The sequence below is a fragment of the Stegostoma tigrinum genome, chromosome 13 (genome assembly GCF_030684315.1).
Source record: "Stegostoma tigrinum isolate sSteTig4 chromosome 13, sSteTig4.hap1, whole genome shotgun sequence".
NCBI classification, from domain to species: Eukaryota; Metazoa; Chordata; class Chondrichthyes; order Orectolobiformes; family Stegostomatidae; genus Stegostoma; species Stegostoma tigrinum.
This window is the reverse complement of record NC_081366.1, coordinates 15,982,718-16,126,896: the sequence shown is the minus strand read 5'-3', so window position 1 is coordinate 16,126,896 and position 144,179 is coordinate 15,982,718. Positions and strand designations below refer to the sequence as shown.

At 42.5% G+C, this 144,179-nt stretch overlaps 2 protein-coding genes across 2 annotated transcripts; one reads left to right on the top strand and one right to left on the bottom strand.

Moving 5' to 3' along the window:
- The first annotated feature begins 68,703 nt into the window (after positions 1-68,703).
- On the top strand, positions 68,704-120,181 carry LOC125458075 (coiled-coil domain-containing protein 69-like). The gene is made up of 9 exons (XM_048542945.2): positions 68,704-68,893; positions 95,269-95,335; positions 103,062-103,273; positions 106,030-106,129; positions 110,045-110,118; positions 111,538-111,639; positions 114,529-114,648; positions 114,762-114,859; positions 118,027-120,181. The coding sequence occupies exons 1-9, from the start codon at positions 68,846-68,848 to the stop codon at positions 118,208-118,210; spliced, it is 1,005 nt and encodes a 334-aa protein (XP_048398902.1). The 5' UTR covers positions 68,704-68,845; the 3' UTR covers positions 118,211-120,181.
- Positions 118,702-143,896, bottom strand: LOC125458485 (platelet-derived growth factor receptor-like protein). Its single transcript, XM_048543774.2, has 6 exons — positions 143,051-143,896; positions 133,750-134,053; positions 130,979-131,130; positions 127,165-127,458; positions 126,288-126,427; positions 118,702-122,781 (listed from the first exon to the last, which is right to left on the bottom strand). Exons 1-6 carry the CDS (start codon positions 143,106-143,108, stop codon positions 122,572-122,574), a joined length of 1,158 nt encoding a protein of 385 aa, XP_048399731.1. The 5' UTR covers positions 143,109-143,896; the 3' UTR covers positions 118,702-122,571.
- Positions 143,897-144,179: the final 283 nt, after the last annotated feature.

Here is a 144,179-nt window from a genome sequence, read left to right as displayed (position 1 = left end):
TCAACACAATCCAGGACACTGCAGCCCACTTGATAGGCACCACATTCAAAAGCATTCACTCCCTCCACTGCTGACTCTCAGAAGCTGCACTGTCTGAAAAATGTACTACAGAAATTTACCAAGCTTCCATCGACAGCATTTTCCAAACTCATGGCCACTAACCTCTGTAAGGACAATGGCATCTGAATACCAGATCCTGCCATATTTTAAAAAATCCACCTCACCACAATCTAAGACCTTCACTTGCAGTCCATCTTTCTCCTTTTCCATAACAAACTTAATAAGTGGCATTAGTCTTTTAGTCTTAGCTAATGATCTAAAATAATCCTAAATCTTCTACAGCTGGAAAACTTTTACCACCATTAAAAGCCATTTTTACAGTTGATACCACCCAATAAACTTCACCTTTACATTCCCATTTTATGTCCAGTACCTCCTTACACCCATCTCTTTAAAAGAGACATAGTTCATTCAGTAAATCAAAGAAATCAATCCTGCAAGAACCCCACTTGTTGTGATAGTACTCCAGACAATTTGATTCGAAGTTCTAATGAAAGCTGATTGAATAGATCATATGTCTAACTTTTGCAGTTAATTATTGAAACTTTTTCACATTAAGCTGCAGATGTTCTTTAATGATAGAACATAACTTCATTCCACAAAAGAAAGAAAACAGACAAACCAAGCTGTGCTATATATATTTATTGTACTATCAAATACACTCACACAGTCAGAAATATCTCAACACAGACATAAAAACAAGATTTAAGCCTGTTTCACAATGCTACCTGTTGTAGAAAAAGTGCATCCTTATCTCAGATTTTTAGGTTTCTACTTAACTGACTGCTTCAGATTCTTTACAGGAGACTTTCAGGACAAATTGATGATTTCTTTCTGAGTCTGCTGTTATGTTTTCATCTTAAAACTATGCCTTCTTATTATTGACTATTCAACTAAGGGTATAGCTGCTTTCTATTTACCCTGTTCATGCCCCTCATAATATTATACACCTCTACCAAGTGCCCCTCAACCTTCTCTGCTCTGAATAAAATAACCTGAATTTATCTAGCCTGTCTTCATTGTTAAACTGCTCCATCCAGGAAACATCCTGATGAATCTCTTCTCCACCTTTCCTTTGCAATCCAAATCCTCCTATCCTATAATGACCAAAATGAAGATCCCTTTCCAAATCTGCTGTCATGAACTTCTGTTAAGTCTGAGGGCTTAAACTTTCTCAGTTCCAATAGCTTGCAGATTTCTCTTCTAGCTTTCCAGAACTGAACAGAACAAAATTTAAAAAGATAAGAACTAAAACTTCCTTCTGCACTCAACCACGGTTTTTCTGAAATGAACTGAGAAACATGATTCTGAACTCATTCACTTATTCCTCTGACCCCAACTCTGAGTCCTCTGCTCTGAAATCATAATACTAATGGATTAATGTCTTTGACACTACTGTCATCAACCCGAAAGTCTAAACATCTTTTTCCATTAACTCCTCAATATAATACACATTCATCATTGCTTCATCCAAAACTTGTCTGGCGAAAGCCTACCCCATACCAAATCACACTGCCCATCACTCCCAACTTCATTGCTACACATCAACATCATTTCTCCTACTATGGCAAATTTAAAATGTTCGTGCGTGTGATTAAATCTCTTCATGATCTCTCACCTTCATCTTTGTAATATCAACAAACACTAAGCACATCTTTTGTTCCTCTGACTGGAACCATTTATGGATCCCTGCTCTTCACTCCTCCAATGGAGTCTAATGCTTCAGCTGACTAAGCCCCACTCTTTTGAATTCCCTAACACCTTTCATTTTTATGTGGCATTCACTTTAATAGAAGCTTAAAATTTACATTTTTAAAAATTCATTCACAGGATAAGGGGCATCACTGGCGAGGTAGCATTTATTGCCCACCCCTACTTGCCAAGAGGGCAGTTCAGAATCAACCACATTGCAGTGGGTCTGGAGTCACATGTAGGCCAGACCAAGCAATTTCCTTCTCTGAAGGACTTTAGTGAACCAGAAGGAGTTTTTTTTAATGACAATTCCAGAGATTTGTTGAATTCGAATCCCAGCATTTGCTTTGGTGAGATTAAAACTTAGTGAGTGTAAAACTTAGGTCCCCAGATCATTATCTGGACCTTTGGATTAACTAAGCCATCTTGACCAATGTTTTCCCCCTTGCACCTCTGTGATAAATTTTGGATTTTTGTTTCTACATGAGAAGCATTGGAAAGCTGCTCTGTTATTGCTAAACCTCTTGCTGCAATAATTTTCAAAGTTCAGATAAAACTGCTCTAAAGAGTAAAAAATGACTAAAGTTTCAAAACTGTTAGACATAGAATTGAATCATTGAATTCAATACCAGTAAATTTATATAAATACCAATACTAACATGCATGAATTTAATCATGTTCCAAAAAGCATTTCATTCAAGCAATAGCAGGTTATATCAACTGGTTAAAGTATGCAAAAACAACTTCACTGCCATTGGCTGTGATCTCAGAGAAATGGCTACATCTATTCTGTGCTGGCTATAAAATCAACATGTACAACCCAAGGCTTTGGCTTTTCACTTGTGGATCCAAGCTGAGCAGAAGATGGTTCTTGCCCTGAGTGTCATTGTGCTGGTTGTTCATTTGTCTGATCAAATAAGAACAGTAAGTATGCAAAGAAACAAATTGTTCATGTTCAGTCTGAAACAAGCTTTCTAAAGAATGTACTCAGAAATTTTTTGTGTGACAAAAAGAACAGTCAAGAATGTGGAAAGGCCATCCTGCTCATTGAAGCTCATTTCTCTGTGTCTGGATGCATTTTATTGTGCCAAAATTTTGCATTATAAATGGATCTAACATTTTTCCTTTCTGTTATTCTATTTGTGAGGTAGTGCTAATGGATGTTACAGAGATAAAGATGGGAGGCCATGAAGAAATTTAAACATGAAAATGAACATTTTAAATTTGCCACAGAAGGAGATTTGAAGTTGATATATGGTGATACACGTTCCAAACCCACGATCACTTCCATCCAGAAGGACAAGGGAGGCAGATACAGGGAACACCACTACCTTCAATTTCTCCTCCAAGCCACTCACCACCCTGATGTGAAAAAATATCATCATTCCTTCATTTTTGATGGGTCAAAATCCTGGAATTCCTGCCCTAATGGCATGTGGATCAACCCACAGCAGGTGGACTGCAGAAATTCAAGAAGGCAGCTCACCACCATCTTCTCGAGGACGTCTAGGGACAGGCAATAAATTCTAGCCTAGCCAGTGATGCCCATATCCCATAAATAAACAAAAAAGAGTTAGTGAAGAAGACAGATTACATGGAGCATTCAGCACTCTTACATGTTGACTTTGAATGCCTTGCTGGGTGCAAGAAATTTCAAATTGGGATTGGTTGAGAAGGGACTGGCAGAATTTTAATTGGAGCCCACCACCAAATTGCTTCGGCATCTTGGGTGGTTAGAGTACATCTTGATAGATGTTGGCATTTCTATGTCAAGAGCAGGACCTGACTACTGTATTAGGCAGGAATTGATTTTGCAGGCACTATGCAGTTCCCTGAGTAGTGGAAGTGAAAAAGCCTTTTAAAGGTAAGTCTTGAATTATTTCTGTGAATCCTAGAGCAGGGGTTGAGGAACTACAACCTATAAGCTAAATCCAGTTCATTGCTTGATTTAATCCAGCCCTCAGCAAACAGCTAGCACAAAGATGCATTTATCTTCAAAGTATAAACAGCAGGCAGGGATGAGGGTTACAGTTGATTATGATCTGGTTAGAAGGGTGGCTAGAGGTGTCATTGTGGAGAAAGAGGGCGGTTTCAGGGGTCAGAAAGAAAGTTGGATGGGGGGGAGGTGTCAGAGTGAATGATTGGTTTTCATTTCCAAATTACCCAGGTATTAGACTAAGTTTATCGCCAACGTTTCCTGGGTAACTATTCAGCTAAATACATCAGAACTGTCCAGAGTTTCTGAATCTGAGTTAAGAGTCAGAAATATTTGCAGTGAGTCCCAAGGAGTGGGGGAGTTGTACAACAGAAGTTGAAACTTCAGACAATTCTGTCATGCCAGGATTTCCAGAGGATCTCAAAGTGCATCTCCAGTCGTATGTCTCATCTCTGATGATCCAGAGAGAGGGCAATTTAGCCAATTGGTACAGATAAGGTGTGTAACTTGTCGTTATCCAAATAGGTATCTGTGCCATAAGATTCCTTCCAATTACAGTCAATTGACAGCAATCTAGATACGGGGTTTTATATTTAATACAGAGTCTGCTGTGTGCTCAGGGCACCAGTATGATGCTCCATGCCCTTTAAATTCATGAAATCCCCATAGTGTGAAAGTAGGCCATTCGGCCTATTGAGTCCACACCAACCCTCTAAAGAGTGTTCCATCAAGCACCCCATACCTGTAACACTGTATTTCCCATGGGCATCCTTGGACACTATGGGCAGTTTAACAGGATCAATCCTCCTAAATTGCACAACTTTGGACTGCACAAGGAAACCAGAGCACCCAGAGGAAGCCCACGTTGACACAGGGAGAACTTGTGAACTCCATGCAGACAGTTGCCGAGGGTGGAATTGAGCCCGGGTTCCTGGCGCTGTGAAGCAGCAGCGCTAAAACACTGATCCACCATGTTGTCCCTGCCTTTTGCCAAATTGTCAGGGAAAGATCAAATTCCTTTTATTAACAAGCTATCTGTTGATTCCGTCTCTGTATGTGCTTTCAACCTAATGCCTTCCAAAGTCAAATAGTCTGCTGACATTGTGTAAGATCAAGTATGAAAAATGACTACTTGGGGAGATGCCAGTAGGTGGTCTATCTGCGCTTGCTTTTGAAGCACAGAATCATGTTGGAGTCTGAAGAATGATGGTAAATATGTTTAATATAGGATTTTGTCCCATCTATGAAAAAATAGTCAACTGCAGACTTGCGTGGTGTATGGACTTATATCCCAAATTTTTCATTTCAGTCACACACTCTCAGCTGGAAAAACTGCAACGACACTGAACAGAATATTATATTAAAGAATGTTTCGGTCGAACCAGATCCTATTAAAGTACCAGGAAAAGTCTCGTTTGCTGGCTCCATCTATGTGAATAAATCTATTTCACATCCAAAGGTAAGCTATCGTTCACTGTTAAAAAATTGTCAGAACACACAGGACTAGCCATGCCCTCTCCCTCTATCATTACCACCAACAGGAAAGTCCACTGGACATTGTGCCCATCAGGAAGCACACTGGTCACCCAGCGGATCTTTCAACACATCACTCCTTGAGTCAGTGTTATCTGAAAGGCAAAGGCTGTCAGTGATAACATCTTTGTCCATGAGCAGAGAATAAGGTGTGGCACACTTCACCTAGGGGGTTAATTATTGGGTGCTGATCATGAGGTGGGGTGGGTCATTTGGGTCAGAGGCAGGGGCCACCCCAAGTCTTTCACACACCTTCAGATTGGGACGGATGGAGCCTCCCCCACCCATCCCTCCCTCATAACCTGGTAGGGAAGACACTGTACTATACTTGTTAAGTAGGCTGCTACTGTTCTCACCTGTCAGGAATAGAATTAACTGCAATGATGGAATGAAAATGTCCATGGCTGATCAATAATTGGTCCCTTAAGGCCCTTAATTGATGGTAGGCTTGAAGTGTCAACCATGGGCCTTCCTGCCCAGAACCTAATTTTTGAGATTTCAGAAAGGCAATCTCTCAACATGCTACCCTGTCTTATTATCTGCCCTTTTTTCTACCCTTGGAACAGTAAGATTCCACCTAATGAAACATCTGAACCCATTTCATATATATCTGTCACCAAATGTTTCTGTTCCAATTTGGTGGTCAGATAAAGGAATAAAGAAGTTGCTTTCATAAGGTGCCTTTCAAAACATCAGGTCACCCCAATGTACTCTACGATCTAGTACATTTTACAATTAGCAAGTCGGATTATACAAATGGAATAAGCTAATCATGGCTAGCCAGGGAACTAAGAATAACATCAAATTATATGATAAAATGCAAATGCAACAAAGATTCGTCATAAATCAGAGAATTAGGAAAGTTTTTAAAGATTTCTTAAAGGTCGTTAAAAGGACAGCATGGTGGCTCAGTGGTTAGCACTGCAGCCTCACAGCACCAGGACCAAGGTTCAATTCCAGTCTCGGGTGACTGTGTAGAGTTTGTACATTCTCCCCGTGTCTGCGTGGGTTTCCTCAGTTGCTCTGGTTTCCTCCCACAATCCAAAGATGTGCAGCTTAGGTGGATTGGCCGTGCAAAATTGCTCATAGTGTCCAGGAATGTCTAGGTTGGGTGGATTAGCCATGGGAAATGCAGGGTGACTGGGATAATGTACAGGGGTGAGTCTGAGTGGGATGATCTTCAGAGAGTCAATGTGGATTAGTTGGGTTGAATGGCCTGTTTCCACACTGTCGGAATTCTATAAAAATATCAAAAAAGGGAGAAAATGAGCTCTCGGGGGGAAATCTTGCAAGTAACATAAAACAGGCCAATAAGAGCTTCTTTAAATATATAAAAAGGAAGAAGGAGGCCACATTAAGCACAGGCTCCTTAGAGATCAGAGCTGGGGAAATAATAATAGTGAGCCTGAAAATGGCATAGGAGTCAAATAAATACTTTGTAACAGTCTTCATTGTAGAGGATGATAATAATATTCCAGAAATGATAAATAATCAAAAGGCTTAATGGAGGGAGGAAATAAACACAATAATCACCACTTGAGAAAAAATGCTTGCAAAATATGGCACTGAGGGCTGATAAATTCTCAGCAACTGACAAATAACATCCTCAAATTTTAAAAGAAGTAGCAGCAAAGATAATGGATGCTCTGGTAGTAATTTACATTGCATTGAATTTTTACTGCCACTGTGTAGATCTCCAAGGTCCATGCATCTGAAACAGAAGTCAGTGGGTTTACATGTGACGAGCATGCACAGTCTCTTCAACTGGCTAAGTGGGCCACATTGTTTAGTAATTTTCCAGGAATGCTTAGATTCTGGAAAAACCTCTGAAAATTGTAACATTGTCAATGTAACACCCTTATATAAAAAGGGAGAGAGGCAAAAAATGTAACTACAGCCTAGTTAGCTTAATATCTATTGTTGATAAAATGCTAAACTGTTTAAAAAATAATGCAATCGCAAGAGCATTTAGGAATACATAATGTAATTAAGCGGAGTCAAGCTTCACAAAGAAGAAATCGTGCTTAGTAAATTAATTACTGTTCAGGAAAGAAGATAACAAGCAGGATAGATAATGGGGAATGAGAAGATATATGATAGTTGGATTTCAGAAAGATGTTTGATAAGATACTGCATATAAGGCTAACTAATAATATAACAGCCTAAGGTATTGGGGATACTACATTCACATAGAGGATTGGCTAACTAATAGAAGACAGAGAATTTTGGGTGGTAACCTATAACTTGTGCGGTGACACAGGGATCAGTGCTGAAGCCAGAATTATTTATAATACACTTCAATGTCTTAGTTGACAGAAGTAAATGCACAATTTTTGTGGCTGACACAAAAATAGGTTGGAAGGCAAGTAACAAGGAGGAAACAAGAGTCCACAGAGAGATATAGATGGGTTAAGTGAGTTGACAAAAACTTGGCAGATGGAATATAATGTTAGAAAATGTGAGGCTATACACTTTAGCAAGAAGGATAGAAGAGCCAAATATTATTTAAATGGGGGAAGACTGCAGCATGGTGTGATTTGGGTGTCTTAGTGCATGAATCACTTAAAAAAGTTACCTCATAACAGGAATGTCACATGGAATGTTGACCTTGCTAAAACTATACAAGGCACTAATCAGACCATAGCTGGAATAGCATAAACAGCTTTGCTCTACTTATGTAAGGAAAAATATGCTTGAATTGGAGGCATTCCAGAGAGGATTCAATAGACCAGTCTTCCAGGTATGGAGGGACTATCTTATGAGGAGAAGTTGAGTAGGTTGCACCTATACTCATTGGAATTTAGAGAAATGAGAGGTGATCTTTTTGAAATATACAAGGTTCTTAGGACGACTTGGCAGGATAAACGCAGAGAGATTAGTTCCCTTTGTGAGGCAGTGTCAGGCCAGGGGTTATAATTTCAGTGGAAAGTGTTGTCAATTTAAGATGGATATGAGTTGGAATTTCTTCTTTCAAAGTTTGATTATTTTTGTGGAATTTTTTTATCACTGAGGATTGTTGAGGCTGAGTTGGATTGTTTCTTTTAATCAGCGAGGGAATAAAGAGTTAATGGGGCAAGACAAAAAAGTGGAGTTGAGAATGATGAAATCTGCCAAAATCTCAGAGAACAGTGGAGCAGATTGAATGGACCAAATAGTTTACTTCTGTTCCTATGTCTTATGGTTTATAGGAGCCATGGCTATATTGCAAGAAATATTTCTGAGGATATTTGAAAATAGAGGACAGCAATTTTAATACTCTTCAGTTAAGTGAATGCATTATCAACTGAGTTTATTGCTGCTTCATATTGTGAAGACAGTAGACAACAAATAACAATAAACCAAGAATATTGAATAGCCAACCAGTGGGGAGCCATTTAAGCTGATTGCTTCTGACTTTTTATAGTGTCCCAGTTGTCAATTATTCCTCTTCCTTCAGATTTCAACAGCCAGCCTGTACAAATGAGCTGTATTTTTAGAAGCTCATAAAATCAAGCCTTGATAATAATGAAGAAAACGTCTTCAATTCTGTTCCACGCATGGTACAAATTGAACTATGCCATATCTCTGGGCAGTTCTGGTATTCAAAGTCACCTTTCAAAGAACTGAATCTTGTTTGTCTGTCCTTTCCTTCTTACTGTTAGCTTTAGTACTTAAAATTTATTACATTTATTCAAGAAATAGTTGCCATTTTGCTTTTTGTCTCACCACATGTCGACATTATGTTTTATTTCAATGTCTATTATGCGAAGACTCTCCAAACATGGTTTTCTATTTGTTGTACAGTCGCACATTTTATTGATACTGTATATTATTTGTAAATAATTTTCTCTACTTTGTTTCTTTCTGATCTCTGCTGTTCACTGCCTGAAGGAATAGCCTGGCAACAACACCCTAACCTTCCCCAGTACAATTTCTTGGCTAATAAAGTTACGACATAATTTGCACCACACATGACCACACAAAACAGTCATAAAACAGAAACAAACACAGAAATTGCTGGAAAATCTCAGCAGGTTTGGCAGCATCTGTGGAGAGAACTCAGAGTTAAAGCTTCGGGTTCAGTAACCCTTCCTCAGAACTAATGGTAGCTAGGAAAATGTCAGTTTAAATGGAGAAGATAGGGTGGGGAAAGGGGTAAGAAGTAAATGATAGGTGGGGATAGAACCCAAAGAGAGAGAAGAACAGTTGGACAGACAAAGGAGTGGATAAGGATTAGCCTAGCAGACTGAATAGCTACTAATGAGGACTGTTAGTCACTAACAATGTGTTGCATGTAATAGCAGGCCATGCGATAACAAGGCCTGGTGTGTGGCGGTAGGAGCTAGGATATGGGAGAGTTTAGGCCCTAAAATTATTGCACTCAATATTGAGTCCAGAGAGCTGGAGGGTCCCCACTTTGAAATGAGATATTGTTCTTCCAGCTTGTACTGAGCTTCACTGGAACACTGCGGCAAGCCTGAGACAGAGATGTTGGCCGGGGTACAGGGTGGTGTGTTAAAGTGGCAGGCAACTGGAAGCTCAGAGTCGTTCTTGTGAGCAGAATGTAGATGTTCTGCAAAGTGATCACCCAGTCTACACTGTGTTTCCCCAATGTAGAGGCAATCACATTGTGATTAGCCAACACATTAGACTAGATTCTGGGAAGTTCAGGTAAAGCACTGCTTCACTTAGAAGGTAGGTTTGGACCCTTGGATACTTAGGAGGGAGAAGGTAAATGGGCAGGTGTTACACCTCCAGTGGTTACTGGGATGTGGGGCAGTGGAAGACTATTGGTAGTGAAGGAAGAGTGGACTAGGGTATCCCAGAGGGAACAGACCATGCTGAAGGTGGACAAGGAAGGGAAGGGGTAAATGTGCCTGCTTGTGGCATTTCACTGGAGGTGGCAGAAATGGTGGCTAAATATTCTCTGGATGTTGATGCAGTTAGGATGGTAGGTAAGGACAAGGGGAACCCTATCACTGTTGCTGGAGGGAAGAGAGGAAGTGAGGACAGAGGTGTGGGAGATGGGTCAGATTTAGTTGAAGGCCCTGTCAACATTGGTGCTGGGGAATCTTTGGTTGAGGAAGAAGGTGGATATTTCGGAGGCTCCCTTGTCGAAGTTGGCATCATCGGAACATATGCAATGGAGACGGAGGAACTGGGAGAATGGCATAGAGTTTCTGCAGGAAACAGGGTGCGAGGATGTATAGTCAAGGTAATTGTGGGAGTCAGTGTGTTTATCATGGATATTGAGGCTAGTCTGTCCCCGGAAATGGAAACAGCGATATTGAGGAAGCGAAAGGAGGAGTCAGAGATGGACCGAGTGAAGATCAAAATGGATTGGAAAGTGGAAGCGAAATCAATAAACTGTTTCAATTTCAGATGAGAGAGAGAAGCAAGGCTGACGATCTCATCAATATATGGGAGAAAAGGTTGTGGATGGGGGCTGGAATAGGACTGGGCCAAGGAATTTTCTAAGTACCCCACAAAAGACAGGCAGAACTAGGGCCCATGCAGTTACCCATGGCAAGCCCTCTGACCTGAAGAAAATGACACGAGTTAAAAGAGAAGTTGTTGAGGGTGAGGAACAGCTCAGCCAAGCAAAGGAGGGTAGTGGTGGGTGGGGAAAGTTCAGGTGTTTGTACCTAAAAGAAGTAGAGAGCCCTAGACCATCATGGTGGCAGATGGCTGTGTAAAGGGATCGTACATCACAGGAGACAGCTGGAGCCCACAAACTGGAAATTCCAAAACTGGCGGAAAGCATCAGAAAGATCACAAATTTAAATGGACAGGGACTGGACCAGGGAGAAAAGACCAAGTCAATGTAGGAAGAAATTAGTTCTGTGGGGTAAGAGCAGGCAGAAATAATGGGTCTCCCCAGGCAGTCCTGTTTGTAGATTTTTGGGAGGAGGTAGAAGAGAGCTGTGTGGGATTGGAATACTATCAACTTGAAGGCAGTGGGAGGGAGATCGCAAAATAAAATGAGGCTAGTGACCATCATTGACACAATGACCTAATGTTCATGGTGGGGCCATGGTCTGGGGGTCGTAGGAGGAGATATCTGAGAGCTGGCACTCAGGTTCTGCAATGTAGAGGTCAATCTACCAGCTAACAACAGAACTAACCCTTATCGGCAGGCTGAATAACAAAGTCAGGGTTGAATCTGAGTGCACAGAGCGCAGACTTTTCGGGGAGAGAGAGGTTTGAATAGGTAAGGCGGGGAGGGCAGAGAAATTGATTCAATGTTGATTTTGATTTTATTGTCACCTGTACTAAAATACATTGAAAAATGTTGTTTACTAGTAGCATAGGCAGATCACAGAAAGCAAAGGATGTACCAATCAAAAAGACTTGGAAGCATACAGGTTGAATTGCAGGTTACATTATTTGAGGCTAGAGTCCATTCGGCAGTCTGATAATGGCAGAAAGAAGCTGTTCTTGAACCTGCTTGTGTGTGTGTTCGGGCTTCTATATCTTCTGCCTGGTGGAAGAGGCTGTAGGAGGTCATTACCAGGGTGTGATGGGTCTTTGATGATATTGGCAGCCTATCCACAGTAGCAGGCCATGTAAGTAGAGCCCATGGATGGAAGGTTGGCTTCCATGATTGTCTGGGCCATGCAAACCAGCTTCTGTAGTTTCATACAGCACTGGGCAGAGCAGTTGCCATACCAGGCCGTTATGCACCCGGACACTACGCTTTCAATGGTGCATCTGTAGAAGTTGGTGAGGGAACTTATGGAGATGCCAAGTTTCCTGAGCCACTTGAGGAAGAAGAGGCTTTGTTGTACCTTCTTGTCTGTCACATTTACGTGGGCAGTCCAGGACAGGTCATTGGTTATCGGCACTCGGAGGAACTCTATGCTCTTCACTCTCTCAGCCTCAGTTCCGTTGATGTAGATGGGATGTGTTTTCCTCCTTTCTTTCTGAAGTGGATGATCTGTTGATTAGTTTTGCCAACTTTGTTTTCATCGCACCACACCACCAAGCCTTCTATCTCTCTTCTACATTTTGACTCATCGTTGTCAGATATCTGTACCACTATGGTGGTGTTGTCAGCAAACTTGTAGATGGTGCTCGTTGAGAATTTGGCCACATAGTCGTAGGTGTACAGGGAGTACTCTAGGGGGCTGAGGATGTGTCCTTGGTCAGGGTTGAGGGGGCTCCAGTGTTGAGTGTTATTGTGGAGGAGGTGCAATTACCTCTCCTCACTGATTGCTGCCTATTGGTCAGAAAGCTGAAGACCTAGTTGCAGAGAGTGGAGCCAAGACTAATCAGTCAGGAGAGGATAATGGTGTGGAAGGTGAGCTGTAGTCAATGAGCAGGAGGACAGATGTAGGTGTCTTTGCTGTCCAGATGTTTCAGGGATGAGTGCAGGGTTAGGGATTTGGCATCCTCTACGGACTTATTACGTTGGTAGGCAAACTGTAGGGTATCGAGGCAGGCTGGGATATTGGAGTCTGTGGGCCACGATTAGCCTTTTGAAGCACTTTTCATGATTGTGGAGGTCAGAGCCATTGGGCGGTAGTCACTAAGGCACATTGCATGTGTTTTCGTAGGTACGAGGATGATGGTGGTCTTCTTGAAGCAGGTGGTGACTATGACTTGTAGGAGGGAGAGGTTGATGATATTGGTGAATAGCTCCACAAGTTGTCCTGCACAGAATCGGGTGTTGGCATCTGGGCCAGTCGCTTTCCTTGGGTTGACACCCAGGAAGATTCATCTGACTTCTAAAGCGGTGACAGAGGGAATAGGTGTGTCTGGGGCTGTCAGGGCATATCGTATTCTGCTCAAACCGAGCATAGAAAGCATTGAAGCAAGCAATGTCACGTTGACAGTTCTCAATGAACAGATTGAGTGCAGATAGAAGGCCAGAGAGAGGGATCCAGGTGGAGGTAAAGTGTTGGAGGTGGACAAAGGAGGGAGAGGACTCTTGTCCAAAGAAATGGGCACAGAGGCAAAGACGGCAGAAGCAAAGTTATTTTTATACAGTCATTGTACTTGAAAACAGAAATATCTGTAATGTACTCTGAAGTGTTTCAGTTTCGCAATGTAAATAAATGTAGGCTGGAATCAAACCCATACTCTGGCACTGTGAGGCAGCAGTATTATTCGCTAAGCCGCAGCGCTGCCCATAAAGGAAGCTGAGTGCCTTATGTTCTGTCTTCCGATTCCACTTTTATGTAATCCCATCCTTCTCTGCCCACCTTTTCCTCACCTCTGGTGTTATTTTTATTTCTTTTTGGTCACCTTTGGTGTTATTGGCCCAATCAGCTTTCCAGGTAAATTGATAAATAATAAGAAACCGGGTGATTTGATGTTGGAGGGCAAAGGTAGATGGTAGGATGGGTGATTTGGTGGTGAAAAGAAAATTCTGAGTATTAAAGAAAGAGAAAGAAAAGAGTCGGTTTCTTCCTGAGTGCCTGCCTTTCTTCTGTGGCTACATTAGAGAAGGACTGTGCACCAACACCCTTGAGACAGCTGGAGAGAGGTGGGTGCCTCAGGGACAAAGTGAATTGTTTCCCCTTCAATTCTATTTTAACACAGTCCATTTCTCTCTTCTAAACTTCTGTTTATTTTTGTTACTGTCGCACTGCCCCTGCTCGGCAGTGCTTGTAATCTGATGTTTGTTTTAATTTGTTAAGCAGGCAATTTGGTGGTGGTTGAAAGAAAAATAGCTGGTTTCATGCAACGCCATTTTGATTTTTTTCCCTGCCCCTCACTACCTCAGATCCCTCTTTTGGCACAAAACAGGGAAAAATTGCTGGAGAAACTGACAGCATCTCTGGAAATAAACGTGAATTAACATTTTGAGCCCAGTGGCCCTTCTTCAGAATTTTAGTATTTGGCTTTTGGTTATTATTATAGTACATCTGGTGGCAGTTTTGGAAGCTAATCTTATTATGTGAAAAATGTAGGTGGATCTTTCCCTGTGAGGTTGGATTGTGGACAGGGAAAGGATCAAGAAGGAGAAGACCGTATCATATACAATGCATATTTACATAAAAGGTGATATGGTGATGGGATACTTACCTTTATGGAGTTATTTCAGCAGAAACTGATGTTTGTGCCCAAAAAAAAGCAATAAAAACCTTGCAAATCTCTAAAAGCCTTTTGCTGCCGAATTCAACATACGGGTGTCTGTCTGTTAAACAAGGGAGCTTTTAATTATCTCAATTGACTCCACCCACAGGCTGTGTGACATCATCAGATTGCAACATTAACATTAACACCTTCAAATTAAGGGATCAGAATGTAAGAATGGCAGAAAATGGTGTGATTAACTGCCAGACTTCAAAGAACATGCAGTTCCACTGGGGGTTGTTGGGGGACAGGAGAAGGGAGAGAGAACATGGTGACAGAGAATGTAACAAGTAACAATTTGACGGTGTTGGACTTAATATGAAGTTCAGAATGTTGTAAGGCGTCTAGCCTGAAGGTGAGATGCTGTTCCTCCCGTTTGTGCTGTGATTCACTGGAGCACTGCAGCATGACGAGGGCAGATGTGTGAGCATCTGAGCAGGACGCTGTGTTAAAATGACCAGCTACGGGAAGGTCAGGATCCTGCTTGTGGACAGACCGGAGGTGCTCTGCAAAGAGATCACCCAGTCTGTCTTTGGTTTCCCCAATGAAGAGTTGGTCACACTATGTCCAGTACATGCAACAAACAAGATTGGAGGAGATACAGGTAAAATGTCACTTGACTTGGATGGTGGTTAAGAAGGAGGTGAAGGGCAGGTTTTGCACGTTCTGCGGTTACATGGGAAGGTGCTGTGGGAAGTGAGGTGGTGTTGGCGATCCAGAAATGGACTAGGGTGTAGTAGGGGGAACAATTCATGCAAAATGCAGACAAGGGGAGGAAGGGAGAGATATGTTTGGTGATGATGTTCAGAGCATTCCTCTGATGCCTTCTGCTAAATTGACAATTTTCAGTTACCTGGTCCTAACTGCCTCCTGAACGCCATGGATGCCCAATCCCTCTATACAGTAGACAATAGACAATAGGTGCTGGAGTAGGCCATTCGGCCCTTCGAGCCAGCACCACCATTCATTATGATCATGGCTGATCATCCACAATCAGTATCCTGTTCCTGCCTTATCCCCATAACCCTTGATTCCACTATCTTTAAGAGCGCTATCCATCTCTTTCTTGAAAGTATCCAGAGAGTTGGCCTCCACTGCCTTCTGGGGCAGAGCATTCCATATACCCACCACTCTCTGGGGGATAATAAAATGTGAGGCTGGATGAACACAGCAGGCCCAGCAGCATCTCAGGAGCACAAAAGCTGACATTTCGGGCCTAGGCCCTTCATCAGAGAGGGGGATGGGGTGAGGGTTCTGGAATAAATAGGGAGAGAGGGGGAGGCGGAACGAAGATGGAGAGAAAAGAAGATAGGTGGAGAGGAGAGTATAGGTGGGGAGGTAGGGAGGGGATAGGTCAGTCCAGGGAAGACGGACAGGTCAAGGAGGTGGGATGAGGTTAGTAGGTAGGAGATGGAGGTGTGGCTTGGGGTGGGAGGAAGGGATGGGTGAGAGGAAGAACAGGTTAGGGAGGCAGAGACAGGCTGGACTGGTTTTGGGATGCAGTGGGTGGAGGGGAAGAGCTGGGCTGGTTGTGTGGTGCAGTGGGCGGAGGGGACAAACTGGGCTGGTTTTGGGGTGCGGTGGGGGAAGTGGAGGTTTTGAAGCTGGTGAAGTCCACATTGACACCATTGGGCTGCAGGGTTCCCAAGCGGAATATGAGTTGCTGTTCCTGCAACCTTCGGGTGGCATCATTGTGGCACTGCAGGAGGCCCATGATGGACATGTCATCTAAAGAATGGGAGGGGGAATGGAAATGGTTCGCGACTGGGAGGTGCAGTTGTTTATTTCGAACCGAGCGGAGGCGTTCTGCAAAGCAGTCCCCAAGCCTCTGCTTGGTTTCCCCAATGTAGAGGAAGCCACACCGGGTACAATGGATACAGCATACCACTTTGGCAGATGTGCAGGTGAACCTCTGCTTAATATGGAAAATCATCTTGGGGCCTGGGATAGGGGTGAGGGAGGAGGTGTGGGGGCAAGTGTAACATTTCCTGTGGTTGCAGGGGAAGTTGCTGGGTGTGGTGGGGTTGGAGGGCAGTGTGGAGTGAACAAGGGAGTCACGGAGAGAGTGGTCTCTCTGGAAAGCAGACAAGGGTGGGGATGGAAAAACGTCTTGGGTGGTGGGGTCGGATTGTTGATGGCGGAAGTGTCGAAGGATGATGCGTTGTATCCGGAGGTTGGTGGGGTGGTGTGTGAGAATGAGGCGGATCCTCTTGGGGCGGTTGTGGCGGGGGCAGGGTGTGAGGGTTGTGTTGCAGGAAATGCGGGAGACGCGGTCAAGGGCATTGTCGACCACTGTGGGGGGAAAGTTGCGGTCCTCGAAGAATTTGGACATCTGGGATGTGCGGGAGTGGAATGCCTCATCCTGGGAGCAGATGCGGCGGAGGCGGAGGAATGGGGAATAGGGGATGGAATTTTTGCAGGAGGGTGGGTGGGAGGAGGTGTATTCTAGGTAGCTGTGGGAGTCGGTGGGCTTGAAATGGACATCAGTTACAAGCTGGTTGCCTGAGATAGAAACTGAGGGGTCCAGGAAGGTGAGGGATGTCCTGGAGATGGCCCAGGTGAACTGAAGTTTGGGGTGGAAGGTGTTGGTGAAGTGGATGACTGTTCGAGCTCCTCTGGGGAGCAAGAGGCGGTGCCGATACAGTCATCAATGTAATGGGGGAAGAGGTGGGGTTTGCGGCCTGTGTAGGTGCGGAAGAGGGACTGTTCTACGTAACCTACAAAGAGGCAGGCATAGCTGGGGCCCATGCGGGTGCCCATGGCACGCCCTTTGTCTGTAGGAAGTGGGAGGAATCGAAAGGGAAGTTGTTGAGGGTGAGGACGAGTTCGGCTAGGCGGATGAGGGTGTCAGTGGAGGGGGACTGGTCGGGCCTGCGGGACAGGAAGAAGCAGAGGACCTTGAGGCCATCTGCATGTGGAATACTGTTGTATAGGGACTAGACGTCCATGGTGAAAATGAGATGTTGGGGGCCAGGGTCCATGGTGAAAATGAGGTGTCCGCCTTTGTGCACCTGAGATGCTGCTGGGCCTGCTGTGTTCATCCCGTCTCACATTTTATTATCTTGGATTCTCCAGCATCTGCAGTTCCCATTATCACTTTCTGGGTGAAGTAGTTTTTCCTCAACTCTGTTATAAATGGCCTCTGCCTTATTTTTACACTGTGTCCTCTGGTCCTGGACTCAGCCATCAGCGGAAACATGCTTCCTGCCTCCAGAGTGTCCAATCCCTTAATAATCTTGTACGCCTCTATCAGATCCCCTCCCCTTCTTCTAAACTCAAGTGTATACAAGCCCAGTCACTCCAATCTTTCAACATATGATAGTCCCGTCATTCTGGGAATTGACCTCGTGAACATACGCTGCACTCTCTCAATAGCAAGAATGTCCGTCCTCAAATTTGGAGACAAAAACTGCACACAATACTCCAGGTGCGGTCTTATCAGGGCCCTGTACAGCTGCAGAAGGACCTCTTTGGTCCTCTACTCAATTCCTCTTGTTATGAAGGCCAGCATGCTATTAGCTTTCTTCACTGCCTGCTGTGCCTGCATGCTTGCATTCATTGGCTGATGTACAAGAACACCTAGATCTCGTTGTGCTTCCCCTTTACCTAACTTGACTCCATTGAGATAGTAATCTGTCTTCCTGTTCTTGCCTCCAAAGTGTATAACCGCACATTTATCCACATTAAACTGCATCTGCCATGCATCTGTATACTCACATAGCCTGTCCAAGTCACCCTGTATTCTCATAACATCCTCCTCACATTTCACACTGCCACCCAACTTGGTGTCCTCAGCAAATTTGCTAATAGTACTTTTAATGCCTTTGTCTATATCATTAATATATATCGTAAACAGCTGCGGTCCCAGCACTGAACCTTGTGGTACCCCATTGGTCACTGCCTGCCATTCCAAAAGGGACCCATTTATCACTATTCTTTGCTTCCTGTCAGCCAGCCAATTTTCAATCCAACTCAGTATTTTGCCCCCAATACCATGTGCCCTAATTTTGTTCACCAATCTCCTATGTGGGACTTTATCAAAGGGTTTCTGAAAGTCCAGGTACACTACATCCACTGGTTCTCCCTTATCCATCTTCATATATACATCCTCAAAAAATTCCAGAAGATTAGTCAAGCACGATTTCCCCTTCATAAATCCATGCTGACTCTGACCTATTTTGTTACTGCCATCCAAATGAGTCGTAATTTCATCTTTTATAATTGACTCCAGCCTCTGATCCCTGCCAGGATGGTCTGAGACCTCCCAGATTCTACCTCAACCAGAGGTGTGAACAATTCCCATCCACCACCACTCTCCTCTGACTGGCTGAAGTTGTTCTCTCACTGAGCAATTTCTCCTTTAATTCATCACATCTGTCAAGTCAAAAGAGTACCTACATGGGGCCCTGGTATGCCTGTCTCTTGATGGAATGCATGGAATGGTCCTTGTCCCAATCCTACACTGGCATCCTCCCACAACTCTTTTTCTCAGTACATCAATGGCTGCTTTGGTGCTGCTTCATGCTCCCAACAGCACCTTGAAATAAGGGTTCATTTTCCCTCCAATTTCCACCTCTCTCTAACGTTCACATTATCCATTTCCGACACTCCCTTTCCTTAACCTCTCTGTCTCCATTTCAGGGAATACACTGTCCACTGCCATCCACTATAAATCTACTGACTTCCATTGCTATCTTCACGACAGCCTGTCACACTCCAGTCCTGCAAGGATACCATCTCATTCTCCCAGTCCCTTCACCTATGGCATAGCTGTTAAGACTGGGTGACCACTTTGCTCCTTCCCAAACAGCGCTGCTGACATGGCTTGCTTTTTCCATAACCGGGGTTTCCCACCTACTGTGCTTGAGAGGGAAATCAACCGCACCCTTACTCTTCCCATTGCTCACAACAGTGTGATCAGGACCCCCTTGTCCCCACTTTTCATCCCGCCAGCCTCAGCATTCAAAGGACCATTCTTCACCATTTCAGACAACTCCAGCAGAACACCATCACCAAACACATCTTTCCCTCACTCCCCTTGTCTGCATTTTACAGGGATCGTTCCCTCTGGGACGCCCTAGTCCATTCATCGACCACAACACAATTCCCCTTCCCATATAACCTTAGAAGGTGCAACATGGCCCCTTCATCTCCTCCCTGCTCACCATCCAAGGGCCGAAACACTCTTTCCAGGTGAAGCAGCATTTCACTTGTGCATCCTTGTGTATTATATTTGCCAATGTGACTCTACATTGGAGAAACCAAATGCAGTCTGGGTGACCGCTGTGTGGAACATCTCCGGTCTGTGTGCAAGCAGGACCCTGACATTCCCACAGCTGGTCAATTTAACACTGCATGCTGCTCAGAAACCTACTTGTCTGTTGTCAGCATGCTGAAGTGTTCCAGCAAATTACAGCACAAACTGGAGCAACAACATCCCATCTTCAGACTAGGCACTTTACAACTTTCTGGACTTACTATTGAGTTCAACACCTTCGAATTGTGAACCAACCTTCCCTTTCTGTTAGCGCTACTTGTTGTATTCTGTCACCACTTCCTCTCTCCCCTCTACCCAGCCCAGTGGGACTGTCTATTCTTTCAAGTCTGTCAGCTAGATACACTATTGTTCTGTTATTCTCACATTCTGATCACTTACTCTGAACTATCAACATCCTTTCTCTCCCAACCCCACCAAAACTATAGCATAAATTCTGTCCCCTTCACATTTCAAATCAGCTCTGATGAAGAGTCATCTAGACTCAAAACATTAGCTTGGTTTCTGTCTGTGGATGCTGTCTGACATGCTATGATCTCCAGCATTTGTTTGTTTCATTGCAGATTCCAGCATCTGTAGTATTTTGCTCCTTAATTCCTTCAGAATGATTAATTTTTACAATATGCCTTGCAAATTGATTAGTTTTTTTCTCATTGCAAAATTAATTAGAAACCACTTTTCAAGAGTACTACATTAGCTGTAAAACACTTTGAGATATCCTGAGATAACAAGGTGCAGAACTAGATGAATGCAGCAGGCCAAGCATCATCAGAGGAGCAGGAAAGCTGACGTTTCAGGTCGAAACCTTTCTTCAGAAATGGGGGAGGAGAAATGAAAAAATTAGGGAGAGAGGGGAAGGTGGATAGAAGGTGGATAAGGGTGAAGATAGGTGGAGAGGAGACAGACAGGTCAAAGAGGTGAGGTTAGAGCCAGTAAAGGTGAATGTAGGTGGGGAGTTAGGGAGGGGATAGGTCAGTCCAGGGAGGATGGACCGGTCAAGGAGGCAGGATGAGGTTAGTGGGTAGGAGGTGGGGGTGGGCTTGAGGTGGGTGGAATGGTTAGGGAGGCAGGGACAAGCTGGGCTGGTTTTGGGATGGGGACAGGGGAGGGGAGATTTTGAAGCTTGTGAAGTCCACATTGATACCCTTGGGCTGCAGGCTTCCCAAGCGAACAATGAGAAGCTGTTCCTGCAGCTTTTGGATGGCATCATTATGGTAATCAGGAGGCCCAGGATAGACATGTTGTCCAAGGAGTGGGAGGAGGAGTTGAAATGGTTTTCGACTGGGAGGTGCAGTTGTTTGTTGCGAACCGAGCATGAGAATTCTGCAAAGCTGTCCCAAAGCCTCCGCTTGGTTTCCCTGATGTAGAGGAAACCACAACAGGAGCAGCGGATACTTTATACCACGTTAGCAGATGTGCAGGTGAACATCTGTTTGATGTGGAATGTCTTCTTGGGGCCTGGGATGGGGGTGAGGAGGGGTGTGCAGGGGCAGGTGTAGCACTTCCTGCGGTTGCAGGGAAAAGTGCCGGGGTGAGGTGGGGCTGGAGGGGTCTGTGAAGTGGACAAGGGAGTCAAGTGGTCCCTCCGGAAGGCAAATAAGGGTGGGGAGGGAAAAATGTCTTTGGTGGTGGATCAGTTTGCGGATGGCGGAAGTGTCGGAGGATTATGCGTTGGATTCGGAAGTTGGTGGGGTGGTACGTGAGGACGAGGGGAATTCTGTTTTGGTTGTTATTGCGGGGAGGGGGTGTGAGGGATGAATTGCATGAAATGCGAGAGATACGGTCAAGTTTGTGATAGATATGGGATTATAAATAGTAGCCTTTGTTTTCTTATCGTTTAGTGAAATAACAATTTGTGCTTCGTCTTTTGATTGAACTAGGCTGACATAACAATATACAAGAAGTTTTTATTTTGGTGGAAACTTCCCTGTATCGACGCTAACTGCATTTATGATTTATGCCTGCCACTCCACCTTGGACCATCATGTTCCCTCAACAATGTAAGTCACATCTCGGTTTCTGATCAGCGACTTGTGGAAAAGCAATAATTTAAAACACTCATATAACAACTCATTCAGGTCAGAGTATAATTGAGGCTGGTTAGAAATGTCCACTGTATGATAATCTTAGCTATTTATTTAGAACCAATAATTCACTTAAAATCCATTCACTTATGTGGGGTTAAAAAAGGGTTGTAATTGGCTAAAGTTGTAAATGCAGCTCTATGACCTGGGGTTAAAACAAGTACAAAAATATCAACTACTGATGAGGTTTTAACTGACCCTTTAATGATAGCTATATTTTGCTGTAACCACTCTCCAAAAACTTCAGTTGAAATGTTGTTCAGTATATGACACGTTAAAATTGGAGAGAATCATTTCTCTTCCATGGCATACTTGACCTATTTTAAGCACCAGCTTTTTCTTAACACACTTGGGAATCTCAATTCTCTTGAATGAATGGGGTGCTTTTCGCACAGTAACCCATTTTCACATACGCTTAGGCCCATTATCACTTTATATGGGCTGCATTCAGTACAGCTCACCCATTCTCTCCTACTCTCAATTTTTCTGATGAAGGGTCTAGGTCCGAAACATCAGCTTTTCTCCTCCTAAGATGCTGCTTGGCCTGCTGTGTTCACCCAGCTCTACACCTTATTATTGCTTAATCAGCTTTTCTTTTGCCCTAGTCCGCGATCCATACTTTCCCTATTTGCTTATTACTTTCCTATCTCACTCTCTCTCTGGGATCTATTTCCACCGATCTGCACACCTCTCCCTTCCATCCTCCAAACCCCCCAACTTTGACTTCAGCATTAAAAAACACTTTTTCCTAGCTGCTACCAGTTCTGATGAAGAGTCAGTGGATTTGAAACACAGACTCTGCTGTGCTCCTACAGGCAATGCCAAATCTGTTGAGTTTCTTAACCAATTTCTGTTTGTGTTTCAATTCTGTTTCAATTCTCCAACATCTGCAGTTCTTTGTTTTATTTTGCTCTCTCAGTGCAATGTTGGGTGGATCAGGTGCTGATCCAAAAAATAGAAAGAAGTTAAAGGTTAGCTAGTGCTACTCCAACTTCATTGGATCTTATAACACTTCACAGCATTTAGGTACTTTTGAAATGTTGTCACCACAAAAATAAGTAAGCATTGTCTGGTTGTAAAGAGCTAAATAAAACCATGATGATAGCTGTTCGCTCGTTTGGGTTGGAGACATGAAGGGAAGCGGGTCAAGGCTGAACGCATGGAATGACATTACCTCATGTTGGTGCAAACCCAGACTGACACTAGCTCACTGACCTGGATACCCATGTATGTATCCTGTGCACTTGTGCAATAGGCTTGGGTGTGAAGATGCTATGGCTTCAAAAGGTGTATTTTGTCCTGGTTTTTTTAAAGAAAAGTTGAGACAGAAGGACTGACCATTGTTTTTAAAGTTGGAACAATAGAAGCAGCATGAAGGGGTTGAGTAGGTTCCCACAGAAGCGGGGTTTCAGATTAGCTTCCAGTAGTAGCTGGGTTTTGAAGGTATTTATCGAAGCAGCTACATCCCTCTCTCTGTTACAACTAAAAGCTGGGGTTCTCTTTCTGCTGCCAGAATTGCATGAGAGACAGTCTTTTTTACTGAATTTGCCTTTGCCAAGGGTGTATTTATGGAATAGTACTATATTAGAACAGTTGCTGTTTAGTAATTAAATAATATTATTATGTTAAAATTTCTAATAGAGATAAATTATTCCAATTATTCTTTCTTTTGTTTGTATTTTAACTATAGTGTCAGAATTTTTTTAATTCATTTGTGGGATGTGGGTGAGGTAGCTGGCCAGCATTTCTTCCACATCCCTATTTGCCCTTGAAAAGGCGGTGGTGAGCTTGCTTTTTGAACAGCTGCAGTCCTCCTGCTGTGGGTTGACCCACAATGCTATTAGGGAGGGAATTCCAGGGTTTTAACCCAGTGACTTTGAAGGAACAGTAGTATAGTTCCAAGTCAGGATGATGAGTGACTTGGGGAACAACTTCAGGTGATGGTGTTCCCATATATCTGCAGCCCTTGTCCTTCTAGATGGAAGTGGTCGTGGGTTTGAAAGGTGCTGTCTGAGGATTTTTGGTGACTTTCTGCAGCGCATTGTGTAGGCAGTACACACTGCTGCTACTAAGCATCAGTGGTGGAGGGAGTGGATGCTTGTGGATGTAGTGTCAATCAAGCGGGCTGTTTTGTCTTGGATGGTGTCAAGCTTCCGGAGTGTTGTTGGGGCTGCACTCATCCAGGCAAGTGGGGAGTATTCCATCACACTCCTGACTTGTGCCTTGTAGATGGTGGACAGACTTTCAGGAGTCAGGAGATGAGTTACTGGCCATAGTATTCCCAGCTTCTGGCCTGCTCTTGGAGCCGCTCTGTTAATGTGGTGAGTCCAGTTGAATTTCTGGTCAATGGTAACCCCCTGGATATTGATAGTGGTGGATTCAGTGATGGAACATCATTGAATGTCAAGGAGCAGTTGTTAGTTTGTCTCTCACTGGTGATGGTTATGGCCTGGCACTTGTGTAGCGCGAATGTCACTTGCTACTTGTCAGCCCAAGCCTGGATATTGTGAAGGTCTTGTTGCGTGTGAATATAAACTGCTTCAGTATCTGAGGAGTTGCAAGTGGTGCTGAACATTGTGCAACCATCAGCAAACATCCCCACTTCTGACCTTATGATGGAGGGAGGGTCATTGATGAAGCAGCTGTAGATGGTTGGGCCTAGGACACTACCCTGAGGAACTCCTGCAGAGATGCCCTGGAGCTGAGATGATTGACCTCCCACAACCACAGCCATCTTCCTACGTGTCAGGTATGACCCCAACCACTGGAGCCCCCTGATACCCATTGATACCATTTTTGCCAGGGTTCCTTAATGCCACACTCAGTCAAATGCAGCCTTGATATCAAGGGCTGTCACCCTCACTTCACCTCTGGAATTCAGCTGTTTTGTCCATGTTTGAACCAAGGCTGAGATGAGATCAGGAGCTGACTGGTCCTGGCGGAACCCAAACTGGGCATCACTCGGCCAGTTATTTCTGAGCAGGTGCCCTGTCGATGACATCTTCCATCACTTTACTGATGATCGAGAGTAGACTGATGGGGCAGTAATTGGCCGGGTTGGATATGTCTTGCTTTTTGTTCACAGGACATACTAGGGCAATTTTACACATTGTCGGGTAGACACCTGTGTTGTAACTGTACTGGAACATCTTGGCTGGGGGAGCGGCGAGTTCTGGAACACAAATCTTCTGTACTATTGCTGGAATGTTGTCAGGGCCCATACCCTTTGCAGTGTCTCCAGCCATTTCTTGGTATCACGTGGAGTGAATCAAATTGGCTGAAGACTGGTATCTGTAATGCTGGGGACCCCTGGAGGAAGCCGAGATGGATCATCCACTTGGCACTTCTGGCTGAAGATTGTTATGAATACTTCAGACCTACCTTTTGCATTGATGTGCTGGGCTCTTCCATCATTGAGGATGGGGATATTTGTGAAGCCTCCTCCTCCAGTGGGTTGTTTAATTGTCCACCACCAATCACAACTGGGTGTGGCAGGACTTCAGAGCTTAGATCTGATCTGTTGGTTGTGGGATCGCTTAGCTCTGTCAATCACTTGCTGCTTTCGCTGTTTGGTGTGCAAGTAGTCCTGCTGGGTGGCTTCACCAGTTTGATATCTCATCTTCAGGTACAGCTGGTACTGCTCCTGGCATGCTCTCTTGCACTCTCCATTGAACCAGGGTTGATCCCCTGGCTTGATGGTAGTGGTGGAGAGGGGAATATGCCAGGCCATGAGGTTACAGATTGTGTTGGAGTACAATTCTGCTGCTGTTGATGGCCCACACTGCCTCATGGATGACCAGTCTTGAGTTGTTAGATCTGTGCGAAGTCTGTCGCAATTAGCCACGGTGATAGTGCCACACAACACGATGGAGGCTGTTGTCAATGTAAAGGCGGGGCTTTGTCTCCACGAGGACTGTGCGATGGTCACTCTTACCGATACTGTCATGGACAGATGTACCTGCAGCTGGCAGGTTGGTAAGGATGAGGTCAAGTATGTTTCTCCCTCTTGTTGGTTCCCTCACCAACTGTTGCTGACCTAGTCTAGCAGCTATGTCGATTAGTAGCACTGCTGCCGAGCCACTCTTGGTAGAGGACACTGAAATCCCCCACCCAGAGTGCATTTTGTGCCCTTGCCATCCTCAGTGCTTACTGTAAGTGTTGTTCAGCATTGAGGCGTAGTAATTCATCAGCCGAGGGAGGACGTTATGTGGTAATCAGCAGGAGGTTTCCTTGCACTTGTTTCACTTGAACCCACGAGACTGTATGAGGTCCGGATTCAATGTTAAGGGCTCCTAGAGCAACACCCTCCCAACTGTATACCACTGTGCCACCCCCTCTGCTGGGTCTGTCCTGCCAGTGAGACGGGGTGTATCCAGGGATGGTGATGGTGATCTCTGTGGCATTGCCTGTAAGGTATGATTATGTGAGTATGACTATGTCAGGCTGTTGCTTAATTAGTCTATGAGGCAGCTCTCCCAGTTCTGGCACAAACCCCCAAATGTTAGTGAGGAGGACTTTGCAGGGTCGACAGGGCTGTTTCTGCCGTTGTCTTTTCCGGTGCCGAGGTCGACGCCAGGTGATCCATCCAGTTTCATTTCTGAGTCTTTGTAGCAGTTGATATATCTGAGTGGCTTGCTAGGCCATTTCAGAGGGCAGTTGATAGTCAACCACATTGCTGTGGGTCTGGAGTCACATGCAGGCCAGACAAGGTGAGGGTGGCAGATTTCCTCCCCTGAAGGACATTCGAGAACCAGCTGGTTTTTCCAACAATCGGCAATAATTTCATGGTGATTAGTAGATTCTTAATTCCAGACTTATTTTTTGAATTCCAAATTCACCATCTGCCGTGGTGGCATTCGAACCCAGGTCCCCAGAATATCAGCTGGATTTCTGGATTAATGGTCTAGCAATGATGGTGCTAGGCCATCTAGAATAAAGTGTGTTTTGTTTAAAGCCAAGCAGTGAAAACAATCAAATTACATCTGGAACTTAGTGTCTTATACTTGCATTTAAATGAGAAAAAGTAAGGGTCTAGGGTATGCCTCTGTTATATTTGGCCAGGTCTGTAACAATGGGTTCATCAATATCTTCATCAAGCAGGGTGTGAACCCAAAATGTTGACTTTCCTGCTCCTCCGATGCTGCCTGACCTGCTGTGTTCCTCCAGCTCCACACTGTGTTGACCCTGACTCCTGAATCTCCAGTTCTTGCTATCTCCATCAATATCAGAAGTTACACTGTGAATGGTTTGGGACTCTCAGTGCCCTTACCAGTGTGTTTGAAGGTGGTGATGACCAGTAAAATGCAGATGTGCACTGCCCTCTCATACCCACCTGGCAGGTAACATAGTGGTTCAGTGGTTAACACTGCTGCCTCACTGCGCCAGGGACCTGGGTTCAATTCCAGCTGTCTGTGTGGAGATTGCACATTCTCCCCATGTCTGCATGAGTTTCCTCCGGATGCTTCACAGTTTCCTATCACATTCCGAAGATGTGCAGGTTAGGTGGACTGGCCATGCCAAATTGCCCCAAAGTGTCCAGGGATGAGTCCAGGTTGATTAGTCATGAGAAATGCAGGTTTATAGGTATAGGGTAAAGGAGTGGGTCTGGCTGAAATGCTCTTTAGAGAGACAGTGCACTGAATGGCCTGCTTCCACACTGTGGGGATTCTATGACTCTGCCCTCGACATAGTTTTTTCTAGCTGATGGGATAAAGTCAAGCAAATGACCTACTGAACGGCCAGTTGGAGCATTCTCTGCCCAAATAATGGGCACTGAAACATATCATTATGCTGTCACTGGAATTTAACCAGAGACAGGAGAGGCCCACTCCCATGCATCCAGTCTAGTGGGTCTCACAGTGTAGGAGGTGGTGCCTCCTTTAAACACTCACTGGGAATATCAGGGCCCCTCCCCCAAGGCTTTTCCCACTCCTGTCAAGTTTCTCTCTTCCTGCCCTATCCACCCAGGCCTCTTTTTCCAACTTCACTATCACCCACTCATCCCTCCTGGCTTGGCTCCTCAAAAACCTTCCCAACTCTACTTACCTTCAACTCTTGACGCATGTCTTTCAATTTTTGGGATCTCATTGCAGTTCCTGGTGACACTACAGGAACTAAGATCCATCAGCTGTTTGACGGACCAGCTAGCTCTTAGAGGTAGGACTTTCTTCCTAGATGGGGATGGGAAGCCAGGCATGAGCCAATTAACAGTGCAATGATCATATTATACTTTCTAGGTGACTTTCTGCGCATGGTGGCCTTGTCCTCAACCTTTTCACCTGGAAGGGTGAGGGGAAGGGTGCATGAATGGACATTTGTTTCCAAGAAAATCCTGTTCTATGTTTCCATTCTATGGCCTTTCATTAGAACTGAGAGAATTTGTGTTGAATCTTGAAGGCTGTAAGTGCTTTATTTAAAGACAATGTGTTTTTCTTCCAGTTGACATTCAGCTTCATTGGAACTGTGCTGTTAGCTGTGGCCAAAGAGACGAGCTTGAGAGCAAGGTGCAGAATTCAAATGACAGGCAGAGGAATGAGAGCAAGTTTTTTGCAAAGCGTTTACCCAGTTTGGGCTCCCAAATAGAAAACCAGACTATAGCAAATACAGCATTCCAAATTGAAAGACGTGCATAGAAGTCACAATTTCGCATTCAAGAACAGTTCTGTTTTGCAGGGAGGGTGTTCCCAATGGTGGGTATGTCCAGAACCAAGGGTCACATTGTGATGATTTGAGGTAAATGATTTAGGACAGAGATAAGGAGACATTTCTTCACCCAAAGAGTAGCGAGCCTGTGGAATTCATTACCACAGGAAGTAATTGATGTGAAAATATTGAATGCATTCAAGAAGCAACTAGATATAGCACTTGGGGTGAATGGGATCCAAGGTTGTGGGACAAAGCAGGAATAGGCTATTAAATTGGATGACCAGCCATGGTCATGAAGAATGGTGGAGCAGGCTTAAAGGGTCGAATGGCCTCTTCCTGCTTCTATCTTCTTTGTTTCAGGCTATTGATACTGCGGCAGGAGAAATTTAAAGTACAGGTGTTGTATCTCCTATAGTTGCATGGAATACATCATCGTTTATCATCCCACCTTGGCCCACATCTCTGTAGCCTTCTCTTGTCATGAGATAATCTATGCTTCTCCAAGTCTGGTATCTTGTACAACTTGAATTTTAATGTTTGTGACCATGCCTTCAGCTGTTCTAAGTGGTAGAATTCCCTTCCTAAACCCCTCCACCTCCCTATCTTCCTTTCTCCCTTAAAGGACCCGATTAAAACCCACCTCTTTGACTGTACACTTTTGGTTATCTGTCCTAATAACTCTTTATGTGGCTCCATATCAGATTTTGTTTGATAATGCTCCTGAGAAGCATTTTATAAAGGACAAAGAACAATACAACACGTGAACAAGGCCCTTGGCCCTCCAAACCTGCACCGACACATTATATTAAACATGCTGTATTAGTGCAAGCAGTTGTTGTTGTAGGAATTAGTATATCTTTCCTGTACTCACACCATTCTCCCAGAGAAGAAAGCAAAGATATGGAAACAAAACTATGCTGTTGTTTTCCATCATTAAAACAAATATCATACACCAATTGTAACACACCTACAATGTTTGACAGTTGAAGTATGGCAGACTTCTCTGCTATATAGCTATAACAGCAAATAACGTTGTCACTCACAGGCCCTGAGTGCTAGCATGTACAGAAGTAATGTCTCAACAACAACTTGTGTTGAGAAATACAATACATTTGGCTAAAATCACTCATCGTTAACCTTCAGATAATAGCACTGTTAAATTTAATACTGAGTGATTGTTTGAAAAGAACAGTTCCCAGTGACATTACAGTGCCCAATAATAAGAATGTTCACAAGAAATCCACTAAATTCTCCACCACTGTGGCTACTGAGACTATAATCATTACATGCATGCATTATGAATAGGTACAGACCTTATGGCAAAAAGAGGAAACCCAACTAAGAGTTGCAGACAATACTAAGGATGACACTCTGGCTAGAATAATTTTATTCTCGGTGTTGAGCTGTAAAGTGAATGATAATTGAACTGAAGTAAATTGTACTGTGATCTCTGTCCAATTCCATGTAGTTCCAGTAGGTGGCAACTGTGCCATAGAATGTATTTTATTTCAATGTCGTTTTCCCATAACTTGCTTTGTACTTTCTTCCTGAGATGAATTTCATAGTCTGTGTTGATTTTATATTGTACACATTATTAATCCAGACTGTGAATAAACTTCACTTTTAGCATTTCATTCATTATATGTTTGTCACGATTCTATTGAAACAAGGCTTGATTTGATTGCACAGTGGTGTTAACTGCTTTAGAGGAATTAAACTTTACCAAAAAGAGTTCCTGATGTGGGAGAAAATGAATTGGCATAAATAGAGGACTGACTAACAGACAGAAAACAGTGTCAGTTTAAATGGATCATTTTCTAATTGGAAAACTGGAACTAATGGATTACTACAGGGATTGCTGTGGGGCCTCAACAATCTACATAAATTACAGAGATGAAGGGACCCAGTGTATTTGTACCAAATTTGTCAATGATGCAAGGCTGGGTGGAAAACTGAGCTGAGAGAAAAGGATGCAAATAGTATGCAATAAGTATGTTAAGTGAATGGATACAAATTTGGCAGATGGCATTCAATATGAGAAATGTAATTTTGTCCACCTTGGTAGGGGCCTCAGAAAAGCAAAATGTTATTTCAATAAAGAAAGTGAAAATTGCTACAATAAAATGGGATATGGGTGTCCTTGTACAAAATATTCACATAAATTTACAAAAATTATCAGAGAAAAGACATTGGAGTGTTGTCCTTTATTGCAAGTGTTATGCAATAAAGGACACTACAGTGCAGTATAAAGTTTTGTTCTCCTTATTTAAGGAGTGGTGTTCTTGGAGCTGTTCAGAGAAGATGCTCAGGGTGGATGTTCAGAGGATGTTTCCCTTCATAGTGGAACCTAGAAGCATGCAACATAATTTCAGAATAAATGGAGATGACGAGGAAGTTCTTCTTTCACAAAGTCGTGAACATTTGAAATTCCCTACCCCAAAGATCTATGAAGGATGTCTTTGAATATATGCAAACTAATGCAGCCAGATTCATGAGCCACATGAGTGTTAAGGGTAATGGGGAATGGGCATGGAAGGGAAGCTGAGGCCAAAGTCTGATCAACAATGATCTTCCTGAATGGTGGAGCAAGTTTGAAGTCCATTTCTATTTCTTGTGTTTATTTGTACGCACATAGCAATGTTGATCTCAATATACGTGAGCAATATCTTAATCAACTCATGGCAACCTGCCCTATAAAAATATCTGCAGGATTTAATAAAGGGCCAGAGTCATTTACAAATATGGTTCCATTAGCCTGAACTAGTAATGGATTCAAGGAAAGCCCTCTTTCAATCAGTACATAAATATAACCTCTTTTCGGCAAGCTTGTAACAAATTCTTCATAGAAAACTTTCTAATATGTTTTGTGAAGCCTTATGAGATCCTCTCCCTTAAAAAAGGCAGAATAAGGTCATTTTGACTGAAATCATGTTTAATTTGTTTTATACCGTGTAATATTTATGGAACCAATTTTTGTCAATTGGTTGATGTATGAAATGTAAAAATAGCACTTTTCTGCATTAGCTCAGTGTCAGAATTATGAAGGAGGAATTTTGCTTACACGCTTTTGTGTTTCAGGGATTTTTGAATCTTCCACCAACAACATTTGACATTCCTCAAAAATTTTCGCTGTCATCTTGGACATCTGGCGAGTACAGCGCAACAATTCACGTGACAAGTAACAAATTGAATGTTGGCTGCTTTGAGTTCTACTTTAAAATTAAAATGTAATGAATATTTAATAATTAGCTATTGATTGTCTCAACTTCGGCCACTTAGGCCCAAAGCTCCCTGAATCTCGACATCTTGCACCCTCACTGTCATCAATTGAAACACTCCTTAAAAATCTACCTCTTTGACCAACCACTGGCTCCTAATCTCAATGTCTCCTTCTATGGGTCAGTGTGAACATTTGGCTGATTTTGATCCTGCTAAGTTCCTCAGAGTAGACATTAGAAATGCAACACAAATGCTATCCAGATGGTAATGTTGTGGCACTAGAGTATGAAAGGTGTCTCTGCTTGTTTCACTGCACTAACAACATTAATCAGTTTACAATGATACATTTGTTCCCGAGTTTGCCAACCTCCTGTCCATCCATTTCATTGGCGCTCATTCAAAAGGGGGAGGATGGTATCCCGTCACCAAGTCACCCTATATTTACCAGTGGAGAGTCTTTGACACTGATCCAGCTCCCTCAGAGCCTGCTCTCAAAGTGAATAGAACCTCTAACACTCCTGTTCTTATCTGTCAGCCTGGCCTCCCAGGATTGGACCAGATTAACAGACTCAATCAGGGAACTCACATTCTATGAGATCCCCCCGGCTGACCTCATTTCAATCACTACAGAGGCAATAGCCTGGAGGTATGATTGCTCGACTATTAATCTAGAAGCTCAGCCATTGTTCTAGGGACCTGGGTTCAAATCTGACTGAGGCAGATGGTAGAATTTGAATTCAGTAAAAAATCCAATAGTGAGAACCTACTGATGACCATGAAACCATTGTTGATTGTTGGAAAAACCCCTGGTTCACTGATGTCCTTCAGGGAAGGAAATTTGGCATCCTCATCTGGGCTGGCCTACATGTGACTCCAGACCTACAGCAATGTAGTTGACTCTCAATTGCCCTTGCAAGTCAATGTATCAGTACAAAGTTGCAAAGGAATGCAACCAGATTGATTACCTGACATTGCCTTAGGTACCAGAAAAGACAACAGCAAACACAGCCCTGTGGACTCTGAAAAGGCTTCCTCACTAACATCTAGGGGCTAGTGACAAAATTGGGACAGCTGTCTCATAGGCTAGTCAAGCTACAGCCTGATTTACTCATACTTATAGAATCATAGCTTATAGGAGAGGTATTAACACACCACTATCACCATGCCTGGAAAGCCCTGTCTCACCAACAGGACGGGAGCAGCAGAGGTGGCAGAGTTGCCCTGGGAGACCTCATCATTTACTCTGGACTCCATGAAGTCTCATAGTTTCAGGCAAAACATGGTCAAGAAAACCTCTGGCTGATTACCACATACAGTTCTCCTTCAGGTGATGAATCAGTACTCCTCCATGTTGAACAACATTGAAGGAAGAACTGTGGATGGCAAGATCACCAATGCACCATGGGTGGGGAATTTCAATGTCCACCACTAAGAGTGGCTCGGCACCAGCACTACTGATCGAGCTGGTCAGATCCTAAAGGACATAGCTGCTAGACTGTGTCTGCGGTAGGTGGTGAGAGAACCAACAAGAGCAAGAAACATGCTTGGCCTCATCCCTGCCAATCCGCCAGCTGCAGTTGCGTCTGACCAAGACAGTATCTTTAAGAGTAACCACTGCACGTGTCCCGCCTACTCATTGAGAGCAACCTCCATCATGTTGTGTGGCACTATCACTGTGCTAAATGGGACAGTCTTCAAACAGATCTAACAACTCAAGACTGGGCATCCATGAGGCACTGTGGGCCATCAACAGCAGCAGAATTGTACTCCAACACAATCTGTAACCTCATGGCCTGGCATGTCCCCCATTCAACCATTATCATCATGCCAGGAGATCAGCCCTGGTTCAATGGAGAGTGCTAGAGGGCATGCCAGGAGTAGCACCGGGCATACCTGAAAATGAGGTGTCAGCCTGGTGAAACCACCAGCAGGACTACTTGCACGCCAAACAGCACAAGCAGCAAGTGACTGACAGAGCTAAACAACCCCATAACCAACAGATCAGATCTAAGCTCTACAGTGCTTTCAAATCCACATGTATTGGACAATTAAACAACTAATTTGAGGAGAAAGCTTCACAAATATCCCAATTCTCAATGATGAAAGAGCCCAGTACATCAGTGCAAAAGATAAGGCTAAAACATTCACAGCAATTTTCTTCCAGAAGTGCAGATTTGATGAATCGTCTTGGCCATCTCCAGTGATCCCCACATCATAGATACTGGTCTTCAGCCAATTCAATTCACTCCACATGACATCAAGAAACACTGGATCCTTACAAGGCTATGGGCCCTGCCAATGTTCAGCAATAATACTGAAGACTGAATGTTCAGAACTTGTTGATCCCCGAGCCAAGCTATTTCAGCACAGTTACATTACTGGCATCTATCCAACTTGAAAAATTGCCCCAGAATGTCCTGTACATAAAAAGCAGGACAAATTCAACCTGGTCAATTACTGCCCCACCAGTATAGTCTCAATCATCTTTAAAGCAATAGTACATGTCATCAACACTGCCATCAAGCAGGAATGCTCAGCACTAATTTGCTCAGTGATGCTCAGTTTGGGTTCCGCCAGGGCCACTCAGCTGCTGACCTCATCACAGCCTCGGTTCAAGCATGGACAAAAGAGCTGAATTCCAGAGGTGAGGTGAGAGTCACAGTTGTTGACATCAAGGCTGCATTCAACTGAGTGTGGCTTCAAGAAGCCCTCATAAAACTGGAATCAGTGGGTATTGGGGGCAAACTCTCTGCTGGTTGGAGTCATACCTGAGACATAGGAAGATGGTTGTGACTGTTGAAGGTCAATCATCTCTGAGTTCCTCAGGATAGTCTCCTAGGCTGAACCATCTTCACATGCTTCATCAATGACCTTCCCTCCATCATAAGGTCAGAAGTGTGGATGTTCGCTGATGATTTCATAATGCTCAGCATGATTAGGGACTCCTCAAATAGTGAAGCAATTTATGTTCAAATGCAACAAGATCTGGACCATTTCCAGACTCTGGCTAACAAGTGGTAAGTAACATCCATGCCACACAAATGCCCAAATATGACCGTCACCATTTAGAGACAATTTAACCGCCATCCCTTAATATTCAATGGTATTGCCATCCCCAATATCAGCATTCTGTAGTATACCATCGAACTTAAACTCAACTACATGTGTCACATAAACACAGTGACTATAACTCAGTAGTTAGCGCAGTGGCCTCAGAGCACCAGGGACCTGGGTTCAATTCTACCATCGGGTGTCTGTCTGTGTGGAGTTCGCATGTCCTCCCTGTGTCTGCGTGGATTTTCTCCAGATGATCTAATTTCCTCTCACAGTCCAAAGATGTGCAGGCTAGGTGGATTGGCTGTGCTAGATTGCCCATGGTACTCAGGGATGTGTAGCTTAAGTGGGTTAAAGGGAGAGAGGCAGGGTGGGATGCTCCAAGGGTTAGTGTGGACTTGTTGGGCTGAAGGGCCTGTTTCCACACTGTGGGGGTTCTAAGATAACAATAGGTCAGAGGTTAGGAATACTGCAGGGAGTAACTCACCTTTTGGCTCTCCAAAGCTAGTCTATCAGTAACAGAGTACAAGTCAGGAGCGTGTGGACTACTACCCGCTCGCCTGGATGAGTGCAGTTCCAACAACATTCAAGAAGATTGGCACCATCCAGGACAAAGTAGCCTGCTTGACTGGTATTACATCCACAAGCATTTACTCTCTCCACCATCAATGCTAGTAGCAGCAGCATATACTACATACAATATGCGCTGCAAAAATTCACCAAAGATTCTCAGACAGCACCTTCCAAACCCACAAACACTTCCATCTGGATGGGCAAGGGCAGCAGACATATGAGAACACCACCATCTGCAAGTTCTCCTCCAAGCCAGTCACCATCCTGACTTGGAAATATATCAGCGTTCCTTCACTGCCGCTGGGTCAAAATCCTGGAATTACCTTACTAAGGGTATTGGGTCAACCTTCAGCAAATGGTCTGCAGTGGTTTGAGAAGGCTGCCACCATCACCTTCTTAAGAGCAACTAGGGTTTGGCAATTTCTACAGGCCAGCCAGCAACGGACACATTCCACAAATGAATTTTTAAAAATGTGGCTGCCCAGATCCAATCTCAGTCCACAACCCATATGCCCTTCACCTGGCCCTCACATCTGTACTGGTTCCCCATATCCCAACATCCAGCATTTATAATTCTCATTCAAATTCTTGCATGGTTTCACCTTTACCTATTCCTAACCTCCTCTTCCTCCAATTCCCCTTTCCTGACCTTGCCGCTCTTCTGGCTTACTACTGTTGGCTGGCTAATATTAAAATGAAATGTTGAAATTAGCAGATGTCAAAAATTAGCAATGTTGAAGATATGAAATGTTTAAATTAGCATTTTTCTTCAATAGCTCAGTGTCAGATTTATGAAGGAAGAATTTTGTTCATACATTCTCTTGTGTTTCAGAGATATTTGAATCTTCCACCAACGACATTTGACGTTCCAAACAAAATTCCCATCATTTTGGACACCTGGCGAGTACAATGCAACAATTCACCTGACAAATAACAAATCGAATGTTGGCTGCTTTGAGTTCTACTTTAACATTAAAATGTAATAAGTATTTAATAATTAGCCATTGACTGTCTCAACTTCGGCCACTTAGGCCTGAAACTCCAGAACACCCTCCCTGAATCTCATACTCTTGCATCCTCACTGTCATCGAATGAAACATTCCTTAAAAATCTACCTCTTTGACCAAGCATTGGCTCCCTATCTCATTGTATCCTTCTATGGGTTAGTGTCAACATTTGTCTGATTTTGATCCTGTAAAGTGTCTCAGGGTGGTCATTAAAGATGCTATACATATGCACTATTGTTGTGGTACTGGAGTGTGAAATGTGATCTCCGCTTATCTCATGGTACAAATAACAGTAATCAGTTTACAATGATTCAGTTGTTCCTGAACTGTCCAATCTTCTATCCTTCTTTTACATTGGAGTTCATTCAAAACATGGTGGCCGATATCTAATCTCAATCCACAACTCTTTTGCCCCTCAGGTATTCTCATATCTGTGTTGGTTTCCCATTCCTCGACATCCAGCACTTAAGATTCTCATTCTCATTCTCCCAAATGCGACCCACTTCAACTATCCCTCCCACTCCTTGGATGACGTGTCCACCCTGGGTCTCCTCCAGTGCCATAACGATGCCACCTGAAGGCTGGAGGAACAGCAACTCATATTCCACCTGGCAACCCTACAGCCCAATGGTCTCAATGTGGACTTCATAAGCTTCAAAATCTCCCCACCCCCGACCTCATCCCAAGACCAGCCCAGCTCATCCCAGCCTCCTTGGCCTGTCTGTCCTTTCTCCCACCTATTTGCTCCTCCCACCTCACTGCCTAAACCACACCCCCACTTCCTACTTACTAGCCTCATCCCTGCCTCCTTGACCTGTTTATCTTCCCTCCCACCTACTCATCCCTCCCTCCTCATTGACCAACCCCCATCCCAACTCCTTACCTACACTCACTTTTATTGGCTTTTATTGGCTTCATTCCTGCCTCCTTGGGCTGTCTGTCTTCTCTCCACCTATCTGCTTCTCTATCCACCTTCCATCATCGCCTCCCTCTCTCTCTGTTTATTTCAGAGCCCCCTTCCCCTCCCCTATTTCTGAAGAAGTGTCCAGATCCGAAATGTCAGCTTTCCTGCTCCTTTGATGCTGCCTGGCCTGCTGTGTCCATCCAGCTCCACACCTTGTTTTCTCAGTAATTCTCCTGACTGCTTGCAGACCTGTGCATTTTTGGTCAATAGGAGCCTAACTTTCCCTGAGATACTAAATACTAAAACCTTTCAAGAGTTGAAGGGTTTAGTTAAGGAATATTATGACCTCAAACATCCTTCTAATTCTGAGATGCTGTCAGTTTTATTTGGCTGTTTGAGAATGAGGGGAATCCATATCAGGATTTTTGACAAAGTTAAGGTAACTAGCAGAGGCAAACGATTTTGAATTAATCCTGCATGAGGTATGGAGGGACTGTTCGGTACTTGGGATTAATGATTAATAACTATACAAAAGCGGGTATTAGCTGAAGCCCAATTGGACTTCAAACAAGAACTACAACTGGCTTTGTCATTAGAAAATGCAGCAAGTGGAACATGTGAGTGAAGGGGCATGCCAACAGAAGTGAACACGCTCACCTGTCTGACTGAGCTTGAGGAAAACCACTTGAGCGTAGGCAGTCATGCAGGGCATATCCTGACTAGAAGAACCTGAGGTCAGACCATCGGAAAACTCCAAAATTAAGTCAAGCCTCAGGCAAATGACTGAAATGTTCTTCAGGATCCAGACTGGCAAGCTATTCTAGTTGCTGCCTCTGTAAGTAGTTTGTGGAAAGATGTAAAAACAACAGGGCTGTTTAAGTGGATGATTTTAACTTCCTGACTGGCAATCCCTACTGCTAGAGGTTTGAATGGGGCAGAATATGTTAGGTGCATCTAGGTGGATTTCTTGAAACAATATGTAGATATTTCAACTCGGGAAAGGGCTGTACTATATTAAGGAATTAGACCGGCCAAGCAATTAAAGTTTGAGTGGGAGACCATTTTGAGGACAATGATCATAATTCTGTAAGTTTTAAGATAGTTAGGGATAAGGAGTGAAAGTGTTAAATTGTGGGAAAGCTAATCTTAAAGAGTACTGGGCAGGAACTGGAAAAATTAGATTGAGATGGTCGTTTCGGGGTAAACCTACATTTGACATGTGAGAGTTTTTAAAGACCTGTTGATCAGTCTTCAGGAGCAGAATTTTCACATGAGATGAAACATAAGGATGGCAAGATTCAAGAACTCTGGATGACAAGAGATACTGAAATCTAGCCAAAAAAAGGAAACATATGTAAAGTTGAGGAAGCTGAAATCAGTCAAGACTCCTGAGAAGGAAGCAGGAAAGAACTTAGCCAAGAAATTAGGAGGACTAAAAGGGGCTATGAAATGCCTTTGGCAAATAGGATTAAAGAAAACCCCAAGACATTTTAAAAGTACATTGGGAGCTAGGGAAAGGGAAGGACCACTCAAGGACACAGGAGGGAATTTATGCATGGAGCCAGAGGAAATGGGTGACGTTCTTAATGTGTATTTTGCATTGGTATTCAACACAGAAAAGGACATGGATGGTGTTAAGATTAAGGAGGAGTATGTTGATTTTCTAAGGCATGTCGATATAATGAAGGAGGTGTTGGGTGTCTTGAAAAACATTAAGGCAGATAAGCTCCCGGGGACTGATGTGATCTATCCCAAGATATTGAAGGAGGTAAGGGAAGTGATTGGCAAATACTTGACAGAGATCTTTGTATCCTTTTTAATCGCAAGCAAGGTCCCAGAAGACTGGAGGACATGGAATGTTGTTGTGAGATAGTAGGAACTGCCGATGCTGGAGAATCGAAGATAACATGGTGTGAAGCTGAATGAACACAGCAGGCCAAGCAGCATCAGAGGAGCAGGAAAGTTTGACGTTTCAGGTTGAGAACGTTCTTCACAGCTTCACACCGTGTTATCATGGAATGTTGTTCCTTTGTTTGAGAAGAACAGCAGGAATAATTCAGGAAATTATAGGCTGGTGAGCCTAGCATCAGTGATAGGAAAATTACTGGTGAAGATTCTTAGGGACAGGATTTACACACGTTTGGGAAAAAATGGACTTATTTGGAATTTTCAGCATGGCTTTGTGCAGGAGAGATCTTGTATCACAAATTTGATTGAATTTTTGGAGGAAGTGATGAATACGATTGAGGGTAGAGCAGTGAATGTTGTCTGTGTGGACTTTACTAAAGCATGCAGTAGGCTGGTCCAGAAGATTAAGTCACATGGATTCATCGTGAATTGATTTGCACTAAGTAATGATGTTCATTTGAAGAGCTGGTACTCCTTCTGCACTGTGTCATTTCAGTGATTCTGTGATCAAGTGCTAATTGACTGTGCCATCAGCAGCTTCTACACATGCTGTTTCAAATACAGTCTCTCTTTGTTTTAAGTCTTGCTCTTGCATCCAAGTCTGATGACTGAAAAATGACAAGCTTTGACTTTGTGTTGCTTTTTAACAATATTTATTCATGCTGTTATGATGATTTTTGAAATTATTCACACAATTACTGAGGTCAGTTTGAAAAGATTACCAAAGTGCAGAAAAAAGCTGAAGGGCCAGCAGAGTGAAATCAAGACAGTGAAACTTCAAGGAGCTGGAAAGTTGTTTGTTATCTTCAACAATAATCAATCAGATCTGGCAAGGAAGCTTGATGTTGAAGATGGCCATTCACCTCTCCTTTGCAAAAGTATTAAACAAAAGTATAAAACAAGGACCGTAACTTTCCCCCCGCAGTGGTCGAGAACGCCCTTGACTGCGTCTCCCGCATTTCCTGCAACACATCCCTCACACCCCGCCCCCGCCACAACCGTCCCAAGAGGATCCCCCTCGTTCTCACATACCACCCCACCAACCTCCGGATACAACGCATCATCCTCCGACACTTCTGCCATCTACAATCCGACACCACCACCCAAGATATTCTTCCATCCCCACCCTTGTCTGCCTTCTGGGGAGACCACTCTCTCCATGACTCCCTTGTCCGCTCCACACTGCCCTCCAACCCCACCACACCCGACACCTTCCCCTGCAACTGCAGGAAGTGCTACACTTGCCCCCACACCTCCTCCCTCACTCCTATCCCAGGCCCCTTTCCATATTAAGCAGATGTTCTCCTGCACATCTGCCAATGTGGTATATTGTATCCTCTGCACCCGGTGTGGCTTCCTCTACCTGGGGAAACCAAGCGGAGGCTTGGGGACCGTTTTGCAGAACACCTCCGCTCAGTTTGCAACAAACAACTGCACCTCCCAGTCGCGAATCATTTTAACTCCCCCTCCCATTCCTCAGACAACATGTCCATCATGGGCCTCCTGCAGTGCCACAATGATGCCACCCGAAGGTTGCAGGAACAGCAACTCATATTCCGCTTGGGAACCCTGCAGCCCAATGGTATCAATGTGGACTTCACCAGCTTCAAAATCTCCTCTTCCCCCACCGCATCCCAAAACCAGCCCAGTTCGTCCCCTCCCCCCACTGCATCCCAAAACCAGCCCAGCCTGTCCCCACCTACCTAACCTGTTCTTCCTCTCACTTATCCCTTCCTCCCATCTCAAGCCGCACCTCCATTTCCTACCTACTAACCTCATCCTGCCTCTTTGACCTGTCAGTCTTCCCTGGACAGACCTATCCCCTCCCTACCTCCCCACCTACACTCTCCCCACCTATCTTCTTTACTCTCCATCTTCGGTCCGCCTCCCCCTCTCTCCCTAATTATTCCAGAACCCCCTCCCCATCCCCCTCTCTGTTGAAGGGTCTAGGCCCGAAACGTCAGCTTTTGTGCTCCTGAGATGCTGCTTGGCCTGCTGTGTTCATCCAGCTTCACACTTTGTCATCTAAACTTCTGGAGTAAAGACTGTTTCATTCCATGTCTTCAAAATTACACTTGAGCTTAACTACTAAAGAGTACTGGAAAAGCAGGAAGTAATTTTTCAGAGTCGGAACGTCACCTGTTTTTCTCATGGTGAAGTACAACATGGCTGCAATGAACTTGGTTGAATACTGTTGGTCGTTAATACAACAAGTAATCAAGAAGGCAATTGGAGTCAATTAATTCATTGATAGAATAGATATATAGGGGAAACAGGAGGTGTTATGGTGCAGGGCTAGTGGTTAAGAGATGTGTCATAACAACAAATTGATTCAAGTATTCATGGTGGGGCTGGTGGAAGGAGCTGTGAAACTGAGCAGTTAACAAACTCTATCCACAACAAAAGATGTCTTGGCTTCTGTGACACTGACTAGCTTGAATCCAGTTTAATAATCGTATGTCATGGATCTTTTGTGGTCCAAATTTTAAAGTCTGTGCATGAAGAGGAGACCAGGGGACCTGTTGAATCTTCTCACTGATGTCTGAAATTGAATGAGTTACAATCGAAAATTGTTTCTGAACATTGATTTCACACTACATGTGATCAAGAATATCTTGGGGTGAACATAAGATGATGGCACAAGAAACAAATGGCTATCATAGCATTGGTAGTAATAGATGGAAAAGTTAAAAGTCAGAAGCGAAAGCAGGCTTACCTTTCAATACTTAATCAAGCCTTCAAATAACTAAGACAGGGGATCAGGGAATCACCCCATTTATCTGTTAATATTCTGATGTCAGGATTCATGCTGTCAGGATTTTTTAAAGGCCTTTTTGAAGTTAAATGTATGAAACCAGCATCTGCAGTTATTTTGAATTAATTTATGTTCAATGAGATGTGCATATCTGTAATTTGGGACGTTGGATGCCTTCAAGGCAGAGATTGAAAAATTCTTGATTTCAGAAGGAATCAAGGGCTACGGGGCGAGTGCAGGGAAGTGGAGTTGAAATGCCCATCAGCCATGATTTAAATGGCGGAGTGGACTTGGTGGGCCGAATGGCCTTACTTCCACTTCTATATCTTACGGTCTTATGGTCTTAATTACTGTAATCCTGAATATGCAATCTAAGTTGGAATCTACTGCTGCAAGAAGTATATCAGCTCTTCAAACTCCTTGACTGTGTTGTAATGATATGTTCTATTGATCTGATTAAGTATTGGGAGCTTGAAATTCCCAAGCAGCAAAACAAGTTCCCCATAGCTAAATGTCATTGTAACCTTGAAAAATGCACTGTGGTGCTTGACTATTAGTTATTATTTATTGATATTTTATCCAAATAAAAGAAATTCATACAATATCTTTGAATGATCACTAACTAGGGTAAACTGTCAATTCTTGAACTATCCAGTGCCTTTTAAATTTCAGCTGACCGCTAAGTGATCCTTTTGTTCCCTGACAATAGTGCATTTAACTCATTCCTCTGTTCATTACTTTAACATATTACCTCATGTGAACACATTGAAACATTCATCTACTATTTACTTTCTGATATTGAGAGACTTCAGCCAAGAAAATTGGAAGTGGTGCAAACTGGGGGCCCTGCCCACTGTTCTCTATTCTGTGACTCTACATCAGGAATGCAGACTTACAATTTCATGGCTTTAATAACTTCAGCTGAGAAATAGCAGTTTGTGACAACAGGACATAAATTCTGAATTAACTCATCCAAAATTCTTGTGTTTGATTTTAACCACATGTCTTACCTGTGTAAGTTCCAGCCACCCTACCTTGGGTCAGCACATGTGCAGGAAACGTCTCCCGCTACAGCTCCTGGAAACTCAAGTTTCAGAGCCAGAGCATTGGACTGGGGATGTAGTGGAGTACCTGAGCGGCAGAGAGCATCATGGATAGCACATATCGAGAGGTGGCCCCACCACAGGCTCAGACTCTGCAGGCAGGAAGGGAATGGGTGACCACCAGACAGAGCAAGAGAGGTGGGCAGGTAGTGCAGGAATCTCTTGTGGCCATTCCCCTGCAAAACAGATAAACTATTTTGGATGCTGTTGAAGGGAATCACCTGTCAGGGGGAAGCAGCAGCAGGCAATCTCTTACACCAAGGGTGGTTCTGCTGCAGAGGGGAGAGGTAAAAACTGTGCCAAGGCAATAGTCAAAGGGGTCTGCATGGTAAGGGGAATAGACAGGCATTTCTGTGGCTGCAAATGAGACCCCAGGATGATATATTGCCTCCTTGGTTGTCAAGGATGTCTCAGAGTGGGTACAGGACATTCTGGAGGGGAGAGAAAACAACTGGTGGTCGTGGTATACATTGGTATAAATGACACAGTTAAAAAAAGGGAAGAGGCCCTAAAGGCTGAATTCAGGGAGCTAGGAAGAAAGTTAAGAAATCGGACTTCAAAGGCAGTGATCTCAGGATTACTACCGGTGTCACGTGCTAGTCAGAGGGAAAATGACTGGATATATTGAATGAATATATAGCTGAAAAGATGGTGTCAGGGGGTAAGTTTCATATTCCTGAGGTATTGGGACCAGTTCTGGTGGAGGTGGGGCCTGTACAAATTGGCTGAGTTATACTTGGGAAGGACTGGGATTGATGTCCTATGGAGAGTGTTTGCTCAAGCAGTTGGGGACGGTTTAAACTAATCCTCCAGGAGGATGGGAACCCATGTAAGGAGCCAGAGAAGAAGGCAGCAAAGACAACATCAAAAGCTGGAAAAGGAAATAAGAAAAGTCATAGGCTCAGAAACCAAGACCATATTCAAACAGGATTATTGAGAAAAATAAGGAGAAGACAAACAGTTGAAAAGACAACCTTAAAGGTTTCGGATGTTAATGCATGGGGCATCTGCAATAAAGTGGATGAACTAATCACACTGATTAGTACGATATAATTGGGATTATGGAGACATGGCTGCAGGGTGACCAGGGATGGGAATTGAATGTCCCAAATTATTAAGTACTTAGGAAAGACAGGCAAAAAGGAAAAGGTAGCAGAGCGGCATTGCTGTTTAACACAATAGTGAGAAAGGATATTAACTCTGACCATGTGGAGTCTGCATAGGTAGAGTTGAGAAATACCAAGGGACACAAAACATTAGTAGGTGTCATATATAGATTCCCAAATTGCAGTAGTGATGTCGAGAATGGCATGAAACAGGAAATTAGAGATGCATATGATAAGGGGATATTGGTGATCTTGGGTGATTTTAATCTGCACATAGATTGGGCAAATCCAATTAGCCATAATGCCATAGAGAAGGAATTCCTGGAGTGTGTATGGGATGGTTTTCTTGACCAATATGTGGATAAACCAACTAGAGAGCAGGCCATCTTTGACAGGGTGCTATGCAATGAGAAGGGAATGGTTGTCAATCTAACTTGGCAAGACCCCTTGGGGAAGAGCGAGCATAACATGACAGAATTTTTTACTGAGATGGAGAGTGAGGTTGTTGATGCGGAGACTAGGGTGGTGAACCTTAATAAAGAGAAGCATGAGGATATGAGGCATGATTTGGCCTTGATAGATTGGGGAGAGTTACTTAAAGGAATGACAGTGGGTAGGCAATAGCAAACATTCAAGGAACACATTGGGGATAGAACATAGAACATAGAGCAATACAGCACAGAACAGGCCCTTCGGCCCTCGATGTTGCGCCGACCTGTGAACTAATCTCAGCCCATCCCCTTACACTATCCCACCATCATCCATCTGCTTATCCAAGGACTGTTTAAATGACCCTGTTGGGACGGAAATGAGATGCAGTGATACGGTGAAGACAGGGAGGAGATTGTGCACACTCCTATTTTGTCACCTGATGCCAATGGGCTGAATAACCTCAGAGTGGATTTTACCAAATTCAGAATTTCCCCTTCCCCCATCTGCAAATACTGTTTATTCCTGCCCGGATATGGATATTCCTGCCTGCCAGAATGGGTAAGAGGGCCAGTCCATGGCTTACAAAGGACATAAGAGATAGTATCCAATCCAAGGAAAAAGCATACAGATTGGCCAAGAAAAATAATAAATCTGAGGATTGAGAACTGTTTAGAATTCAGCAAAGAAGGACCAAGGAATTGATTAAGAAGGGGAAAATATAGTATGCTAGTAAGCTTGCAGGCAACATAAAGACTGATGTTAAGATTTTGTTTAGGTACATAAAGAGAAAGAGATTGGTAAAGGCAAATGTAGGTCCCTACAGACAAAAATGGGAGAATGTATAATAGGGGACATAGAAATGGCTGAGGAACTGAACACACACTTTGGTTCTGTCTTCACAAAAAAAGACACAAATCAGATTCCAGAATTTTTGGAGGTTGCAAGGTTTAGTGAGAGGGAAGAACTGACGGAGATCAATATTTGTCGAGAAATGGTGTTGGAAAAATTGTGGGGATTGAAGGCCAATGAATCCTCAGGGCCTGATAATCTACATCTGAGAGTACTTAACAAAGTAGCTCTAGAAATTGCTGGTTATCTTCCAGGATTCTATAGACTCTGGAACAGTCCCTGCTGATTGGAGGGAGGATAATGTCACTCTAATTTTCGAAAAGAGAGGTAGAGAGAAAACATCAGTAGTGGGGAAAATTCTCAAATCCATTGTCAAAGGTTTTTTTAGCAGAGCAATCAGAAAGCAGTGGCATGATCAGACAGAGTCAGCATGGATTTGTGAAGGGGAATTCACGCTTGACAAATCTGTTAGAGTTCTATGAAGCTGTAACTAGTAGAGTTGACAAGGAGGAGCCAGTTGATGTGGTTTATTTGGACTTTCAGGAAGCATTTGACAAAGTCCCAAATAAGAGATTATTATGCAAGATTATGCAAGATTATGTGATTGGGGGAAGTGAATTGATATGGGTAGAAAACTGGTTGGCAGAGAGGAAACAAAGAGTAGGAATTATTGGGTCCTTTCAAATTGGCAGGCAGTAACTAGTGGGGTACCACAGGGATCAGTGCTGGGACCTCAGCTATTCACAATACATTTTAATGGTTTGGATGAGGGAACAAAATGTAACATCTCCAAGTTTGCATTTGGTACCAGGTTGGGTGTGAAGATGAGCTGTGACGAGGATGCAGAGATCTTACAGCATGATCTGGACAGGTGGGCAAGTGGGAAAATCAATGGCAGATGCAGTGTAATTTGGATATATGTGAGGTTATTCACTTTGGAAGCAAAATCAAGGCGGCAGATTACTACTTGAATGGCTGTAAATTGGGATGGGGAGTGTGCAGCAGGACCTGGGTGTCCTTCTGCACCGTTCGCTGAAGGTGTGCATGCAGGTGCAGCAGATGTTAAAGTAGGCAAATGGTACGTTGGCCTTCATTGCAGGAGGTTTTGAGCTCAGGAGCAGGGAGGTGTTGTTGGAGTTGTACAGGGCCCGGGTGAGACCACACTTGGAATATTGTGTGCAGATTTGGTCACCTTCTCTGAGGAAGGAAGCTCTTCGTCTTGAGGGAGTGCAGCAAAGGTTTACCAGGCTGATTCCAGGGACGTGTGAGGTCGGATTGACTAGGTTGGGATTGTTTTCACTAGAGTTCAGACAAATGAGGAGGGGTCTCATAGAGGCTTATAAAATTCTAACAGGACTGGACAGGGTAGATGCAGAGAGAATGTTCCTGATGTTGGGTGGTCCAGAACCAGGGGTCACAGTATGAGGATTTGAGGTTGGCCATTTAGAACGGAAATGAGGAGACATTTATTTACTCAAAGAGCGTGAGCCTGTGGAATTCATTACCCTTGGAAGTAGTTGCTACCGAAACATTGAATATATTCAAGAGGTGATTAGATATAGCGTATGGGCTGAATGGGATCAAAGGTTATGGGGAGAAAGCAGGATTAGGCTATTTAGTTGGACGATCAGCCATGATTGTGAAGAATGGCAGGAAGTGCTCAAAGGTCTGAATGGCCTGCTCCTGCTCCTATCTTCTATGTTTCGATGTGTACCTATTATAAGTCAATGCCTCTGTAATAACAGCAGAAATGCATGCTATCATCATGTCTGTGAACCCATACACTGGGACAGGTCACATCTTTTTTTGTTTAAATATGATCATATCGAAGAGATAAAAGAGAAAACTACTGAAAAATAAAAATAGTCAGCATTTTAAACAGAATGCCATACCCCATGTGGGATGGAGAGCAGGATAATTATCCTTCCCTGTGTTTTGAGAGATGTTTAGCTGTCAGTCAAAATCACTTTAAACATATGAATAGCGCAATATCACATTGCAGATTGTGGGGTCTTGCTGTATGCACATGCACTGCCGTGCTTCCTACATGACCACATTATCTAAGCTTCAAAAGTGTTTATTGGTTGTAAAACAGTTTTGGGAAGGCATGAGATGATAAAAAGAAGCTATATAAATGCTCATCCTCCTTTTCTTCCTGAATAACTTCCTTTAGAGGGGGCGAGAAGATGGAGGTAGGAAGACTGCTAATATTTGACAGCTTTACCATAATTCAACATTAACGCGTCCATTTGCTGATGCCACAGACAGTACAGTACAGAAGCTGAGAAAAGCTTTTAATTCAGACATTTCCTTTTACAGTTTTGCTACATTTGACCTGTTTGTGAACATTTTTGAAATAAAGCAATATTAATGTGATCTGCAGGACAGAATGTTTAACCTTGCAGGATAACAAGTGTGCATTTGAAATCATTCAACAAATTAAGCATTATGAGTCCTGAAGAAACTCACAATTGTCTTCCAAGTATTTGAACTGTCATCCGTAACATATGGAAAATATTAAATGTTTCTGCAGCCCAGTTGTGGCGACAGTATTTCTTGTCCACATGGGTCTGCGGAGTGGCCATTAATAGACTAGTCATTCTGTTTAAGGAGCTAACAATTCTATGTGTTACTATTAGTGTTATGGAAAGAATTTAATCTTATGCCTGTCTCTCTCAGGGGCTAAAGATACAGTTATGCTATCAATATTGCTCCACCTACTCAGATAAAAGGAAGCAGATGCCACGACTCCCTTCCAATCAGTCAGGGTATATCTGGGTTGTCTGTCTTTAGTCACATAGTCACAGCTATAAGCAGACTGCTACCTTTTACAGCCTATGCATGAGCCCACACCCAAACCAGCTTTGGAATGCGGGGAGATGTTGGAATGGCTCCAACTGCTAAGAGCTATATTGAATAGACAACAATTAATGTCCTTGCGTGAGAGACGAAAGTGACTTTAGTCTGTAGCCATCTTGTTAGTAACAACCGTCCCTGGGCATTGTTTTCTTAACATCGGTTATCAACAAGTAAAGATATCAACAAAATGATACAGCATGGATCAAGCTATGCAAAAGTAAAGCTACAGCATTACTGATTTTCACCCCTCCAGTATTAGCTGCTATGCCTTCAGCTGCTGAGGCAATAAACCCCGGGAATTTCTCCATAAACCTCTCTCATCTCCTGTAGATGTTTCTCAAAACATCCTCCTGCAGTGATACTTTTCCTAACATTTCCTTATGGCACCTGGAATCAGATGTTGTTTACTAACACTCCCAGAAATCATTTTAGAGTGGTTTTACTGAACATTTGAGATGCTACACCAATGTAAGTTGTTGTTGGAATTCTGAAGAAGATATATTTGGACTTGAAACCTGAACACTGTAATTGTTTCCATAGATGCTGCCAGACCTGCTGTGTTTCTCCGGCATTTCTGCTTTCATTGCACATTAGTATTGTTCGTGTCTGCTTGAAGTCGCTGGAAAGTTCTGTTTCTTTTTTCTCACTTCATGGCTTTTATTCTCACTCCTTCCATGCATTTCCACCCTGCCCCTTCAACCCTGCGGATCCACATCCTTGCTTCCACTGCAGCACTCCAGATTACAAAAGCAGTGTCCACTTCTTGGCTTCTGATACCTGGACTTCAAGGCAAATCTGTCATCTGGATGTGTGTTTATGGGGGAAATGACTTCCCTGTATATGTAATGTTCTACAAAGCTGTCTGGCAAGCATAGCTGGAAGGATGTACACTCCAGAGGCAAGCTTCATGGAGTAATATTACTAAATCCCTAAAACAGCTGTGTGGTACTGGTATGCAGGCGAGCTATGTGACGTAGAAAGACTTAGCATAGTCACAGCTGCAGTGCCAAGATCATGTGGATCTAATAAATACATTTTGTTTGTGAGTAGTACCACTAGTTTGAAACACCCTTCAGGATGAAGAGACTTCTGAAGAGACCGTCTGCTGGTTTTATGAGTGGATATTATAAGCTGTATCATTCTAAATTTGATAGTCTTCAAAAGCAATGATCTGTAGCACTTCCAGAAAGTGAGTTGTTTGTAGGGGACACAATCAGACCCAATAACGTAAAGGAAAACGTGCAGCTTGGAAATGCCAATCGGAATGATCAAGTACGTTGGCCTCTTCATTCTTCCTTTAGTGTCACTATGGCAATGCACTAAAAATGACTTTTGCTTCGCAGCTCATTGCTTCTGACCCAAGTTAGAAATAGCGATGACCGTGGGAACAAGTGAGCTTCCAACAAACACAAGAGGTTGTTAATCGCGACGGTATAATCTCAAATACATTGGCACATTGATTATTTCCTGAAAATTGAATTGCACACTGTGCCTTCACACTTCACCCAAACTTGATCAGTTTGGGTTTTCTGGTAACAACCAAACTAAAACACACAGAACTTTATGAAGATTGCTGTATGTATATCTTACAAGTTGGTGTGAGATTGTACCCCATCACACATTCTTTAATGGGTTGTGCATGAGGGTTACCTATTCTTCATGAGCTTGAATATAATGATAATTTACTGGGACATTGTCTTAATATTCACATTTTCATTTGCATTTTTCCCCTCTTCACTCACTTTATATATGTCCTTCCTTATTTGTTCCATGTTCTAAGATTTCCATTCCCTTTCCTATATTTACAAGATTATCAAACCCCCATCCATTCTATATCTCACACTCTGTCCCTGTCTAATCTATAACCACTCTCACCTTTTATCTGCCATCCTCCCTCCTTGAATCTGTCTGATTATACTATAGTCAGTCAACAGGGTTATCAGCCTTCAGTATTGATATTTCCAGGGTTTCATCCCTTGACTTTTGAATGTTCATCTCCACATCTGGTTAAACAGCCTTTCTTGCTTCATCTCCAATAGTTTTACCAGTAATAAGTTAAAATTTTTAGCAAATGAGCAAAACTAATATTCTCCCATTAATTTTCCTATAACATTTCTCTGAACGTTCTCAAGCAGTATCCAAAGGAATGATTTATAATTCCTAGAGATTCCAGCACAATTGTGGTGCGTTGGCAAATCTGCACCTCCACTTCAATAACTCATCTTCAACGCTTCCAACCATTTGGTTTTGTCCCTCTCTTATCTTCGAAAGGAGCTAATTCCTTGGTCAGGTAATATTCTATTAATTTCTCTCATACCTTGCAAATTCAGCCACGATTTGGGTATGAATGTTAACAGTGAGGGGGACAAATTTTCCAATTACGGGAAGAAGGAAAGCTTATCTTCAAGATCCTGATGCCCACTTGCAGTGTTTGAGTTGGAGTGATGGAGGGTGCAGTCAATATAATGATCAGAATCAGGAACCCTCATGATTTCTTTTTCTATAGCACAGTGTAGTGACAATTGGAACTGCCTTATTCAGGCCTTGATCGTGCTGAGACTAGCTCATTTATTTGGACCAGGGATCTTCCTGGTCTGTGTAGCTCATGGAGAAAGGCTATGCTAACAATACAATACCACTGCATTGCTGTAAGAACAAGATGTAGGCTGATGTGCAAGCAGAGTGCTGGGAAAGAGCTTCCCTCTCTAACTGTTTTACTGACAGTCGGAACTGCAGATGCTGGAGAGTCTGAGGTAACAAGGTGTAGAGTTGGATGAACACAGCAGGCCAAGCAGCATCAGAGGAGCAGGAAAGCTGACGTTTCGGGACTAGACCCTTCTTCAAAAATGCTTTTCAGAAATGCCATTTCTGAAGAAGGGTCTAGGCCCAAAACGTCAGCTTTCCTGCTCCTCTGATGCTGCTTGGCCTGCTGTGTTCATCCAATTCTACACCTTGTTATCCCTATCTGACTGGCACCTTTTGAATGAGGACAAACCGACGCCTTGTCTGACTCATAGGAGAATGTGAAAGCATCATTGCCTCTATTTTGAAGGAGTCCAGTCATTTACCTGCAGAAGCCTAGCCAATATTTATCCTTTATATTATCTTCGCTGTAAAGGATTATCTAGTCTTTAAGACATTGCTTTTTGTGTGGAATCTCGTTGTCCACAAATTGCCTGCTGAATTTCTGACACGACTACAGCGGCTACACTTCAAACCTACCTCAATGACAGGGAAAAAATGTTTGCATTTCTCCAAGCTTTGGGTACATAAATGGAAGTTTTACTTTTGTTTTATGGTGAATTGACAGCCTGTTATGCACACCAAAGCTAATGATAAAGAAAAAAACTGATGGCTGCCCAATTCACAATTTCAGCTCTGAACCATTCAAAGAGTTTCCTGCCAGTTCCATTGCAAACTTTCATTGCTTAATTCATTAGGATAAGGTTCCTTGTGCTTTCTTTCACAATAATCATTATTTTAATTTGACATTGTCAGAATTCCAAATGAGTAACAGCCACCTGGACTGGCATTCTGAATAATGCTACAGCCACCCAACTTTTCTCCATGTGCAGCTAAAAGGTGATCTAGGGAGAACCTCACAGAAAATGGCAACATAGAAAGCCTGAAAATTAAGACAGGATTAATGATCAAATGTGCACGAGAGAGGACTGAGGCCTCGATGGGGGTGGCTGAGATTTCAGACAGATGTCAGGCAGATGGGGAGTCAGTGAGCTCAGTGCTAAAATTGACAGCAACAACTGGGTCTGTCAAAGAGGACAGGCATCATGGGATAAGAATACCTCTTCTCAGAACCAGTCATAGTCGTAGAATCCAAGATAATAAAATGTGAGGCTGGATGAACACAGCAGGCCAAGCAGCATCTCAGGAGCACAAAAGCTGACGTTTCGGGCCTAGACCCTTCATCAGAGAGGGGGATGGGGGGAGGGAACTGGAATAAATAGGGAGAGAGGGGGAGGCGGACCGAAGATGGAGAGTAAAGAAGATAGGTGGAGAGGGTGTAGGTGGGGAGGTAGGGAGGGGATAGGTCAGTCCAGGGAAGACGGACAGGTCAAGGAGGTGGGATGAGGTTAGTAGGTAGCTGGGGGTGCGGCTTGGGGTGGGAGGAAGGGATGGGTGAGAGGAAGAACCGGTTAGGGAGGCAGAGACAGGTTGGACTGGTTTTGGGATGCAGTGGGTAGAGGGGAAGAGCTGGGCTGGTTGTGTGGTGCAGTGGGGGGAGGGGATGAACTGGGCTGGTTGAGGGATGCAGTGGGGGAAGGGGAGATTTTGAAACTGGTGAAGTCCACATTGATACCATATGGCTGCAGGGTTCCCAGGCGGAATATGAGTTGCTGTTCCTGCAACCTTCGGGTGGCATCATTGTGGCAGTGCAGGAGGCCCATGATGGACATGTCATCAAGAGAATGGGAGGGGGAGTGGAAATGGTTTGCGACTGGGAGGTGCAGTTGTTTGTTGCGAACTGAGCGGAGGTGTTCTGCAAAGCGGTCCCCAAGCCTCCGCTTGGTTTCCCCAATGTAGAGAAAGCCGCACCGGGTACAGTGGATGCAGTATACCACATTGGCAGATGTGCAGGTGAACCTCTGCTTAATGTGGAATGTCATCTTGGGGCCTGGGATGGGGGTGAGGGAGGAGGTGTGGGGACAAGTGTAGCATTTCCTGCGGTTGCAGGGGAAGGTGCCGGGTGTGGTGGGGTTGGAGGGCAGTGTGGAGCGAACAAGGGAGTCACGGAGAGAGTGGTCTCTCCGGAAAGCAGACAGGGGTGGGGATGGAAATCCCATCCCTTCCTCCCACCCCAAGCCGCACCCCCAGCTACCTACTAACCTCATCCCACCTCCTTGACCTGTCCGTCTTCCCTGGACTGACCTATCCCCTCCCTACCTCCCCACCTACACCCTCTCCACCTATCTTCTTTACTCTCCATCTTCGGTCCGCCTCCCCCTCTCTCCCTATTTATTCCAGTTCCCTCCCCCCATCCCCCTCTCTGATGAAGGGTCTAGGCCCGAAACGTCAGCTTTTGTGCTCCTGAGATGCTGCTTGGCCTGCTGTGTTCATCCAGCCTCACATTTTATTATCTTGGAATCTCCAGCATCTGCAGTTCCCATTATCTCTGATAGTCGTAGAATCTCTACTGGGTGGAAACAGACCATTCGGCCTAACAAGTCCACACCGCTCCTCTGAACAACCTCCCACCCAGACCATTCTCCCAATTATGAGCCTGTGAATGAAACTGTGATGATTTCCTGGGCTTTGTATTTGTAGAAAACCTCTAACCATATTCTTTGATAAACCAAATGCAATTTCATCTAAAAGTATAAAAATATTGTTATAATTCTCTAGAGCATAATCTCGATTCAATGATAAGATTCAGCTTATGGAGGTACATTTTAACTTGTATAACAATGTAAAGCATATTTGGCAAATAAATAATCTTTACAAATACATCCTCGTGAATTTTATTTATTGACCACTCAGGGTTTCAACAGCAAGCACACTGAGGCAAGGCTAGAGACAGGTGGACAAATTATGTTGCAAAGGAGCATAATCTTCTGAAGCACACAAGAAACAGGAACAGGGACAGCTGTTCAGCTCCCCAAGTCTCATCCACCATTCAATAGAATCATGGATGATATGACACTTCTCATGTCCACACTCATGATGGAAGGTCAAGTACGAAGCTATTTTTGCCTAGCTTCTGGAAGTGGCTGAACAACCAGGGCAAGGAATGAAATTTGTGGTGTACACGGTATACTTGACTATTGAATAGCATCAGAAATGTTGAAAAGAATTAATACAGCAGGAAAGAAGTTAGAGAGGATCTGATTTGCGGCTTTGATTATTTTTTCCATGCTGTAGTAGAGGAAGAAACCTGATTGGAAGATCCAACATGGAACTGTGGAAAGGTGTGCATAGATTTGAATCCAACAATTCTTTAAGGGTTTTAACAGGAAAAGGAGATGAGGCAGTACTTCCATTAATCAGAGGAGTAAAAGCTCATTTCTTTTACTGAATGTGGAAGCATGATTTTCAAGTGGTGGGAGTGATTTACAAAGTTAATTAACATGGGGGCCCAGAAGAAAAATATGGCAGTTAAGTGAAAAAGAGGTCAAGACAGCAGGAAGTGGTTCACAGAGACAAGAAGAGTTTCACATGGGAATGTGGAGAAATATGAAAGCGAGTAAAGCATGATTAAGCTTCAGGGGGTGGGAACTTTGCACAAGGTCAAGGAGGGGGCAGGAGGAGGAATGTAGATGAGACAGCTGAAGGGATGTTCTCTACTTTTGATGCAAAAAAGTCCATGTGCATCTTCTACTAGCCATTGGAGATGACGATGGAAAACAGAGGTAGAGGAGGGGTTGACTGATTGAAACATTTAAGGGATGCAATACCAAAGTATTGTTATTGTGATTTAAAGTTTTATTGTCTGCCATGTTGAACTATGCTAAACTATTTAATTAATAAAGTAGTCCCCTACTTGTTTTAGAGTATTAAAAAGGATTTTTTAAAAAATTCACTTTTCAGACTTGTACATTCTCTGTTCCTAGTTGCCTTTAAGAAGGTTAGGTCAGCTGCAGTCCACATGCTGTAGATTTACCCCCAATTTTCTTTAGGGAGGGAATTTCAGGATTTTGACTCAGCGGCACTGAGGGAACAGTGATATTCCAAGCCAGGATAATGAGTGACTTGGAGAGGAACTTGCAGGTGATGGTGCTCCCGGGTATCTGCTGCCCTCATCCTTCTCGATGTAAGTGGTCATGGGTTTGGAAGGTGCTGTTTAAGGATCTTTGTTGGCTTTCTGCAGTACATCTTGTCGATAGCCCATACTGCCACTATGGAGCATCAATGGAGGGACTGTATGCTCTTGGATGTGGTGCCAATCAAGCAAGCTGATGAGGCCGAGAATGATTAAAAGATTGAGAGTGGTTATCTAATACACCGCTATTTTGGCTTCTTTTAACGTATTTCATTCATTCTATAATATAGAATTGCATTAATAGTTAGCACTGCTGGCTCATAGGGCCAGGGACCCATTCTCGATTTCAGCCTTGGGTGCCTGTATCTGTGGAGGTTGCACATTCTCCCTGTGTCTACATGGGTTTCTACCTACTGTCCAAAGAGGCGCAGATGAGGTGGATTGGCCATGCTAAATTGCCTATAGTATCCAAGAATATGCAGGTTAGGTCGATTAGCCATGGGAAATGCAGGATTACAGGGACAGGAGAGAGTGGTAGGTCAGGTAGGATGCTCAGAGGAGAGGTGGTGTCGACTCAATGGGCTGAATGGTCTGCTTCTGCACTGTAAGGATTCTATGAAAACAACCCACAATAGGACAGAACGAGTCAAGACAGGTGATGTGCTGCCTAATATTTGATTCCTCATCATTTACGAGGACAGTATTCCGACTCTGACAGTCCTGAATAGCAGACTGACTGTGTCCAGGCTCCTGGACTGGTATTGGAGGCTGCCTTGATTTGTTCTGCTGGGACGTCCTGAAAACCAAAGGTTATCTCCCTTTATTCCAAGATAGTAGGAACTGCAGATGCTGGAGACTCTGAGATAACAAGGTGTAGAGCTGGATGAACACAGCAGGCCAAGCAGCATCAGAGGAGCAGGAAGGCTGACGTTTCGGGCCTAGACCTTCAGAAGAAGCATTGTGAACCTAGTATCTCTAGCTGAGGGCAATATGCAAAAAGGCAGGGACATAAATGGCAAGACAGGCGTGGTTTGAGCACCCAAGTAGGTTCAGTGTGGGTGAACACTAAGAGAGCAAGTAAACAGCCCAGACAAGCAGATTGGACCAGTCCATGGGCTGGATATGTGTTACTGAGTGCAGTGTCCTTACTGCAACATTACAAAGATAGTTGCTGTCACATTATGAGGTGCAACACTGAAGTATAGAAATGCCCCACATGTGGAGTGGAGATGTTCCATGAGGGTTCTCTAAGGATGGTGTGAAGGCTCTGCATCTTTTAATTTTACTTTATTTTTGACTGTGGGATGAATTGGGAAAAGATCAAATTTACAACAAAAGACCGAGGAAGGAATTGCAATAGGTTTATAAAGAAAGCTATTGAAACTCATTGTAAGTTGTGTTTGCACTGATGCTTTGCATTTTCTATCTGATATATCATTAACATACTTTTTCTTATTTATTTGGATTTCTATCTCTATCTGCATTCAGGGGCCTCTGGATTTATTTGCCCTCCTGCTCACTTTAGAGGGTAAATGCCTTGACTTTGAGGGAAAATGATTCAAATCATCCCCTGCTTAAAGGAAGCCTGTTATTCAGCTACATTTTTCTTTGTGAAGCATTTGTTCCAGACTTTTTTTTATTGATTTATGGGTTGTGGACATCACTGATCAGGTTAGCATTTATTAACCTTGCTGGTTGGCCTTGAGAAGTTGATGGTGAGATGCCTTCTTGAACCACTCCAATCCATTTAGTGTAGGTACACCGACAATGCCATTAAAGAGAGCTTTCCTGGATTATGACCCAGTGAAACTGAAGGAACAGCAATATATTTCCAAATGGGGATGGTGAGGGGTTTGGAGAGAAGCTTGCAGACGCTGGTGGTCAGGCAGAATCTGACCTGCTGGGTTTCTCCAGTATTTTCTGGGCTTTTTTCATCTTTTAACTTGCTGTGCTTCTCCAATATTTTCTGTTTTTTTTAATCTTTCCTTGTGTATTAAACACTGTCCCATTTAATTAACCTATTCCTGTGCTTGCATCTATGTTTGATATTGCAATTTATTTTTTTCATTGGGGTTATTGGACAATAAAATTCCTTTCTCTTTCACTCATTAAAACTTTGTAATTACTCCTTCATTTTGGTCAAATGAACTACATATTAATTGAAGTATGATGTAGCTATGCTGTAAAAAAGTTGTAACCTATTCTAGAGAATAAAAAGATGGGAGAGGAGTACCCCTCCTCACCTGGACATAACAAAGTAAAAATCCTGGAATGACTTAAGGCCAATGTCACCAATGATAATTTCAGGGTCTTACTGCATATATAAATTGAAGCAGGTCTAATGGTTGTCTTTGTCTTTGTCTTTGTCTTTCTCCTCTTCCGGTCAATTTTTGAAATAATCTATTTGGATGGTTACCTAAAATTTTGGTAGATATCTTTGAAATACACATAAGAGTCAAGATGCCTTGAAAAGTCAAAAGGTGCTGAAATTAAAGCTCAACATATGTTCATATTGGTCTCTATAAAAATGCACACACACCGTGCCTGATTTTTCATTGACTCGATTACAGAAGTTTCTTGTCACATGCTAGAGACAGGGTGCAATGCTAAATGCTGGTGTCATCACAGCAACCACACTTAAGTAAATATTAACCTTGAGGTTAACATGTCCTTGGTACATGATTACCAGAATTGTTAAGAATGGTTGCCCCTCAAAAAAAAACTCATGCATAATAATATTGCATATATATATATGCAATTTCCTTTGCAAACAAGAAGTAATCTAATAGAAATACTAAGGAAAGCACTTGAAGGAAGTTGCTTGATCCCAATGCATTCGCAATACTCTAAACATGGTGGAATATTACAGCCATATTTCAGCAGTCCAACTGCACCCTGCCTAAAATTAAATTATTTCATCACTGATCGAGGATCCAGCCTGGAATCTATTTGTTCCATGTGGCTATAACATTTACTGATGATCTTGCTGAGGAATGATTAAATTTCGCAGCAGGCCTGAGGGGCTGAATGGCCTACTTCTGCTCCTATCTCTGATGGCTTTGTCTAAATCAAGTCAGCTACAGTTACGTTTCTGGTAACACTAGCATGTTAATGGTAATTGTCTTTGTTACCACCCTACATGTACAAAGGTCAAATACACTTGTTTTGCATAGTCTTCTGCACATGGAGTTATTTAATCCTGCCAGACTGTAATGTTATACTAAACATTTTATATGATTTCAAAAACTTAATTTCTATAATCCAAACCTTTCCTTGTCTTGAGGCTTGGTAACTAAGACAAACTAACGTTCAGAACTTACTGGCTGTACATGCTGTTATCAATAGGATGCATTGCTAACTCCCATATTCTCCACAATACTGTAGCTCCTGACAGCAGATTTGATATTTAACTCTTACGTAGCCTTAAATAATGTAGAAGCCAAAGAGAGGTATAAGAAAGAGCTCAAAATCTAGCAAGAAAATACAGCTAAAAGGTTTTGTCCTTCGCGGTCCGTTGTTGAACTCCTAAGCTTGGAGTCTGAATAGTTGTCTTATCATGGAGAGTAGATTAAACACATTACAAATATGCTGGATACAGAAATAAAGCAATGTTGATGCTTATGACAATATGGGATTTTTTTTGTCCTCTATATAAATGAAAACTATCCTCCCTGATCACTACACTATTCAGTTCATGTGGTGACCTTCTGTTGAATACAAACTTGGTCTTAAGTTTGCCTCGTGTTAAGCAGTATCCCTGGACTCATCTGATTAATTATGTCAAAGGGTACTTACACAAAGCAACGTAATTGGGCTTTTTCACAGAGTCAGCTGTAGCTCAGAAACAGTACTCCTACCTCTGATACAGACATCCAATACGGTACCTTTGTAGAGATGTAAACACAAATTTGATGAGTGCTGAGGAAATGCTGCACTGTCAGAGGTGCCATTTTCAGTTAATATAGAGTAATAGAGTCATGCAACATGGAGACAGACCCTTTGGTCCAACTCATCCACGCTGACCAAATTTCCCAAACTCAACTCGTTCTACTTGCCTGAATTTGGTCCGTATCCCTCTAAACCTTTTTGATTCTTGCGCCTATCCAAGTATCCTTTAAATGTTGTAACTGTACCTGCATCTACCATTTCATATGGCAGCTCATTTCACATGTGAACCACCCTCTGCATGAAAATGCTGCCCTTCAATTCCCTTTTAAATCTTTCTCCTCTCACCATAAAAATAGGTCCCCTAGTTTTGAAGTCATCTACCCTTGGGAAAAGGCCTTTGTTATTTACCTTATCTATGGCCCTCATCATTTGACAAACCTCTATTTGATAATCCCTCAATCTCCTATACTCCAGTGAAAAATGTCCCAGCCTATTCTGACAACTCACATCCTCCAATCCTGGCAACACCCTGGTAAATCTTTTCTGAGCCCTCTCCAAATTAGTAATATCCTTCCAAAGCATGTTGAACCAAAGCCCTGTCTAACTTTGTAAATGAATCAGAAAGATTCTCCACCCACCTTCTATGACCACTCATTCCTCTATACCAACATATTTCCCTCCACATCACCCTGTGGCCCTTTATAGTTCCACTCCCATTGGCCTGAATCTTCACTTGTAGGCTGGGTATGCGGTGTTCAGCCAATTACTGGTTTGCAAACCTGGCCCAAGGAAGAAACCCCAGAACTTCAGATTTTTGTTCCAGGAGTACAGGTGAAACTGGGATTCTTGACAGGTTACCCCAGAAATAGTGCAGAGGCTGGCAGGTACAGAGGCAGAACAGCTGTAGGCCTGCCACAGTGCTTCAGCCTTTTATTGAAAAGTTTTACAAACTAATTACATTTTCAAAAACCCTCCAGCTCTTACCATCCATCCCCCGTACTCAGACTTTACATGCAGCCCAAACCACCATTCATGATCCTTCATGTCTTCATACTGAACTTTGACACTCTTGGTCCTTTGCACCTCCACAACAAACTATGTCACTCTGCCTCTCATGAGGCCATCATAGCACTTTCTTCAAGGAACACTCCCCATTCTGCCTTGCCCTTACACTCACTATGCCTTCTCCACCATGGGAGAATGAAGGACTGACGCTGAGATGAGAAAGTTTCTCCCAGTATTGCTCTCTGCCTGTTTCGAACTCCACTGAAGCTGTCAAAGCTGTTGAGATTCTCCAGCACTTCCTGGTTTTTACTTGCAAATTTCTTGGTATCACAATGACATTAAATTTAGACTACTGACTGTGAGTTCCTTCCATCAATTTAAAACCTGGAATTTTCATGGACTGAAATATATTTATAAAGGACCAAAATCACTGACTTAAAATGGTCTGAGGGATCAATTAACTCACAAAGGTTGGCCAACTTTCATGAAACCAACAAGGATCAGACAAAAAAAATGCCTGAACTAAAATTAACATTTAATCCAAATCTGAAGTAAAAGTCAACCCCATCCTGGAAGAGGCTCATACTGTCCCCTCTGCAATGTGATTTGCACCATCAGAAGAATTTTCAGATAATGCAAATAAAGCGTTGCCTACTGACAGTGTATACAACATGCTGCCTATTATAAGAAGTTCTCTCTGTGGTAGATGTCGTGGAGATAGATTTTAAACTGCAGAAGTGAAACAGGTAAAAAGAAATCTTTCCTTCTGTGTTTGCCTCTCAAACTTGCTCTATTATCACACAAGAAAATTGCTTCCTTATTGTTTACAGTACAAGACAGGGAATCAGTTAGTTCAATTGGCTGGATGGCTGGTCTCTGATGTAGAGCAACACCAACAATGTGAATTCAATTCCCACACTGGCTGAGGTCATCATTAAGGTCCCATCTTCTGAACCTTGCCCCTTGAGCTGTGGTGACCTTCAGGTTAAACTCACCACTAGTCATCTCTCTCTAGGAAAGAATGGTCCTCTAGGACTTTGGCTACTACAACAGCGAAAACAGTTAACTCCCTTTCCCCAATTCAAATGTATACCTGTGCGCTAAAAACGCTTTAAACTTTTGTTATGACCAACAAAGGAGGTTGAAAATAAGGGACCCAATTTATGTCTCCTCACCTGATCATAACACTTGGTCATTGAATTTTATATTGGGATTGAATATTTTCACCACAGTTGAAAGGATAACTGCAGGACATTCAGCAACATGGAAAATAGAAAACAATAAAATCCCTCATCAGACATCTGGGATCCATAAACAATTAGTCAGAGGTATGGCAAAGATCTGCCCTAGGATGATGCATGTGCAAGGATATAGTGGTATTTAGAATTTACATAAAGCTTAAATATTGTCTAACACTCTCCAACAGCTTTTTATATCTACTAGAATCCAATGGTCAGCTTCTGCTGTATAACCATTTCATAACTCAAACATGAAATATGCGGGCTGCGCCCTCAAATTGTGTTGATGTAATTGATCACTGCAGGAACACTGATAAAAGGAATGCCAGAACTGGGGGATCATTTCATCAACTTTCTTAATCCCTTTCCGGTGACACATACACTTGCCAGATTCCTGCTTTCAAAGTTTTCTAATTCTCACTGATAGGCAAAAGAGTCAGACTTTAATTGAACAAACCCTCCTTTGTTTAACTCTTTAGGTACTAATACTCAATATAAAACATAATTCCTTGCAACTTTTACTTATTACTTCATTTAACAACTTCAACCTTCACTCAATTCATTTAATTTCACTTTATCTTAACTACGTCCACATTTAATACTAACTCTAACTTTAACTCTTAAGTTTGACTTGAAACAAATAGTACTCAAGACACTAAAATAGCATGGCCTAGTAGGTGGATTTGCTATAGTGAAATGTACATCTGGACAGTCAATACCACCTTGACCATCACATCATGATACTCCTTATTCACTGAGAAATTTGAACCTCAAAAGGAAGGACGAAGATGTACAGGATGTTAATTAGAATCCCTACAGTGTGGGAAGGGGCCATTCAGCCATCTGAACAGCATACTACCCAGACTCAGCCTGCCACTCCTTTCAAGGGTAACCCCACATTTCCGATATCTTTCCACCTCACATGCATATTATTGGACACTACAGTGCAATTATCATGACCAATTCAACTAACCTGCCTACCTTGGCCTGTGGGAGGAAACCTTCACAGACACAGGGAGAACGTGCAAACTCCACAGAGTCACCCAAGGCTGGAATCAAACCTGGGCCCCTGAAACTGTGAGGCAGCAGTGCTAACCACTAAGCTACCTTACCACCCAGAGTGAAGAGAAGTGACGCAGAGAAAGAAAACTTTGCTGTATTCTGCAACAGAATCAAAGAATTATTACAACACGGGGGAAAGCTATTCAGCCCATCATGTCTGCACTGGCTCTCCAAATGAGCATTTCTCATAAAGTAATTCTCCTGCTTTCTCTCTGTAATCCCACATACTGTTACTTTTCAAATAACAGTCTCACCCCCTTTTGAAAGTACTGATTGTTTAGATCACACTTTCAGGCAGTGCATTCCAGATCTTAATCACTAGTATGCCAAAGCTTTCTTTCATATAACTTTCCTTCCCAGTCTAAGGATGTAGAGTACCAGGAAATGACATGAAATTACATAAATCTTACGAAAGATCAATCTACTCAGAGAGTACACTCCAATGAAGATCATCCTGAGAGTCACAGAGTGGATACAGTGTGGAAGCAGACCATTCAATCTAGATGTCAGTTCTAACCCTGTGAAAAAAAAATCATGTAGGCCACTCCCCCTACCCTTTCTCCATAGCTATATGTTTCCTCTTTAGATAATTATTCAATTTTCTTTTGAAAGTCATGATTAAATCTACTTCAACCATATTCTTAGGTAGTGCATTTCACGTCTTAGCCACCACATTGCGTGCAAATGTTAAGTCTTCAATTTTTTTTTGCCATTCACCTTAGTGTTGCAACGATAAAAGTTTCTCCCTAGCTACTCTGTCCAGACCTCCTTATGATTTTGAACACCTCTATAAAAGCTACCTTTATAGTCTTTTGGGAGACTGAAACCGCTGAGCAGAATTTTAAAATATATTTTCACATGGGCTTTATACCAGCAGATTGCCCTTGAGCTGTTTTTTTTTTGCCGGGCAATTTCAGAGGGTAGAGTCAAGCACATTGTTGTCGGTCTGGAATCACACGTAAGTCAGATTGAAAATGAATGTTAGATTTTTTTCCCTAAGAGATGTTAATGACCCGATGGGGTTTTACAACAATTCATGTCAGTTTAATGGCCATAATTACTTAGATTAATTATATATTTTCTAGATTTATTAATTGTATTTTAAATTTCTATTTCAGCTGCTATGGTGGGATTTGATCCCAAATTTCCAGACCATTATCCTGGGTCTCTGAGTTACCAGTCCAGCGAGATTATCACCACATCATTATCTTTCCCTTCAGCAGAGAATGCTATGAACTTATAATCTAATGTTATTTGTCTACAGCCCTCTGGAATTTTAGGTAAGATTTTGAGAAATGTGTTGATGAATGACTTTACACAAGTTGAAGCTGCAGGGCAAAATTCTCCCAGCACAGTTGCCAGATTCTGATAAACTCAACACACGGACACAGAAAACGGGAAACAGAGGTTGTGCTCTGTATTCCAGATGGATCCTCTTTGGAAAATAAGGATGTCATCCACATTGATCAGCTGATGTTTTTAATGGAAATTTGAGGCCATGACAGATACAAGACCCTAACCTGAATTGGGTCTTAAAGTATTGCAATACTTTAGCTGCTCTTCTTGTTTTAAGTCAGTCTAGTCCATCAGGTTTTAAAAATCACACCAAATATCAGTTATTGTTTGTCTCTAAAAGAGAAGTAATTACTTTTTGAATGAAAATGGGAGACTAGAAACACTGTCTGGGATCCGAATCTAATTACATCATGTGCTGTTTGGCTAAGATCATTGTTTTGTTGAAGCTATTGCAATCTGCAAGTTCCTGTTGCCTCAGATCTGTGGCTGCAGGAAGTCATTCAAGGCTAGGCAGTTTTGATTAATATAATCTCCCACTCTGGCAGCTTGGATACGAAAGAAACATGGAGACAAATGGCACTAAATATTCTTCAGCTTCCTCTTTAATGGTGTTCAATACATTGTGGGATTAATGCACACACAGTGAAGTTCACAGAAAGATACAACACATAAGCATGCCATTCAGCGCATCAAATTAATGCTTTGAAGACGGACTCACATTCACAAGTTAGTAGCAAAACTTTGCAACTTTTACTATCAGAATTGAATAAAGAGTAAAAATGTACTTGTATTATGTCATATGCTCATTTATTTTGCTTGTGTAAATTTGTTGCTGGGAATGAATAATGTAAAATTTACTCTGCAATATATGGGATGGCGTTCCTCCATTAACTAGAGAGTGAATGTGGAGATATTGACCATAATTTCTAGCACAACCCAAGTGCACATGATGAACTGTCACATACTCCAACGCTCTCACACATGCATTCGGTTAAAAGGGAAACAAAGCCGAGGGATAGAGGATACAGCATGTTAAAAGATGGCTCAGGAGGGGTATCGAAGATTGATAACACTCAAATAAGACCTTCAAACTATTTTAATAGTAGAATTTTTTGTTTTTATTTATTGTTCTGTTTCATTGTTATAGAGCATTGGCCAGGCGAGGAGAAGGCTCTCTGAATTATTGTGAAAATGTTGAGTTAACAAAGCATAGTGGAAGGTTGCATTTACTGATGTCTTCCTCTCCTGATCCATTTCCCAATGTGTCCCTTGAAAATAATAGAAAGGCAGAAAGATTTAGACAGTTTAGGAGAGTGGTCGAGGAAATGGCTGATGAAATTCAACGTGAGCAAATGCAAGGTTTTGCACTTTGGAAAAAAGAATACAGGCATGGACTATTTTCCAAGTGATGAGAAAATTCGTAAAGCAGAAATACAAAGGGGTCTGGGAGTGTTGGTCCAGGATTCTCTAAAGGTTAACTTGCAGGTAGTGTCCGTGATTAAGAAAGCGAATGTAATGTTGTCGTTTATCTCAAGAGGGTTGGAATATAAAAACAGTGATGTGCTTCTGAGACTTTATAAAGCTCTAGTTAGGCCCCATTTAGAATACTGTGTCCAATTTTGGGCCCCACACCTCAGGAAGGACATACTAGCCCTGGAGCGTGTCCAGCGGAGATTCACACGGATGATCCCTGGAATGGTAGCTTTAACGTATGATGAACGGCTAAGGATCCTGGGATTGTAGCCATTAGAGTTTAGAAGGTTGAGGGGAGAACTAATAGAAACTTACAAGATAATGTATGGCTTAGAAAGGGTGGGCGTTGTGTAGTTGTTTCCATTAGGCAGGGAGACTAGGACCACAGCCTTAGAATTAGAGGGGATAAATTTAAAATGGAAATGAGGAGACATTTCTTCAGCCAGAGAGTGGTGGGCCTGTGGAATTCATTGCCACGGAGCGCAGTGGAGGCTGGGACGTTAAACGTCTTCAAGGCAGAGACTGATAAATTCTTGATCTCACAAGGAATCAAGGGCTACGGGGAGAGTGCAGGGAAGTGGAGTTGAAATGCCCATCAGCCATGATTAAATGGTGGAGTGGACTCGATGGGCCAAATGGCCTTACTTCCACTCCTATGTCTTATGATCTTTAATGGGTCTAGACATCAGTAATTCATGCCTTTTCCTTAAGAACATAGACTGGCGTGTTGTTGACCTAACTGGTTAAACTTCTTGTTAATGGTGTTCCCACTACCCCCATTCTTCCTCAAGGATGCTGATCCCTTTTTCATCAGCCAATCATTGTTGTTGTTGAAGATTAGAAGGTGTTTAAGTCTATCCTTGTGATTGAAGGTCATTCTGGTTCAAATGCTCCTTATCATCTCACAATAGAATTATGGGGGATTTTTGAAAATGATCTTCTTCCTCCCTCATTCTATTGAATTCAAAATTTATTGCTTATTGTTATAAACCACAAAATTTCAATTGCTTTCAATCTTGCCCCTTTCAGAGAATAAGTTCAGTAACACTTCAGCATCATTCCCTGATTTCGTCCAGTTCTACCTTGTGTTATTTAGGGTACAAATTCTGCACATTTTCTACTTTAAAATATCTGCATGCCTTTTGAAGGGATAACATATAGAGCACGCTAAACACTGTAAATATTTTACTTGGCATGAGATACATGGCCAAGACTATAATTAGAGTGATCAAAATCATGGTACTTCTCTTAAAAGTGTTTTTCACTTTGCTCAATCTGCTTTTTTATTCTTATGCTATCTTAATGTCACAAAATGTAGACAGTACCTTCCAAAAAAGAATTTTATTTATGCAGTCCCTTTAGTCAAAATAGCCATCATAAAAACAATCATTTGTAGATCTCAGAAATGCAAAATTTAATTGTCATATTTTGGAATTTGTATCTGACATTTTAAGCTAGGTGTGCAACACCAGAAAACATGGACAAAAATAGAAATTGCTGGAAAAGCTCAGCAGGTCTGGAAAGAGCCTCAGAAGGGTCACTTAAACCAAAACTTTAACTTTGATTTCTCTCCACAGATGCTGCCAGACCTGCTGAGCTTTTCCAGCAATTTCTTTTTTTTTGACTCCAATTAACAGCATCTGCAGTTCTCCTGGTTTTTAATTTATCAGAAATCATAGTATATTTAATAATAGAGAGAAGCTCCGTGCCTATTCAGATTATTTGAAATGCAATTAATTTAGCATTCCAAAAACATGGAAACAGCAGCAACACCACAGAATGATCACTACATAGCAACCTGTCATTCTCGTGAACTGAGGTGAATGAAATGCTTAGAGATAATGGGAACTGCACATGCTGGAGAATCCGAGATAACAAAGCGTGCAGCTGGATGAACATAGCAGGCCAAGCAACATCTTAGGAGCACAAAAGCTGACGTTTCAGGCCTAGACCCTTCGTCAGAAAAGCTTTTCTGACGAAGGGTCTAGGCCCAAAACGTCAGCTTTTGTGCTCCTAAGATGCTGCTTGGCCTGAATGAAATGCTTAGATCCCTTTCTCATCAGTAACTGAGATACTACATTTTATAGGGTATTAACATTCAATTATTTCTTATCTTTCTTTTCTTACGCTCCCCCCCCCCCCGCCCCAAGTCATTCACTTTTATCCCTCCTCCTGCCTCAACTTCAACTCAGATTTCTACATACCTAATACAGGAAGTCTTTTTTCTTCACTACCACTTCCTGTAATGTTTCTTGTACCATATCAACTTCACTTTAGGCTTCCTTTCAGATTCAGTACCTTGTTACCCACAGTGGCTTTTGTTCCAGGAGATCTCTCCTTCTTCACCACCTCTACCACTGACACCCTCAAACTATCCATTGCTTTCCCGTGTGTCTCTAGTAATGTGTTTAATCACTGCCTTAAAGTAATATTAAAACATGTTACAGCAGTGGTAAACATCATATGACTATGGCAAGCCAACTGTGTAAAAATGCATTTCCCCAAACACTAAACATCTTCACTGCAATTTACTGGAGTCCAATTGTTTTAACTTTTATTTAAAGTAATGGTTGTGAAGGGGTTAATATCACATTACATTGATTCCACCCATTTTACTGAAGTCATGGCAACCAGTTTGACTCTAGCTGTGAGTGAGTAGTTGTACCTGTATCAGTTCCCCAAGATCCAGGTAATAACGCCTGGCCAAATATTGCTTTTTGCTATGGTGCCATAAACCTCCTTGTTATCTAAGAGGGCAGCACGGTGGCTCAGTGGTTAGCACTGCAGCCTCACAGCACCAGGGACCCAGGTTCGAATCCAGCCTCGGGCGACTGTCTGTGTGGAGTTTGCACATTCTCCCTGTGTCTGCGTGGGTTTCCTCCGGGTGCTCCGGTTTCCTCCCACAGTCCAAAGATGTGTAGGCTAGGTGGATTGGCCATGCTAAATTGTCCATTGTGTTCAGGGTGTGTGGGTTACAGGGGGATGGGTCTGGGTGGGATGCTTCAAGGGGCGGTGTGGACTTGTTGGGCCGAAGGGCCTGTTTCCACACTGTAGGGAATCAAATCTAATCAAATCAAACAGCATCTCTCCTGTAGACACTCTATCCTGGTGTATCCTCAACCATTAAACACAAGAGAAAACAAAGACAAAGAAGAATTCAGCACAAACAGCTAATACCCAGCAGCACAAACTGGTTCAGATAGCAAAGGCCAGAGGATAAAAGTAGGGTCTGAAGAAGGGTCGAAACGTCAGCTTTTCTGGTGCTGTGATGCTGCCTGGCCTGCTATGTTTAAACAGCTCTACACCTTGTCATTTCGGGGTAAAAGTAGTGGTCACCTGAAAAAATAGCACATTACCTAACTGAACCCACTCATTGCATCATTAATCAGCAACAAACCTTCGCTGTTACTCCAGATCACTTGAACTTTAACCTTTCCATGGTCATTTTGGATTATGTATGTCCAGCGAAAGGGCAACTTGCATTACTCTAAATATTACATCGTTGTTGATCTGATATTAACCCATGAACTTCTAATCCTTGCTAAGCTTCTGGATGAGCGTGAACTCACATTGTAACACCTAACAGTAAACAGTGCTGCACAGTCCCCCTGTACCTTTTACTTAACGCCCATACGGCCAGTGAACCAGTAACAACCATAGGCTGATAACGGAAATGCTAACATTCCCTATACCTTTCTCATAGTTATTGCATTTACTTTTCACAAACCGACATCTTCAGGCACCTCCCACGATTATTTCCTGCAATTAGGAATAGTATAATAACGAGCCACAGATTGAAATTTATTTCTAAAATCCATCCTCCAAAAAGGATGAAAGTGACTCTTCGCTATTGTGTCTCTTCTTTGCTTTGTTTTAAGCTGCTCTTTTCTTTTAAAGACTGAGTAGGTGGGACTTCAACAGCTTGATAGCTTCACGAAGGCGTGCTCATTACAGTACATACGGTAACTCAAAATGCTAAGCACAAGTTCAAACAGCAGACCCGGGCTCAGTTCAAACCAATTGGGTTACTAAGTGCTGAAGGTTTAATGTTTCGCCGTCAGTATTACAGACAACAGGCTTTTCACGGACAGATATCTGGCATTGGGTCTGGAGAATGGGCAGCAGTAGCAGCAAGTTGTTTTGCTGTAAATCTAGTGGGAAGGTAAGCCTCAGATTCTTTGATTCCGGGAACTTATTGTTTTCAATTGAGGAAGCAGGTCAAACAAGCGCTTGCTGTTGATTCGTAGAAACCAGACCGTAACATGTTACCCACGAGTGGAAAATCTATAACAAGTGTCCTAAACGTACACTGTTCCTTCTGACTGTGATCTTCCTGACAAAACAGAAAAGTCCTCTACAGGACTTTTCTGTGTATTGTCAGAAGTAATGTGTTAGCTGCAATCTTTCACATTCTGATAGTAACTTCAAAGTACAGAGACAGTAATATAACTTTGACAAGTAACTTCCATCCACGCTATGGCAACACTTACACAGTTTTTCGAAGCAAATATCGCCACTATGTTTTAACTGCTCTGGAAATGTATGCTAACGGTTTAAATCACATTGGGATTGTGAAAATTTCCTGTTTGCAAATATATTGAAGGAATCAATTAGCACAACTGTTGCAATGGCTACAGATAAACAGGGGAGCCAAAGGAGCTATCAGGACCCAACCAATCAGATTCTGCTTTGAAGAATATGAAATTGTGGGCCTAGTTACCAGTTTACAAAAGATAGGAGGAGAAGGGAGTTTCATCAATGCAAGTATTTATTATATTACAGCCAAATCAGGTGTGATTGTGACAAGGGAGAAGGAAGTGGTTTGACTTTCCGTTTTAAAATAATGAGACAGCAGAAATAGGAAACTCGAATCAATCGTGAAGCACTAACATGTGAGAGATGTACATGGAAATCACAGGAAGATTGGTAAATGAGAGAGTGGGGATTCCATTTTTATAGCACCATATTTCAAACAAATGCTCCCTTTCAATACATTCTATTATTGATATTAACATTTATTTTCAAATAAAATGCTGCATTTCCTTGTAACTGCCTAATTCTGAAGATCTTGAACTGTTGATGAAATTATTTCTTAGGGACGCATTTACTATTTTCTATGCCAAGACCTCCAGGCCCATGAACCATCGAAAGCTAGCACTATGGTGTTGGTCAATGTGATAGAGCTGTGAGATGGTTGACTTGAATCATTACTCCTTCCCATTCATGTCAGCCCCAAAGATATGTAAGTGTTTATAAGTAGAAAATACTGGAGGCACTCAGGTGGGTCATAACATCAATGGAGAGAGAAACATGGAGTTGTACGTTTTTCACATGTACTCTGCCTTGCCCCTGTATTCACCATCACCTTGAGCTCATTCAAAATTCCCCACTGTCTATCATATCTTGTGTAAATTACTACTTGGTGATCATGCCGGTGAAACCTGGAATGGTAGCAACTCAGTTATTAATCACATCCTTGTATCAAATCCATCATGACCTTACTTCACAATGGAAGTTACGTCGGAGACTTTCTGGAAACTGATGCTGGAATTGAGATCAGCAATTAATTAAGATTGCACTGCACAAATGGTGCCATCACCAGCTCTCTGCTCACTTCCATGATGTCTGTGCACAGTCAGTGCCTCCTACACTGTGGATTACTTGCAAGACACTAGCATCTGTATCATTAGAATATCTCACTACCTAAATCCTTTTGAAGAGGAAGCACATTGTGAAGAGTGCTTAGATTGTGCTTTGGAAGAATAAACAATTCCTGACAATAAGCAGGAGAGGACAGAAAAGAGAGTTCCTGCACCTCAAGAAGGACCAGAGGCCTACAGCCTTGAACAACGAATTCACACACGTTGAAGAGGTCAGGAGTGCAAATTAACTAGCCAAAATCCAACCAACTAGCCTCACCAGCTACTTAATTGACTGTATCTCCATTACCCAGCAACCAACTATTTTTATCTATCAGGAATCTATCTTCTCCTCTATCCATCTTCAATCCATCTCCCCCTCTCTCCCTATTTATTTCAGAACCCCCTTACCCTCCAGCTTTTCCGATGAAGGGTCTACGCCCGAAACATCAGCCTTCCTGCTCCTAAGATGCCGCTTGGCCTGCTATGTTTGTCCAGCTCCACAACTTGTTATCACTTTGTCTATCAGGGCCGTCATTTAATACTCCTGTTTGAATTCAACTTCACACACTCTGCACTGTCACATCCTCATCTCACAGCTTGCACATGTTAGGAGCTAGTCATCTGTGACAGCCGCATCATTTAAACATTTTCCCAGACACAAGTTGCGCTTTCTTGAAGACAAGTTGATGTACACAAGAAACAAAAGGAAAATCTCCAAAGGAGGAGTTAGTGTGGCCTTTTTGGAAGGGGGATCCCTGACAATCATCCTCATCTTTCTCTATGTTGGTCTCATTTTACCAATTCACCTTCAATGTTCAGAGAAAGCTGAAGTCAGCCTGTAAAAGACCATATGAATTAGGAACTGAAAGCAACTGGCTTGTGCGCAATGTTTGGAGTCACCAAAAATAGTGCTTCAACAAAAGCTTGATCATTCTCTGTAAAAACTGAAACTTTAAGCATGTTTGGAAACAGTCACTTTTAGTGCCGAACTTTGAATATTGCTGAAAGAGAGACATATTGTTGAAGCCTTTGGTCTTGCACTCATCAGGACAGTATCACAGGAATGCCAAGTGATCAAGGGAAGGGCAATTCAAACTGAGTGAGATGAGAGTGCTGATTGGTAGATGTATTACCATAGAGCATTGAAGATATAGCTAACTGCTGAGCTTTTTGTTTTATAAAACAAAAGCAAGCCAATTCATCAGATTGGTCAGAGTATTGCCATGGGGAATGCACCACGCATTGGTTGACACTAAGTTTTGCTTGATTGAAAAAGGCATAATGTGTGGTGAAGGGTCCTGACCCAAAATGCCGACTTTCCTGCCCCTCTGATGCTGCCTGACCTGAACCTCCACACTGTATTGACAATATGTAGACATGTTTTCATTTTGTTTACAAAGAACTGGAACAGGAGATTCCTCAATCACCCCACCCTCAATGGGAGGGCCCAGCATAACAGAGCAAAAAATCAGGTTAAAGCATTTGCCACAGCCTTTAGCAAGAAGTACCAATCAGATGATCTATTAACCCCCTGCAGAAGTCCCCTGCCTTACAGATGCCAGTTTTCGGCCAATATGATTTACCCCTCAAAATGATTAGTGATACTGGATACTATGGGCCCTGACAACATTCCGATAATAGTACTGAAGATTGTTCTCCAGAAATTGTTACACTCCTAACCAAGCTGTTGTAGTACAACTGCAACACTGGCATCTACCCGACAATGTGGAAAATGGCCCAGGAAAGCCTTGTACACAAAAAAGCAGGACAAATCCAACCCAGCCAATTATAGCCCCATCAGTCTACTCTCAATCATCAGTAAAGTGATGGAAAGTGTCATCAACAGTGCTATCAAGCAGCTGTTGCTTAGCATTGACCGAATCACTGATTCTTGCATCCCACTACCTGGTAAGTTTCTCTCCAAGCTATTGACCATCCTGACTCGGAAATATACCATTGTTTCTTCTGTGTTGCTGAGTCAAAATCCTGGCACTCCCTCCCTAATTGTGTTATGGGTCTACAGCAAATGGAAAGTAGTTGTTCAGGAAGCAGCTCACCATCACCTACTCAAGGATAGCTAAGCTGGGTAAATAAATGCTGGCTGGCCCAGTAATACACAGATCCCATGAAGGTTTTTTTTTCAAAGTGACTGTGCCCTGTGTGGGAATATGTGTTGATTTACATATATGAGACACATAACTAATGTTGGATACAGCCTGTGTTTCCCAAACATGGGCTGATTGAGTGCAGTTAGAACTCTGCCTGTTGCAGAGCATGAGGGAAAGTATTGTTTCGTAACATCTGCCAGTCACTGGGACATCTAGCCTATCCCCCACGTTTTGGCTACCATATAAATCAATCAAGTGGTATATGAATTTAATTACCAGTATGATGGCAAATTTCCAGGCCAAAAAGATCAGCAGTCTAATTTTTTCCTGTGTAATATTTGGTATTTTTGCCATGCTGTCCTGCAGGAAGTCTGCAGGGCCTTGGTGAGACCAACTTGGAATGTTATGTACAGTTTTGGCGTCCTTATCTGAGGAAGGTTGTTCTGGTCATGGAGGGAGTACAACGAAGATTTACCAGACTGATTCCTGGGGTGGAGAAACTGATGTATGAAGAGAGACTGGATCGGTTAGGATTAAGTTCACTGGAGTTTAGAAAAAATAAGGTTTAGAAATCTGTGGAACTCTAACGGGGTAAATGTAAGAAGGATGTTCCCAATGACTGGGGAGTCCAGAACCAGGGCCCACAGTCTAAAGGTCCAGTAAAGGCCATTGAAGGCTGAGTTGAGGAGAAATCACTTCACCCAGAGAATGGTGAGCCTATGGAATTTTTCGCCTCAGAAAGGGTTTGAGCCCAAAACATTGACTACTTTAGCCAAGAGCTATATCTGATGCCTTCTTGAAAACACTCAAAGGATATGGGGAGAAAGTAGGAACAGGGTACTGAGTTGGATGGTCAGCCATGATCATATTGAATGGCGGAGCAGGCTCAAAGAACTGAACAACCCTACACCTGCTCTTAATTTCTATGTTTTTCTGAATCCTGATGAGTGCAAGGTGAAAAGCTTCAGCATCATGGTTCAATATTTCAAGTCTGAAACTAACCCAAAATCCTAGAATTTCAGGAATAGCTGGAATTCAGCGACAAAACTTCTGGTTGTTAGATTACTCAAACTGGATTCAATGAGCTGTGTTTCATGTCACAGAATGATGTTCAACTGTATGAAGTTAAGTGAGGTTATAGACTGGAACCTGGACTTTCTAACTGGAACTGCTGTCATTAAAGCAGCATTACAAATATACTGAATTCATGATCTAGGTGCATACTGTTTATAGATGCTTACCAACTTTGTAAATCTGGTTCCAATACACTTCTCATTGAAACATGCGAGAGTGGCTTTGAAAGGCACAGAGCCCAGTTTTGAGCACCTCTGACCCCATCCATAATCTCCTTGATATGCTCCAAGACTCCTGCGCATTTCTAATTCCGGTCTTTATTTTATTTTGTAAGGTCTTAAGTTCTGGAATGCCTCCCTAAAAGTCTCTTCTCTCATTCTTTCAAAAAAAAAGACCCAAAACCTAACACTAAGGTCACCTATCTGAATATTTCAAAGCATAAAGAACTGGAAATGCTCAACCGTTCAAGCAGCATTTGTCAAGAGAAACAATGTTAACATTTCAACCATTTATCAGGTCAGATGTTGCCAGCATTTTCTGTTTTATTTCAGATTTCCAGATTTATTTTATGGAGTATTTAATTTCTGCACAAGCTTTCTTTAATAACATGCCTGTAATGCAAACATATCAATTAGGTGTAAGAGTTGGCCACTCAGCCCATAGGGAACTTCCAGCATTCAATTTGATAATTCCACATACCCACCTATTCCTGATAAAGTTTTACCCTCCTGCTTATCAAGGATCCAATTACCTCTGGATTAAAAATATACAAAGACTGTCTATGCACTACATTCTGAAGAATGGATTTCAAAGGCTCGTGACCCTCTGGGAGAAAACAAAATGACCACTTCTCTGTCTTAGAGATAGTAGGAACTGCTGATGCTGGAGAATCTGAGATAACAAAGTGTAGAGCTGGATGAACACAGCAGGCCAGCAGCATCAGAGGAGCAGGAAAGCTGTCGTTTCAGGTCGAGACCCTTCTTCAGAAAATTTCTGAAGAAATTTCTAAAGAAGGGTCACGATCTGAAGCTTCAGCTTTCCTGCTCCTCTGATGCTTCTCTGTTTTACACAAGCAATCCCTTTATTTTTAAACAGCTTTCCCTAGTTCTAGATTCTTCTGAACCATGTATAACTGAAGCATACCACTCTGCTTTTGCACTCCATTTTCCTTGGAACAATCAATGACATTTGTCTTATTTTCCTAGCGGCCTGCTATACTTGCATAATAACCTTTTGTGATTCATGCACTAGGGCACCCAGGTCCTTCTGCATCTCAGACTCTGCATTCTCTTACCATTTTAAATATGCTTTTGTTTTATTCTCTATCAAAATAGGCACTTTCACATTATCCTATATTGTAGTCTGTTTTGTCGGATTTTTGCCCACTCACTTAAATAGCCCTTGGTTGTTGTCTTATTCCCTCTTCACAACTCAATCTTTTAAATAATTGTTGTTTTAGATTGTGTTACTTAAAATTACTTACGTCATCTCATCTTATTGATAGGTCATTTAGTTCCTTTCATGATCATGTACTATTAAACCCACTTGTCGCTTCACTGCAGTCAATGTCTCCAAAATTCCATGATATTCAAAACAATTTTGTCAATTCGTTAATAATGAAGTAGATTGTGTAACTAAGAAACAAAATGCAGTTCTAAATGGAAAGTGTTTTGATAAAGATAAGCCTCATGTTACACCCTTCCGAATAATTGTGTGCACAAATGTTAGCTGAACTGAGTGACTTTATTTTAACCAGGCATAAAATTAACTGTAGCCATAAGAAACCAGACATCCTTATTGAAAATCATAATTGCATTGAAAGTACAAATTGATGCTTGAGGGTCAGTCTGGGAATTCTGTTTTGTATAATTCATGATGACTTCCCAAAGCATGTTTATTATCTACAAGTGAGAAACTGCTTGCAGAGTCAACCACTCGTAGTAATTGAATATTGGTTGCATTTTAGTATCAACAACTTTGGAACAGACACTCAGCTATAACTTCTCTTAAATTTATGTGTAGGATGTCACTGGATGGCCAGGGATTGCTCATCCCTAATTACACATACGGTGCTGTTAGCGAGGGACTTTGAGAATTTGGTACAGTGCCAGGAAGGAAGAGCATTTTGTTCCAAGTCAGGATGTTGAGTGAGTCCGAGGTGAAGTTGGAGGTGGTGGTGTTCCTTAGTCATTCTCAGTGGCAGGGGTAGTGAGTTTGGTGCTTTTGAAGGAGTCTTGGTGAATTGCAGTAGTGCATCTTGAAGATGGCATCAACAAGAAATGTTTAAGGTTTTTAACGTGGTGCAAATTAAGTGTGCTGCTTTGTGCTGAGCTTCATGAGTACTGCCCCGCACTCATCTAGGCATGAAAAATATTTCATCACTCTTCTGACTTGTGGCTTACAGCAGGTAAACATCCTTAGGAGGTTATGATGAACTACTCAAAGCAGAATTTCTAGCCTCTGACCTGCTCTTGTAGCCGTAGTATTATAGAGCGATTTAGGATACATTGGTGGTCAATACTAATTTCCAGGATATCGATGGCATAGATACAGTGATGGCAATATGTCAAAGTGAATCACTTAAACTCTCTCTTTGTTACAACCAGCTTTTGTCTGCCACATGAGCATTATGCATGTTATTTACTCTTTATCAGCTTATATCTGAATGTTGTCCAGGTCTTGTTGCTTGTGGATTTTTCCGTATCTGTGGAGTTGTAAAGACTGCTAAACACTGTTCACTCATTAGTAGACATCCCACTACTGCCTTAGGCTAGATGAAGTTTTTTTGGTATGTTACCCTGAGGGACGTTTGCAGCAATGTCCTCCGTCTGAACTGACTATCCGCCAACAACCATGACCGTCCACCTTTTGTACTAGGTCGGAATCTAATCTTTGGAGAGATTTTCCTAATTAGCAGTTACTTTAATTTTGTAAGGTCTCCTTGATGGCATATTACACCTAATGCTGCCCTAATGTCAAACTTAGTTACTTATTTGACCTCTGGAAATCAGCCCTTTTTTCCAAATGCGGCAGTAATGAGATCTTGAGTCAAGTAGCCTTGGTAAAATCTGAGATAATGGGAACTGCAGATGCTGGAGAATCCAAGATAATAAAATGTGAGGCTGGACGAACACAGCAGGCCTAGCAGCATCTCAGGAACACAAAAGCTGACGTTTCGGGTCTAGACCCTTCATCAGAGAGGGGGATGGGGTGGGGGTTCTGGAATAAATAGGGAGAGAGGGGGAGGCGGACCGAAGATGGAGAGAAAAGAAGATAGGTGGAGAGGAGAGTATAGGTGGGGAGGTAGGGAGGGGATAGGTCAACCCAGGGAAGATGGACAGGTCAAGGAGGTGGGATGAGGTTAGTAGGTTGGAGATGGAGGTGCGGCTTGGGGTGGGAGGAAGGGATGGGTGCGAGAAAGAACAGGTTAGGGAGGCAGAGACAGGTTGGACTGGTTTTGGGATGCAGCGGGCGGAGGGGAAGAGCTGGGCTGGTTGTGTGGTGCAGTGTGGGGAGGGGACGAACTGGGCTGGTTTTGGGATGCGGTGGGGGAAGGGGAGATTTTGAAGCTGGTGAAGTCCACATTGATACCATTGGGCTGCAGGGTTCCCAAGCGGAATATGAGTTGCTGTTCCTGCAACCTTCGGGTGGCATCATTGTGGCACTGCAGGAGGCCCATGATGGACATGTCACCTAAAGAATGGGAGGGGGAGTGGAAATGGTTTGCGACTGGGAGGTGTAGTTGTTTATTGCGAACCGAGCAGAGGTGTTTTGCAAAGCGGTCCGCAAGCCTCCGCTTGGTTTCCCCAATGTAGAGGAAGCCACACCGGGTACAATGGATGCAGTATACCACATAAAATCTGAGCTGAGTGTTGGTGGATCGGCTGTTGCTGGATAAATGCCTGATTGACAACACTTTTTATCATTTTGCTGATGATTGTGAGGACGTAGGAGTGGCAACTGGCCCTGCTTTTCGTGGTAGCATATACATAAACAAGTTTTCACATTGCGAAGTAAATGCCAGTTCTGCAACTGCGCTAGAGAAGTTTGGCAAGGAACACACTTTGTTCTGGAGCAAGAATTGTCAGAACTACAGCTGGAATATTGTCAAAACAGTTTGTACAGCATTCAGTATCTTCAGCCATTTCTTGATAATTGGCAAAGTGAATCAAGTCAGCAGAACTGACCTGGGGTGGGTGGGCCGCTCCCACCGCAGTTATAATCACTTCTGACCTCTTCTGTTCGGCAAAAGATACAAAAGCTCAAACGCACGTACCAACAGATTCAAGAACAACTTCTTTGTTGCTGTTATTAGACTTCTGAATGGAGCTCTGAAATTTAAAATTTCAGGTTGATCTGCACCTTCTCTGCAGCTGTAATATTGTATTTGTCATTCTGCCCTATTACCCCAATGCACTTCCTTTATTCTTTAATGGGATGAGGGTGTCACTGGCCAGGCAGCATTTATTGCCCATCCCTAACTGCCCAGAGGGCAGTTCAGAGTCAACTACATTGCTTTGGATCCGGAGCCAGATGTAGGCCAGACCAGGTAAGGATGGCAATTTCCTTCCCTAAAGGACAGTAGTGAACCAGATGGGTTTTTCCTGACAATCGGCAATGGTCATCATAAGATTCTTAATTCTAGGTATTTTTATTGAATTCAAATTTCATCATCTGCCATGACAGGATTCGAACCCGGGTCCCCAGAACATTTTCTGGGTCTCTAGATTACCAGTCTAGTGGTAACACCACTAGGCTATTGCCTCCCCGTAAGTATGTGATATGATCTGCCTGTACTGCATGCAGAACAAAACTTTTCACTGTACTCATGTACATGTGACAATAATAAATCAAATCAAGTCAAATCTGCCATAGGCCGAGTCAGCAGTTATATCTTTCAGGATTCAGCTAATTATTTCAGTGACAGTATTATTGAGTTGCTATTGGTGATAGATATTGAAACTTTGTCCAGTGTACCTTCTGATCCCTAGCCAACCGTGTTTTTTTTATCCACTCTTCAAGTGATGTACAAATAGAGGAGTGCCATTTGATCAGTAGGAGAAAGGCAATAAATAATTAGCAGGAGGATTCCTTTATTGTTTTAGACCTGATGTCTTGAGACTTTGTGGCATCAGAAACAATATTGTTGACTCCCAGTGCCATTCCTTCAATCTGTAAAGTATGGTTCACTGACTCTAACTATGTCATGTTATTGCTTGGCTAGTCCTTGGGGCAACTTTCCCAGTTTTGGCTTGACTACCCAAAAGTTATTGAGGGGGGCCTTTTCATGGACTACTGGGCAAGGTGTGCTTTTTTTTTGTTTCCCATGCCTAGATCCATTTGGGATGGTTACTCCAGCTTTTCTTCTTTTCTTCGCATGTTCTGTTGTGGTTTATGCAATGAAGTGGCTTGCTAAGCCATTTCAGATGGCAGTTAAGAGTCAGACTTCTGGGGTCACGAGTCGTTCACAGTAGGTAAGTATTACAGAATCATACAGTTCAGAAGAAATCCTTTGGTCCGTTGAGTCCTTTTTGGGGTACAGATTTCCTTTCCTAAAGGATATTACTGAACCAGATGACTTTTAGACCATGGTGCATTTTGAACTCAGTCAGCAACTCAGCCTCTTACAGTATGATCTGCCATTCAATAAAATCATGGTGAATTTGTAATCTATAGGCTAACCATAAATATGGGTTAGCAGCTTTCTGTTGCAATTCTTTCAGGATCAAATTTAGGAAAGTGGAAAGGACTGTGCACTGGACCATTGTCCTTTGAGGGTTTGTCCCATCAAAGAAAGCCACGAGAAGGAGCCATTCTGAACAGTAATTGAAGTTAATGCAATGCTAATTTTTGTTTTCTCAATTCATTCTTGAGAGTGCAGTTGGCAAGGGCAGCATTTATTGATCATGAGGAAGTGGTGGACCACCTTCTAAAACAGTTGTAGTCCATGTTATTATACAGCGTGGTGCTGTTAGAGGTTGAGTTTCAGGATGTTAACCCACTGATAGAGAAGGAATGTAAGTGTCCTTCCAAGTTAGGATGATCTGTGTGACTTGGATGGGGAAATGCAGTTGGGATATTCCCATGCTCTGAGGGGGATGGTCAGTGGCTGGCACTTGTCTGGTGGAAAGGAATGAGGCTGTTTTGTCCATGTTTCCTCATCTCTTGGCTCAACAGGGTGTCTGTGGCACAGTTAGTGGCGGCCCTACCTCCAAGAGAGGAACTCACGTTTCAAGCCGCACTGTTGGACTGATTGGCTGTAGTGTTCATGAATGTTGACGACAAGGTTCAGCAAGTTGATAATCAGTCTACTAGCCTTTCCAACATTTGTCGCTATCCTCCAAAGAGGAAAAAAGTGAGTGTGAGGATGTGAAAGAGACAACCAACAATTAGCTGAATTAATTTTTGACAATTTTACACCAAAACAACCTGTAGCAATATTAAAGACTGTGGGTAGCAAAACCAGTTTCTGTCAACATTATCTTACAAGTCACATTGAAAAATAACTTATGAGGCTACAATGCACATTAAAGGAGGTGTTCTGAGGACTGGAAAGCAACAGTGAATAATTTGGCACCACAATTGTTTTCAATCTAGACTTGCATAAAAGGATATATGAAGCAACCTCACTCCATGTAACCACAAGTGTAAATATTTCTTTGTTTCCAAGCAATGAATTTTCAATTGCCTCTGTTGAGTTGATAGCATGTTTGTGCACATTCCTGCTTTGTGATTGTGTCACTGCAATGGAATTGCGTTTAGAGCCCCAGAGAGAAAATGGCCTGACAGATTGAAAATTGGTGTTTCCATACAATTGTGAAGAAATTGGCCTGGATTTCCATCCTCCTTCCAGCAGGAGGACAGTGCAGTGCTTCTGCCAGCTGATTTGACACTGCTGAATCCTCATTCTGGTTTGCTGGATCAGAGAAAATCATCCATGCGTAACAGTCTCCAGCAGAATCCTGAGCCCAAGAAGGAGTGGAAGTTAAAATTGTGGTAGTGCAGAATACCAGAAGTGAGAAAGTCAAAGTTATGGTGAAGGAAGTGCTCCAAAAATCAGGAATCTAAGGTGAGGATTTAAAAATGGCACTTTGTGGTACTAAGGGAGAAGAGTCACCACTGCACTACCCTCCTCCAAAGTGACACCTTTTGATCTTACATCACCTACTCAATGAATATTTCCACTTCCATTCCGGCAGTAATGAAAGGCAGGGAAATCATGCAGGCTGCGACTCTCTGCCTCTTCGCCGTCATTTGCAAGGGATGGGAGGAAGGAGCGAAGGGTGTACATGTGAAAGTCTGTTAAGATAAGGAAGCAACCCAATTATTTCCCTTTTGGAGGGCCACCAATCCAACATTGGCCACTCCTTCAGCTCTTTCTGATCCTGTGGGCACTGTTTGCTCTTTAACTTCAGTATCCTCTTTTCTGGTGCAGTGGTTCATATTCTTCTTGAATTCTCTGGCTTTACTTCGTCTGTTGTACTGTCCCATTTCAAGCTGAGCTGTGCAGAAAATGCCTCTTCTCTTCACGTGCAAAGTTAGAAGCCTTCCCTTTACAAATACAGCATTGCAGCTTTATGTAGGAATGAACTGCAAATGTCCTATGTAATCAAATATACTATCATCTTAGGCATACATTTACACGCAAAATTAGAAGTATCATGCAGCCATCTTCTACATCAGAGAGCTGATCATATATAGAATTGGAAGCAGTTGTCATGGAGATTTAGGCATTGGTGCCTGAGCTTGTATATATAGAAATTTTCTGCCCATTTATATGTAGACAAATGTAGGCCCCCTACATAAAGAAATGGGGGAATGTATAATAGAGGACAAAGAAATAGCTCGGCAACTGAACACATACATTGGTTCAGTCTTCACGTAAGAGGATGCAATGAGATACCAGAAAAGTTGGAGAATGCAAGATTTAGTGAGAGGGAATAGTTGAGGGAGATCAGTATGACCAGAGAAATGGTGCTGGGAAAATTAATGGGATTGATTACAGCTAAGTCCCCAGGGTGTGATAATCTGCATTTCAGAGTACCTAAGGAAGTCGTCTGGAAATAATGGATGCATTGGTGGTCATCGTCATGGGCTGTATATACTCTGAAACAGTCCCTGCAGAATGGAGGGTGGCTAATGTCACTCTAACATTCAAAAAGGGAAGTAGAGAGAAAACAGGGAATTATAAACCAGTAGGCCTAACATCGGTAGTGGGGAAAATTATTGAATCCATTTTCAAGGACTTTATAGAAGAACATTTAGAAAGTGGTGGCAGCATCAGACAGAGCTAGCATGGATTTATGAAGGGGAAACCATGCTTGATAAATCTGTTGGAATTCTATGACAATGTAACTAGTAGAGTTGAGGAGGAGGTTTATTTGGATTTTATGAAAGCAATTGACAAAGTCCCAAACAAGAGGTTATTGTGCATGATTAAACCACGTGATTGGAAGAAGTGTATTGATATGGGTAGAAAACAGGTTGGCAGAGAGGAAAGAGTAGAAATTAATGCTTCCTTTTCAAATTGGCAGGCAGTAACAAGTGCTGTGCCACAGGAATCGGTGCTGGGAGCTCAGCTGTTTACAATATATATTAATGATTTGGATGAAGGAACAAAACGTAACTTCTCCAAGTTTGCAGATGACATCAAGGTAGGTGGGAGGGTGAATTATGACAAGGATGCAGAGATCCTTCAGTGTGATCTGGACAGGTGGGTGAGTGGGCAAATCAATGGCAGATGCAGTGTAATTTGGATAAATGTGAGGTTATTCACTTTGGAAGCAAAATCAAGAAGGCAGATTACTAGCTGAATGGCTGTAAATTGGAAGAGGGGAGTGTGCAGCAGGACCAGAGCGCCCTTGCGTACCAGTCACTGAAGGTAAACATGCAGGTGCAGCAGGCAGTAAAGAAGGCAAATGATATATTGGCTTTCATTGTGAAAGGTTTTAAGTACAGGAGCAAGGATGTGTTGTTGCAGTTATACAGGGTCTCGGTGAGACCACACCTGGAATATTGTGTGCAGTTTTCACCTCCTTTTCTGAGGAAGGATGCTGAAGGGAGTGCAGCGAAGGTTTACCAGGCTGATTCTAGAGATGATGGGACTGATATATGAGGAGATATTGACTAAGTTAGTGTTGTTTTCACTGGCATGCAGACAAATGAGGTGGGGGGGTCCTCGTAGAAACATTGAATTCTTAAAAGGCCAAGACAGGGTAGTTGCAGGGAGGATGGTGGGTGTAACCAGAACCAAGAGTCACAGTCTGAAGATTCAAGATAGCCAATTTAGGATTGAGATGAAGAGACATTTCTTCACCCAAAGAGAGGTGAGCCTGTGGAATTCATTACCACAGGAAGTAATTGATGCCAAAACATTGAATGTATTCAAGAGGTGATTATATAGAGCATTTGGGGGTGAATGGGATCAAAGGTTATGGGGTTAATGCAGGATTAAGCAATTGAGTTTGATGATCAGCAATAATCATGATGAATTGCGGAGCAGGCCTGAAGGGCCGAATGGCCTCCTCCTGCTCCTATCTTCTATGTTTCCATGTTTCATCACACGCGTAAGACAGTGGATGCAATCAGACCTTGAAAGCTATGTCATCTGTTCCAGCTTGACTCCAAAGGCTGTCAAGTTCTGGGACAGTTCCTCCTGTGGTTGCCAAGGTCACTAAGCTTCTATTTGAATATACTTGTCATTATTGGACACTGTCAGCAGGATGTGTGTTCGGTTATGAATCCTATTGGACTGCATGGATCGGATGGAGCAGTGGTTATAGGTAGTGAGAAGTTTCCAAGAATAAGGAAGTGTGATCAATGGCAGTTTCAGGAAGGTGGAGACATCACGGGTACAGTCCTGGATGGTTGACTGTAAGGAATTGTAGCAGAGGTAGGCAGGTGATGCCTGTGGCTCATCCCATCTCAAACAGATAAGTTGTTTGGTATATTGTTGGGGGGAGGGGCGAATGGCGTCTCGAGGGTGTACAGCACTGACTGTCAGGTTTCTGGTATGATGACTAGCTCTACTATAATGAGGGGTATGTCAGGTTCCAAGCAATCCATTGTAAATGGAGACTGTCTGGCTATTCTGGGTACAAACAGACTGACATTTCTGAGGCCCTTAGCAAGACGTCACCAATAGTGTGTTGCCTCCCTTGGATGTCTCTGAAATGAGGAGAGTGACAATGAGGAGGTTGTTGTGCATACTGGTGCCAAACGTGTAGGTAGAGAAAGTGATGAGGTCCTGTAGAGAGAATGCAGGAAACTAAGGATGTTAAAAAGCAGGACTTAAAGGGTAGTAATATCTGGATTACTCCCTGTGCCATGTGCTAATAAGAGCAGGAATAGGAGGATAGACCAGGTGAAGCTGTGGCTGAGGAACAGGTGCATGGGGAAAAGATTCACATTTTTGGGCCATTGAGATGTCCTCAATGGTAGAAATGACCCTTTTAAGCAGGACAGATTCCATCTGAATTGGAAGGGGACCAATATCCATGCAGGGACATTTGCTAGTGCTACTCAAGAGGCTTTCAACTAGGAAGAGGGTGGCGTGTGGGGTGGGAACGAAAGTGATAGTGAGAAAAGAGAAAATGTTGGGGCTGGTACAGTAGATTAAGTGAAGCAAAGTAAATAGCCAAGGCAGATGAGCTTGGCAGAAACTGAGATAAGACTGATAAATCCAGATACATTTTATTTCATTTAAGGGGCATTTTTGGTTAGGGATAACATTACGGCTGTACTTGGAGAGGATATTCCTGGGAGATCATCCAGTGGAGTTATATGGATGGAATTAAGAAATAAAAAAGGGATGATCACCTTGTCGGGATTATATTATAGCACCCCCCCCCCCCCCCCCCCCCCCAGTTTAGCTGATGTGGTGCCATGATTTAAGAAAGGTAGGAAGGAAATGCCAAGGAATTGTAGATGAGTGAGCCTTGCATCAGTGTTGGGTAAGCTTTTAGGGAGGATTCTGAGGGACAGAATTTACATATATTAGGATTTGTCAACATGGCTTAGTGTTTGGGAAATAGTGTCTCACTAACTTGATTGAGGTTTTGGGGAGGTGACATAGTTTGATGACGGCAGAGTGGTAGACATTGTCTGTGTGGACTTCAGCAAAGCGCTCAACATGGTTCTGCATGGTAGTGTGGTTAGTAAGGTCAGATCCAGAAGGAACTAGCCAATTGGAAACAAAATTGGCTTGAAAGTAAGAGACAAAGAGCGGTGGTAGGGTGTTGCTTTTCGAACTAGAGGCCTCTGACCACTGTTGTGCCACAAGGATCAGTACTGGGACAACTGCTTTTGTCATTTTATATAAACAATTTTGATTTGAATATTGGAGGCATAGTTAGTAAATATTTCAGATGACATCAAAATAGGTAGTGCAATGCATAGCGAAGAACATTGTTTCAGAGTATGACCTTCATCAGATGAGTCAATGGCCAAGGAGTGGCAGTTTCAGTTTAATTTAGATAAATGTGAGGTGTTGCATTTGGGAAAGTAAACCAGGGCAGGACTTATACAGTTAATGGTAGGGCCTGAGGAGATGTTACCGAACAAAGAGACCCAGGGTGCAGGTGCATAATTCCTTGAAAGTGGAGTGCCAAGTAGACAGGGTGGTGAAGAAGGCATTTAGCATGCTTGCGTTCATTGGTCAGAACATTGAGTATAAGAATTGGGATGTGATGTTGTAGCTGTACAGAGCTTTGGTGAGGCCACTTTTGGAAAACAGTGTACAATTCTGGTTGTCCTTCCAGAGGAAATAAGTTGTTAAACTTCAGAGGGTGCAGGAAAGATATTTACAAGGATGTTGCGAGGACCGGAAAATTTGAGCTATAGGAAGAGGCTGAATAAGCTGGGGCTATTTTTTTTGCCTGAAATGTCAGAGGCTGAGGGGTGACCTGAGAGAAGTTTTTTTTATAAAATCGTGAGGGGCATGGATAGGGTGAATAGCCAAGGTCTTTTTCCTAGGGTGGGGGAGTTCAAAACTAAGGGGCATCGGTTTAAGGTGAATGGGCAATGATTTAAAAAGGTCAGAGGGGTAACTTACTCATGTAAAGTGTAGCGCTGGCATGGAATAAGCTGCCAGAGGAGGTGGTGGAGGTGGGTACAATTGCAACATTTAAAAGGCATCTGGATGAGTATATCAAAAGGAAGGGTTTAGACAGAGATGGGTCAAATGCAGGCACATGGAACTAGATCAGATTGAGATGTCTGGTTGGAATGGACAAGTTGCATCAAAGGGTCTTTTTCCATTCTGTATGACTCTACATCAATTGAAGGGACATTTCCTACTGCTAACAGAAGAAACTGATCCTTTGTTACTTTTTCAGTGAAAGAAAGACATCAGCTAGAAGGAGTAGAGATAATGGGAACTGCAGATGCTAGAGAATCCAAGATAACAAAGTGTGAAGCTGGATGAACATAGCAGGCCAAGCAGCATCTCAGGAGCACAGAAGCTGACGTTTTGGGCCTGGGCCCTTCATCAGAGAGGGGGAGAGGGGGAGAGGGGGATGGGGAGAGGGTTCTGAAATAAACAGGGAGAGAGGAGGAGGTGGACCGACGATGGATAGAGGAGAAGATAGGTGGAGAGGAGAGTATAGGTGGGGAGGTAGGGAGGGGATAGGTCAGTCCGGGGAGGACGGACAGGTCAAGGGGGTGGGATGAGGTTAGTAGGTAGGAAATAGGGGTGCGGCTTGAGGTGGGAGGAGGGGATAGGTGAAAGGAAGATCAGGTTAGGGAGCCAGGGATGAGCTGGCCTGGCTCCCTAACCTGTTCTTCCTCTCACCTATCCCCCTCCTCCCACCTCAAGCCGCACCTCCATTTCCCACCTACTAACCTCATCCCGCCCCCTTGACCTGTCCGTCCTCCCTGGACTGACCTATCCCCTCCCTACCTCCCCACCTATACTCTCCTCTCCACCTATCTTCTTTTCTCTCCATCTTCGGTCCGCCTCCCCCTCTCTCCCTATTTATTCCAGAACCCTCTCCCAATCCCCCTCTCTGATGAAGGGTCTAGGCCTGGAACGTCAGCTTTTGTGATCCTGAGATGCTGCTTGGCCTGCTGTGTCCATCCAGCTTCACACTTTTGTTATCTTAGCTAGTAGGAGTTTGTATTGCTAGTTTCTTGGGATTTGAATGCTTTGATATGCTAATATGACCGAGTGTGGAGAAGGGAAATGGCTACCTCTTTGTAAACCCTTCAGTTGGTTGCAACATGGATTTTAAATTACATCTACCACGCTGCCATACTTCACTCCAAAACAAATGTAGTTTGTTCGTAAACTAAAATTGAACAAAGAATGAATTATAAGACTTCATGAATGAAAGGAAGAACTATTTTATTACTCGCTAAGTATGAGATAAATAATGAGGATGCAATATTATAGATAGACACAAACATGTTTGAAGTTTTAAAAAGTAGAGTATCCAATTCAGATTTAAAGATAAAAGAAAATGCAGTTTAAAAGTCCCTAGCAGGATCTTGAGATGTAGGTTTTAACTTGAGATCACAGTTGTTTAATTGATGTCTTGTATCCTCAGCAGCATTGAATATTGCAAATCTTTGGCGATCTCTGTGACTAGATGATTTTTTTCCAATTTGCCTTAATATTGGGAGTTGTGTCATTTGAGCAAAATTCCAAAAAAAAGGCAAAAGAACAGGGTTTTTCTAGTGCCTGTTAAAAATCCATCTTTCTTTCTCAGTTGCTCTGCCAAAGTAATTACTTGAAATACAGTTCATTTGTGTCTTTCTGTGTTGGGGCTCATTATTTTCCAACCTGGATGATTTGCAGACAACTCTTTCATCTACACCATGTTAAACTTACCCATAAAGGTGTAAATCAAACAGGAGGTACATATCTAAGCTAAAATACCTTTTGAAAATGTTAATTTCAGTTCATACTGCCTTTGTTTATCTTACCTTCATTTCAGGAAGACAGATTAAATTGAGGTCAGCTGTTTGCACTGACTTAAAGAAACTTGTGTTTCATTTTTAAAATCATCCAAGAAGATCCCAGGTATTGAAATTGGATGATTGAATTCTAAATTGATATTTTTAACTATAATGACAAGACTTCAAAATGTAGAAGCTTCTACATGTAACAGATTGTGATAGTAAATGAACTTCATTGGGTGACTGGTGACAGATGTGATTGTTGTTACTAAGTTAGAGGCAATGTGGTGTTCAAGTAACGGTGTCTGATGGATTCCAGTTGGGCTATAAGGGCTTCAGCAGTAAGTCTGTTTGCACGGGCTGGCTTGTTTTCAAATAGTATTTGGTCAACATCAGTGCCAGCTGCTTTAGACTGTCCTTCTGGCTATGGATCAAAAGAGTTCGAAGAACTTTGTTTTTTAAATTCAGCTCTCAGTTATAAAATTTTGGAGAAAACCAGCTCAATTGCTGTGAAGAGTTGGTGAATTTAGACATCTTCTTTCAAATTTATTTATTTATTTGCGGGATGTGGGCAATGCTGGCTGGCCAGCATTTATCACCTGCCCCTAGTTGCCCTTCAAAGGCTGGTGGTGAGCTGACTTCTTGAACCGCTGCAGTCCATGTACTGTAGATAAACCCACAATACCCTTCGGTGGGGAATTCTAGGCTTTTGACCTACCGATGCTGAAGGAACAGCAATATACTTCCCAGTCAGATGGTAAGTGGCTTAAAGAGGAATTTGCAGGGGGTGGTGTTCCTATGTCTCTGCTGCCCTTGTCTTTCTAGATGGAAGTCGTTGTGGGTTTAGAAGGTGCTGTCTATGAATTTTTGGTGAATTTCTGCAGTGCATCTTGTAGATAGTTGCAGCGGTGTGTATTGAGCATAGGTGTGAAAGGACTGGATGCTCTTGGATGTGCCAATCAAGCTAGCTGTTTTTTTTTCCTGGATTAATACCAAGAGAACTATTGGAGTTGCACCCACCCAGGCAAGTGGACAGTATTCCATCATAGTCCTGACTTGTGTCCTGTAGATCGTGAGCGGGCTTTGGGAAGTCAGGAGGCGAGTTACTTGCTGCAGGATTCGTAGTTTCAAAACTGCTATTGTAGCCACTTTATTTATATGGCAAGTCCAGTTGATTTTCTGGTCAATAGTAACCCCAAGAATGTTGATTTTTGTATGGGATTCAGAAGTAGGCACATCATTGAATGTTAAGTGATAGTGATTAGATCACCGAGCATTTGTGTGGCTCAATTGATGACACAACTTGACCCTCAAGGATTAAATATTTGATAGCCCAGGCCAATAAAGGGTAAGGTTCTAGATAGAAAATCGTGAATTTTGCAATTTTCTCCCTAATAATTCAGTTATGACTGACCTATACCAAATCCCATATGCACTCCATTCTTTCACAGATTGGGAGATCATTGCTCTCATCCCTACTTAAGAAAAGAAAATTACCAAATACTGTTGGAATCTGAAAAAAAAACACATACAATACTGGAGAAACTTAGCAGGTTTGGCAGAATTTGTCGAGAGAGAAACCGAGTTAACATTTTGAGTCGGCTATAACCCTTTTTCGGAACTGATTTTGAAGCAGAATACACACACACACCTTAATTATTACATTGCCTTAAATGGCCTTAGAAAGTGCATATAACATCTTAACCATCTGTGTACGAATCTTACAACCAGCCTTGTTTGTCTAGACTTATAACAGGGTAGTAGGATCCACAGCAAAATACTCGGTGAGCTAATTCTGTCCCCAACTCTGACTGATTATCTCATGGTCAGTCAGCACTCAGCACATTAATTCCTTTTAAGGCAAGACTTCAGCTGCCATCTGGAAGAAAGTTTCTCCCATTGTCACCTGTACCGGGGGCTACTGTTGGAACTGCACCTGGTGTCCTATCATAAAATGCCAAAGAGAAAGTTAGGTGCGGGTGTAGTGCTTGGGCCAGGCCGGAGGGCTCCAGGGAACAGTGCAAGGTGGTTCGAGGGCTGGAATAGACAGGCTGCAGAGGAAAGGAATGAGTGAGGAGATGATGGGGCTGTTATGGAAGCAGCCGCCTTCACCTTTTACCTGCCAACAATCCATGCAGTGAAAGCTTCAGGATGGAAAGCTTCAACACCTTTGATTGTTCCAGAAGTGGATGGACTTCCCAATGACTCTTCCATTACTGGCTGCAGTTGGAGGAATGGCTTTGTGGGTTTGTGGTTGGCACAACTCTGCAGATGCTCCACCAGCTGGGGGGATGCTGCCAAAAGATCATGCCCAATTGATTGTTAGATGGGGGCATCTCTGGCTAGGACAGCATTTGCCCATTCCACAGGGCAGTTGAGAATCAACCATATGTCTGAGAGCCCTGAGTTGCATGAGGATGGAAGATTGCGTTTTAAAGGGCATCAGTGACCCAGGTGGTTTTCCACAACAATTAGAATTAGAATTAGAATCCCTCCAGTTTGGAAACAGGCCCTTCGGCCCAACAAGTCCACACCGACCGTTGGAGCATCCCACCCAGACCCAACCCCTTATAACCCACCTACACTACACATCCCTGAACACTACGGGGCAATTTAGCGCAACCAATCCATCTAGCCTGTACATCTTTGGACTGCGGGAGGAAACCGGAGCACCCGGAGGAAACCCACAGAGACATGGAGAGAAGGTGCAAACTCCACACAGACAGTTGACCAATGGTGGAATTGAACCCGGGTCCCTGGTGCTGTGAGGCAGTGATACTAACCACTAAGCCACCGTGCTGAAGTGGCGGTTACCATTAGACTAGCTTTTTTAATTCTTCATTTCCTTAAATTAATTTCAAACTTTGCTGTCTGCCATGATGGGAATTGAACCCATGTTCTCAGAATATTAGGCTGGGGTTCTGAATTTCTAGCCTAGTGACATTAATACTATGCCACTATCTTCCTTTTTGAGCCTACAACGGACAAGACGAGTAATTGCCCTACATATATCATCTTGTGTATGCGTAAAAGTATGCCCACGGCAAATTTTGCAAATATGTAATTGATATCAACAGCCCTTACTATCTTTGGTCTGAGGCCATTGACCTGGAAGCCTCAAGATAGCCCAAAGACACTCATCTCCCTCCTGTGTGATTCGCAGTCTCAGCTGTTTCTCACTGACTGACTGTTTCTTTGATAATCCAAACAAGAAAACAATTTGGCCTTTGTTGTAAGTTTCATTTGGGTGTATACATAATGTGAAATGCCATTTACTGAAAGTGGACAGAGCTTTGTAACTGTCTTGTCTCTGCTGTACAACCATATATTTATTTGTGTCATTTAATCTCCTCATTCTACTGTTGTTGCAGTTGGCTTTTACACAACTGATATTGGGAAGCTACTGCAGGCAGTGCAGAGCATTGATGGGCACAAGTGACAGTTTACAAGATATATGGACATTCCAGCGACAAAGGCAGTTTCCAAATCAGGCATACAGAGCCAAACTTGGGCCAAGAAGTGGCCAGACATTTACAGCATACCATGTTGCATGTTGAAGATGAATGTCTGCATTAGGGCTGTAAATGTCTGGGGTAAAACTCCACACACACCTTACAGCTGTAGATTTAATGTCAATTAGTTCTTTTTCTTTATCTTGTGGCTCTTTTCACCGGAGCATCGTATGCATTTTAAACTTGTGCAGCACCGTTTGGAAGCCCTGGTCTACAGGAATAGGCTTGTTAAAAGTAAGCAGTGCCTTTTAGGTTTTATCAAAAACAGAAGTTGCTGGAAAAGCTCAGCAAGTTCAGCAGCATGTGTGAAGAAAAATCAGAATTAACATTTCAAATCTGGTGACCTTTCCTCAGAACATGTCTTCACCTGATGAAGGAGCAGTACTCCGAAAACTTCTAATTTCAAATAAACCTGTTGGACTATAACCTGGTGTCAGAAGCCACACGACCTTGTCCACCCCAGTCCAACACCAGCACCCCCACGTCATGAGACGCACAGCCAGCTCGCACTAATTATTGTAATGAAGCAAAAATTGTATATTTTTGGCCATTGGCTAGCTTTGCACCACAAACAGTATGAAACAATCAAATCTGATTCTTAATGACTTGGTGCAACATTTCGCTTTTTTAATTTGTGCCCATCAACAAAGCCAGGTGCCTTTTCAAATTCATTCTGCTGGTAATATTTACCTGCCTAAGTTAACCAACACAAGGTCAAAATTTCCTGGAAACAGAAGCAAATGATTCAAGCAACCCAATAATCACCTAAACTGTACACAGTCAGCTTCGGGCACAGTGAACTGGTTTGCTGGCCTACAACTGCTGAATTGGCTGCCCGTCATTTACAATGCGGATGTTGTTTGGAATTGGAAAATCAAGGCTAATATCTTCCAGAAGCAGAAAATCACAAGACTGAGCATCTTTTGTGGGTCTTCCACATTTAATGTTTGTGCCAATGTCGGGTGATGACTGGGACAGTGTGACACTGATAGATTGCTGACTCAAGTGCATTGTTATTGTGTCAATTTCCAAACAGCCCAGATCCAGCTGAGATTTTCCACATGAGGCTGCCTGTGTGTCAACAATCTGTAATGGATGGGTAACATAAAAACTTACAACATACTTCCTTCTACAAGGGTAGATGTGGTCTAGAACTAAAACCAAGAATATAATGCCTTGTCCCCAAACTAGGTTACATCTGTGCATGCAGCTGTTGTAGCATAATGGGAGCAGTTTGATTTTTTTTTCATTGCCACAAGAATTTGCTGTTTACTCAGAGGCACAACAGATTCTTATGACATGAGGTTTAATGCGCATGACATTTGTAGGGCACAGGGAAGGTGGGAGTGGAACAGTATTGAAGTGGCATCTTGATTGCTACAAACTGTAATTAGACAAAGGACAAATTTACAACTACACTACCAGCATTGGTCCAAATCATCTTTATTCGTCTCACATCTTCCAAGATGTAACTTGCCTATATGTAATTGCTAAATGGCTCTGTGGCAGATTTTCGGTTCGCACAGGGAATGGATGTCCTTCCCGATAAAATGTGAAAAAATGAATAATCGCTGTGTTCCACAATTAATCAACAATTTGAGTACGAACCCACAGTCTCTGTGCCTCATGGTAATGCTGTCCCTGCAGGCAACCTTGTCAGCCTTCATGTGTAGCCCACTAAAACTTTACAGGATGAGATTCCTCAAGCTATCATGATGGCAGTGATCCCTGGCAGTCACCTTCATACTTGCCTCATACATACACTCCCACAGTTCTATGATACATTCATATAATCCATACAGTACAGAAGGAGGAGGTTCATCCCACTGAGTCTGCCCTGACACTCTGAATCAGACCCACTCCATCCCTGTAACGCTGGGCTTTTTATAATCATGGCTAAGCCACAAATCCCTGAACACTGTGGGGCAATTTTTAGTTTTTACATGGCCAGTCCACCTAAGCTACATATTTTTTGTGGGAGAAAACCCACGCAGACACGGGAAGAATGTGCAAACTCCACGTAGACTGTCACCTGAGGCTGGAATTCAAGCCTGGTACCTAGCAAGGTTGAGGCAGCAGTTCTAAACACTGAGGCACCAGGTCACCCCTGGACTCCTCACTCATTCTCACAGAAATATAGTAAGTCAATTTACCTTTTACTGCACCAAAGCCAAGTCCTATAATGTGCCCAGTGTCACTCACCTTACCTGGCACCTATATCCATGCTTTCTTTATTAAGATGGAAATAATGCCTTATGCCATTGCAGAAAGAGAACCTCCAGTGTTTCAGTGACAGCCTGGAGAGGGCACACAGGGATACACGTTGAACTGTGGGGTGTTCATGAGCATTCCTCTGTACTGCTGATGATTAGATGATTTGGTTGCCTTTTCTCAGGCCTGATGTGTGAAGAATCAAACTGATTTACTCGTGGCTTTGAGTGCTTCAGGACCACTGAGACTGAAAAGCTGTGCTTGCTGCCAGATTTCAGTGCCTTCCCCAGCACTGCACACTGCCATTTTCCACTAGACCCTCCCTTATGTCACAGGTTATCAGCATTCCCTTAGCATCTCACTGGCATTTGTCTCTTTTGTGCTTGTCCCTGATGCGACCTCCAGCCGTTTGCTTGGAGTTCTGCCATTTGGCCTTAATTAACTGACTGTTGCATGACTACATGATTCCAATGCTTCGCTTGCCACCCACATCACTGGCTATTGGATGTAACAAGGTGTAGAGCTGGTTGAACACAGCAGGCCAAGCAGCATCAGAGGAGCAGGAAGGCTAACGTTTCGGGCCTAGACCCTTCTTCAGAAATCTAGGCCTGAAATGTCAGTTTTCCTGCTCCTCTGATGCTGCTTGGCCTGCTGTGTTCATCCAGCTCTACATCTTGTTATCTCAGATTCTCCAGCATCTGGAGCTCCTACTATCTCTTATAATGGGTTTGTTCATTTTTCAGCCGGTGGAGTGAAATATAGCCTTTAAAATAGAATTAATAGTCTTTATGCCAAACTGAGGCGGTGTTGAAAAATGCGTGTAAAAAGAGCTGATTCATCCGTTATCTGGTCATAACACGTCTCATGTAAAAACTTTTAAACCAACATTTATGCCTTAATAAACCTTGTTTGTAAACAGACGATGTATGGGAAGAGTGTATATGGCGGCTGCTGACGGTCAAAATTAGTGGGAGACAGGTGGGAATGACAACAAAAAGTGCCTCAACTTTGCTTGTGGGGCGATTAGGGTGCACTTGTTCCATAAATGCTCTTTTTTTCTGACTTGCTTGGTCAGCTGCTTCAAACCCCCAAATGCAGCCACACTTATGTCAGCCTAGAAGGAAAACTGCAGATTCTGTCCCTTTTAGAACTTCCTGAAAATGGTATTTGGGTCCTATGAATTTAATAATCCCTGAGGTGGATAAATTCATTTGTACTTCATCTACTGCCGTAAGGCATCATCTCCCTGCAGCACCGAACTGGTGAATACTAAACAAATGGGAAAAGTTCAGGTTCCAAATTAATGAACAGCCTTCTTATTGTTAGTTGTCCCCCTTTTCTAGTTTCGTTCGTGGTTTAACCAAATTGAGTACATTGTATTCATACCGAATTGACCCAATACAATGTAATAGTGAGTGAATTTTACTGAGCAGTTGGAGTTATGGATGAATATGGGGAAGGATTCCCAGTTGTGGAAGTATGATCAAAATGTCTGTATCTATGTGACTACCATGCATGTGGCAGACATGGGTGGTTGAATTGAATGAAACATATTGCATATATATGGCACACAGTGACTGCTATCCTTTTGGAAAGTGTCAGGAAAGAGGTCTAGATTTAAAAGCATTTCACTTGAGTCAAACGTTGAACATGTCAACATTAGGATCCAGGGAAAGATTCTGGGGACATGACACTAAATCTGTTCTAGTTAGACAGTTGACGTGGACTTTATGCACATTATGGTGGTCAGGTTAGGTTTTTGTTTCTGTAAGACCAGTAAATGTGCAAGATTGCACCATTCCTGTTAAAGCCTCAGCAGCACTTGGGCATTGCTCCTGAATTCTGTCCAGGCAGGCAGATAGGCAGAGGGATGGTGCAGAGCAGATCAGAAGGTGGTGAGAGGGAATGACAAAGGCAAATTCAAATGTGTGTGGAAGATTGTAGTTATTAAGAGAAAGAACTTTATCTGTTGGCTTTCTATCGCTGCATCACATAGATCCTTCTGAATAAATCTGAATGAATTACTTTCAGTTTTCTTCTTAAAGATTGCAAAGTATATGGAATGAGTAAATAACTCATTTTTAATTTAAACAGAAAGAATCTCCATCAAAAGAACACCAGGAATTTCCTCAAGAATTAGCAGCGCTTCATGAAGATGGTGGTAAGAAACCGACAGTGATTTTAATTGGGGCAATTTTGTCATAATACAGAGAGATCATCTTAAACTCTAGAACATAAGAAAGAGGAACAGGCACAGGTCATTTGGCCTTGTGAATCTGTCCTGCCATCCAGCAAGATCTACCTCAGTTCACCTTCCTTCATTCCCCTTAATTCCTTTGGCAGCCAAGAATCCATCAGTGATGCTTGAATATCATTTGATGGGCTGAAGCTCTAATTTATGACGATTCCTGTGATTTAAAATTTATTCAAAATGCGCTAATGGGACTTTCATAGTTTTGAAGCTAATTTGTTCAGATGCTTTCAAAAGGTCTTTTGATAATATTGTCTAGATGCACAGACTGCCTGTTGACCAAAAATAGTGCTGCCGGTGGGTGTGGGGTAAGTCATTCTCTGGGTGATCTTAGCTGCAGTTCTGTACAGCGATGGAAACCAGTGAAATAAGGAAACATAGGAAGAGGTGTGGAGCAGTAAAGAAAATTAATCAGCTCTGTCGGAAAAGCATCTGTCATCTCAGGAAGATGTTTCTTTGCCAACTCCAGCATATGTGTTGAAGTAATGTAGGACCGTTTCTTTGTAAAACTGCTTGCCTTTCGTGTTTAAGTAGCCTGTAGTGTTGTTTGACAATGTAAATTTTTACTTAATTTCTATGAATTGATTGTGTGTTTTTTCATCTTTGGACTCAGGCCATTGGTTTAATGGTGCTATATTATGGTCAAGCTGCTGTATTTGGACTATCAGAATCATAAATTCAGCACAGAAACTGCAGTCTATAATTGATGGATAATGTACTCTTTTTCCCAAAATTGCCAATTAATCATTTGAGGCCTGGAAGCTTTTGATTGAAAGTGCAAATTGGAATTGTACTGGAATACTGTGGATCCCATCACCAGGATCAAATGCGGGCACTAGTTCTGTGTGGGCAGGTAGTGAGACTACAAAGGGGTTTCCATTGGTGGCAGCCAATTCACAGACCATTGCCAGGACATCCATCCCACTGAGTTTAGACTGCCTTGCGACACATGAGCCCGGTCACATGGTTGGCAGAAGCATTATTTAGAGGTGGTCACTGCTGATGCAGCAAGGAGAGGGAGAAGACCCATCCAGATTGAGACACCCTTGGTAGGCCACCAGAAGAAGTGTCATGTGTCAAAGGCAGGTGGGTCCCATCAACTGAAGGATTTAACCTCCTGCAATGATATCAGAGCATCCGCTGCTGCTGTTGGGCCCCTCCATGGGCTATGGATCCTGTGGAAAGTGAAGGGGCAGAGCATAAAGCTGCCTCACTGAGATTGGTGGATTCAATGAGGGGGAGGGAAGGCCTGCTCTGACACTGCAAGCAGGACCATGAGGTGACCAATGAATTACCTTTAATTGAGTTGGAACAAGCACTGCCATTATCACCTTTGGTAATACCTCCTGATGGTGAAACTATGTCAAAATCCTAAATTCCCTCCTCTCTTTTTATTATCCAGTCATATAATTTCTACAGTGTGGAAACAGGCCAGTTGGTCCAACAGGTCCATAATGCATGTCCGAAAAGCATCCCAGCCTGGCATTTTCCCTTTAACCCTGCATTTCCTGTGGTTAATTCACCTAACTTACACACCCCTGGACACTACAGGGAATTTAGCAAAGGCAATCCACCAAATCTGCACATCTTTGGACTGAGGGAAGAAACCAGAGCACTTGATGGAAACCCACAAAGACATGGGATAACGTGCAAACTCCACACAGAAAGTCGCCTGAGTGTGGAATCGAACTCTCGGCCCCTAGCACTGTGAGGTATAGCTACCACTGAGCCACCGTGACACCCTTTACCTCTATCTTCTACCTCCTACCTCTGAGCCCATCTCCAAATCAGTGGCAAATTCCCTGCCCTAAAGTCTTATTCCTTTTCAAGCAGTTAATTGTTGATGAGTTAAAGACTATCACTGCAACAATATTAACCAATATTTCTAGGGAATGATATCGAAGCTGAAGAGTTCAAGAACAATACTAATTTTCTGGGCCTATTGCAGTTTACTCTGCTGTAGCTAAAGCTGGCCCATTTAAGCCTGTGCCAACATCAACAAGCCAAATCTGATTTGATTTGATTTATTGTTGTCACATACCCAAGTACAGTGAAAAGTTTTGTTTTGCATGCAGTACAGGCAGATCATAATATACAAGGACATACAGATCAGAGAGTGTTTAGACAGAGCGAGGCATACAAGGTATGGCTGCACAAGAGGTACACAAAAGCAAGTCAACATTAGATTTGGAATTAGAGGGGCCCATTCAGAAGTTTAATAGCAGCAGGGAAGAAGCTGTTCTTGAACCTGTTGGTATGTGTGTTTAAGCTTCTGTATCTTCTGCCTGATGGAAGAAGTTGGAAAAGTGTATTAAAAGGATGGAAGGGGTCTTTGATGTTGGCAGCCTTTCCACAGCTATGAGCAGTCTGGATGGAGTCCGTGGATGGGAGGTTGGCTTGCGTGAGGCCTGAGCTGTGCCCACAACTTTCTGTAGTTTCTCACTGTCCTGGGCAGAGCAATTGTCGTGTCAAGCTGTTATGCATCCAGATAGAATGTTTTCCAGGGTGCATCTGTAAAGGTATGGACATGCCAAATTTCCAAAGCCCCATGAGCCTTCTTGGCCCCATGAAATAAATACAAGCTTCCCCCAATGTTCCAAGGCCACATTAATTTGTCTGCACCATGCACTGCAGTATTCAGTGTTTAAGAAGGATACAAAGACTGTGCCAATAATACTTTGAATAAGTACAGAAATTATATGAGGTGAAATTGGTCTACAGATCAATTTTCCTGCATTCAACAACTTTGTATATTCACTACAAAAGCAATATCTGTACAGGAACTGAGACTTAAAAGAAAAATTACTTTGATCACAATGGTTAGTAATATCATAAATACCTTCAAATCCATGTAGAAGGTGACCAGGCAATTTCCAACTTTCTACCTGGTTTACTGCCTTGGAATAATCATATGCTAAATCTTGCAAATTCATTTATTGGTTTGGCACCATTGTTTTAAAATATCAATCAATCAATTAAATAGACTGATATCTGTCTCTTCACAAAACCTGAACTGCAAGCACTAAAAAACATTAGATTGGCAGCACTTGCATTTGGACACTGCTAAGTGTCCCTTCTGGGAAAGGGAGTAATTTCCTCACGATAATGGAAGAAAATGGTGTTTCTATAATGTAGCATTTGAAATGTGTGGTCACTGTTACTTTCACCTGAGTTTATTGAGTGCTACTTAGCATCATTGCACCAGTAAACTGGATAAACAGACTTAAATATGAGCCGACTTTTTTTTACCATTAGCATTTTATAGACCCTCTTTATTCTCTCACTTTGATTTTATTTATTCACATTGAGTGTAAATATAGACAATACAGTTTTACATCATTGACAATTGAAAGGTTTGCTAAATTGTCTCAGCCGCAAAGGATAGCTGCATTTTTCAATGTTAATTCTCACTCTGTTATGTGATTATTCCTTGTAATTTGTCAATTGAATTCAGTTTATTATCTTCCAATTGATTTTGAATTTGTCACCTTCTGTACTCATTGAAATAAAATGGTTTGCTCTTTCATGAAACCATATTGTTTGGTTAGGTTTTGTCTACATAAGGATCAAATCATGCAAATACATCTCATCTTTTATAGAAATAAATCGTTCCAGAAAAATTCTGGTCATGCATTTAATGTGAACTACAGGCCATCTAGTTAGTTGAAATTCTGAAATTTCAGGAAAAATCAGATCATAAAATTATTTTAATATATAAAAAACCATTAAATTAAGCTCCTTTTTCGCATAAAGTGTTGAATCAAAGTATCCAAATTTTTAATGATTTTGAATCACATGACATACAGTTCTCTTACTACATCTAATACTCTTACATCAGAATTTTTGAGCAATGTTTGCTGTTTTTGATTGTGTTACTTCATGTCCCTATTTCATGGCTGAGTCCATTCATTTTGCCTTTCGCAGTTTGGTCATTTGGTTTTTTTTTCTATTTTCTCATATTTTTCTGCCTCTTCCTCTCTCTAACTCCCTGAAGGCTTGTTTTCACCTCCCCAGCTTTCTGTTCTCATCTCTCACTTCACTTCTATTGCCATCAGATTTAGACTTCTTTTGACTGAGTCGTGATAGACATTCAGATTGAAAAGTGATCAATAAATATTTTATTTACATTATACTTTAATAAAATTTGATTATTTACATCATTAAAAAAACCTAAACTTGAAACTGTGCCAAAAGGCTGAAAATGTGTACAGAGATAACACAGTGTACAGAAGTTGTGTATAGGCTGCTTTCTGGGCCAGCTGACACATATTTACAGCTAGATTCACTTTACCACAACAACTGAAAACTTGGTTCACTTTTTGTGCTTTGTTAATCTAAACACATTTAATAGGTTCAGGGCCATGTTGATAGGCACCGTTAATAAAAATGGAAGACAGTTTGGAGATTACAATTATTTGTGCAGCAGTTCAGAAATAACTGATGTGAATGAGTTAGAATATTAGTTTTGGCTTGGGAGGTTAAAAAGAAACATAGAAGTGTTTGGAGAACTGAACCCGTCCACTATGCTGTGTGCATTTTCGGCAGCAGAGCATCATCTCGTGGTAGATTGTGTGCATGAATTTTTTTTATAGGTGGGAAATGTTTGGATTGTGCCCAATATAGGTAGGTGATGCCTAGTGGTATTATTGCTGGACTGTTAATCCAGAGACCCGATGACATTCTGGAGACCTGGGTTCGAATCCTGCCATGGCAGATGGTAGAATTTGAATTCAATGAATATCTGGAATTAAGAAATCTACTGATGACCATGAATCTATTGTTGATTATTAGAAAACCCATCTGGCTCACTAATGTCCTTTAGGAAAGGAAACTTCCATCCTTACCTAGTCTGACCTAAATGTGACTCCAGACCCACAGTAATGTGGTTGACTCATAACGGCCCTCTGGGCAATTAGGGATGGGCAATAAATGCTGCCTAGTCAGCAATGCCCTCAGCTCCTGAATGAACAAAAAAAAAGCAGCCAATCCTTGCCCGATTGGCATATGACTGATAGTATCAGAGATAATGGGAACTGCAGATGCTGGAGATTCCAAGATAATAAAATGTGAGGCTGGACGAACACAGCAGGCCAAGCAGCATCTCAGGAGCACAAAAGCTGACGTTTCGGGCCTAGACCCTTCATCAGAGAGGATATGACTGATAGGTTTGCTTTAAAATATTGCAAACTGCACATACCAGTAAATGTGCTTAGAGCTTGCTCCTCAGTTATGAATAGATCCATCTTAAAGTGAAATCAATATTGCAATTTCTGTAGTTATTTTTGATTTGGAAGGAGTAGAATCACATAATTTAAAGCTGATCAGTGTTTAACTATCTTGTTAAACTACACAAAGGCTATAGATAATTAACAAGCTTGTAGTAAAGGTGTGTGCACAGGACATAGAAATTTCTCTCTGTCTTTACAATAATCGCCACCTGATGAAATTCTGCTGCATTTAACCCTGCTAATTTGGTGCAGCGGCATCATCAAATTCTCCCACTTGCATTCATGATTCAATGTCCCAGTCTCCGGAAGAGCACTGGCGTTTCATGCTGAATTGAAAATGTGGCCTAATGGAAATGTATTAGAAAGCCTGCTCTAAATGGGAATTATTTCTTTGGTCCTCCTCATCATCGGGAACTGAGACTCAATGGTAATTTTAACCTAGCTCATTGGGCAACAATACAATGGTTTTGATGGAATAGCAGTGTTATGCATAACCACCCTGTCCTGTTTCCAAGATAATGAAATGTGAGGCTGGATGAACACAGCAGGCCCAGCAGCATCTCAGGAGCACAAAAGCTGACGTTTCGGGCCTAGACCCTCTGATGAAGGGTCTAGGCCCGAAACGTCAGCTTTTGTGCTCCTGAGATGCTGCTGGGCCTGCTGTGTTCATCCAGCCTCACATTTCATTATCTTGGATTCTCCAGCATCTGCAGTTCCCATTATCACTGTCCTGTTTCCAGTTGGCTTTATTGGAGAAACCAAGGTGCAAAACCAGGACTGTATCTAATCCTGTCAGTTTCCCAATGGGAGAGTTGGTTAAAATCACCTTTTCCTAATTCCACAGAAAACAGGAATTGACTAGCATTAACGATTTTATCACAGTAACAAATATAGTGATCTCGCAATGCAGATAACCTCAAGCATTTAGTTCTGACTATAATACCAGACAAACTGACTCGATTTCATGGGGCCCAAACAACTATGAATATAATGTGGTCTGCATGTTACCTTTATAGGTTGGCTCACTTAACGTAAACCACAGAAATTGAGTTCTTGTTGAGACAGATATCTGAAGTTTATTAACAGCACCAAACAACTATTTACATTGCTGTAATATTACAGACTTGGGCTTAGTCGAAATTCTGTGTTACTTATGGTCCATGTACGCAAATTGAACATTGTAATTGAACACACCACATTGACTCCATTTCTCTCAGAAAGTGACTCAAGGTGAGATGGATACTTTTTACACCAGAACTTCACATGTTGTGATGCCAAGTAACTATCTTTAAAGGTGCACTGCTCAATTGGTCTGGAAGCTATGCGATAATACCAAAACCCCTTTCTTTTTCCTTAAAGGATGGGAACCCTTTTTCCAATAACATGTACAAGGATGTTCATAGATTGATACATAAGCCGTTTAAAGTGACCAGATCTAACCTTTTTACAGTTATAATGACTACTGGTGTACCTTTACTCTGCACTCTGCTATCTGCCATCCTAGCTGGATATATTTAAACGTTTGGGTGAGGTTGTCGATTTGCTCACCGAGCTGTCTTGTTCTTGGTGAGACGCTTCGGCTCCATGCTAGTGACATCATGATGTCCCCTAGCATAGTGATGAAACGCCTGAACGAGAACAAGCCAGCTCGGCGAGCAAGTCCACAATCTAGCTGGATACGTACTGTTTGTCAAAGACATGTAGTTGCTATCTGACATGATATTCTTAGTAACTGAGTCCTTGTTCTGTGTGATGGCTGGCTGATGATACACATTTGGATATTTTGTCTATTACTTTGCAATGTTGCTCATTACAACATTACGTGACCTGGCCCAGACACAACAATATTGGATCTTTCCATCAATCCATAAGGATTGGGTTTTGTTTGAGACCAATGTCTTGATCTTTACTAACAACACAGACAATTTACATTGCTACAATGTCACAGACTTACATATCCATGATCTGGGTTCTATTCTTGGTGTTATTACTGTACAATGCAAACATACAACTGACTGAACACACATAACACTCACTCCATTGCTCTAAAGAGACTGACTGAAAGCAATGCAAGTACTTTTATACCAGAATGTCACATGTCCTGTGTCATGTAACTGTCATGAAGTTTCAATGTCTTTCTGGTCTGGAATCTGTATTATAACAAAACAGTGTTAAATATTGAGCAATTAATTGTTATTCCTGCTGAATTTTCCACCACCATCCATTCAAAAGAAAGATCATCAGTCTTATTATTATCATTTGAGAAGTGAGGTGATTTTTTTGGGGCTTTGTGCGCATAAATGCGGCACCACACAGCCACTGGCAATGTTTTGCTATCCATTAAAATATCTTCTCCAATGGCTTTTAGCATTCAGTAATCACCTTGCTTTTTCACTTTCCTCCTTCAGATTTACTTGGAAATATTTCTGATCAGCTACAGAAGGCAGAAGCAGCCCTTCACGGGAAACATGAGAAAGAATTGCAAGGGATCAGAGAGGAGCACAAGACAGAACTTACACAACTTAAAGAAGATCTATGTTCAATTCACAGTGCAGAGAAAAAACAGCTTCAACAGATACATGCTGAGGATGTTGAGAAACTGAAACAGGAACTGCAAAAGGTTTGAGTTATGAATAAAGGCAAATCTCTTGAGCATATTTTCAGTTCATCTTACCGGGAGAATATAAATGACATAAAAATTTGTGTACAGAGGACATGGAAATGTATAGTCATTTGTTCCCAATTGTATAACCTCTCCAGGTACATTATAAGTAATCTATTTGCACTCATTGCCTTCTGACCTTTTGTGAGTTCACAGTTTTAATTGCCCATCATTTGTGACTGTGCCTTCAGTTGCCTAGGTCCTAAGATCTGGAACAGTGTCCCTGCAACTTTCTACCTTGCTTTCCTGCAGTTTAACCAAGCTTTTGGTCATCTGAATTAAAATTAAGAAAGAAGGAAGTGATTTGACAGTGAAGAAGTTGAGAGAGGATGTTTGGACTTTGATCAAGGGAATGTGTGTGAGAGCTGCAGAAGTGAACTAACTTAACTTTCATTTGTATAAGGCGTTTTGTTACCTCAAAATAACTTCCAAGGTAGAAGTTGTCCTGGACACTGGGGTGAACATTTCACAGTAATGCCAGGGGATTTTTTTTTTACATCCACCTGAAAAGACAGACAGGTACTCCATGAACCAATGCAATAAATTAACTCTGCGGGACTGATCCAATAGGGATTTGGCAATGATTGATTAATTGAGGGAGGAAGAAAGAAAGATCAGGCCCAGTTAGCTGGACAATGGAAGGAGAGGTAATGTAAAGTCACCATAGTCATAACAGGCCATAGAGCCGCTCTCTCATTAAAGAAAGATGACTGATGGTGGTTTAATCTGACAGTCACCACACCTTGGGAGAGGGGAGAGGTTGAGAAGGAGAGTGATTCATAGTAGCCTCAACTCATACAGAAATTGAACCAGTGCAGTTGGCATCATTCTGCATCACAAACTATCTATCCAGCCAACTGAGCTAACCAACCCTCTACAATGAAAGAAAAGCTTTGTAGGAAGATGGTGCAGTTGACCATACCAAAGGCTACAGTGAAATTGAGGAGGTGCATGAAAAAGTAATGCCCCATGTTTAGGTTTACACTAATATGTTTCCATGAATCTGAGACTTATATAAAGCAGCACGGTGGCTCAGTGGTTAGCACTGCAGCCTCCCAACACCAGGGACCAGGGTTCCAGGCTCGGGCGACTGTCTATGTGGAGTTTGCACATTCTCCCTGTGTCTGCATGGATTTCCTCCGGGTGCTCCAGTTTCCTCCCACAGTCCAAAGATGTGCAGGCTAGGTGGATTGGCCATGCTAAATTTCCCGTAGTGTTCAGGGTGTGTGGGTTACAGGGGGATGGATCTGGGTGGGATGCTTCAAGGGGCGGTGTGGACTTGTTGGGCCCAAGGGCCACTTTCCACACTGTAGGGAATCTAATCAATGGTGTGAACTTTCTTAACACAGCGGCAAATATGGGCCCAGTAGTGGCAGATGCAGTTTAATCTAGATATATGTGAAATGTTAGATTTTGGTAGGACGAATCAAGGCAGGACTTGTACACTTCATGGTAAGGTCCTGGGGAGTGTTGCCAAACAAAGGGACTTTGGAGTGCAGGTTCATAGTTCCTTGAAAGTGGAGTCACAGGTTGACAGGGTAGTTGAGAAGGCATTTGGTACAGAGACAACAGGTGTAGAACTGGATGAAAACAGAGGGCCAAGCAGCATCAGAGGAGCAGGAAGGCTGATGTTTCGGGCCTAGGCCCTTGCCTTTGCACTGACCAGCAATGAGTATAAGAGTTAGGAGGCCACGTTGCAGCTGTACAGAATATTGGTTAGTCCACTTTTGGCATACTGCATTTTGTTCTCATCTGCTTGCTATAGGAAGGATGTTGTTAAACTTGAAAGAACTCAGAAAAGACGTACAACGATGTTGCCAGGATTGGAGGGTTTGAGGTATAGGGAAAGGCTGAATGGGCTGGGGTTATTTTCTCTGGAGTGTCAGATGCTGAGGGGGTGACCTTTTATGGAGGTTTATAAAATCATGAGGGACATGGATAGGATGAATAGTCAAGGTCATTTCCCCAGAATAGGAAATCCATAAACTAGAAAGCATAGGTTTAAGACGAGAGGGAAAAGATTTAAAAGGGACCTAAGGGGCAACCTTTTCATGCAGAATGTGGTGCTTGCATGAAATGAACAGCCAGAGAAAGTGGTGGAGGCTGGTACAATTACAATATTTAAAAGGCATCTGGATGGGTATATGAATAGGAAGGGTTTGGAGGGATCTAAGCCAAATGCTGGCAAATGGGACTAGATTAATTTAGAATATCTGGTCAGCATGGATGGGTTGGACCTGTTTCTGTACTGTATATCTCTATGACTCTATAAACTCTAAATGTTGAGCTTTACTGAACTTTTGGTTTATTCATCACGTCTTCTTAAATGCATTTAGGGATTGACAACAAATGCTGGATGAATGGCATGACCAAACCAATAAAATGCTGAAAATGTAGACAATTGAAACAGTAAATGCTGGAAATATGCAGGTCCATCAAAAAACAATTTGGTTTTAATCCTTTAATGAAACTTTTGTTTTAGAACAACTTCATTACTGTGAAAAATTCTTGGCAAGAAAAGCATAAACACTTGAGGGATTTAAATGCTAGACTTAGCATTGTTCATAGGAAGAGTCTACAACCTGTCCCTTTTTTTTGAGCCTGATCTGTCAACCAGTTATTTGGATAGCACTTATAACCTATTTGCAGCATGGCAACAGGGTAGTATTTGTTCAAAAGTTAATGATTATCAAACTGTTTTATATACTCTTCAGAAAGAAGCCGCACAGTCAGAGTCCAGAATAGAGGAACTGAAAGCCAGCCACTCTGAATATGTCAAGGTACTCCGAGAGGAATGTGAGGCTGCAATAGCAGGTTTGTTCACTTTATCAGAATCACATTCATGCTTCTCTGAAAGATAGCAAGGTGAGGTTTGTTCTGCATATGAAAGATGAAAGTTAGCTTCTTTCAATCAAAATAAAATCACCTTTGAAATCCATTTATACTTCTGATTTATAGGTAACTCAAGCATAAAAGTCAAGAAAAATATACCAAGGTCATTGAAAAGAGAATGAAATGCATATTTCTCATAGAATGAACCAAAAAGTGGGTTTTACAGAACAGTACACTGGTTTTGAAAAGAGAAAAACCTCTTGATGTAATCCTGACTAATAAAAACTGCTTTGGCAACAGTTTCTATAGCAATAGTAATCTGTTGATCTACAATATGAGTTTACCCTACATTTTACCTGAAACAGGTCACATTTTATTTTGGAAGAAGGCTTACTGCCGTGGGCTAAATCAACACATTCATACATACTGCATCTTCATTGCCTGGACCCATTCCACTCACTTCCTGTTCTTTGCTGATCATCTTTCACCTTAGCCACAGACTTCAGTTGTGTCACGTGAGCTCTCTTTCATGCTTGAGGAAAAAGGGAGCCACTTCTTCCCTGCATTACAATACTGTTTTAAATACTATGACTCTCTTTATCATGAGTTAATGTTGTTGGGCAAATTAATTTGCTTTATCAATTGCCTTTGTGACCTTACCACCAGTAATCTTCGCTGTAAGCCTTTCCTTAAACATTAATTGATAATAACACACTGTCCCAAGTCTGTCTTCAGAATGGAAGTATTTCGCATCTGGAAACCATAGAGTTTTAGATATCCTTTGAACACTGTCCAATGCAGTAATTATTTCTACTATAGCTTTTTCTAAAAATAAATGATTGTGCAAAGAGTTAAGACAGCCTAATTTGTTGATTATTTTCTCCTTTTCTAAAAGGTGAGCAGTAATCAAACTTTGAAGATGTGTGACTTAAAGCAGTAGACAGCCAACATTTTGTTCTGACACTCCCACAGTTTCTGCACTCTTTCTAGCCCGTACCACATAAAAACACCAAAATCTCTCATAAGAAACTATTGTACCTGTTTATATGTATAGACAACAACAGTTTTCTTTGATTTGGTACAAAGGTAATGTAAAACTGATCCCTGCCATTTCTTATCGGAAAGTTGGCTGATTCTTTGTTGAAATCGGTAGAAGTGCAATTAGAAAAGCAAAATTCTGCCAGTACTGGAAATCTGATATAAAAACAAAAAGTGCTGGGAATACTTAGCAGAACAGGCAACATCTGCAGAGAGAAACAGTGGTAATGATCGGGTCAAGGTGACCTTTCATCAGAGCAGTTGAAACCGATCTGCAGAAAGGTCATCTCAACCTCAAACATTACCACTACTTCTCTCCAACGATGGAAATGATAATAGGGCAGTTTCCGTTATGCTAGTTTTACAACCAGGTACAAGGTTAAATATCTAAACTTAGATTTTAGCCTAGCAGATATTCTCACTGTATCTTCTCAAATTCACCTCATGGATTTTGATTTTTAGTTTGATTTATTGTTGTCACATGTACCCAGATACAGTGAAAAGTATTATTATGCTATCCAGAAAAATTGTACCTAATGTAAGTTCATCAGGGTAATAGAACAAAATGCAGTAAATAATGTTAGAGTTACAGTGAAGCTATAGAGAAAAATGAACTCCACTATATGAGAGGTCTGTTCAAAAGTCTGATAACAGTAGGGAAGAAGCTGTTTTTGAATCTGATAGAATGTGTTTTCAAACTTTTGTATCTTCTGCCCGATTTGAGAAGGGTGGAAGAGAGTGTAAATGGTGGGAGGAGCCTTGATTATGTTGGCTGCTTTCCCAAGGCTGCAGGAAGTATAGACTGAGTCACGCAACTCTTTGCCAGCTGTCCCTAATGGATCATCTCCTCACATCTTTTAGACTTGTTCTACTCTTCTATAGCATTGGCTACCTACCCATCCCTGTGATGTCCCTCTTGGCCATCCAATTCCATCCTACTTTACCAGTCACTGTTCCCGGAACAGTTCACCACTGCTGTGAAATCCTGGAATTGGTTGCCATCCCTGGCATGGGAGCCATTTTTAAAAGGCTACTTTTCACCCACAAACACTGTCAGGCCAAAGCAACCCTGCACAGTTTCTAACATTTGGCCCAGACATGTCAGGCAAGGGAAATAAGGTGGCCTGCTTTGCAGTCAGGTCTTGTTCAGGGTGGCACAGAGGTGAGATGCGCTCTTTCCCAGGACCACGACACCAGAACTTGGCATTCTGTTCTCAGGTTGGTATCTGAATTACAGCCATTTCAACCATCTGGAGCAATACATAACAATGTCAGAAAAAGGGCAGCGACCTTCTCCACTCCATCAGTGTGTGTGCCATCATCTTCTCTGCTATCTTACTCTATTGTATCCGGCTCCTACTAAACCTCATGCTCTACCACTCTCATTTCTACTTGTGAGATTCTCCCTTGCTCACTCTCACTGATCCCAACCTTTCATGCCGTCAGCAGTGCCCACTCATTCATTTGGGACATCTCCCCAGCTACATCATTAAAAACAATTGTGCAACTGACTATCAGTTAATCTACTTGATACCTGCACCTCTCTGCATTCCTGAACTAGTATCAGAGGCTGCCTATGACACACTGTGCAGGGACCACCTGACCAAAGGATGTCTCCCTTGACTTGACTGAAGACTGTTCCCAGCCACAACAAGCTTCCTGGCTAAATAGCAAAGTAATACTTTGCTGAGAGTACTGAGAGCCTGATATGTTTTGCTGAGGGGACAAAGCGCAAAATGGGAAGGCAAGTCAATGCCAAAGCAGGTATGCTATGAGCATCTAGGTTGACTCAATGTGGGTGAGCTCTGTGACAGCAAGTGAACAGGCAGAATAGCTCCATGATCCGCTCCATGTGCTGCATGTGTGTCCCTGATTGTGCACTATTCTTGCTGCATTACAATGCTGCAGTGAAGTGTAGAAGTGGGTCGAAGATGTACCATGAAGGTTCTTGGAAGCTGGCAACACGTATTGGTTTCCATATTCACGGATGTTGGTTGTATGTAGCTCGTGCCTTAAAAGATTGGTGCCCAGTGTACAACATAGAAAACCTTTGGAGCAAGTGTGTTTCAGTTGTAATTGCCAGGTAGTGGCTGTGACTTCCACAGTCGCGACTTCTCGGCATATCAATGGTTCACATTTGATGGGATAGCAAACTGAATGTTAATGACACAAGTTCAGGCATTAGGAAAGATTTTAACAAACTAAAATTCCACTTAGTTGCCAACATGCTGGTGTCTAGCGAGTAACTCACCTCGCCCCTGCACAAAAGCAAGAAGGATGCAGCGAGTTGCTGCTGATCTGTAGATGGGCCTCACTGGACTTCTCATGTTATTTTACAACAAATAAAGCTATTGTCCACGCCATTCAGGCTCCTGCAATATTCTACTACTGTGTCTCTTAAAAAATATTACAACCATGAGACATAATGCAGCAGAAGAGATGACTACTAGTTCCCTGAAGTGGGACTTGGACAGTACATTGGGCTCAGTGTTAATCAGTCCGTCCTGAAGCTGAAGGTTTGGCAAGTAAATCGTATCAAGTTCTTTACCCTCTTTTTTGGAGAATGGGGATTAAATTGTACCAACATTGCCTTCCTAGAACTAGAACACAGGTTCAATATTAAATCATCCTGAAGCCAAAAGGAAATTAGTTGGCCTTTCTGGATGTGGGATGTTTTGAACCATTAAAAGGGTTATATCCGACTGTACTTCGTTCTATAAATTTTGATTAAGAAGTTGATTGACTCATATAAACTATTTTTTTCAATAATTTAACAGATTGAATCTTGGTTCCAAACTTAATACGTTGTTTGCAAAATTCCTGTCCTATATTCTGAGGGACTATCCTTACTTTTACTAGGACTCGTGAAACTACATAAACAGGAGCAGAAATCATTGACTGAATCCTTTACAAAAACTATCACATGTCTTCAGGTTAGTTTGCATGTTTCTTTGTTTATTTATTTGAAGTGTGCGTCACACATAGACTGGATGGTTAAAAGGCATTTAGCATGCTTGCCTTCATTGCTCAGTCCTTTTTAAGTGTAGGAGTTGGAATGTCATGTTGAGATTGTACAAGACATTGGTAAGGCCTCTTTTGGGATACTGTGTTCAGTTCTAATCGCCTGGTTGTAGGAAGGATATTATTAAGCTGGACAGAGTTCAGAGAGATTTACCAGGATGATGTCCGGTGTGGAAGGCTTGAGTTACAAAGAAAGGCTGGATAGGCTGGGACTTCTTTCACTGGGCCAAAGCAGGTTGAGAGGTGACCTTTATAGAAGTTTGTAAAATGAAGAGGGGAATGGATAGGGCTAGTGGTAGTCTTTTTTTTTCCCTAGGGTGGGGATTTCAAAACTAGGGGACATATTTTTTAAGGTAATAGCGGAAAGATTTAAAAAAGATACAAGAGACAAATTTTCACACGGAGGGTGACTCGCATATGGAATCAACCTTCTGATCAAGAGCCTGATGTGGGTACACTTACAACGTTTAAAAGACATTTGGATAAGTACATGAAGAGGAAATGTTTGGAGGACTATGGGCCAGGAGTGGGCACATGGGACTAGTTTAGTTTGGGATTACATTTTGCATGGACTGATTGGAACGACGGGTCTGTTTCTATGCTGTATGAGTCTATCTCTCTCTTTATTTTTTCTCTCCATTTTTCTGTCCTGTCCCCGTTTACTAGAAAAGCTAATTTATAGTTGGATTAGTGGGGTAGGTGGTGGGGCGGGGCTGGGGGAGGGTGTTGATCATCTTCCATGTTCAAGTTCCCAATATTTATGTGTAAATTCAGAAAGCAAGTGATGGAAGATAATATGTTTGAGCAGGAAGCAAAATTGAGAGTATACTGTGTTCACTCCCCGGGAATGCATACATGTACACTACTCCAGCAATTACAGCAAGTGAGCAGACAGGAAAACTCTGGATGATATTTCCTACCAATATAATGGCACTGAAGCCAGCTGTAACTCCCCTCTTAGAGACCAGTTGAAATCAGCTAACTCTGAGTAAAAGAGATCAAAACAGGAACCATCCCAATTTATTTGTCTCATCTTATCACCACACAGCTACTTACCTATTTGGAGTAGTGGGTTTAAGGTGCTTTCTATTGGGAGAGTAAAAGCAAACAGCCACATCAGAAAATACTAAATTTTCCTAAAATTTACTAAAAAGTACATTTTTCAGATTTTAAAATAGATCAGAAAATACTTCTGATCTATTTTAACATCTGAAAAAAAAAGATATTGCATTTGTTTTAGTTTGGACACATTAAATATTTTAATGCTAATTATCTAGTATCAATAGTGCAATAATGCTAATCCAGTTCACTGTGCTGATGTTCCACTGAAGGAAAGAATAGAAGAGCTTTCTACCCAAGTCAACACATTTCAAAAGAAGACAAAGAAAATTGAAGATGCAATATTAAGAAGAGATCTCAGTGAAGACAATCAGGTATTTGAAATTGTAACCATGTGAATTTAACAAGTCTGACCAGATCTAACTGTTCATCGTGGCATTCAGTTAGCTCAGGTGGCTGGATGATTGGTTTGCGGAATGTAAATGGCATGGTTCAATTCCTGCACGGGCTGAGCTTACAATGTAGGAATCATGTTAGAGAGCAAGGTGACTGATAATTTAACCATCAGTCACTACACCTCATGCAAGGGCTGAGGTTGAGAAGGTTAGACAATGTTGACTTTATCTTTACAATCCATCATGGAGTAAAACTTCTGATCAGCGAATTTATCATTAAGCACGTCACAATTATAGTGTTCTGAAGAAGAGCATATGGACATTAACTCATTTCTGTCTCCACAGACTGTTGAGTGTCTCCAGCATTTTCTGCGTTTAGTTCAGATTGTAGTATTTTGCATTCATATAGCAATATAATGTTTAGTAGTACCGAAGTTGAGTATTAGAACATTACAGCACAGTATAGGCCATTGGGCCAACAATGTTGTGCCAACCTATTATCCTATTAAGATCAAATTACCCTGCGTACCCAACATTATACTATCCTCCGTGTGCCTATCCAAGAATCACTTAAAAGTCTCTAAAGTATCTGACTGCTGCATTCCACATGCCCCCTACTGCTGAGAAATGCCAGATGGTGTCAAAACTTTTAATCTGGTGTTCATCAGGACACAAACATTACAAACGTAAAGGGAAAACAGCATTTATAGGGTATGTCAGTTGTGGCAAATTAACTCTGTTTGGTGAAGCTGTTGACATGGAGAATGTATTGGTGAGTTTTTAAAACAAAAATGAGATTTGAATTCAGATTTTCAGCATCCATAGTTCTTTGCTTTTATTTTAATACAAGTGGAAACTGGTTTCCCAAGAAGACAGTGAACATGGTCAGTCTCCTCTTCTCAGGTAGTCTGCTGGGATCAAGGATGACTTACTTCTTCTTGGGTTTGATAGGTTCTTACATGGCTGTTAAGTTCACCACATTGTCTACATTCTCTGCTGCGTAAAGGGCAGATGGTACTTGAAGAGTTGAACAGATAAATTGGTTGGAGGTTTCTTCACTCACTTTTCAATACCTGGGCTTCACTTCAGAACATTTCCACTGAAATCTCTCAGTTGTGTTCAGTGCATTCCTGAATCAGCCTTCTGTATCTCGTTTGGTCACAAGCCATGGTCTCCTTTGAGTTGGCAGGTATGTTTGATCTCTTAAGGCCATCCCTAAGGCATTCCCACTATTTTCCTGGGAGTCTCCTGCTACAACCAAGTTGTATGTAGACCAGTTGCTTTGAGAGTTTTGTGTCAGGTATATGAATGGTTTTCCTCACCCAGTGGAGTTGTTTTGAGTGAATAGTGTGTTGAAGCCAGCCGTTTTGGCTGGGAAATATGCTGTAATTAGAGACCTTGTTTGCTACCAGATTTGGAGGATTTTGCAATAATGCCACTTGTGGTAATTGTCCAAGGCTTTCTGGTGCCTATTGTAGATTGTCCAAGTTTCCATGGAATATAAGAGTTGGGACATTATATTGAGGTTGTACAAAAGTACTGTGTGTAGTTTTGGTCACCCTTTTATAAGAAGGATATTATTAAAGTGGAGAAGGTTCAACATTTAATTTACCAGGATGTTGCTGGGAATGGAGGCTTTGAGAGATTAAAAATAGATGGGAAGACTGACTCTCTTCACTGGAACGTAGGAGGTTGAGGTGTGACCTTATTGAAGTTTGTAAAGTCATGAGGGGCATAGATAAGGTGAATGACGACAAGGGTTTTTGCCTTCTGGTGGGGGGCGAAGTCAAAAACTAGGTGCATATTGTTAAGGTGAGAGGAGAAAGGTTTTAAAATGACATGAGGGGCAACTTTTTTTAAAAAAACAGAGAGTTGTTCATATGCGGAATGAACCGCTAGAGGAAGTGGTAGATGCAGGTACAATGAAAATGTTTAAAAAAAACATTTGAATAAGTTCGCAAATAGGAAATGTTTGGAGGGATATGGGCCAAGCGCAGGCAGGTGGGACTAGTTTAGTTTGGGAACATGGTCAGCATGGACTTTAAGAGTCTGTTTCCATGCTGGATGACTCAACAAGAGAAATGTGGAGATATTGCTGCCCAGTAAACCATGACCTCAGTCCTGGAATCGAAAACAAATCAAAGTTGATTGAGTTTTCTCTCAGGTATAATACATCAGTGATTTTTAGACATGGCACGTTCTAAATGTAGCTTGCTTGAGAGAAACAAGTGACTGCAATCCAAAAATATGTCCAACACTACAAATTTGTGTTACTCATGTCTGGGTTTGTTGTGAACTATTTGATAGAATTTGATAGCTGTGATCATTTCATTATCATTATGGTTGTGTCATGAGACTGTCAGGGTGATAGAAGCTGAACCAGATGGAGTTTCTTCTATTGCCAGGTAGCAATTCCTGTAGCACACTGCTGCTATCACTGCTGCAAATCCATAACTATTTTTGTGAATCCCATGAACTCTGGAGTACTGCTCATAGAAAGCACAGCTTTATAAAAAAGTTTATAAAAGTTGACATGTTTGCTCAAAGTCACATATTGACAGACAAATCATCAAAGGTAATATGCTACAACCATAGCAAAACATAGACATTGATATGAGCAGATAAAGTCATTTTGATTTTACGTTCTATTTATTTATTCATGGGGCATGGGTGTCAGTGTCTGGGCTGACACTTATTGCCCATCTCTTGTCGCGCTTGAGATGGTGGTGGTGAGCAGCCTTCTAAAAAGATACAATCCATTTTACAATTTTCTGCAAACACATTAGAATAGTAAAACTTAGCAAGTGTTAACTTTTCATCTCAAAATAACCACTTAACTTTTAAAAACTCTGTTGTTTTAAATTGCAGGACTCACATCCACCAAACTTATTCTGGGAGCAGGAACTGGAGAGTTTACGTTTTGTGGTGGAGATGAAGAATGAACGAATCCATCAGCTGGATAAGGAAGTATTACAGATGAAGAATCTGGTACATTCAGTAGTTTAGCAGTGTAGACAAAACTAAATTTTGAGATGAGAATTTTTTTTTGTTTGATTTTGTGACTAACAATAAGATTTTTATTGGCCTTTATTGTTCATTAGATTGAAATAAATAACATACATGAGGAAAAAGTTAAAATCCTTCAACAGGAAAACGAGGACTTGAAAGTTCGTCTGACAAACCAACAGGCCTTTGCAAGGTATTTCAGTAAATTAAATTGTAGTAGGGTATACCTGTTGCAGATGGCATGTGAATTCTCAGATAATACCTGGGAATAACTTAGTAGAGTTGGACTTTCTCAGGATACTGAAAAATTTGCAATGGTGAAGATGTGTTTGGATTCACATTTGATTTTGCTTGGAGATGAGGAAGCAGCTTCAACACTGGTCTCTGTTTATACAGTAAATGACAGGACCTTCAGGGGCATTGATATACAGTAAATGGCAGGAACCTTAGCATTGACGTACAGAGGGATCTTGGAGTGCGAGTCCATGGCTCTCTGAAAGTGGCAACACAAGCAGATAAAATAGTAAAGAAGGCATTTGGCATGTTGGATTTCATTGGTTAGGGTATTGAGTTGGCAAATCATGTTGCAGCTGTATAAAAGTTGTTAGGCCACAGTTGGAATATTGTGTGTAGTTCTGGTCACCACACTATAGGAAGGATGTGGAAGCTATGGAGAAGGTGCGAAAGAGGTTTACCCAGATGTTGTCTGGATTGGAGTGTATTAGCTATAACGAGAGGTTGGACAAACATGGATTGTTTTTGCTAGAGTATTGAAGCTGAGGGGCAACCTGATAGAAGTCAATAAAATTATGAAAGGCATAGATAGGCTGAATAGTCAGAGTCTTTTTCCTGGGGTGAAAAGGTCAAATACTATAAGGCAAAGGTTTACGGTGAGAGTGGAAAGTTTAAAGTAGATGTGTGTGGTCAGTTTGTTACATAGAGGGTGGGAGGTGCCTGGAATTTCCTGTCAAGGGTGGCGGTAGGAGCAGATACGATAGCAATGTTTAAGAGGCATTTAGACAAGCACATGAACAGGTAGTGAATAGAGGGATATGGACCATGTACAGGCAGTTGGGATTAGGTTAGAATAGCATCATGGTTGGCGCAGACATGGTGGGCCGAAGGATCTGTTCCTTCTCTGGACATGGAAGAGTTTAGGCCCTAAAATTATTGAACTCTATATAGAGTCCAGAGGGCTGTAGGGTACCCAAGTGGAACATGAGGTGTCATTCCTCCAGCTTGTCTTGGGCTTTGCTGGAACACTGCAGCAAGCCAGAGGTGGAGATGTTGGCCAGAGAGCAGGGCGGTGCGTTGAAGTGGCAGGCAACAAGTAGTTGTATGTTGCAAGATCTGACAACACTTTGGTTTTGACCTACAAGTGACAAGTAACATTCATGTCACCAAAGTATTGAGAAATTACTTCTGTGTGTCAGAATGTAACCATCTTCCAATGACACTCAGAAATTGCCATCACCAAATTGGAAAGATCAACATCCTGGAGATTACAATCAACCAGACATAAAGCTTGACCAGTCATATAAATGCAGTGATTACAAGAGCTGGTCAGAGGCTGGGAATTCTGCAAGTGGCTCACTTCCTTACTCCCCAAAACCTGTTTACCATCTATATGCCACAATTGGGCATGTGATGAAAAATTCTTCACATGCTTGAATAAGTGCAATGTCAACAACACTCCAGAAGCTCATTGTCATCCAGCACAATTGTACAATGAATAGCCACCCCACCTGACATCTTGAACAGTCACTCCCTCCACCGCTGATGCTTAGTGGCTTTGATATTCACCATTGACAAAATGCATTGCAGCAACTTGCCACGTCTTTTCTCACAATATGTTCCAAGTACACAAACTCTACCACCATGGGATCACCGCTAGGAAGGCTGAGTTTCCCCTCTGTTACATGCCATTCTGACTTAGAATTGTATTGGTTCATTCACTGTCACTGGGTGAAAGACCTGGAACTCTCACTCTACTAGCTTTTTGGAAGTACCTATACCTGTTGAGTTGCAATGGTTCATGAAGGCATCTTCTTGGGGACAGTTGTGGATGGGCACCAACTGATGGCCTTCCTAGTGATGTTCACATCACATGAAACAGCAAAGGAAAGTTCAGAGATCTGTTGTTAGAACTGTGCAAATAAAATGCAAAACCTTCAAAGAAGATACCAAAAATGAGAGGTAGAACTATTGGGAATGATTTAACGAGCTGGAACTCTTTTCTCAAAAAATGAAGATGATGGGGTAACCTAATGGTGATCTTTAAAGTCATGAAGGTATTTTATTTGAACGTGGAGAAGATATTTACACTTGTGGGAAGTTCGATGCTAAAAATCATAAATACATCACAAAAGCATCAGAATCCCTGTGGGAAAAGATTTTTTTCTCTTTTGATGGAAGTTCATCAACTCTAGTAGCAAAGTGCCTTTATTTCAAACGGAATGGAGTATAAACGTTGGGAAGTCTTCCTAAAACTATGCAAGGCATAAAGTAGACCATTTTACTGGATTACTGCCAACAGTTTTGGTCCTTTATCTACGGAAAGATATACTGGCATTATAGGCAGTCCGGGGAAGGCTCACTCTGATCCCCAGTATGAAGGGATTTCTTTAATGAGGCCAGTGAGTTACTTAGGCCTGTGTTGACTGGAGCTCAGAAGAATGAGAGGACTCTTCATTGAAACATATAAGATCGTTAGGGGCCTTAATAGGGTAGATATTGAGAGATTGTTTCCCCTTGTGGAAGAGTTCAGTACCAGAGGCATAATCTCAGGATCGGGGTAGCCTATTAAAACAGAAATGAAGAAGAATTTCTTGAGTGTAGCGAATCTGTGGAATTCTTTATCACAGAGGGCTGTTGACTTGGGCCATTGAATACATTCAGGGCTGAGATAGACAGATGTTTAATCAGTTAGACAATCGAGGGTTATGGGGCAAAGGCAGGAAAGAGGAGTTGAGGATTACCAGGTCAGCTGTGATCTTATTGAAAGATGGAGTAGACCCAATGGGCTGATTGGCTAGCTTACTTCTACACCTATGTCTTATGAATCATGAGCCTGATTTTAAGAGAAAGTGCTTTGAGTGAATTTAAATTGGGTCTATTAGTGTGTTGATGTCAAACAAGGATCGAATGGGACATATTTGTAAATCTGTCCCACCTAGATTGATAATCTTTTGATAGCCACTGTTCAGGATCAAGTCTGGATAACTTTTGGCACTGCTGAAACTTTTCAGGAAGAATGAGGGGAAACTAGAGTGTGCAGATGGAATATGAAGTATGGGCACATTAAATATTTGCATTACACATTTAAAATTGCTAAACGTATCGTGTATCATTTTATCACAGACAATTATCCAAAGAGCATGAGGTCCTACAACAGACTTTGGAGAAAGAAACTACAGCCAAAGAACGACTTTGTCAGGAGAAAGATGAACTGGTCTGGAAGCTGCAAAACGGAAATGCATCACCGACTGTTGAAACATCATGGAAACTACTTCACTCAGAGTCATTAGACGTATCCTTAAGGTGACAGTAAATATTAGAAGAACAGGAATTTCAAAGAAAACTCGACAATCTTGATTATTGTCCTCGTCCTGAGACAAGTTGAAAGCATCTACCTCAGCATGCTTGATTTTGATAGTCTCGGTGAATTTCAGCCCTGAACTGATTAGTGCCAACAGCTGAATTTTAAAAAAGATGCAACACTGCAATGTTACCAATCTCCAAATGAATCATGAATTGAACTGACAATGGATTTGGATGAAAGGAGAAGGTGAATTTTGATTTATATGGTCCACCCTGCACATTTTATGCAACTGTGTTTAGAGAGAGCTTGACTCTGAGACACTTTATTAAGGGCATTTGCTGTATGTTTATTTTCCCTCACAATTTCACATACTTTAAAGTGTTCTTTGTTTTAGGAAAATGGCACCATTGTGAACTGCATGCTTGGTGAAATTAGTCTTCCTTGACACAAGTTTATTCTTTAAGGAAAGCAAATATGATCTTAGTTTTTATTTTTAACATAGAAATGTTCATCCTTTCAGTTAATCCCTACAATTGAAATATAGATCGTGATAATAGTGACGCAGTTCATCAGCGTAGAGTCTAAAGGTAACATACAGTCATCTTAAATATGACAGAAAAAATTCTTATTATTCATGAGGGGAGAAGAATGACAGCCATATGAAATTTTCAAATATTACCAAGTAAAAACTGGCAATATGCACAAATATAAATAGGAATTAATCTTAGTTTTTTTTATTTGCATATAATTTGTGGTTTAAAAAAATACAAAATAAGCCATTGTACCAAAGCTTGATGCATTAGCTACAAATTATAACGTCTACTTGCATCTCAAAATTTCAAGCACTTTCTAACATTACAATTGTATTTAGAATGAGACGTTAGATCAGATAGTTCAGAAGCTTAAGAAAGCTTCTGATTGCTACTGCAAAATATCCCTTGGAATTCCCAGGTTTTCCGGAAAGAATTGCTTGTGTCTTCAATAAAACTATTGGAGACTGTTGGTGCTCGATAATGCCTGTTCACACCGCAGACGATTACAGAGGACAGTCCACAGTCCCACACTTGTTAGAAAGGAACTCTGGAAGTCCACTTCCTAATCCAATTGAAACTGCCGACGATTCCATTGGATGTAATGATGCTAAATATGATGATTATCAAAGAGCTCTACAATAAACTCCGGGTAGTGCAAATAGTTCACAGACAACTATAGTACACACACAGTACTCGAACAGGATTTGAATATGAAAAATGCAATCCTCTGAACAGTGATGAAATCAGTGCCAGTCAATCAGATAAATGAACAGCAGAATGTTAGGAAAGCCAGATAATCAGGAAATAAGTGCAGATCTGGAATTAGTAAGGATAGGTCGTACTGATAACAATAGAAAACAATAGCACTTTACTGATCTAATGAATAGTTAGAATTTTGTGTTATATTTTGAAGCCACCAATGTGTATTTAAAATAATTGAATGCCAAAGTTTTCAAGGATAAAAGTAAATGATTGTTCTGGCTTCTGCACTTACATTTCCTTCAGGTTTGTGCAGTATTTAAATATACCTGATGGCTGTTCTTCAGTTCTCTGAACAAAGGTAGGTCTGACCCGCTATGCCTAAACCTCTTCCGAGGGAATGTCACTTATTTCAAAGAATGTAGTTATTGAAGGATATTAGCAATGACTTGGCTGATTATCAAAAAAAGGGAAATGCACTCACTGAATATTTTATATCCCACCAACACGACAGTGGTGCAATCATATTGGGCATATATATCAGATGAGAATATTAAATGACATGAATTTTCATCACAACACACAAATAAAGAGAAGTGTTCTTTTTCTAATTTAATGTGTCTCATTTTCTCAGGCACTTTTAAGCTGAAAGTTTATATTTTAAAAATCTCAAAGCCAGAAATTCTGTATTAAATACTGGTTAGATATGAAATAAAGCAATAAAAATGAGCATGCTCCTAAATATACCGTGTTACACTTTTAATTATCTGCAGCTTTAGGAAAAAAACCTTCCTTGGATGCAGAAAATTTGCTTTTAGTAGATAGCTTCTTTATTATTGGTGCAATTATCAGCGATGTAGACAACAGACCAGATGCACTTTTGTCTTTTTTTATCTTGAAGTTCCTATGTTTCTGAGATGAGTAAATTGGATTAAGATACATAGTAGCCATGATCTAATTGAATGTTGGAATAGTGTTAAGGGGCTGAATGGCCTGCTCTTCTATGTTCTGAATCATGGGGCTCTCGCTATATTGGTTCAAATTCAGTATCAGAATATAAGGGCAATTGTTGTGGTTTCAGAAAGAAGTTCAAATTATCCTGTATACAGAAACATACCAATCGCAGCACATGCCAAAAATTCCTCAATTGTATTCTAAAGGCCATATATTCAAACTATATAACTGAGCATGCATTTTGAGGTGGCATCAGTGTAGTCACCAGAGCTGATATCTGATATACCTCCCTTCCGTTGAAATGCATGAACTGAGTTCTAATGGATTGATTCAGATAAACATTAAGGCTGTCACTGCAATTCAAGAAAAAATAAATTAGTTTTCCTAGCATGTGAGGCTCCCAGAAGTGAGTCTTTGGCTACAAACAGCTTGCAGCACTCTGTTTCCCAAGCACTGTTAACAGGATTATTACTCTAATGTGTTCAGGATTTTTATTTAATTCTGCAGCTTTTTAAAAATCCAATCATGGGATGAGGGCAGTGCTGGCTAGGCAGCATTTATTGCCCATCCCTTATTGCCCAGAGGGCAGTTCAGAGTCAACCACATTGCTGTAGCTCTGGAGTCACATGTAGGCCAGAGCAGCTAAGGATGGCAGTTTCCTTCCCTAACCTAGTGAACCAAGTGAGTTTTTCCTGACAATTGACAATGGATTTATGGTTATCATCAGATTCTTAAATCCAGATATTTATTGAATTCAAATTCCACCATCTGCACTGTTGGGATTTGAACCTGGGTTCCTGGAACATTGTCTGGGTCTCTGGATTAACAGTCCAGCTGTAGGCCATCGCCTACCCCTTATTACATAGTTTTGAGGTTAAGTGTGAAAACAATTTCAATTCTGTCTCCCACCTTCTTTAATTTTCATAGTAGAGTGGAAGCTTTTTATTAATGTTATTCAGAAACAGCGAGGGTCTAATGGTTATGTGAACATATATCCAGGGATTTTACGCTGTCATTCATGAACAGTCCATTCAGTGGAGTAACCACATGAACAACGAAGCTCCAGCATTTTGATTATACACATGAGTACTTGCAGCTCATGGGAATCAGAAGACATTACACACTGGATTGGAAGTATGTTTTGAATACAGAGTCTAATAAAATTTCCCCAGTTCTGGTCAGGTTCATTATATCTGAGTTTTTTTTCCTGTTCTAGCTTTTTTTTGTCTCACTCAAATATAAGATTTAGAGCAAACATCTCCCAGATCTGTTGTTGCTAAATGTATCGTTTGTGTAATTCAGTCTGTGTAATTCTGTAGTCCTCCTGTAAAAATGCGGTGCTCAAGCTATGTAGTTTCATTATCCAGCCCTCTTAAAGCGGTAACTCACCCATAGCTTTACTCATCTCGTAGTTGTCTCCTGATACAAGATGATGCTCGATATAACCAGCTCCCTCTGCTGTCTGCAGCAGCTCAATCCATAAACTCACAATGCTGAATTCACATAGCAAACTTTGCTATGTATACAGACTACAAGACTGAAATTCATCTCTTGGCTCCCTCTGTTGACACCCATTTTACATGCCACAAAAACCATGCAACTGTCCCTATGTCTTATGTGCAAACGTAGTGATGTGACATAGATACATAGAAATTAGGAGCAGGAGTAGGCCATTTGGCCCTTTGAGCTTGTTCTGACATTCAACATGATCATTGCTGTTCCCACTTTGCCCTACGCCCAGAACATCTGACATTTTGCCTCTTCTCTCTGCATCTTGTTTAAAATACAATGCTGAGTATTCAATTCAAAATTGGATTTATGCCCTTATTTGATTAGAAAACCTGGGAAATGTTATTCAAGGGTGTTACAGTTTCATTAGGAAGCTTAGAAGAGAGGTTTCCATTTATACTGGCACTTTTCACAACCTCAGGTTATCTTACATGTTTAATAACCATTGAGTGACAATGTGAATTATAGTCACACGGTTGAGTTAAGAAGCATCACAGCTATGTAGTGTGCATAATGAAATATAAACGAAATTCTGTAAAATAGAAAGGACAACTATATAATTAGCGCTGATGGCATTTATTTAAAAATAATATATTGCTATTAGGCTATTTTTGTTTTTCAGAGTGTTTTTCAGTAACTTGGGGAAAATATTTGGCCCTGCTCCTGTGGTTACGTTTGGCCATGACTTGTAGGCGGAAGCACTTTTACATGTGTGGACACGGTGGTCTTTCCCTGCAGGTTCTGAGCGACACATTTGTAAAGCCCGTTGTCAACAGCACGCCCCTCATCCACCAGAAGAACACTTTGAGACAACTGACGTAACTGCCCATCCACGTACACGGACTCTTGGCTTTCCCTGGTGTAGGCCGGCCTCCCCAGCTGGTTACACAGTAAAGGAAATAAAGAAGAGATTAACAGTAGGCCAGAATAAAAAAAAAACAAGGGGGAGCAAAATCAATAAAGGGTTTCCTCTCAGCAGGAATAAGAACCATGTTTGTAAATCTTCCGCCTTGAAAGAAATGCTTTACATTTCTTCCAACAGATACCTGTTCTTCCCAGCCTCTAAAGGCAGCAAGGACTTTGCAGGCAAGTATAAGTCACAGTAGGCATTGGTGTTGGTATGAAGGATTATACTTTCCATCCCTGGTCCCAATCAGAAGGCCTTATAGTGACTCAGAAAAGCAGGAACAGAAGTCGATGAGTTTTCTCAGGTTGGATTCTCAATCTGTGGAAAGCCCAACATTCGCAGCAGTTCTGGGCAACTGGCTGCTGGGCTTGGAAAATGTGACTCGAGATGCTACAGAATGACTATTCATGGCAGCAAGAAGAACTACGCAGAGAGATGTTCCAAAGCATTTCACTCAATGTGGAGTTAGGAGAAGGACTCCTGGCTTCTATTCCTAACAAACTCAACTTTCTGATGGTAATCTGCTATGCTGTCTTCGATGACTTCCCTAACATTGACTGGAAATGCGATAACTCTAGTACGTCAGATGGATCAGTTTTTGTCCAATGTGTGCAGGAAGGTTTCCTGACACAGTATGTTGAAAGGCCGACAGGAGGGGAGGCCACTCTGGATCTGGTACTTGGTAATGAACCAGGCCAGGTGTTTGATTTAGTGGTAGGGGAGCACTTTGGACAGAGTGGCCATAATTCAGTTATGTTTAGTTTTAGGCAATTTTAATGCGATTAGGCAAGACTTAGGAGGCATAGAATGGGTTAGCGAAATGCAGGGGATGGAGACAATCGAAATGTGGAGCTGGTTTAGGGAACAGATATTGCGTGTCATTGATAGGTATGTCCCTGTCAGGCAGGGAGGAAGTGATAAGGTAAGGGAACCGTGGTTTACTAAAGAAATTGTATCTCTTGTAAAGCGGAAGAGGGAGGCTTATGCGACTATGAGACAAGATGGTTCAGATGAGGCGATGGAGAGTTACAGATTAGCTAGGAAGGATTTAAAGAGAGAGTTAAGAAGAGCAAGGAGGGTACATGAGCAGACATTAGCAGGTAGAATAATGGAGAACTCAAGCTTTCTATAGGTATGTGAGGAATAAGAGGATGACTAGGGTAGACTAGTTGTGTGTGGACCCTGTGGAGATCGGAGAGGTGCTAAATGAATATTTCTCACCTGTTTTCACTAAGGAGCAGGAGAATATTGTAGAGGAGACGACCGAGTTACGGGCTACTAGAATTGAAAGCTTTGAGGTTAGTAAGGAGGAGGTGCTATCAATTCCAGAAGGTGTGAAGGTAGATAAATCCCCTGGGCCGGATGGGATCTTTGAGGATTCTCTGGGAAGCTAGGGAGGAGGTGGCGGAGCCTTTGGCCTTGATCTTTGAGTCCTCATTCTCTACAGGGTTAGTACCAGAGGACTGGAGGATTGCAAATGTTGTGCCCTTGTTCAAGAAGGGCAGTAGGGATGGCCCAGGTAATTATAGACCTATGAGCCTTACGTCTGTTGTAGGAGAAGTTTTGGAAAGGATTACAAGAGATAGGATTTATAACCATCTAGCAAGCAACAATTTGATTGGAGATAGCATGGATTCATCAAGGGCAGGTCGTGTCTCACAAACCTCATTGAATTTTTTGAGAACGTGACCAAGCATGTGGATGAAGGAAGGGCAGTTGACGTGGTGTACATGGACTTCAGTAAAGCCTTTGATAAGGTTCCACGTGGCAGGCTGTTGGAGAAAATACGGAGGCACAGGATTGAGGGAGATTTAGCAGTTTGGATTAGAAACTGGCCTTCATGTAAGAAGGCAATGAGTTGTGGTTGATGGAAAATATTCAGCCTGGAGTCAGGTCACTAGTGGTTTGCCTCCAGGATCTGTTTTGGGACAACTGCTGTTTGTCATTTTTATAAATGACTTGGACGCAGGCATTGGTGGATGGATTAGTAAGTTTGCAGATGACACTAAAGTCGGTGGAGTGGTGGACAGTGTGGAAGAATGTTGCAGGTTGCAGGGAGACTTGGATAAACTGCAGAATTGGGCTGAAAGGTGGCAAATTGAGTTCAATGCAGATAAATGTGAGGTGATTCACTTTGGGAAGAATAATAGGAAGGCAGATTACGGGGTCAATGCAAAGATTCTTGGTAGTGTGGATGTGCAAAGGGATCTTGGTGCACGTGTACATAGAACATAGAACATTACAGCACAGTACAGGCCCTTCGGCCCTTGATGTTGTGCCGACCTTTCATACCGATCTGAAGCCGTTCTAACCTACACTATTCCATGTATGTCCATATGCTTATCCATAGATCCCTGAAAGTTGCCACCCAGGTTGATAGTACTGTTAAGAAGGCTTACGGTGTGTTAGGTTTTATTGGTAGAGGGATTGAGTTCCGGAGCCGTGATGTCATGCTGCAACTGTACAAAACGCTAGTGCGGCCTCATTTGGAATATTGTGTGCAGTTCTGGTCACTGCATTACAGGAAGGATGTGGGAGCATTGGAAAAGGTGCAGAGGAGATTTACCAGGATGTTGCCTGGGCTGGAGCGCAGGCCCTATGAAGAAAGGCTGAGGGACTTGGGTCTGTTCTCATTGGAGAGAAGAAGGCTAAGAGGGGATTTAATAGACACATACAAGATGATCAGAGGATTAGATAGGGTGGATAGTGAGAGTCTTTTTCCGAGGATGATGACTTCAGCTTGTACAAGAGGGCATAGCTACAAATTGAGAGGGGTTAGATTTAAGACAGATGTCAGAGGCAGGTTCTTTACTCAGAGTGATAAGGGCGTGGAACGCCCTGCCTGCCAATGTGGTTAACTCAGCCACATTAGGGGCATTTAAACAGTCCTTGGATAAGCATATGGATGATGACGGGATAGTATAGGGGGACGGGCTTAGATTAGTTCACAGGTCGGTGCAACATTGAGGGCTGAAGGGCCTGTTCTGCGCTGTATTGTTCTATGTTCTATGACTGGTGATTAGTCTGTATATTAACAAGTCAGTCTGGGAGCCTGCTTTTAGTTCTGGACATCTTAAGTTTGCATCCATCTTTATATTTGTAAATGCTGTTTCAGGTGTCAGCACTGCATGCTATTCTTTTGCTTTGCTTGTCATTGTTCCCAACTCCTTATACCTCCCCAAAATGCTGACTCGATCTCCATCCTAATGTCCCTACACCAATGGCTGAATGTCTCCATCTCTTGCCCCATCAAGATCTCACCCAAGGTCTCCTGGTGTTTCCGTTGCCCCCTCTCAACCAACCCAGTGGCCACACTCCACAGAAATCATGTTTCCTTCTCAGCACCTAACTGAGGATTACTGCCAGCAATGCAACGTTGCAAAATTCAAAGCTTCATTGCCAGTGAGCACCCTGGAGATACCCTATAATGCACATCAGCATACTGGCATCAATTTTTCAATCGACAGATACAGCTTACCTGCTCGCCAGGGAACTCCCAGGTGAAGTCCACCTCTATGTCAAGTTCTCCAAGAGCGGTACATGTTAGATTAAAGTTTTCACCCACAGATACAGAGTTGGATGAGGCTCTGATTTTAGCTGATGGAGGCGCAGATGGGTCTGAGACAGACAAAAGTGAAAAGTTTACTTTCAACAACTCTTTACATTCTGAACATTTTTATGAAGCACCCTCGTATCTACTATGAATGTCAAACCTTACTGATAACATTATTGAAACCGGCTTAATTCAATCCAGGGTTGGTCTTGGGAAGAAAGGCTTGGCTACCTGTTAACAGTCACATTGGGTAAACTGGAAACAATTGTGTAGATGTAGGAATTTCTTGCCAAAGTGTGTCAGTTTCAGTTTCTGATTGGACTTTGTGCTTTCTGCATTACAACAGAAAACTAGACTTCAAAAAGTAATTAATCGGCAATAAAGCTGTTGTTTCGAACATCCTGCAGTCCTACATTTTCCTGTAGTCATGAAAGGCACTATATAAATTCAAATCTTTCTTCTTATCTTTTTCTCAGAGGTGTAAAAGAAATAATTAGGGAGGACAAATATCACAATAGTTCTTAACGTAGGATGAAATCATTTGTGATGACAAGATAATATAGCATTTTTTATAAGTTATTCAGTTTTCTTTCTCTTGCCAGGTATTCCAGATATAATTGCTTCATGAAACATGTGGTATGCAAATATACTTACCGCTGGGGGCTGTGCGCAGTGGTAGTGTCTCAGCTCATGTATTGAGAGGTCTGATTCAAGTCCCACCTGCTCCAGAGGTGTGTAATAACATTTTTGAATCGGTTGATTAGAAAAAATAGATTAAATTTAAAAAAACACATATACTCACAATTGGTAAATATAAGGAGATATTTTGTAGAGCTCTGCATTAATCCCTGATAACTCGCCACACAGTACACTGTGCCAGCAAATAATGGTAGAGCTTTGTGGATAATGAACCCCTTCTTCACATCAAATGTGATTAATTTCCCATCTACTGGAATCACATCAGGTGGAAATTCCCGGTGCAGAGATACTTTCGCAAGAGGATTTGTCACTTGACAAGGTAATCTTGTGGGTCTGTCGGTGCGAAGCTGAATGGCTTCATAATAATCATTTGTTGGTACAAACAGTTCACGTGGATCTGGACAGAGAAACCAAATTAACAGTTTTGTTCATTATTATCATAGAATCCCTACAGTGTGGAAATAGGCCCTTTGGGCCAACAAGTCCACGCGGAACCTCACAGCATCCCACCCAGACCCATCCCCCTATAATCCACCTATCTACATATCCCTGAATACTACGGCCAATCTTTGGACTGTGGGAGGAAACCAGATACCTAGAGGAAACCCATGCAGACATGGAGAGAACATGCAAACTCCACACAGACAGTCGCCTGAGGCTAGAATCAAACCCAGGTCCCAGGTGCTGTGAGGCAGCACTGCTAACCACGGAGCCACCATGCCAGTTCCCTTAAAACTGCAAATGTAACTCACACTTATTCAATGATTTATTTCCTATGGAAATCAGGATTTCAAAGCAGGTTTCCAATTTCATGGTGGAAAACACTGGATTTTATTTGAATCACAGGCTTTTTATTTGCATGCTGATCACAAACCAAAAATCAACCATTTAAGAGAATTTGGCATTCGGCCATTGCTCTGCACATTTTACACAGGAACACCACCACCTATAAGCTCCCCTCCTGGCTATCCATCATCCTGACTTGCAAAAATATCACTATTCCTTCAGTGTCAGTGTGTCAAAGCCCTGGAACTCCCACCCTAACAGCAGTGTAGTTGTACTTTGCAGTTGCTCTACACTCCCCCAACAGGGAAAACATCCACCCTGCATCTAGCCGAAATGGCCTGGTGAAACTCAGCAGATCTGACAGCATCTGTGGGAAGATTGCAGAAACTGATAGTTCTGATGAAGATTCACTTGACACAAAAATATTAACTTTGCTTTCTTCCCATGGATGCTGATGGATCTGCTGAGTTTAGCCAGCAATTTCTGTTTATGTTTTAGATCTCCAGCATCTGCAGTTCTTTGTTTTACTACACTCTGCATCTAGCCTCGTTAAAATTTTATGTATTTTGATCAGATTCCCTCTTATTCTTCTCAACCCTAGTGAATACAGTGTCAGTCGAAGCTATCTCTCCTCATACAACAGTCCGCTCATCCCTGTATCAGACTAATGGACCCCCCGCTGCACTCCCTCTATGGCAAATAAGGTCTCTCTTAGTAGAGAGAGACCAAACTGCACAGAATACAAGGTTAGCAGATACTTGGGAACACCACTTCCTGTGAATTCACCTCCAAACTACTCACCTACCTGACCTAGATCCATATCATTGTCCCTTCAGTGTCACTAGGACAAAGTTCTGGAACTTCCATTACAACATGTTGGGTCTACCTTCATCAAATGGATGGCATCAGTTCAAGAAAGCAGTGCAACGTCACCTTCTCGAGGACAATGAATAATGGGCAATAAATGCTGGCCTAGCCAGCCGCATCCACATCTCATTATTAAAATGTTTAAAATACTCTTTTACAATAATGACCCTGTTTGATTTGATGGGTTTTCCATACAAGATTGTAGTAACCACAGGGTTTCTTCAAAGTATATTTTGAGGACATGACTTTTTTTCTTCCCCCTCAGTGTTTCAACACATGAAATTGTTATGGCTCATTCATTCTGCACATTTTGCACACTTTGTGTATTAAGGTGGCATGTTGGGCACAGGGGAGCATTGTGAGTGGTAATGGGATGGTGTGAGGTGGAAGGGGCCCAAGTCTTTTCTATTTACCAGAGACAAGGTTCTATGGAACTGAGGCAAGCTACTTAACTAGACTGCCTCAGTACCAGCTAGCCTGGTAACAGCTTATCGTCTACATCCTGAGTTGGCAGGACTGACCTCATCCCATCCCTGTCTACCAAGCATGAAAATTTCATGCAACTGAGCCATTAAAACCAAGAAAACCGCCATATCTCAAAACTGCTGCCACGTTAATGAAAGTCTGGCCTTAAGAGGTGGTGAATATGCTGCTGGTGAATGGGTGTTACTTGATTCCATTAATTTTCCTTCCTTTTTTTTAGTAGAATCCTTACAATGGGCCATTCAGCCCACCAAGTCCACACTTGCTCGCTAAAGAGCATCCCACCCAGATCCAACCCCCGACCCTATGCCTGTAATCCTGCATTTCTCATGGCTAATTCACCCAGCCTGCACATCCCTGGACACTATGGTCAATTTAGCATGGCCAATCCACCTAGCCTGCACATCTTTGGACTGTTTAAGAAAACGAGAGCACCCAGAGGAAACCCACACAGACATGGGGAGAATGTGAAAACTCCAGACAGTTACCCAAGGGTGGAAACTAACGTGGGTCCCTGGCGCTGTAGGCCAGCAATACTAGCCATTGAGTCACTGAGCCACCCTTTGGAAGGAAGCTGACAGGGCAATGATCAACCTGGTAATATCACTCTTGTATTTTATAGACCGAGAACTGTTTAGTCTTTAGCACCACAGCCAAAATTAGACCTGGGCTTATGTTATTTACTGTCTTATGCATTTAGGCTCTTTCATCAAGTATATGGGATGAACTGAATTGGATGAACATGTGAATCAACAATAGCGGAGAACTTGGACAAAGACTGAAAAGGTGAATCCACTTTGCACTTGAGATGGACAATGTCATCAACCACATTACCAACCTGCACCTCAGAGGGAGTTTGATATATGGCAATAATGACAAAATTGCCTAAGACTTTGAACTGAAAATCCATTAAGTACATCAATGCTTTGTACATGGACGTAGCCGACTTTGACATTCTTTTGGAAAAGAAATCTCTAACAATCTGAAGACTATGATCTATTTATCAAGAAACATCTTGCCATCAATTTGCTAGAGATGAAATATATAAATACTATATTCAGCAGCGAAAGTATATCTGAAAAAGGAACAGAGGAGATTTACTAGAACGGTTTCAGGAGGAGAGAATTTAGCCGTAAAATTAGGTTGGAGAAACGGAGTTTGTTCCTTTGGAGACTAACAGAGATGTACGAGATTCTTGTAAGGTAAGGGACCACAAAAGATATACACATCTCTCTCCAATAGAGAGGAAAAAAATGATAATGCAGCATGAGAATTCCAGTCCACAATGCCAAGTAAAGTAGGGAGGTAAGTAAGGATCTCAATGGGCAATCAAAGCTGATCTATGGATTGAACCTGTGCTGTTGGCGTCACTCTGCACAATGGCCAAACACAGACAGTTATTGTAGAGGAGAAAGGTTAACTCCTTAGCATATACAAAGGAAGCTGTGTCACTGATGATGTCATGACCATATGAGATTGAAGAGTTTCGAGAAATGAAGCATTAGCTTAGACTTTGTGCTGAGCTGTAGAGTATATCATTAGTAGAGACTAAATAATCTCTTATTAAAAGAGCCGATCATTTTTTTCTTCTGTCTTACAGTAGAGCACTATAAACATCTAGAGCGCAGGCCAACAACAATAAAATTATGGAAGATTTAAGCAAGGCAGACAGAAAAATACTGTTCCCATATTTGTTAAGTTTAGGTGTCTAAACCCTAGTACAGTCAGTGAGCTTCATTTGTGCCCTTCCTTTAAACCTAGAGTCAGCATGTGGTCCTCACCAGTAAAGAACACGTAGGTACTTCCTGTTTTGGATTCATCCTTTCTGCAGGTCTCAGTGTCACAATCCAGTGCCCAGCAATGATATTCACCAGTATCAGCTCCTGTGCTGTTTACTACTGTCAGTTGGCTAAGCCTTTCCCGATGGGTAATGCTACGGTGAAAAGCAATTTTAAAATAACGTTCAAATGGAAATTGACAGGAGTCAAAGATAAACAATCATGCATTTTAAGTCAAACTATTATTGTTCTCCAAAACACTAGGTCTTATGTTCTAAAGTTTGGGATTGGACTCAATGGAGTTTAGAAGAATAAAGAGGGATCTCATAAAAAGCTATAAAAATCAAACAGGACTAGACACAGTGGACACAATTAGCATGTACCTGACCACAGGGGAGTCCAAAACCAGGGGTGATAGTCTAAGGATATGAGTTATGCTTGTGCAGTGGCTCAGTGGTTAGCACTGCTGCCTCACAGGGCCGGGGACCTGGATTGATTCCACCCTTGGGAAACTGTCGTGTCATTCTCCGGTGTCGGTGTGCATTTCCACTGAGTGATGTGGTTTCATCCCACAGTCCAAAGATGAGAAAATAAGGCAGTTTGGCCATGCTAAATTGTACTGTAGTGTAGAGCGATGTGTAAGTTGAGTGGATTGGTGATGGTGTTGGTCTGGGTGGGATGGTTTTAGAGGGTCAGTGTGGACTCAATTTGCTGAAAAGCCTACTTCCACACTGCTTGGGATTCTATGATTTAGGACTGAGATGAGCAAAAATATCTTCACCCAGAGAGTGGTGAGCCTGTGGAATTCTCTGCCACAGAAAGCAGTTGAAACTAAAATATATATATTTTTTCCCCAAGAAGGGGATAGAGATAGTTTTTAGGGCTAAAGGGATCAAAAGGTATGAGAAGAAAGCAGGAACAGGATTGGATGATCAGCCAAGATCATACAGAAAGATGGAATCGGTTTCAAGGGCCAAATGGCCTACAAGTGATCCTGTTTTATGTATTTCTAAGTTTAGTTAGAAATAAAAGTGTACTAAATTCTTGCTGTGCTCTTCCAAAAGCTGAGCTGATTAATCCAGTGAATAACTGAGATGTCCAAAACATAGATCACACTTTAATCCTCTGTCTGAGTTGTATTCTCAGTGGTGACACCTTTCAGGTGAGACGATAAACTAAGGCCTCTGTCTTCTGTTTTCAGGTTGACATGAAAACTGCCATGGCACTGTTTCAAAAAAAATATAGCAGCAATACTGACATCTGAGAACAATTCATCCATTGTCACATTGTAATAAATAGAACCTTGCTGTGCTAAACAGTGCTTTACACTGACACAATTTGTCAGTTGTATAGCTCTTTAAATGTGTCCCGAGATCACAGCAGTTGCTATAGAAGTGTAACTCTTTACAAGTAAGCAATGGTCTTAATGGGCAAGTCACCCCATCTCAGCTGTTAACGTTTTCACTTTAGTTTGTAGCAACTATCAAAAACAATACATGAAAGAGGGTATCAGTAGTGTAAAGATGAGACAAAATGAATTTTCAGAGCTGTTTAAAAAGATTAAGAATTAAAAATAACAATCTACAACTTTGAAGTGCTGGTTGAGTGAGAATGGCTATGCGTTTTTCCATTCCATGCTGCTGTAGAAATGAAAAGAGATAAGCGACAGGACTGATTTTTTCTACATTTAGTAGAACAATTACGTGATAGCTTCAGAATTCAATAAAAACACTGAGCAAATAAGAGTAGCAAACTTATTATCAGTGCTAAAGAGAGTGCTACAAGCTGCACCGTGTTCTAAACCTCACTAAATAGCAGAGAATCCTAGCAGGTGAGATTTGACTGCCATTGGGGAATTTGAGCATGTTCGCAAAGCATGAGTCTGAACCTCTGTGTTATTAGTTCAGTGACATTACCACTACACCACCAGCTCCCCTCTTTGGATTAGGAATGATAGTACATGTAAGTTTATTTTCTGTAAAGGTAAATGTATGGAGAAATGTATTTGTACATAGTGCACCACTGGTTTGACACAGTCACTGACCTCTACCTCTGCTGTAAATGTTTAGTTTAGTTTCATTTTAGTTTGTAGCAACCATCAAACACATTATATGAAATGAGCCACACTGCTCGCCCACTCTGGTCCTCTGTGCTGAGAAAGAAAAATCAACAAGGATTTAACAACCTGTGTCAAAATCAAATAGTGTGTTACCATTGTCTAATGACAGGATAAGATTCATCTTTAAGGCCTTAAAAGGACTGTTAAGATTCACCAGTTTTCTTATATACAGTAAAACAAAAGGTATTAAGGGATACAGGCCAATGATCTCATTGAATGGTGGCACAGGCTCCAAGAGCTGAATGACGTACTCCTGTTCCAACACTTGAAACAGATAGAATTTAAGGCGTGTCTCAAAGGACGAGTGGGACATAAATAAATGAAAAGGTTAAGGGCAAAAAATCCAGAACTCATTGCCAAGGCAACAGAGTGGTTGGCTATCTATCAGAAAGCATTGCTTTTGTCATATCTCAACTTGGAATGTGATCACGACAAATGACTTCATGAAGAAATGATCATTTTCCCTCAGTACTATATAGATTGTGCTAAAGAGATCACTGTGCATTCTTTGGAGGAGTTTTAAAATCATAACTAAATACATTTAGTTATGTAAAAGTAGTGGACATTAAGAAATAACCCTAAAACATGATATACTTCCAAAACATGTGTGGAGATTCATCGCATGTGACTAACATTTCAGCAGTTACAAAAATACCTGAATCTGCCTTCATCATCCTCATCCAGATAACTCGGATATGCCCAGCTAATGTGATTCCCTTTACAGCGTAGAACTAGCCGTTGTCCAGCAGGGATCACCAAAGTATCAGGCGGTTTCCGAAACCTGCCTTTTTCTGATAGATGAGTCATTATGAAGATCTTTGAAGACATCTTGACTGAAACCTTCTTCACTTTTGGCTTGTTTTTAGTCTTTTTGAGGGCAGGTTTGACTTTCTTCCCAAGATTTTGCTTTTTACCTTTGGCAACATTTTTGACAGTCTTCGCTTCTTTCTGGCATTCCACTAAAAGAGAAACAATGTTGTCACATCTCACAGTTCCATAACTTTAACCAAAATATTTTAGGCTTAGAGTCTTTTCTAATCATTAAACATTTTGTCGAATTCAAAATAGGAAATGCTGGAAATTGCAGACTCCAACCCATCCATTTTTATTCTTCAATCCTATCATTTATGTGAAAACTGCAACAACACAGAAAAAGATTTGGTCAAATTGGTCCATTTCATAAATAATTTCCACAAAAACTGTAATCCCAACTTCATGTGCCCAGCATTTTAATTTATCCCACTCTCCTTCAACTGCCTTCTAAACTATTCTTAATTGGTGATATCGTTCAGATATTTAGCCACAGTCCACAAAGGAACATCTAATGGGAATTTCTTTCCTTTGGAGAGATAACTTTTAATGTAGATTTTAAGGGGCACCAGTCTGCCAGTTTTGGGCAAAGTAAGAAGGCAAATAATACCAGAGTCAGCAAGGAGATCAAACCTGTATTATTGGCAATTTCCTATTTCATTCCTATTCTGGTGAAAGACAAATGATTGTTATTAAGTAAGGTTGAGACATATAATGTGTATTGTAATAGGTAGACTTTCAATGGTAATGCCAACTGGCTAATATAAATGAAGTGTATTTTTGCAACTCTCTTGTGGTTTACTGTGAACATTGAAGTTCAATGACTTGATGTAATACAAAATGCATTGAGACTGCTACTTTCCAGTACAAAAAACTAAGTTGTCAGTATAATTACAAGCAGGTTCTGTTTCCCAATGCAGCACAAAATGTAGCTCTGTTTTTGATTGCTGTTCAGTAACATTCACTAGAACATTACTTATAGGGGCATGTCTGTAATGCCATGCAGTTTAAATTCCTGTGATCGCTCACTGTTTGGGCTGATTAATAAATTGAACAAACATATGACAAGAAGAATAGGAAATGTCCAACTTCGCCATTATGCCAAATTCAGTCTGGAAGTAGTACAACCCACCATCAAACCAAACAATTTAAAAACAAAAAAGGAGAAAAGTTTCCCTGCAATTATGTAGTAAGCCATTCTTTGAAATTCCTCTCTGATTCCAAAAGACAATCAAGGTAGCTTCACCCAACTGTAATGACTTGACCCAGTTAACAATTTAATATTCCGTAATTTGAAATGACTTCCAGTCACAGGAAATCTTGCAGCTCATTTGTTTTGGGAGGCCTGGCGCACATTGATCCTTATCATACATTCCAGTCAACTTTAAAGTTTTGGCAAAGATCTGTAGCTCAGGTTGTGGATGCAGTTGTTGACTTGTTCGCCAAGCTGGCTCGTTCTCGTTCAGACGTTTCATCACCATGCTAGCTGGCATCATCAGTGGAGCCTCCGATAAAGCCTTGTTATTTTACTCTGCTTGGAATTTATACTGTCTGGTCCGTTATGGTGAGTAGTGTCATTTCTGGCTTTGATCTGTATACGTTTGTATATGAGGTCCAATTCCACATGCTTATTAATTGCATTATGGCTGGTGAACTATGCGGCCAGGAATTCCCATGCGTGTCTATGTTGGCTTGGACTACTATGGTTACCTTGTCCCCATTAAACTGATGGCCTTCATTGTCTGAGTGTACCGATATTAGGGAGAGTCTGCCGTGACGTTTTGCTGCCAGTTGATGTTCATGTATCCTGATGGCTAATTTCCTTACTTTTTGTCCGATGTAATGTTTGTGACAGACATTGCACGGTATTTTGTAAAGCAATGTGGTTTACAAAAATACCATGCAATGACTGCCACAAATATTACATCGGACAAATAGGAAGGAAACTAGCCATTAGAATATATGAACATCAACTGGCAGCAAAACGTCACGGCAGACTCTTCCTAATATCGGTACACTCAGACAATGAAGGCCATCAGTTTAATGGGGACAGGTAACCATAGTAGCCCAAGCCAACAAAGACACGCATGGGAACTCCTGGAGGCATAGCTCATCACCCATAATGCAATTAACAAACATATAGAATTGGACCCCATATACAAACGTATGCAGACCAAAGCCAGAAATGACACTACTCACCAGAACGGACCAGACAGTATAAATTCCAAGAGCAGTAAAATAACATCGCTTCAGCAGAGGCTCCACTGATGATGCCAGCTAGCATGGTGATGAAACGTCTGAATGAGAACGAGCCAGCTTGGTGAACAAGTCAACAACCTCATTCCAGTCAACTATTCTAACTCATTACACTTTAACCAAGACAAAGGTGTACGAGTTAAGAGTTATGCTTTCCTTCCCAACATCTAACTTAATTCAATACTATTGTAAATTTTACTAATGCTCTCTGAGGCCTCTTTAGCATAGAAATTCTGTTCTGCCTCCTCAGAATCTAATTGCTTTCTTATTTTTAACATTTCTAAGTCCATATTAACCCATATAAAAAAATCTCAAATTCCCTAAACTTATCCAGATAATTACAGGGCTTTAAAATAATATGAACTGAGTTGATTCTCTTTGCGAAGACCTCATTATCCCCTGACAAGTGAGGACAGCAAAACTGGACACGATTTTGGATGCAGCAAAACCAAGACCTTGTATCACATGATAAAACTTGGCAGGTCAAGCAATGAATATGGAGAGAAACAGTTTGCATTTTGGACTGATCTAATCAATGCAACTACTGTTACTTTTTGAGATTCCTTGAGCTTTCTAGCATCTGCAGTGTTTTACTTTTGTCATATTTCGCTTGTAGTTTCACAGTTAATTGCTTTAAACAGGTCCTAATAATCGTGGTGATGTTGAGACAGTAGTGTGGATGGGTCATAGTGCACTGACAGTACCACAGCTAAAGTTAGCCTTCTGGGGTTGCAGAAAGCCCTTCCATGCGCCATAGAGTAAAGGATAAAGAAAGGATTTTACATAGCAGTCTTCCCACCCAGAGCTAGTCCTCTTAATGCCGGGCAATGTATTATTTCCAAATGGCTGTGAAAAAGCAATGGTGACTTTCTAGGTGGAGGATGAAATAGTAGGAAAAGGAATCCAGAGCTGTTATAATGCTCCCAACCTGCTCAGAAGAAGAAAATGCAATGCCACTCACTGCTCAAACGATGTCAGGACTTGGTGGAGCGGTCTGCCATCTAGTTTGGGGTGGCTGATTATGATTAAATCCGTATCCAGGGTTAACACATGACTTGCCTCCTGGCTAACACATGTTGACACACCCCCTTGGGATGCCAACTGCACGGTGCCTGTCAGCCAAAAAGCCCCCACCACCGCACCCCGCCCCCATTTTCAATAACTGGTAAAGAGAAATGTTGAAAGAAGGTGACAATGTCCGTGTGATCAGAGATAATGGGAACTGCAGATGCTGGAGAATCCAAGATAACAAAATGTGGGGCTGGATGAGCACAGCAGGCCAAGCAGCATCTCAGGAGCACAAAAGCTGACGTTTCGGGCTTCGACCCTTCAACAGAAAAGGGGGATGGGAGTGGATTCTGAAATAAATAGGGAGAGAGGGGGAGGCGGACATAAGATGGATACAGGAGAAGACAGGTGGAGAGGACAGTATGGGTGGGGAGGTAGGGAGGGGATAGGTCAGTCCGGGGAGGATAGACAGGTCAAGGGGGTGGGATGAGGTTAGTAGGTAGGAAATGGAGGTGCAGCTTGAGGTGGGAGGAGGGGATAGGTGAGAGGAAGAACAGGTTAGGCAGGCAGGGACGAGCTGGGCTGGTTTTGGGATACAGTGGAGGGAGGGGAGATTTTGAAGCTGGTGAAATCCACATTGATACCATTGGGCTGCAGGGTTCCTAAGCGGATTATGACTTGCTGTTCCTGCAACCTACGGGTGGCATCATTATGGCACTGCAGGAGGCCCAGGATGGACATGTCATCCAAGGAATCGGAGGGGGAGTTGAAATGGTTCGCGACTGGGAGGTGCAGTTCTTTACTGCGAACCGAGCATAGGTGTTCTGCAAAGTGGTCCCCAAGCCTCCACTTGGTTTCCCCAATGTAGAGGTAGCCACACCGGGTACAGCAGATGCAGTATACCAAATTGGCGGATGTGCAGGTGAATATCTGCTTGATGTGGAAAGACATCTTGGGGCCTGGGATGGGGGTGAGGGAGGAGGTGTGGGGGCAGGTGTAGCATTTCCTGTGGTTCCAGGGGCAAGTGCCGGGTGTGGTGGGGTTGGGGGGGAATGTGGAGCGGACAAGGGAGTCGCGGAGAGAGTGATCTCTTCGGAAGGCAGACAAGGGTGGGGTTGGAAAAATGTCTATAGTGGTGGGGTCGGATTGTAGATGGCAGAAGTGTCGGAGGATGATGCGTTGTATTCGGGACCAACCTATACTCGGTTCGCAGTAAACAGCTGCACCTCCCAGTCGCGAACCATTTTAACTCTCCCACCCATTCCTTAGACGACATGTCCATCCTGGGCCTCCTGCAGTGCCACAATGATGCCACCTGTAGGTTGCAGGAACAGCAAGTCATATTCCGCTTGGGAACCCTGCAGCCTAATGGTATCAATGTGGATTTCACCAGCTTCAAAATCTCCCCTCCCCCCACTGCATCCCAAAACCAGCCCAGCTCATCCCCGCCTGCCTAATCTGTTCTTCCTCTCACCTATCCACTCCTCCCACCTCAAGCCTCACCTCAATTTCTGACCTACTAACCTCATCACACCGCCTTGACCTGTCCGTCCTCCCCGGAAGGACCTATCCCCTCCCTACCTCTCCACCTATACTCTCCTCTCCACCTATCTTCTCCTCTATCCATCTTCAGTCCACCTCCCCCTCTCTCCCTATTTATTTCAGAACCCTCTCCCCATCCCCCTCTCTGATGATGGGTCTAGGCCCGAAACATCAACTTTTGTGCTCCTGAGATGCTGCTCGGCCTGCTGTGCTCATCCAGCCTCACATTTTATTATCTCTGACAATGTCCCTGTGATTTGTTTTTCTCCAAGGGTACAATACCCTGGAAATTGGTCCACAATTTCTTGTGACTCCCAGATAACTCTGGGGAGTTGGGACCCTACGTCAGATGGATTTAAACAGAACTAGTAGGCTCACATTCTAGTGCAAGACAGAGAGAAGCGCCCCCTTTCGGATGAGACGTCAAAACGATGCTGGATCCTCCCTCTCAGATAATTGTCACATAGCCAATGGGCTACTGTATTTGGAAAGGGAGCTTTCCCCACATCCTGGATAACGTTTGTCCCAGAAGCAATATGATTAATACAAAACAAAATTGTTGTTTGTATATGCTTGCACCGCACCAGCTGGCTGCAACTCTCCCCATGTTTGAAATGTGCTGTTTTCAGCTCGAGACATTCTGAGATGTTGAAACAGAGCAAAAACGAAAGAGCTGCGGATGCTGTAAATCAGGAACAAAAACAAAGTTGCTGGAAAAGTTCAGAGATAATGGGAACTGCAGATGCTGGAGATTCCAAGATAATAAAATGTGAGGCTGGATGAACACAGCAGGCCAAGCAGCATCTCAGGAGCACAAAAGCTGACGTTTCGGGCCTAGACCCTTCATCAGAGAGGGGGATGGGGGGAGGGAACTGGAATAAATAGGGAGAGAGAGGGGGAGGCGGACCGAAGATGGAGAGTAAAGAAGATAGGTGGAGAGGGTGTAGGTGGGGAGGTAGGGAGGGGATAGGTCAGTCCAGGGAAGACGGACAGGTCAAGGAGGTGGGATGAGGTTAGTAGGTAGCTGGGGGTGCGGCTTGGGGTGGGAGGAAGGGATGGGTGAGAGGAAGAACCGGTTAGGGAGGCAGAGACAGGTTGGACTGGTTTTGGGATGCAGTGGGTGGGGGGGGAAGAGCTGGGCTGGTTGTGTGGTGCAGTGGGGGGAGGGGATGCACTGGGCTGGTTTAGGGATGCAGTAGGGGAAGGGGAGATTTTGAAACTGGTGAAGTCCACATTGATACCATATGGCTGCAGGGTTCCCAGGCGGAATATGAGTTGCTGTTCCTGCAACCTTCGGGTGGCATCATTGTGGCAGTGCAGGAGGCCCATGATGGACATGTCATCAAGAGAATGGGAAGGGGAGTGGAAATGGTTTGCGACTGGGAGGTGCAGTTGTTTGTTGCGAACTGAGCGGAGGTGTTCTGCAAAGCGGTCCCCAAGCCTCCGCTTGGTTTCCCCAATGTAGAGGAAGCCGCACCGGGTACAGTGGATGCAGTATATCACATTGGCAGATGTGCAGGTGAACCTCTGCTTAATGTGGAATGTCATCTTGGGGCCTGGGATGGGGGTGAGGGAGGAGGTGTGGGGACAAGTGTAGCATTTCCTGCGGTTGCAGGGGAAGGGGCCGGGTGTGGTGGGGTTGGAGGGCAGTGTGGAGCGAACAAGGGAGTCACGGAGAGAGTGGTCTCTCCGGAAAGCAGACAGGGGAGGGGATGGAAAAATGTCTTGGGTGGTGGGGTCGGATTGTAAATGGCGGAAGTGTCGGAGGATAATGCGTTGTATCCGGAGGTTGGTAGGGTGGTGTGTGAGAACGAGGGGGATCCTCTTGGGGCGGTTGTGGCGGGGGCGGGGTGTGAGGGATGTGTCGCGGGAAATGCGGGAGACGCGGTCAAGGGCGTTCTCAATCACCGTGGGGGGAAAGTTGCGGTCCTGAAAGAACTTGGACATCTGGGATGTGCGGGAGTGGAATGTCTTATCGTGGGAGCAGATGCGGCGGAGGCGGAGGAATTGGGAATAGGGGATGGAATTTTTGCAGGAGGGTGGGTGGGAGGAGGTGTATTCTAGGTAGCTGTGGGAGTCGGTGGGCTTGAAATGGACATCAGTTACAAGCTGGTTGCCTGAGATGGAGACTGAGAGGTCCAGGAAGGTGAGGGATGTGCTGGAGATGGCCCAGGTGAACTCGTCCTCACACTCAACAACTTCTCTTTTGACTCCTCCCACTTCCTACAGACTAAGGGGGTGGCCATGGGCACCCGCATGGGCCCCAGCTATGCCTGCCTCTTTGTAGGTTACGTGGAACAGTCCCTCTTCTGCACCTACACAGGCCCCAAACCCCACCTCTTCCTCCGGTACATTGATGACTGTATCGGCGCCGCCTCTTGCTCCCCAGAGGAGCTCGAACAGTTCATCCACTTCACCAACACCTTCCACCCCAACCTTCAGTTCACCTGGGCCATCTCCAGCACATCCCTCACCTTCCTGGACCTCTCAGTCTCCATCTCAGGCAACCAGCTTGTAACTGATGTCCATTTCAAGCCCACCGACTCCCACAGCTACCTAGAATACACCTCCTCCCACCCACCCTCCTGCAAAAATTCCATCCCCTATTCCCAATTCCTCCGCCTCCGCCGCATCTGCTCCCACGATAAGACATTCCACTCCCGCACATCCCAGATGTCCAAGTTCTTTCAGGACCGCAACTTTCCCCCCACGGTGATTGAGAACGCCCTTGACCGCCCCAAGAGGATCCCCCTCGTTCTCACACACCACCCTACCAACCGCCCCAAGAGGATCCCCCTCGTTCTCACACACCACCCTACCAACCTCCGGATACAACGCATTATCCTCCGACACTTCCACCATTTACAATCCGACCCCACCACCCAAGACATTTTTCCATCCCCTCCCCTGTCTGCTTTCTGGAGAGACCACTCTCCGTGACTCCCTTGTTCGCTCCACACTGCCCTCCAACCCCACCACACCCGGCACCTTCCCCTGCAACCGCAGGAAATGCTGCACTTGTCCCCACACCTCCTCCCTCACCCCCATCCCAGGCCCCAAGATGACATTCCGCATTAAGCAGAGGTTCACCTGCACATCTGCCAATGTGATATACTGCATCCACTGTACCCGGTGCGGCTTTCTCTACATTGGGGAAACCAAGCGGAGGCTTGGGGACCGCTTTGCAGAACACCTCCGCTCAGTTCGCAACAAACTGCACCTCCCAGTCGCAAACCATTTCCACTCCCCCTCCCATTCTCTTGATGACATGTCCATCATGGGCCTCCTGCACTGCCACAATGATGCCACCCGAAGGTTGCAGGAACAGCAACTCATATTCCGCCTGGGAACCCTGCAGCCATATGGTATCAATGTGGACTTCACCAGTTTCAAAATCTCCCCTTCCCCTACTGCATCCCTAAACCAGCCCAGTGCATCCCCTCCCCCCACTGCACCACACAACCAGCCCAGCTCTTCCCCCCCCACCCACTGCATCCCAAAACCAGTCCAACCTGTCTCTGCCTCCCTAACCGGTTCTTCCTCTCACCCATCCCTTCCTCCCACCCCAAGCCGCACCCCCAGCTACCTACTAACCTCATCCCACCTCCTTGACCTGTCCGTCTTCCCTGGACTGACCTATCCCCTCCCTACCTCCCCACCTACACCCTCTCCACCTATCTTCTTTACTCTCCATCTTCGGTCCGCCTCCCCCTCTCTCTCCCTATTTATTCCAGTTCCCTCCCCCCATCCCCCTCTCTGATGAAGGGTCTAGGCCCGAAACGTCAGCTTTTGTGCTCCTGAGATGCTGCTTGGCCTGCTGTGTTCATCCAGCCTCACATTTTATTATTATGCTGGAAAAGTTCAGCAGGTCTGGCAGCATCTGTGAAGGGGAAAAAAAGGGTTAACGTTTTGGATCCGGTGACCCTTCCTCAGAAACACAAAGTGAGTCAATGAGAGGGATTTCGGCTATATTGCTCAGTCCATTATTCGAAAGGAGATAATTTAACTGAAAGGCGCTCTACAAATGTAAAATCTCGTCCCAACCTTTTTCCTAGCACTTTATCATACCATTTACATCGTATGGCAATGCCTGCCCCCACCCCCCATTCAAACCCCAAAGGTACAAATGGTGGTTTCGAATCTCCCAGACCACTTATCCTTCGGATTGTATACAATAACATGTAAGTAGCTCCATTTACAACTGCATGAGGCTTTAAGGAGTTAATAGTTCCACAAAAGTCCCCTAAGGACGAATACACTGGTGAGGTAGATGTAGTTTGGAAACAGGACGGGGTTAGCTCAATTGGTTCTCCATTGCAGTCGATTATAACGTTACTTACCGAATTCCAGTAGGAAAACGGTCAGGAAAACCAGCGCGAACGCTAGCCCCAGCCTCATCGTCAAAAGTTGGTAAAATAAACTGAGAAGTTTCCGAGAGACAAGCCCCGAGCCGACACTCGGCAGCGAAATTCACACCAACACGTGCTTTCAGCAGCTCCGCAGTGGAATGTCGAGGTGCCAAGGAATTTGTTGTTCTTTACACGGAATGGAAAAGTCAGCGATTTCTCGTCTTACAAAGTATCCTCGCAAGCGGCTGAGAGTCAATCCGGAGGAAAACTTGGCAGATGCAGAGGCAAGTGGCTCAATAGGATCCATTCATCTGCGCTGAGCACTCAGTAAACATCCACATATTCCTGCAACCCCTGCTTCCGCCTATCAGCTAACCCTTTCCTCAAATCATCTTAAAAGCAATCGAAAAGTCAATAGGAATCCGAGGTAGTAAAAATGCACGGACTTGAAATGAGAGCTGCTTCTCACACGCTACAAGGATCACGAGAGAGAAAGAGAGGCTCAAAGTTTAGTCTGCTTACATTTCACCCTTCAAGCCATGAGTCCCGAGATTTGTCCCCTTTATCGGCTAAATATATACATCCTCGGTTACACTGCAATGTGTGGAATTCTGTTCTCTTTATCTTCAAGGCTGCAACCATGTGCAAAGCAATTGGTTTTTTGGAATTCAAAACAAAAAGGTTTAATTGTGATGTATTGTAAATTTTCAGCGCATGAAAGATTGTCTTCCTTTGCGCCTAAAGACTTATGTGATTCTGTGAAATTTACAGTAATATGATATAATAACTGTGCCTTAAAATTGAGGAACAGGTCATTTTTGTTCAGAGCTGTAGATTTATGTTGGGCCTTATATAAAATAGAACACGAGAAGTGGAGTTTCTCAATGAAAGACTGGCCACGTCATCCTGCGGTTGTCGTGTCAGCACCTGATTGAGTTCAAATTCCACGTGATGGCTCACAGACCACTCTTTCCAATATTTGAATAGGCCGCTCCTCAGTCTTTAGCAGGATAGCTGTCGCATTCCCCTGATCCATGGTCACCTCTTGGGAAGGGAGTGGATAATCAGAGTCACAGCGTTGTACAGCAGGAAACAGACCCTTTGGTCCAACTCATCCATG

Coding starts and splice junctions, on each gene's coding strand:
- LOC125458075 (XM_048542945.2), top strand. CDS start 68,846: ATGGGCAGCAGTAGCAGCAAGTTGTTTTGCTGTAAATCTAGTGGGAAG. Junction 95,336..103,061: donor AGCGCTTCATGAAGATGGTG/GTAAGAAACCGA, acceptor TTCCTCCTTCAG/ATTTACTTGGAAATATTTCT. Junction 110,119..111,537: donor AAACTATCACATGTCTTCAG/GTTAGTTTGCAT, acceptor GTTCCACTGAAG/GAAAGAATAGAAGAGCTTTC.
- LOC125458485 (XM_048543774.2), bottom strand. CDS start 143,108: ATGAGGCTGGGGCTAGCGTTCGCGCTGGTTTTCCTGACCGTTTTCCTA. Junction 131,131..133,749: donor GATGATGAAGGCAGATTCAG/GTATTTTTGTAA, acceptor TTTTCACCGTAG/CATTACCCATCGGGAAAGGC. Junction 127,459..130,978: donor TACCTACGTGTTCTTTACTG/GTGAGGACCACA, acceptor TTCTCTGTCCAG/ATCCACGTGAACTGTTTGTA.